Source organism: Xiphophorus hellerii, chromosome 19 (assembly GCF_003331165.1).
Source record: "Xiphophorus hellerii strain 12219 chromosome 19, Xiphophorus_hellerii-4.1, whole genome shotgun sequence".
Lineage (NCBI taxonomy): Eukaryota > Metazoa > Chordata > Actinopteri > Cyprinodontiformes > Poeciliidae > Xiphophorus > Xiphophorus hellerii.
This window is the reverse complement of record NC_045690.1, coordinates 1,669,910-1,811,520: the sequence shown is the minus strand read 5'-3', so window position 1 is coordinate 1,811,520 and position 141,611 is coordinate 1,669,910. Positions and strand designations below refer to the sequence as shown.

At 40.2% G+C, this 141,611-nt stretch overlaps 4 long non-coding RNA genes across 5 annotated transcripts; all 4 read left to right on the top strand.

Moving 5' to 3' along the window:
* Window positions 1–59,893: 59,893 nt before the first annotated feature.
* LOC116708582 (uncharacterized) lies at window positions 59,894–88,847 on the top strand. The gene is made up of 3 exons (XR_004336716.1): window positions 59,894–60,055; window positions 87,982–88,080; window positions 88,552–88,847. It is a non-coding gene; the product is annotated as an uncharacterized LOC116708582 (long non-coding RNA).
* A 1,071-nt stretch (window positions 88,848–89,918) lies between these two features.
* LOC116708730 (uncharacterized) lies at window positions 89,919–104,155 on the top strand. The gene is made up of 4 exons (XR_004336759.1): window positions 89,919–90,092; window positions 90,185–90,214; window positions 98,406–98,471; window positions 100,551–104,155. It is a non-coding gene; the product is annotated as an uncharacterized LOC116708730 (long non-coding RNA).
* A 140-nt stretch (window positions 104,156–104,295) lies between these two features.
* LOC116708579 (uncharacterized) lies at window positions 104,296–107,093 on the top strand. Of its 2 annotated transcripts, none has more exons than XR_004336714.1 (4): window positions 104,296–105,316; window positions 105,855–105,992; window positions 106,103–106,239; window positions 106,818–107,093. It is a non-coding gene; the product is annotated as an uncharacterized LOC116708579 (long non-coding RNA). The 2 variants fall into 2 exon arrangements; XR_004336713.1 differs by having other exon boundaries at window positions 104,298–105,316; window positions 106,122–106,239.
* A 2,500-nt stretch (window positions 107,094–109,593) lies between these two features.
* Window positions 109,594–118,470, top strand: LOC116708687 (uncharacterized). The gene is made up of 6 exons (XR_004336741.1): window positions 109,594–111,123; window positions 114,001–114,047; window positions 114,485–114,536; window positions 116,607–116,785; window positions 117,316–117,479; window positions 117,924–118,470. It is a non-coding gene; the product is annotated as an uncharacterized LOC116708687 (long non-coding RNA).
* Window positions 118,471–141,611: the final 23,141 nt, after the last annotated feature.

The following is a 141,611-nucleotide window of genomic DNA, read 5'->3' as shown; positions in this document are numbered from 1 at the left end:
GCATGGAGTCGTTGTGTCGGAGAGGTTGGCGCCGTGTCAGCCGTCGGTGAGCCGCCGCATGCAGAGAACATGAAGTCAGGATGAGGAGCAGAAACTGGGCCAGAATGAGGTCAGCTGTCAGGAGGCTCAGATCAGATGATGCAAGTTTCATCATGATGAAAAAAGATAAACACAATATCATCTGTGATGAAGGTTTGGCTTTTTTAGCTTCAGTTACACATAAAGTTTCAGTGTAGTAACATCTGACTCTGTTATCCAATGTAACGATTCCTGACACCAGAACATTTATCACTTTATGTATAATGAAGACTGAGGCTGGTTTGGTTATGGATAAACAATCACTGAAGGGCGTTGGGTTAGGACAACTGATATAGATGTTTAGGTGAGTTAGTGAAATAAGAGAACATCCAGAATTGAGCTTTACTTGACTTTAATTGGCTCTTGAGGTTCCTCTATACATATAAAGGTAAGTGTGTGTGTGTGTGTGTGTGTGTGTGTGTGTGTGTGGGGGTGGGTGTGGGGGTGTGTGTGTGTGTGTGCGTGTGTGCATGTGTGTGTGTGGGTGTGTGGGTGTGTGGGGGTGTGTGTGTGGTCTATAAAGATAAACAAATACAAATTATTAGAACTTGCCTGTAAATACTGTCACAAATAAACCAAATGCCCACAAAGTTAATAAAAGGGGCTAAAAATTACTATAGACCAGCAACTGGTTAATATTTGAGAATATAAATAATAATCAACCTGCTAATAACAGCGTCACACGATAAAACATACAAGAGAAATGAGGCATTTCAATTGGAAATGGTAACATGAATAACAGCTGCATCTAATTTACTTAATAGCTTAATGCTAAACGGCTAACTTTTAGCTCTTAGACATTTATGAAACCGAACTAAACCACCAGCAGTATTAGTTACATTCAATGGACGCACAGAGTAGAAAGAGGTAATAAACAAAATCTGCGTTGAGAGCAACTCTAGTCAATACTCAGATCTATAAGCAAGAGGAAGCGAATATGAACGAGAAGCCACCCAGTGGCTGAAATAAAGTACTGCATCTAAAAGAGGGCTGAAAACAAATGATTAACAAATGATTATAAATACATTATGTATTTATTTATTTTCTGCAGGCCAGTCAGGTCAACATCCAGTGGATCCAACACTGATGGCGTTAATCCTCACCGAGGAACAAGCTCTGATCCATTCAGAGCTAATCCAGAACCGGGCCACACAGATGCAGATCAATGGGTTGCAGAGCTCATGTTTTAGGTAATAATGCCTCATGGGGCGACAGCCTGTCTGTATTCAACAAGGAATGAAAAACACCAAAACTTTAAAATTCCTTCTCTGTGTTTTTCTGATTGCAGGTTCTGTTCTGACTGAAGTTACTGATCCAAAAGCTTTGTTTTACTGCAGCTTTCATATCCACCAAATGCAGCTATGACCAAATATGGTCATTGGTGAGAAACGATGTAGAGCTTAGATCTGAAGCCGGGTTGGTTCTGGTCGGGTTTCTGGGCTCATTTTTAAAAACCTTCAAAGCGTCCAGAGCAGAAAACACTGGAGGAGAATTCATCTGTTCTCTGCAGTGTGAAGACAGGAGGAGGTGGTTCACCTCGTTGAGGAAGTAAAGAGAATAAGGAAGTTCATCAGACAGCAGTGTGCAGCACAGCTGTGGCCACGCCCTTCTCCGCTCCCATCAGCCACTCATCCCACAGGATTTGACTCACCTGCAGCCACAACAAGCGACAAAATGGAGCTGGAAGATGTTGAAGGAAAATCTAAAGTTTCACTATAAGTCAGCAGAGAGCAAAGTCAGAGATCTGGAAGGATCAGATATGATGGGTTTGCTTTGGGCTCAGTTAGAGTTGATTAGTTGGGTTGACTCAACGTCAACGGATCGGGTCGGGTTGGGTTGGAACATCTCGGAGAACCCAGAGACAACACCATGCAAACTCCATGCAGAGAGGATTCAGACCCAGGACCACCAACCATGTGTGGATAACTTCATGGTTAATATATTTGTATAAATTTCTGACATTCCACAGCTGAGCCTGGATCAGGAGTTTCTCCTCAGATTGCCTGAGAGCCGAATCCTCAGCTGGCGGCGAAATGACAATGAGATCCAATCATGAAACAACCCTGATTGACTTAATGTGTGCTGCTGCATCTGCTGCATGAGTCTACTTTCACCTCACACACACACACACACACACACACACCTGATGCAGCCATTTGTCATTATAATGAACCCAGGAGTCAGAGGGTTTATCTGTCTGTTGTGGTGTTAACACTAAACACACACTGATAGCCAAAACACAGGCACATATCACACACACCACCGCTCACTTAGGCATTTGTCTGGCGGCGCGTTGGATAACTGTCTGCCTGCCGTTATGGATGATGTCATTAAGTGCAGGAAAAGATAGCGGAGTTATAATGAGAGCAGGAAAAATGAATGGAATATAAAAGATAAAGGAGAGTAAGCAAAGCAAAGCAACAAAGTCATCAGATTGTTGAGCTCCAGCTCAGCGGAGACGAAGTGTCATTTTAAACCTCTGAAGTGTTTACTGCCTGTTGATGATTCCATCCAGATGTTTCTGTCTGGACCACGTCTCCTGCTGTGAGTTCTGGCCTGGCAGGCGACTCCTGACCGTCCAGCATGGCTGCAGGACTCGGCCTGTTCCTGCTTCCTGTTTTTATTTTGCCCAAGAGTTGACTCAGCAAAATGCAAAGAATCTGATTGATTCAAACCACTGACTTCATAAACTTATTACTTTCTGCCGCCTGCCCCATCTGAACTCTATTCTTTTCTGTTCTGCTTTGGGGACTTTGGGTCCGGGCTGACTTTGATTTATGATCAGCCAAACAGTTTCCAGTACCAGTCATGCAAATGAACAGAGGAGAGGACGGAAACCAATCAGCTTTTCATAACAGACCTGAGGAGAAACAGAAGCAGAAGCATATCTACAAACTACGTTTTCATCTGTGTGTTGGAAACTATTTACATTTTTAGAAAACAAATAAGTGGGTTTAATTTTTACTAAAAGATGAAGCAGATGTAATCTCAAACATAACAAGATAAATAAATGGCATCAATCTGCAGAGATAATCATTTCCTCAGCCAGTCGGTTCATTCCTCTCTGGACTTTTGCTGGAAGTTTCAAAGCCGGTGGAATAGGTCAAGTCAGGGTCACTTCAGGGTCAGGAAGCGATGTGACCTGAAGGAGCCATGGTCTCTGCGCCTGCTGGAGGAGTCGGACTCGTGTTCATGGATCAACCTGACGTAGAACTACAACCACATTGTTCAGATTCTTTAAGCGACACAATAAAATCACTTCCTGTGGGTTTGAGATGCCAATGAACTTCTCTGGTCTTACTGACCGATCAGGGCTGGACTCATGTTGGCCCGATCCAGGAAACGGGTGAAAACTGACTGGGAGTCGAGTGTCCTTGCCTAATGGCACTCTGTTAGATCACTTTTCGTTTTTTCCTCTTTTGAATAATTAAAGCTACCACAGTTAAAGTTACTTGGTTATTTCAGATCAGTTCACTTTTGTTAAATTCATAATTTAAGGTCAATCATTTCCAAACGAGCCAGAATCAAAGTGTAAAGACATAAAGATCGAGCCTGTCAGCTGACCTGCTAATCACTTATCGTTCTCTCCTTCACTTTGGGGTTAGTGTAATTACTGACAGTAATTAGCCAATCCATTTCTCAGGAATGATGCATTGCATTAGCATCAGAAGAGGAGAGCGGCGCCTCGTTACTCATCAGGCTTTTCTCTTTTCATTTCCAGTGACGTTTAAATCAGTCGGATAAAGATTTGACCATTTTTATCTTTTCTTGCCTCTTTCTGGTTCAAGTCTTGATAAATTATGTTGGTTTTTGTTTCATTTCAGTAAGTGAAGCTCATCACTTCTCAGATTTTGTCAGGAATGTATCTCTCTTGTGGCATGGAGCTAAACCAGAGGCATTCTGGTGAATTTGAATTTTAACGAACAAAATATGGATTTACAAAACTGTCACAGTAAAAAGGATTTAGTTAATCCAAAGGTTTGTTGTATTGTGAAGGCAACGTAGCAGAAAATGGCTGAAAGTAAGCAGCCTATATGTCACCTCAGATTTCAGTTGGTTGAAGATCTGAAAAAGTATTAAAACGTCTTTGATTTAATTATCTTGACTTTTGGCCCTAAAAGCTTTAAATATGTTCAGATTTCCCAGTAAACACCATCTAGAGTGGAGTTATGGGGAAAGTATGGAAGTTTGAAGGGTTATGCAATACATTTTAGGAATAATTAAAAAGGGTAATTTTATTATATGAACATATAATACTATGAGTATATAATATCATATTTTACCATTTTATGACAGCATACAGCAAATACACTGAAAACACAGGAAGCAAAAATTCACAATGATCGAAAACCTGAGTTAGAATCTACTGTTATATATCACCACAGGTTTATTATTTTACACTAACCTCACTTTTTATGAATACAAATGTTTTCATTGCAAACAGTTTCTGATTAAAGCATCGTCCACAACAGACGGACGGACGGACGGCTGGACAGATGGATGGACGGACGGACGGACGGACAGACAGACGGATGGATGGATGTGTTCTTTGTTTTTCTGCAAACCAAGGACAAAACATCTGAGTGTTCATCTTCTCTCTGTCTTTAGGCAGAACATATTTTTTATGTGCTGTTTTATATCTATACAAATTCAAAAACTGTATTTCTTTATTAGCTGTCAAATCCTGTAAGATATTCAAAGAAGGATTTTGTGTCGTTTCCTCCAGTGGTCCTTGGTGCAGTGCCCCCACAGGCCAGGAGGGGAACAGGTTTGACTCAGCGCAGAGAGAAAGAGAAATGGGACAACAGAACCGGGTCAGGAGGGAAACAGCCTGAATCCGGTCCTGTTGGTTCTGGGATGTGAAAATATGAACAGTAGAGGAATCAATAATTGCTTCTCCAGTGATTTTGATAAAAAACCGTTATTGTTTGCAGTGTGATGTTTTTGTGTTACTGAATAGTTTTGGTATCGTCTGACTGTAACGTGTTTTAGCTCATCTCTACCAGGACGACACCATGAGCCCCAGATAACAATCAACTAACTGAACTCTGTTAAATCACATAACTGACATTTTTCGGCCCTCAGAAGCAAATGTCTGCCAGCATTGACTGACCCCAAACGGTACAATAATGAGTCAGAGGGAAACACTGAGGAAGGCAGAGTACACAAAGATAAACCAGGACAGAAACCAACAGCAGATTACCATGTCACAAAAAGAAGAAAAAAATCAAGCAAGCAATTTAGAGGTTAAGGTGTAAAAAATGATAAAGAACCAGAGAGAGATAAGAGAAATATTAGGCTGAGCGAAGTGGAGGCTTATCAGGAGGAGGAAACAGCCGAGTGACGTTAGAAAGCAGGACGGATCCACAGAGAAGAGGGAAGGATGGAGGATGAAAGGAATCAAATGGGATAAAGGAGGGGAAGGAAAAGAGAGAATATATGTAAAAGTAAAAATATATATAACGTCTAATTTGACAAAAGAAGGATGACAGAATGATGAAGAGGGAGAGAGGATGGAAAGATAGAAACACCTGGAGGAAGATAGTGTGGATTAGACAGCAAAAAGAAAGAGGAGGGAGACAAAGATGTGATGGATCTGCTCTGCAGCTACACCTCCACTCGTTTCCACACAGACGGTTCCTTCACTTCTCACAGAGAGGTGGAGGGAATTCAGTGGAGCCATTTCTACCCAGAGGGCTTCATTTTATCTTCCACAGAACATCAATTCACACACAAAAGGCCACAGGGAAGACATGTCTGGTGTGTGTGTGTGTTCCAGGTTTTTATATCCTTATGGGAACCTACTTCTGTCTACAATGTGGGGTTATGGGGACCATTTCTCCTTGTGGGGACATTTTCTTGGTCCCCATGAGGGAAATTGTTGTTTTGAAGTTAGTGGTTAAATATGTGATGGTAAGGGTTAGGATTATGGTAAGGGTTAGGATTATGGTAAGGGTTAGGATTATGTTAAGGGTTAGGCTGTAGAAATTAATGGAAGTCAATGTGAAGTCCCCACAAATGATGAAAACACAACTCTCTCTCTCTCTCTCTCTGTGTGTGGGCGTGTGTGTGTGTGTGTGCGTGTGGGTGTGTGTGTGTGTGTGGCCGCGCGGCAGCATCTGGGGATAAAGATGACAAGAAATCCACAAATAAAACTGAGCACACAGAATTATCTGGTTTCATCACACCTCATGCGTTCAGCTGAGGATTTCCACCGGAGCTTTTGTTTTGGAGGAATCCCTCTGATGAAAGGTGCTAAATTTAAATAAATGAGTGGAGCTGCTGCAGCTTTGGAAATCGGCCTGGAGAGACGGAGGATCCATCTTCATGAAGCCCCCGGACTCCCATCATGTCACAGACGCTCTGAAGCTCTGCAGCGTTTATCTGTGCATGATTCAGACTCTAATCCTCGGCCTGCGGCTCCGTCAGGCCGACTCAATACCGGCAGCAATGTGTCACACTGGTACCGAGACAAACCCGACCGTTTGGATCCACACAAACCCAACGTAACAACTTCAACATTTATTTCAATTACCGCCTCGGTTTCTAAACTCACTCCTTCCCTCTGGACAGGAAGTCAGGCTGACCTACTAACCCTGGATGTTCCCTCAACTGCTAAAACAGAACGGAGAACACAGAGCAGCTCATCATCTTCAGACTGAGGAAAAATGACACTAAATGAAGAGAAAGTCCTGAACCACAGCAGCCTGGTGGCCCATCTTCAGCTCAGAGAAACCAGAGGAAGAGGAAACAATCCGTCAGTCAGAAGATTTTTACAGTTTGCTGGTTGGTGGATTCCTTTACACAGAAATTTGACCTGCAGATATTTTCCTTTCCAATCAAGACTTTCAGACCTTTTATCAGAACATTGGACTGAGCAAAATGAATCCTTTGGACCACAGAACCTTTGGACCCTAACATGAAGTATTTATGACTCTGGAACTACAGAAATAATAATAATAATAATAATAATAATAATAATAATAATAATAATAATAATAATAATAATAAAAGTGTCAGTGTGCAAGTCTGTTTTCTGCACACCTGCAGCATGTTTGGTCATCAGCCAGAGGATTTAAGAAGCTGCCAGAATCTGCGCCAGGTGATTCCTCACCAATGATCGTCTCTAGCTCTGTAGAGGTTCTCCTGAGAAAACGCTAGTTGTGACGTCTTTAAGAAAGCTCAGCTTGTCGTTTCTGCTTGGCTTCCTGATCTCTGTTTCTCCTCCCAGGTACTCCACTGAACTCGCCTGCTTCCAGGACAAGAACCAAACCGAAAGCTCCCCTGCAGCTCCAAGCCTCACCTGCCTGCCCGCTCTCCGCTCATTCTCCCTCTACAGACCAGAGACTCGCCTCAGATGCCTCTGGAAGCCCGGATCCTGCTTGCCTCCTCCTCCCTCTGAGAAACCTTCAAGAGAACATAAGCCTGTCTCACTTCCTAGTCAAATATAGCCGTTGTCAACATCTCCCACAATCTCTAATCCATCTCTCCATCTTCAGACGAACCTCAGACCAGACCTAAGAAGGAAACTCCTGCTGTACCTCTATATTACAGATTGTAAATACATTTTTGAATTACCTTGCATCCTGCTTCCGATTCTGCATGTGGGTCAGAAACCTTCGTTCAAACATGATAAATAGACAAAGTGAGGCGGCACAGCGGAGCGAGCTGGATAAAGCAACATGAGCAGAGGGAACGGTGAGGAGGCGATCCCTGCAGAGCAGAGACTTTACCCAGGAAGGAGCTTATCTGAGTCCCAAACGCTGAACTGATCATTTTCCAGGAGTGAAAGAAAGACACTGAGGAACTCGAGTCACTCATGAATGAATAACCACGTAAATAATAACATGGAGATTCTATTAGCATCTATTAACTTTTCAAGCTAACAGAATATATAGTTATCTATGAATATGAAGTCAGTTTGAACATCTGAATCAAGGTGATTGTTCTTGCCGAAGTTAACCCAACGTTTCCATCTCAGGCTGCTGCAGAGAAGAAACATGGCGGCTAACTTCACTTTGTGCTTCCAGTGGTCAGCTCTGCAGCTCTGCAGCGGGTGAGCAATGAGCTGTCCAGTTCATCGGCCAAAACACTCTGTAATTCCCCCAGGTCCAGTTATGAAGCCCCATTCAACCCTGCAAACACAGAGCAACGTTGCCTCAGCTCAAATTGTGTCAAAAAGTTCAACACACAGCAAATATTCCCAAAACTTAGCTTAACAGTCTGGCTGCTTAAACTTTCTGAAAACATTTTATAGAGATTACCTACGCAAAGATTATTCTCACTGCAGGAAGACTCATCAATATTCATATTTACTTTGATTTTTCTTCAGGTTTGAACTTTAAAATAATGATTTTAAGCAGCAAAACACTGAAATTGGTGATCAGATCAACTTTAGTTCACTGCACAAAGTTACCCACAAAATAACACTGAATAAGCAGAAATCCTGCTTTATGTGCAGCTGGATTATAGGATAATTAATCTGGACATACTGGGAGATTTTTACAAAATGTAAAGATCCTAAAGAAACTCAGGAATGGCAGAAACATCTGAGACTTGATTTGTCACAATAAGACGATAAAAACCTGAAACTCATCACTAAAGATCAAACTGTCAGTGGAAACAAGAACAAAACCTGCTCAGCGTTTAAAAGGATTTCATCTCTGCAACGTCCAGAAAGAGTTTTCCACTGATTATTGAGAATAACAGGCAAGCATCTGTGTGTGTGTATATAAATAAAAGACACATTGTTTTATTATTTTTGCCTCATTTCCTATTAGAAACAAAGGAAAACAAATATTTTAACCTAAATCTGCTGGGGGAAAATTTTGGCTTATTGCAGCAGGAAAACAGTTTTTCTGCTCCAGTCTGAGCCTCGTTTCCCTTCATGGGAATAAAACTAATTATAACCGTGTGACTACGCAGAGAGTCCATGAAACCAGCAAAACGTCACAACAAAAGCAAAACTAGTTTTCTTTAAGACTTTAATGCTATAATGCAGCTGCACCACAAATGTCTTCCTTCATGACATCTAATCAATAACATCCAGATTACCAGGCGTAACAACGCAGAAGAGCCACCAGTCCATCTGAAACTGGAGAGATTCACCAAAACAAAACCCGCCTGAAACCCGCTGGACGTCCCGGTCCCGGTCCCGGTCCGGACAGGGACGCTGGTCAGGATGGAGATAAATCCAGAACAATCCGGACACAAAACCTGTCAGAGCTTTGGGTGGCCCAGTCAAAGTCCACATCCAACCCAAACTTAAAAATGAATCTGCCCTGACTGAGCTGGAGCTGATTTTTGAAAACTTCCAGCATCTCGATGTAAACAGCAGAACAGAAGCATCACATGTCAGCCTAGCATGTTTCCTTCATGATACTTTGAGTTTCATCAGTTTGGAGGCAAAAAGTAATTATGAGGTCAAAAGAAAAAACATAAGAAGGAAAATGAATGTTGGTGAAATAAATGTGAACCCAGAGTCTTTGTTCCTGATCTCCCTGTTTAAGAATCTTACTGCAGTTTTTATATTCATGTTCTGACCCTGGTTCTAACCTTAGAGCCACGCAGGAACTGCTGTCTGGACCGGGCCTTGTTTGGACCGGGCCTTGCTTGAACTGGGCCTTGTTTGAACCGGGCCTTGTTTGAACCGGGCCTTGTTTGGACCGGGCCTTGTTTGAACCGGGCCTTGTTTGAACCGGGGCTGTTTGGACCGGGCCTTGTTTGAACCGGGCCTTGTTTGAACCGGGCCTTGTTTGAACCGGGGCTGTTTGAACCGGGCCTTGTTTGAACCGGGCCTTGTTTGAACCGGGCCTTGTTTGAACCGGGGCTGTTTGAACCGGGCCTTGTTTGGACCGGGCCTTGTTTGAACCGGGCCTTGTTTGGACCGGGCCTTGTTTGAACCGGGCCTTGTTTGGACCGGGCCTTGTTTGAACCGGGCCTTGTTTGGACCGGGCCTTGTTTGGACCGGGCCTTGTTTGGACCGGGCCTTGTTTGGACCGGGCCTTGTTTGAACCGGGCCTTGTTTGAACCGGGCCTTGTTTGGACCGGGCCTTGTTTGGACCGGGCCTTGTTTGAACCGGGCCTTGTTTGGACCGGGCCTTGTTTGGACCAGAAGAACAGAAGAAAGATGCTGTCTGAGCTCTCTATCAGGCCTGAAACTAAAACACTTTGAATGTTAGAAACAAACCTGATTTTACAATCTTAAAGCTCAACTGCAGCAGCTGTTGGCGTTTATTTGAAAAGAATTACATCTGTTTACTCTGGAGACTCTGTAACTTGTGGACCAAACACAGACGAGTGTAAAGGAGGAAGTAATGGACGTCATTAATCTAACTCAGGGCAGATCCGGACCTAATGTCTGGACAAACTGTGCTTTATTATGCGGTTAATCATGAGCAGTGAGTGGAAAATAGGATCTCATAAAACTGACAAGTTTGTTTTGTCTGGCTGCGATTTTAACCTGAATCCTCAAAAGCTAACTGGGCATTTAGTTCAACTTCATCTGATCTAAATAAGACAAACATGTTGAGCCCAGAGTTTCTCTGTCTGATTACTTTGGATTTAAAAGTGGATGAGAAGACTAGAGAAGAAAACATTGAATGATTTTAAACTGAGAATCTTTTCTAACTTTGAACTTGGTCATTTAATTTCATTTCTGTTCAAATCAAAACGTTTTACTTGGAATTTACATGAAAAATCTCTGAATTGATGAGTTGCACTCAGTGACCCATTTAGAGATTCTTTAAATGCTGTTTTTATATCTGGAGCTGTTCTTACTGCACAACAAACTGAGTTAAAGTGATTAAATGTTAGTTTCCAGACGAGTCATTAAGCATAAAGTCTTCATTAAACTCTCAGGAGGTTTCACAACAGCAAAATGTTTAGGGCTTAATTAGAGCAAAACTAATATTTCTGTTTTCTCAGTGATGCATGTAATTGTAAAACAGAAAGTAAAAGTTAAGCACTTAAAATATATTTGCATTTATGAAAGTGGTCATGATGAGCCACTCTCAGGTTTACCAGCTGGCAGCAGTGAGCTGCGTTCACACAGCAGCTCAAAACTCAACTCGAACTTTTTACTAAAATATGATTTATTTTTTTATATTATACTTTATTTGAGAAGCATTTACTTCATATAGGAAGACAATACAGTAAACATACTGGAGGCTGTTTTGTTTGTAATAAAATATTGCCACACAAACAGCTACATGCTGCAATGCATCCTGGGTAGATGGCAGCTAGGTGCTAGCACTAGCTTCGTCCAGCTACAATAGTCATTCTTACGTAACATTCAGTCCTTTCAGTTTGAACTGGAGATCTTTGAAACAAAGGCAATGCAGAAATGACCAGAAGAGATGAAGATGAGGAGGGAGCAGATGAAGAGGAGCGATTTGGCCAAAATGGCTGCTGTTTGTAACATGATGCAAAGAAAGCCAGTTCTGTAACTGAAGCTGTTTAAGGTTAGCAAAACATTTTCTCAAATAGATTTAGAGATCGATTTGTTGTCTTCCAATATTTGATTTCACATTAGCTCCTGCTAATGTTGCTAGCTCCTGCTAATGGTGCTAGCTCCTGCTAATGTTGCTAGCTCCTGCTAATGGTGTTAGCTCCTGCTAATGGTGTTAGCTCCTGCCCACAAGCCGATGATGTTAGCTTGTTTCAACCAACCTCATGAACTCTGGCAGTTCTCCTAACCCAGTTTTTGAGTCGCCCTCATGGATCCTTTAAGACACAAACACTGATTTTTCCGTCTCACATCTCTTTTGTTTTTTGTTCTTAAAAAATAAAAGAAACAAATGGTTATTGTGTGAATTTTACATTTTCCTCTACAGAAGCGTAATCTCCTGACATGTCAGGATCCTGAACGCAGCTCTGCTTCGGGTTCATTCAGACGGAGAAAGAAGCTCTGCATGTTCAAAGACTTTCACCCGGTCCTTTATGAATATGTGTGAACGGATCGATGTGGCCCGTAAATGTAAAAGCACTGTGTGTTAATCAAGAACAGAAAAGTGCTCTGTAAACACACTCCATTTCCACTTTACAGCCTCACACACCTTTACCTGTTTACTCTGAGCTTCTCCTCTCCCGATAACTTGTAGCAGTAAATGAGCTTTCTCAGAATACATTACCACCCCTTATCCTCGCTGCACAGCCAAAATCCATTTGTGTTTCTGTGTTGATAAAAGCTGTGAACCTGCAGCTCCACATGTTAGAGCTGAAGAAGCTTCCAGTCCTAAACTTCATCCTTTCCTTTTTATTTCTTTATGTCTTTTATTGTTTTATAGTTGATGTAATCCAGTCATGACACAATCTAATTTCTTTTACACAAATTCCTGTTTTATCTTAATTATAAATCAGTGAAGTCGAGTTCAGTTTATCAAACCAAATAGAAAATTTTCTGTTTACTGCAGCATATGGTTAATATCTGATCTGACTTTTAATGAAAATGTTTTCCTCTACTGAAAAGCAAGAAAAACATTTTAAAATTTCTTATAACAGCAAAAACTGAACTTCTGGCATAAAAAAGATTCTTTTAATACAGATTTAAGCTCTGAAATGTTAGGCATCAAAGATTCATTAAACTCTGTCCTCATGGGAAACACACACTGACCACACACTGAACACACACTGAACACACACTGACCACACACTGACCACACACTGACCACACACTGAACACACACTGACCACACACTGAACACACACTGACGACACACTGAACACACACTGAACACACACTGACCACACACTGAACACACACTGAACACACACTGAACACACACTGAACACACACTGACCACACACTGAACACACACTGACCACACACTGAACACACACTGAACACACACTGACCACACACTGAACACACACTGAACACACACTGACCACACACTGACCACACACTGACACACACTCAACACACACTGACCACACACTGACGACACACTGAACACACACTGACCACACACTGACCACACACTGACGACACACTGACCACACACTGACCACACACTGACCACACACTGAACACACACTGACCACACACTGACCACACACTGAACACACACTGAACACACACTGACCACACACTGACGACACACTGACACACACTGAACACACACTGACCACACACTGACGACACACTGAACACACACTGACCACACACTGAACACACACTGAACACACACTGACCACACACTGACCACACACTGACGACACACTGAACACACACTGACCACACACTGACGACACACTGACGACACACTGACGACACACTGAACACACACTGAACACACACTGACCACACACTGAACACACACTGAACACACACTGAACACACACTGACCACACACTGACGACACACTGAACACACACTGAACACACACTGACGACACACTGAACACACACTGAACACACACTGAACACACACTGAACACACACTGACGACACACTGAACACACACTGAACACACACTGAACACACACTGACGACACACTGACCACACACTGAACACACACTGACCACAGCGTGTGTGCTGCAGGACGTTTCTCTCCAGCGGTCTGAGTTGCAGTAACTGTTAACAGTAACTGGGTTTTGTGGTGAAGCAGCAGGACTGATGGATGGAGACATGAATCATTATGAGATCAGAAAAGTCTTTGTTTGTGTTTCATTCAGTTTCCTGTTTGTCGTTTTTCCTGTCGGCTGATTTCGGATCAGCTGTTCAGACTGAGGAGACGATTTGGTTTCATCTGGAACAACAAACTGGTTTCAACCCGACACAAACCAAAGATCCATGTTGGATCTGAGCTCATAAACAAAGATTTTAAAAGAGCAGCCGGTTCTGAAACACTTCCTGACCCGAGAAATCAGTCCAACCGGACGGATGGTTGACCTTTAACCTCTCCTCTATGACTTAATTTGGACCCAGTTTTTACAAGCTAAACATGATCTAACTTTTAAACTATTACATTCTGTTGTTGCTTTTTATTTTATTTTGAAACCAACTTTGTGACTTCTCTTTATTTACGTTATAAAACCTGGAATTAGGAAAATTTACTGTCCATACTGCATAACTCAATCAAAAGTATGCATGGAAGAAGAGCATAAAAAACAGATGACAAGGTTTTCAGATCTGACCATGATCAATAAATCAATATAAAATATTTTCCACACAGCCAAGCGTAAGAGAATAATTTATAGAAGTTAAAAACGGAAACTTACGAGAAACATCTACTGAAAATAATCAAAACTAAGAGAAAGAAATGTTTAAAGAGTAGAAAATGAAAAAATAATCAGTTATTGGAAGCAGGAACCAAGGAAACGTGTTAATGTGAGGAAACACTCAGAATATGAATATTTACGAAGAGAAATAAATTAAATTCAGTTAAAGTAAAAAAAAAACACTAAAGTTATTATAACTTAAAATAGGAAGCAAATAAAAGCACAAGTCGTACAGAACAAAATGTTAAATAATGTTTTCATATTACTTTCATGGCCACGATTATTAATTTTACCCACATCAGAACTCATCGTCATAGCAACAGAGCTACGTTCAGGTGAATGTTGCTGGATCTCCACTTTCCACCTGAACTCTGAGTTTCTTAAACATTCAGCAAAGACACTCTGACCTCTGACCTCCACCGCGACCTTTACAAAGGTCAAATCCTTTCTAGAAATAGTTGCTCTGTGAGGTCCGATAGCATCACACACGCACACACACACACCCCCACACACACACTCCAGGGTCTGTAAAGCCCAATGAACCATCAGTAGTTTATACAAGCAGCAGAACATCGTCACTCACTGACAGGCCTGATGTTTATAAAACATGTGGAGCCTGTTGCAGTGTAAAATAAAGGGGCAAATGTGTGTGTGGGTGTGTGTGTGTGTGTATGTGAGGGGGGGGGGATGCACGTGTGTGTGTGTCACCTGACTTTTGCTGTGACCATCTGCAGATGCACCTGCTCTTAAAATTTGTTTCCATCTCATCACATCTTTCATCCTGTTGTCATCTCCTTTCAGCTCACACACCCACACACACCCTCACACACACTCTCACCCCCCCCCCCCCCACACACACACACACTCTCACCCCCCCCCCCCCCCCCCCACACACACACACCCCCACACACACCCCCACACACACCCTGAATCCATGTCCGATGGTTTGGCTGATCTAACTCAGATGTCACAACAGCTGATTTTATTCAACTTTATGATGCGTGTTTGTGTGTAACAAATAAAAACTGTAACCAATGGCAACGCAGGAAATTGTTTCACTTCCAACAGATATTCACAGATTATTAAAGGGTGTGTCATTATGAAACATAAAAACTAATTATTCACAGTAACTGAAGCTCTTCTGTCCTTTTCAGACTGAACTAAATCTGTGAAACTGTTATGATAAAACACTGAATGTAGAATATAATAGAAATATTCTTTATATGCTGAGCAACAGCAGCGAAGAGGCAGAGAGTGAAAGCAGGAGGATTCATATCCATATAGGAATATTTCAACAGAATAAAGAGCCACAAACAGAACAGTAACATAAACACTGTAGTTAGAAAACTACTGATTTCCAGGCCTAAAGAATGAAAAATGTACAACATGTGCATATGAATCTGAATATTAAACTGTTTACAGTAAGTGATAATAGAAACTGTTGAGATGAGAAAGTTTGGACAAAGCAGCTCTGATGGGAAACTCTTAACTTTGTTAAAGGAAACATTTTCCTCACAAAAAGCAACATGTTCATTTTTCTAAAAAAATAAATAAAATTATCTGCAGACTCGTCCGCTGCTGATCCGAGTCTCTGAGTATCTTGTCCAGAACCAAATTTAGTTCAGTGACCTTCTGAATCATGACCTCATAAATGTTGCACATGTTTTTCAGAATGAATGACTCAGTTTGAAGATTAAAGATGGCATCGCGGCGCCGCAACGGCCCCGAGCGAAAACACAGAAACATCAGAAAACAACAACAGCAGCAAAGAGACGTTCAGGTTCATCCGAGAGCTGATGTGTTTCAGGAACTGAACTGATGGAGTAAAACTCAGATATCAGAGAGAAACATTTTGGATGAATTATTGCATCAATGCAGCGCGGAGCATCAGACAGGACAAAACACCCAAACATTTGATTCTTCTGGTCTTCGCTCAGGAACGATGGACTCATCTGAAGACAGACTGGACGTTTTGGACAGAAAACGTTTTACGGTTCTTGCACATGAATACAAAGTACCTTTTAAACTCATAAATAATGACACTTTCCCAGTTTGAGAGGAACATTTAAACTGCTTTTATTTAACAAGAAGGATTTCTAGGATATAAATGACCTGATGAGAAACGAAGCTGAGCTCCGATAAATTATTCCTATAAAATAATCAGAACCTAATGGCCTCCGAAGCTCAGCGCTGCTGCTGGCTTTATGGAGGAATAATTAGAGGCTTCCAGCTTCTTTCACCTAATTCTGCTTTGAAAGTTTCTGAAACTCATTGGATATAAAATCAGACATAAGTTATTAAATATTCCCTGCAGATTTACTGGAAGTATTAAATATGTTAAATCTGACAAATAATAAAAAGATGTGACATAAAGATTAATCTGTGGTTGGGAGTTTCTACGCATGTTCAGGGTGGATTGATTTACAATAAACAGCTGCAGTTATTATAAAAATATGTTTGAATGTAATTCAGGTTGTCATTCATAAAGGATCAAATATTAACATATCCCTTAGTAACAAGCTCCACCAATCAAACATCAATAATGATCTGAAAATAGGATTTTTATTATTAATCCAAAGTAAACAGTAATAACTTAAACTGTGGAATGAAAGTAAAATCAAATGAATTATTTAAAAGTAAAGATGTGAGAGAAATGAAGAGTTTATAAAGGAAACAACATGCTGGCTAAGCTAACTACTGACAGATCAATCAATCAATCAATCAATATGTTAGAATGAATCTAAAATATTTGTGAAAATTTGACCTGAAATCTGCCACCAGGTTAATCTCAACTCATTATGGAAACTAAGTGAACTAATGTTGGTGCAAATCATCTTTAATGCTGTTTTTGTACATTATGCCTTTTAAATAAAGTAATAAACTAAACTAAGCTTCATTTTGTGACTGAAGTCATTTTAATCTGATGCAAAGTAAATAAAAAATAAAATCACATTTATGTAAATAACTGTAATCTTTAACTGCAAATGTTCAAGCATAAGACTAAGTAATTTTATTTATAAGTATGCATGATTAAATCCTATTTATCTGCTGACAATATGAACAATAAACAAGTTTTATTACCATATTTACCAAGCTGAGAAAGCAGAGGGATGAAATCAGATGAAAAGTTATGGATCGAAAAAATGATGAGTTGGAGAGGAAAGAGGAAGAGAAGAGAACAACGATTGAATTTTAGGAGAAGATAGGAGCCAAATAAACACCGATAGAGGACAGATGAAAATAGATGGAGGCAGGAAATGAAGCAGGGATGGAGGAGGAAAAGAGGAAAGGAGGGGAGGAGGAAAGGAGGAAAAGAGGGAAAGAATGGCTGATCAGATGATACAGAGAATAAAAAGAAAACAAAACACATCTGGGTTCAGGGAAAAGAATCAGAAAAGATGTGAGAGCAGAAAACAGGCTGGAAGTGAAAATCCTGATCAGACAAAAAATATATTCATCTGTTTACTAAACACAGTTCTGTCAATGGGAAAAGAAAATCAGTCGTTTTAAATATGTGATAAACTTTCTGATTGTTCAAATCATTTGGTCCAACACAAAATAACTAATAATAATAATAATAATAATAATAATAATAATAATAATAATAATAATAATAACAGACATCCAGTAATCCAGTTCATGTCCAGATTCAATAATCTGGACATGTCTTTTTACATAAAACTAGTAAAAAGTTATTAATCTTAAGAAAGCACCAGAGGCAGATGGACAGGCGGCCTGGTGACCCGGTACCAGCCAGCAGGACGTCCGTCTGAAGTTTGGTCCAAACTGACTCATTAACGGGACCAAGAACCCAAACAAGGCAGCAAATCTACAACAGGATGAAAGTAATCAATACACAGTGGCCTAGTCAAAGTCTAAAATTTCCACCTGATTGAAGTGCAGTGGCTGAAACTTGAATTCTAATTCTGATTGAAAATCCACACAGAAACAGACAGTTGGTGTTTGAGCTATTAAAATGTGCAATCATAAATGTTCTAAGAGTTTTTCCTCCATCAGGTTTAACCCTCCACTCCTCCATCCCTGACTTTATGATGTCTGCAGCTGCAGCACCGCGACGCCTGCAGCTGCAGCACCACGACGCCGGCAGCCTGCTGGGAGAGACGCAGGAGGCCAGACAGACGGGATGAAATGAGAGATGGAGGACGTCATGAAAGAAAGACAGAAGGAAGGAGAGAGAGAAGCTGAGGGATGAAGGGAGCTGTGAGAGATTTTCACAGAATAAAGTTTAGCTGAATCACCTGAAAGCAAAAAGAGTCCAGATTTATTTAAAAACACATAAATACACAATAAGCTGTTTGGGGTTTATCTCTCACTGCAGACATAAAACCTTATTAAAAACCTCAATAAATTTTTCAGGTTATAAATTGTTCCTGCTGACAGTTTGATGGATCACAGATCCACTAACAAGACGACCTGCTGCTGGAAACAAGCAGCTCAACGAAAGCAGGAAGTTCTGCTCAGCTTCTGACCCACAGCTGCAGAAAACTCCTGATCACAGAAGGTCTGAAGATTCAAAGTTTCTCCTTCAGGTTTGGTTTAAAATGTTTGAGGGAGGGAAGCAGGTCGGCAGGCCCAGTCCAGAAGGTCCTAGTTAAAACCCGAACCAGCCTCAACACGAAGTGATGATCAGATGATGTACGACTGAACAAACCTCACACACCTGCTGCTGCTTTCACCTGAGAGGAAGAGGAGGAGGAAGACCGGTCTCCATGGCAACTTCACAGGAAGACAGAAGTCAATGCTACCAAACGGTAAGGAGGAATGAAAGGTCTGGATATTTAATTTTGCATTTCTTATGAATCTAAAAATGAAACATTTCGTCAGGTTTGATGTCAGAAATACAAGTTGATGTTTTTATGCTCCGTCTGTAAAACTAGAGCAGAAATCTGCAACCTTTACAAAGCAAGAAAAGAAATGAGTCGTTTAGAGCCACGAAGCTTCCTGACCTTTACAAATCAGACCAAACGCTTCCTTTACTTTCATTCTGATGTGGAAAAAAGTTAAAACCTGCATTTATTTTAGATCCATATTAAACATGAGTTGGTTCTTTATCATTTTAGTTATTCATAAACATCATAGAAGCTCCAGAGACCCACTTCGGCGCCAGCGCCGCAGGTTGAAGACCTCTGGACCGGTCTGAACCAGAATCCAGCACACGATCATTCATCATGATGTATAATATAAAATATTAAGACACATTAAACAGGATAATAGCTGCTGTGACAATAAAACGGCTTTAATGGAGAAATATGATTGAGTTTTTATATTAATGGTGTTCCACATTTTTTCCTCATTTGGAGTCCCAGACATTAATTACATAACCTCACTGAATTTAATCTGCTCCCCCGTTACAGCCAGCATGCTCTTAGTAATTCATTCAAATATTAATAAAGTAATTGACTTGGATCTGTCCAGGAGCAGAGCGACTGAAACCCCGGCCAGAACACTTTTATTATTTTCTTATTTTAAATCTTTAAATAATTCATGTTAACTCAGGATGGGAAAATGTCGGCCATTAGAAGATTTAATATGTAAAGGAAAAGCATGCTGGATTATATTCAGGTTCTGTGCAAACATGTTCATATTAAGGATGCAAAATGTTTATATCTAAACCATAACCTGATCATAACTTACTGTCCCATTTTCTGTTATTAGATTATTAATGTGGCTGAAATCTGAGCTGAACTTTTCATGCCTCCAGAACAAAGTGAAGATTTATCACCATGAAACAAACGTTCAGACGGACGCTACATGATTTCTGCTTGTTCAGGACCATGGAGCTGAATGGAAATCCATAAAAAACATAAACATTAGCATGAATTTGGGTACCAATAATCTACAAATATGAAAAATTAATCAGCATATCTTCAGTTAGAATTATCAAGGTTCCTAATATACATTTCAAAAGTTGCTTCTTCTTCTGGACTCTTCAGATCTAAACTGGTTTTAACGATAAACATGTCAACATCATCAATAAAACATGCATGAAACCAAAACCTGCATTTCCTGAAATGTGTGGCCGTGTTTGAATCCTCTACTTCCTGTTCAGCTCTGAGAACATCTGATGAAATGTTGGTTGTTTTGCATCCAGTGGATGGAAACGTAGTGATCAGCATGAGACTTTGATTCAGACTTCACTGCCGTTTTACTGTCTGTCCTGTAAATCAGCCTCAAACTGTAACTTACAGAACTGATGTTTTCTGCAGAAACGGTTTTGATTATCAGACTAATTAGTGAGAAACAATCAGTGGTGGACAGAGATCATCCTGAAGACCAGCATCACCTCAACTTATTTTGTTCAAGTAAAAGTCAAAAGTAGCCAGCCAAAAAATTATTGAAATGAAAGTAAAAAGGATTTTATATCTGAATATCTGATTAAATATTTAGCAATTTATGTAATCAGACAGATAAAACTAAGTTCTATGTAAATCCTGGTCCTTCCTGTGCTGCAGGTTTTAGCCGTTTCCCTGCTGCACAGCAGAAGCCTGGATTAAATGGTTAACAAGCTTCTGGAGGTACAGAGGAAATGAATCAGTGCTGGGGAAACATCTAAAACAGAGTAAAGCAACTTAAAGTTAGAGCAACCAGAAGCTCAGAGGACTGCAGAGCTTTCACTGGAGCTGTTCAGGTAAACAAGATGTTTTTCATTTAAAACCAGCCTGGAGAGGAACATAACAGACATGTCCTCCATGTTCTGCAGCACCGACTCATCACAGAGAAACACCTGCAGCTGCTGAAGCCTGGTTGGTCTGAGGTGAAGCTGCAGCAAGGTGCTGCAGTCTGCTGTAACTCTGAACGCCACAGCAGTACATCACATTTTGGTTTATTAATTTCTACCAGGTCAGAATGACTTCAGATCAGTAAATCAGAGAGAATCTGTCAGCAAACGGAGACACTGGCCTCGGGTCACGTTCCTCCAGCTAGCAACTAGCAGCTAGCAGCTCCTGCTGCCATCACTGGGGGAAAAGCGAACACATCAGGTCAACCTCTGCTGGGAAACCTGGCAGCTCTGAGGTTTGTGTTTCAGATCCATGCAGGGAGAGATGGCGTACAGCCGAGACAGAAAACCGAGAAAACAGCCTCAACTGGCATGAAGGCTGCATGGAGTCCAACTGAAAGAAGTGATGACTGTCAACTTCCTGCTGCCATCACAGAGACACCACTTCCTGTTTCATCAGCTGAGCGCTGGCCGGGTCAGGCCAGGTTGAATGTTTCTGTTGCCTCAAACCAACAAAAAGCAACAATCAGTTCCACTAATCCTTAGATGCTCTAATAACAATAACTGCATATTTTAATAGTTCAAACACCAAATATAACATTAATAAACACAGTGGAAAATATATTAGCACAACCGCAGGAGCTAACATCTGCAGGCTTACTTCTGCTCCTGGAGGTTCAACCAATCAGTGACAAGGAAAATTCATGGCACCACTTGATTGACTGCGTTGCAAATACCAGCCAATAGCAGATTTTCTTTCAAATAATTTAGTGTTCAAGAAAAATTTATATATTTTCTGCAAATAATGTGGAATCACGTTCCACAGAAAAACATCTTCAAATACTGAACTGCAAAAAGACGCAGGTCCAACTGTAGCATAATCAGACAGTTTGCACTTTAACACCATTTATTATGTGTAATTAAACTCATCTGCGTCCTAACACACACACACACACCTGGTTTATATTATATTGAACTTAAATAGAATCTGCTGACAGTAAAAAACATTTTGTCTCCATAGAACTGTAAATAAATGCAGGTTCAATCGTTTAAGTTTACAGTTTCTGCTCAACGTGCCAGACTGAGCGTGTAACTGAAGAGACACTAATTAGCAAGATTCTTTTTCAAGCCTCAGTGAACAAAGAAAAGCATAAATGATGGTTGGTAACTCGTTTCGTCACTTCATGTCAAAACCGATGTTTGGAACAGGTGCCGTCTGCAAAATAAGTGAAATGAGTTTCCATTTTGAGTTTTCTGTCTCAGTTCCTCTTTTACACACACTTAGCAAACATTTTACACCTCCAGACAGCAATTACTGCGCAGCAGATGTTGGCAGGAGAGGAGAACAGCCGATGCACAGAACAGAGCTGAACACAAAGAAAGCATTCCAGGCTGTAAGCACATCAGATTCTGTTCAGCTTTACTCTCTGAGAGCAATAAATGTTAGAGGATATTTTTTCCTTCTGCGACCCTCTGAGCCTCTAACCTGCTCCTCCTGCTGTCGAGTGTTCTTGACCCATGCAGTAGAAAGGCTTTTAAATGAAGAGATGCTTTTTGCTGCAGAGGCATCAAACTTTCATGGTCTACAAATCCTGCGATGTGACCGAATCTCATCCGACGGCAACAAGTCAGCTGTCATCACCATCTTTAAAAATAAAAGCTGCTGATAGAATATAGAACAAGGAAGAATGAAACAGAACAGAACAGGAAAAGATCTAAACAAAGATGCAATATCTAAGGACATTATGGCACAAATAAATATTAAAGTTTTAATTGGGCTGATATAATTTGAACTGAAGTTAGTGCTTTAGCATTAGCTTCTGCTAAATACTGTGTTGTCAAAGTTTCATGTATAATGACATCAGGTCAGAACTCTGTTTTAAATTGACTTAGTTTGACTTTAACATTTTATTATCTGAACACATTTAAAAACGTTTGAGTTCAGTTCTTTAGCCACATGCAGAAACACCAACCAGCAGATGAAGGTTTTCCTGTTTTATGAAGGAAAATATTAATTTACAGGAACAGAAAGTTTGGCTGAAATCTGGTGAAATCAGATGTCAGGTTCTGAGGAAATGAGTGAAAATGATTACCTCATTTGATATGTGCACAAAGGAACATGAATACTAAAATGATGCGTGTCATTGAATAAAGTGTGTGTCTGTATTATAAGCCATGTTTGCATAAGCTAGGTTGTGACCAGAGATCAGAACGGTTCTGTGCAGAGGAACAGCGTGGGGCGAACCCAGACTCAAAGCACATTCAAATTTAAGTGAGGATGGTTTGCACTCAAAAACATTTTGGACTTGTTAGATTTTTTTGGCTTCTCACCCCTCAACAAACTCCCTCTCATCTCACATTAGTTTTTTTCACCCAACTCTGCTGTGGTTGGGAGCTGAATGGCTCATTTTCATTTACTTTGCAGGTTTTTGAAATTAGTTTCCTGGTTAAATAGAAGCTAATAAAACAGTTTAATAATGTATTTTATTAGACTAGAGGAAGGAAAATGGGGTTTGATTATTACAATTTTTATCATTGTTAAACACTTGGACAGCTTTTTGGATATGTCAAAACTTACTCAGCAAAATGTTTTTTCATCTCATTTAGCAAAGAAACTTTGTTCTGGAAAACCTCAGAACCGCCTAAGCAACCATAAAAACATAAAGTTATTTTGAATTTTGCTTCCAAATGCGCATTGAAAACGTTGATGGAAACACGTTTGTGGCATTTTGATGGAGCAGTTCAAGAGTTTCACCACAATGTGATGAGAAAGAAAGAAGATCCTGTTTTTCACTGGCAGCAGCTGCGTATTAAAGCTTGGCCGTCCCATCTCTAAAACCATACAAGCTATAAAAACAATTCAAACACTGGATAAACTCTCTTCACTGTTTAAAGCTTTACAGAAATCTAATTCATAGTCTTTAAAATGTCTCTATTCTTTTTAATTAGACAAAATAAAAGATTTTAATGTATTTACTGTATGTATTTTACCCCATACAGACTGCTGGTCACTCAGCTTTTTAGCACCTTGGCTATAAAATATTAATATGGCACATTTATGAGCCACATTCCTCCTGCCTCGGATGAATCAGTGTGTTTTATAGTGTTTCTGTTGGTGGAGGCCTCTCTCCCTCCCAGGTGAACGTGAATCCATTGCTAATGTAATCAACAAGCCTTTTGGTGCTTTGTTTGTTTTGCTTTATTGGAATAAGTTGTTGTTCACAGATGAGCTCACCGATAAAGATCGATAAATAATTACTGCTCTCTGCCTGATGAAGTTTCTCCAAACTTGTTCCTGAGCCCAGAGCGATAAATGCTGTAATGAGACGAAAAGAGGGAAACAAAGGTCTGCAGTTTTCCCACAGAACAAAGGATAATGGATGATCCTTTTGGAAATGACTCCCTTCATCAGCGTCAGTAAAAGCTGCTCCTTCCTTCGTCTGAACCATCATCTGTTATGAATGTCTTTCTTTGTACATGTGAAGCATTTTGCTCAGCTCATGTTCTGGTTCTGGATGCTCCTCTTCTGGTTTTAGGCTCAGTAACTAAAACTCTGTTAGTGTTTTTCAAACACAGACTGGACATTTTAATTTTATGCTCATTATAACTTTATGTTTTGAATGAGATGAAAAATGAAAGGTTTTATTATTTGACCATAAATCCAGGAGCAAGCAGCAGAAAGGCTCTGATGTCCTTCTGGATGGAAGCTGGAAGACGCAGCAGAGCTTCAGGGGAAAAACTGATGCAACAACTTCTTTCATTTCTGTCTCTTTTATTCTCTGCTGGATTCAGGAAACATGCGAGTCCATCTGAGAGCAACAGATGGCGTCACAAAAATGACCAAATGCATCAACATTCTCCGCAGAGTAAAGATTGTTTTTATTAAAACTTGATGAAGCTTTCACAAACTAAATTTGTACAAACTGAAATATAAAATAACTTTAATCTCAAGAGCTTACAGGGATCCAAATATCTGCCTGTGTGACGGACATGAGCATGTGGCCTGAACTACTGGATCTGCGGCAAAGTGGATCAGAACCAAAGCAGGTTCTGAATCCATAAACTCAACATGAACCACACTGCAGAAAACTAAAACTAAATCTTACCAAATGTTTTTGTCTAGTTTCCAGGGCAAATATCTACACTTGAAATAAAACAAAAACAACAAGTAAACTTTTCAGGAAAGTTCTGATTCCACTGGCAGAGCTTTTTTATTAAAATATTAAAGATTTTTCACTTATAACAAGTGGAACAAATCTGCCAGTGGAACTAACATATACAGAAAAAAAAAACTATTGTTTCCTATGAGAAAAAACATATTTCTGTAAATGAAATGGTCTGTAGGTGGTGGTGGTTTCCTGCAGAGCAGCGGAAACAGGCCGCTGCTCGCCAGGCGTCTCCTGCAGTGACACGTTGCTCCATTAGTGGCTCTGGAAATTGTTTTTGAGGCCAGTGGGAATACTGGGATAGGAACTACAGCAGGATACTTTATAAGCTTCCCCATTAATCACAAAAGAGCTTATAAAGTATTATGGGGTGGCACTAATGAATTGGTCCAGAGGGCGGATCACCAGAGCGACTGCAGCAAATCGTCTGAATGAATCCTGACTTACTAGTGATGAAGAGAACTTTATTTATGTTTATTTATATTTTATCTATTAAATTAATAATTAAATATTCACATATGAAATGTTTTAAAACTGCTTTTTTACGATACCAGCATGATCAGCTAACAGGAATATTAGATTAAATAAAAGTCAAACCTACATTTATCTGCAGACGTGTTTAACCGAAACGTTAAACTTCAACAACTGAAACTCCAACTGAATGTAATTAAACCCTAGAGAGTGAAAACATTTGGAAACCATTAATGCTTCATTTAACCCAAAGCGTCGGCTACAACGGCCCAACGCAGCGTGTGTTTGTGCTTTAATGAAGCTGAAAAATGGGCCCGTTACCACGGATACCAAATGTGAAACCACAAAAACAAAGAACTGCACATCAGATTAAATCAGTGGAACAAGTTAAGGATAGTTGGCAGATTTCATCGATCAGATCTGGTTTTAGTTTCAACAGACTCACTTCCTCCTAAACAGGAAGTGTTTCAGTTCCTTAGAGAATAAAGTTCAGCATCTTGTAACAACAGGCAGGATAGTAAAGCATCACAAATATCTGACAGTATGTACTTAAACTAGAGCCGGGAATGGAACATGTTGCTTTTGATTAATTAATTACATCGACTTCAAGGCCATTTTAGGGATTTCTTTTTACGTACAAAAGTCCTGAATTGGAAAATTTTTGAGGTTTAATTTCTGTTTCTAACCCGATCTGACTGGACTCTGGAAAACACTGATGTGTTTATGTTGAGCTAAAAGGAGTTAGCCTGTCAGCAAAGCTATTCAAGCCTAAACTGGCATCTTAATGCTAACAGATGCTAATGCTAAAGTAAGCGCCACTGTCCACATCTGTAAAGGAGGTCCAGGAATGGTCAGGAGCAGTGTTGTATAAAGTACTGAAATCTCAGAGTCAAGTAAAAGTATAAGTACCTCTCCAAAATACGACTTTGGTAAAAGTCCAAGTCACTGACTGAAATGTTACTTGAGTTAAAGTCTTAAAGTATCTGAAACTTCTTGTACTTAAGTATGGAAATTACTGTAAAAATGGATGTACTCAAGTAATGTAATGAAAAGTACAAGTAAAAAGTAAAACAAGGCAAATGCAGTTTGAATGACATTTTTTATATTTTGGTAAACTTGTCAAATACACTTGAAATACTGTACACAACCAAGTGCAGGCGAAATTAAACCTGCTAATAAATTGTTCCAGTTTTAAAGAGTAGCACATGTTAATGGTTTGTGGTTTTGAACTTGCATGCCTTTCCTATATTCGTTAAATTTAGTCTAAATTGCTATCGCTATGGCTTCTGTCCCCCCTTGAACAGAGGAGTCTAGGTAGCCTGCTACAGTCAACATTAGGCCTAAGCTAAATACACCACGTATGGAACTGAAACAATGCCAAACAAAGTTCATTTATACAGGTAACGTTATGCTCAAGATTTCACAGTAGTGCCTAGTGACCAAGCTATAGTTACTGAAACAGGAGGATTATAACCATTTCATAAGAAGTTACCTCGATGTGTTTCTTCAAGTTGGACGGGGAGTTTTTGTAAGATAGAATTTCCACATCTTCGGGCAGGAATAACATACACTGCATGCGGTACGACGAATCTTTAACACCCACGAAAGAGTGTATTGTGTTTAAATAAGGCCATGGGCTCTCATCACCAGCTGGTGGTTCCCCTGGAGCCGTGTCCGACGTAGTTGCAGTCGTTGTGGTCTCCGTCTCCTCCTCCATGTGGCTGCTGCTGATTGCGAGACTTGCTTTGTGTTTAATGGGAGAAGCGAAGCAGGTGTATCCTATTGGTGGTGATGAACAAGCCCAGGCAAGTAGGCTACCGACTTTGTTCGGTAGCCTACTTGCTACTTGCTAATCAGTAGGTGGGGTCAAAACACTTGCGTTTCTCTCTCTCGCTTTTTTGTAACGAGTAACTAAACCACACATTGAAAATGTATCGGAGTAAAAGTATGCAATTAAGTTCGGAAATATAGTGAAGTAAAAGTGAAAGTTATCAAAAATGTTCATACTCGAGGAAAGTATGAAGTACTCCAAAATATACTTAAGTAAAGTAGTGAAGTATTTTTACTTCGTTACTATACAACACTGGTCAGGAGTTCTGTTATGGGTAGCATCACATTTTGTTCCAATCTGCTGGTTGAAGAACAGATTAAAAATATAATCTATAAAATGTCACCATCTAGTAAATCAGTGGAAATGACGTGATTGCTCTGCTGAGATTTCTTATTGAAGTTTGTTCATGTTTCAGAAAGTCCAGTTCTGGTTCCTCTCCTGTGAGTCTGGATGTTTATGCATGAGCATCAGGACCAAGTTTGGGTTTGTGTTCTGTGCAGCCAGGCGTGATCATAAAAAGCATCCGACCATAACCAACATAATGAAACAACAAAATCATCAAAGAAAGGAGTTTCTGGGCAGACCGGTCCATTCTTCACACTCCGTCGTATGTTCTGGGCTTCTGGACGGGTTACAGAGACAGCATTTAAGGACCAGGTGAGTCACGGATAGCCAAACACAGCAGGGTGATATATCTGGGACAATGTGGAAATCAATAAAGTTTTCCTTTGCAGCAGGTTGTTTGGTTCTCCTGCACTCAAACACACAGGCTCACTTTCTGCTGGCTGGAGTCTCTGCACGCAACGCATGGCGTCTGAAAACTTGATGTGACAGTTGGATTTATTGCATCTTAATTATTTAACGGTGTGTGAGCTCCAAAAACAGAGAGGCAGGGAGCAAAAGAAGAAGTGAGGAGATAAAAGAGCAAGTTGGAGAGGAAGAGAAGCAGATAAGAAAAGATCATTTACTTCTCTGCCTCCCGTTGGTTCAGGAGAGCAACGAGACCCACAGATGCTGACCAAGAGCTCAATAACTGCCCTAAAGAGTCTGAAAGTTTAATCATACCGTAACTTTCCAAATACCAATCTGTAATGTTCATTAGAGCATCATTTAAAGTGTGAAGTGGTTCTGTACCAGTCCATCACAGTGAAAATACAGACACACACAATCATTCACACGTTCACCCAACAGAAGAAATAGGAATTTTTAATTAAAGAAAAATGTGTGGTGTGTAGGAGGGATCCACAGAACCAGCGGAGAACCCGGCCTGCGCCAGGAAAACATGTTCAAAGGCACCGCAGCCCGGATTTGAACCTTAGACCTTGACGCTGTGAGGCAGTCTTATTAATTCCTGTTTTGCATGCCTTCTATTCATGTATTTTTAATAATTTCCTGTTTATTCTCTGATAACAGCAGTGAAGAGAAACACAGAGACATAAAGTCAAAGTGATTCCACTTCTACCAAACTAACTGAACTTTCTCCATAAATTCACCCCAATAACAATGTAGACATTATGTTAATGAGACGTATTAATTACGTCTCATTAACATAATGTTAATGAGAACACCTCTCTCTGCATCAGGACTGGTTCATGAGGTTTTTGTTAGTTATGGTCAGTTTACAGGAGTAGCTGCTGGTACACACAGTGGGACATGTTGGTGTATTTGCTGGGTATTTATGAACCTGCATATGTATTACTGCATATTATGCATTTGGGTTATGTACAAATTTAACCATGTGGTCTGTGCATGTGTCTGCTAAGGCTTTTATTTATTATCTAAACCCCTTTTAGGGACCAGAGTCGTACTTTTATATTCAAATACTGGCAAAAACAATGAATGCTAAATCACAGGAGTGAACAGAAGGAGCGACTGTAGGAAAGAAAAGAACAAAGTCAGCTTTGAGTTTGTGAGAAGAAAGATCTGGGCACGCTGCGGTTTCAAGTGATGACTTTGATGATAACAGGAAGTGATTGAGAGGTCTGCTTTTGTGCTTCTGAAAAAAGGTTTGTGTGAGCAGCAGAGGGAAGGGAAGCACGGAACCAGCGACATTCGGCATCCCACGGGTTATTTAAAATTGATTATAATTTGGAGAAGCATCTTCCTACAAACACTCTCCAAACTGACTCTGGGATAAGAAGAAGAGGAAAAGAAGAAGTCTCTTCATTTCACTCGAGTATCTGACGGATATTTACATACAGATTTATGAGAAAGCTAATTTATTGCACAATTTCCAATAAAAACTAATCTAACTCCATTCGGTTCAGTTTTACTTCATAACAAATTTCATGTCAAGGAATTTTACAAAAACTGTCAAGTCAAACAGTGGCATCCATTCCAACTGATCTTTATTATGAAACACTGCTTTAAGTGTGTTAGTTAATGCAGTGTTCAGTTATTCAGACTGAAATGTTGATGTAATGAAGCCAGCAGGTTGAATCCAGTCATGGCAGCATCTCTCCTCCTGGATGATCTGATGCGTTTCTCCTGTGAGCCGTTTGGTGAAACAGTTCTAGATTCTAGACGCTATTTTTAATGTAATCTAAGCATCAGGATCTAACTGGGAAAATCTAATCTGCTCACATTAATGGACTGCTGTGGGATTCTTCTTCTGCTGCCGCTCAGTGTGGAGTAACATCTCTGCAGCGCCTCCTACTGTTGATGAGGGGCAGGGCACCAGGGGGCATCAATAGATCCAGCTCATGAAAAAAATTCATAAAATTAATCAGAGTAACAGCATTCGTAAATAAAACTGTATATTCTATGACAGAAATTCATTCTATGACATTTATATGACAGAAATTCAAAAGTACCAAATTTGCTCAAGATAAAGATAAATCTCCTCCAGGAGGAACGAAGAACAAACACTGACTGACAAAATAAAGCTGCTTGGATGAACTCTTTTCCATCTCCTATTCACATAGATAATTACAGCTCAGCTCATAAACAGTGAGAAGCTCCTCAGCTTCTCAGCAGAGAAGCTGAGGAGAGCTTCTCTGCTCTCCTCAGCAGAGAAGCTGCTTGAGGAGAAAGTTTTGATGTTTTGCAGATTTTCTGACATTTCACCCAAATACCAGCAAATAAATAAAGCTCCACCTGTTGAGAGATTTAGCAGCACCAAGGCTAACATGAGGTTTAAAGGATCATTTCCAGGCGTACTGTAAAGTTGTCGGTGTTGTGAATATGAGCACAAAATGCAGCAGTATGATTCAACACCTGGACAAAAACAAATGAAGGTTTCAGTGAAAACCCAAACGTCCTGGATTGGACCATTAGACTGATTTAACCTCAACATGGTTTATTAGCAACTGTTTCCACTGAATAAACATAAACAAGTTAATCAAGTTACATTTGTTTTCTTGCTTCTGTTATTCATTAATTTTTCTCATATTTCGGACTCGATCTTGTTACCCTGATTTAATGAATTTCAGTTTTTCTTGTTTTCGTTCCCTCCATCTGAAGGTTCCTCTCTGTTAACAGTTTATTTAAACAATGATATTATTATTTCACACTCTGCCTGCTGGCTGTTTAGGACACAAGTGCTCTGCATATTGGTTCTGAATCCACTGCCAAGCTTGTGCACTGACGAATCGCCTTGTTAAAACGGAGCAACACTTTCACTACTTAAACCCAATTTGCAGCCTATTATCTGCCAGGGTTAAGAAGGCATCTTTGTTATCAAAAGCCTCCATGCCTCTGCAAAGTGGAAAATAATTCCCAGCAGACAGGACAGAGAAACGGAGCTCCTATTTAAAACTCTTTTTCTCTTCATTTTTCTGTCAGTGAGCTGAGCGTGTTGCTCACACTGGGGATACATCAGCCATGATAGAAACATTTAAATTATAGGGAAAAAAGGTCAATAACTAATTTTAAATTCAATTCAGTTTCAAATGAATTAATTTGTTCACCTAAACATTCAGAGCAGTTCACTGTTCCCTCATGAACTGGTTGTTAAATGTAAATATTTGGTCATAAATAAAATCTAAAAATCTGTATTTAGGTCATGGCCTCAATCACCAGTTAGTATATTGATTATTGAATCTGTTAAAGTTCCCTGTTTACAGGACAAACACTCATGTTCACATTTTAATGGTTTTTCCTCCTGAAGTCAAAATGTTTGTCATTCAGCCCAGCGACGTTTCTGTTCCTCTTTAACGTTCTGATTCTGACTGAGCCATCAGCTGATAAAAGTGTCACCCACTTTATCTACAGAGAATATTTAGGTTGTTATTGTGGTTACTTATTGTATAACAGTCTGGGAGAAATCTTTCCAACAGCATATTGAGTTCAGCTGCAGACTGACAGCTCTGCAAAATCACCTTCATCAAAAACAACAAAATCAAGGTGACAAAAAAATCCAGTTGAATCTCATATTTCTCAATCTAGTCTGAATATAAAGGCATTTCAGGGAAGTTTAAAGTTAGATTCATAATCCCTCTACATCAGATTCCCATAAAGAAACCATGGGCATCACCAAGCTCACAGGAAACCTTCCTCTTTCATCCATTAAATACTTAAACTTCCCTAAAAACAGTCTGTCTGAGCTGTGCTTACTTCAAGTGCATCATGTAAAAAACAGCATCTTTCAGTTCAAAGTATTTAAGTAAAAGCCTTTCATGAACATGTTAGCACTGTGAGCTAAACTCTGCATTCAAAATACCTTCACATATCTGATAAGTACAAATTAATTTAAATACATGAGTTTTGTTTTTAATTCATTCTGATTCTGATTTTATTTGCAGATTTATCTGCATTTTGCCAGATAATAAACATTATAGTATTTATCCTGATTCAACTTAAAGCAGCACAAACTTCTTCTGTCTCTTGTAAAGCTGAATTCAGTTTGACTGCATGATCAGCATCATTTGTTACGTCTTCTAAACCAAGGAAAGGAAAATAAAAATAATCGCTTCTTAAAGCAGGAACACGACAGAATGAACCAATAAAAAGACAGAGCAGAAGTCCAAACGCACAGAAACCCAAACAGGATCATGACAGATGGTTGAAACGCTTCCAGAACCTCTTCCAGAACCTCTACTGGTCAACGGACTGAAAGCTGATTGGTTCTGTTACACCAACAGTCAGAGCAGGTTCATATTCTCAGTTCATGTCTGATTAATGCAAGTTTTAACATTTCTGTCCAGCATGTTTGTAAAATGTTAATTTGTACATGAATGATTCAACATGTAAAACATAATAAATGCTAAGAATGTGAAAGCTGTGCTAAAACCGAGTCCTTCACCAGCGGACACAGCAGGGCTAGCCTTCACACTCACATTTGCATAATGTTAGCAGGCAGCAGAGCACACTGCTGGTGATAAGCACAATTTTTGTCTGAAACTGCAGAACACATTAAAGCGTAAAGGAAAGATTCCTTGGCTGCCATATTAGAGAAACATTTGTGAAGCCTGAAGGAGGTTGCTTTTTTCACTTTGTATTTAGGCTCCCTGTGGCGCAGCAGCGTTGTGTCATAACAGCTGCAAGTTAAACCGACGGCCAATTAGCAAGTAGCAGCACAATTAACACAGTTTTGATAAACGGACGGCAGCTATAGGTGAGGAAAATTTGTTGCTGCTGTAAGCAGCAACGGATCCGACAGGCGTTCTGTTTTTATCCCAGAAGATTCTCACATGGCACACTTTACTGAAATGAGTCAGGGTATTTGGGCTGGCGTGTGTGTGTGTGTGTGTGTGTGGGGGTGGGTGAGTGGGGGTGTGTGTGTACGCCACATTGATATGGTGTAAATGTCAGTTCAAAGGTGTTCATGCAAACCCCAACAGAGGATAAGAATTTCATTTTTAAGGTTAGATAAACACTTCATTTAAAACTATTTAAGGTTTTACAAATTAAGGTGGTAAAGATTAATATAGAACCAGCGTACCGACTGCCATGCATGGCAGCTTCACCGTGATAAAATGGGCCAGTTTTACTGCAGGTGTCACAGGAGTATTAATGAAGATGGAGGACTCCCAGGAAATTCGTCCAACTTTACCAAGAATCAGCAGTTAGACGGTGGAAACTTAAACACAGTTACGCTTTTTCAACGGTATGATTTCCCCAAACATCCATCTAACCTCACTTTGAAGCAGGTTCTCCAACTCCTGTGTGGCTGCATGATAACCAGGTGTAAATAATGAATGGATGGAAAAGGCAGAATAACATTAAGCTTGAAGAATGGACGGACTTCTTCACAGCCAACCTGTTAGAAATGGGTTCATGTCTGAAAGTCAGATCTATACCAGGAAAACAAACAGTTTCAACTCTTCAGCGCTAACTAGAAAGTTAGTTGCACTAACTCTAATGTACTAATCATAAATATTAGTTTGGCTAAAACAAGAGCACTTAGAAATTAGTGGAAGCTAATGCTAACGTGCTAAATTCAGCCATGTTGATTTGCACCATGAGTCAATGACAACATGCGCTACAAAGAGAGAGAGAGGAAATGCAACTGCTGTGTAAACAGTCTTCACCCCCTTCAAAATAAGAGAATGACTGTAAACGTCCAACTACCTGAATTCTTAGCAGTCGATATTTAAAACTTCAACACAGATGTCAAACTTTATGCAACTGAACATTTACAAAACAGTCGAGTGAATTTTATCCAGAAAAATTCATTTAGAAGCTAAGTGTGCTGTAATTGTTATCAAAGTTAAACTTAAAGTTGAAAGCTTGGCTGTGCTACCAGCAGATTAGTGGCGTGTGCCGCCACCAGAACCAAGCTGGTCAAAAATCAGCCAGAATGATGGCAGAAGCATGAGGTCAAAGTATAACTTCGTAAGGGACATTGACCCGATTTTAGTCTACTTTTATAAATATACTTGAGCCTACATATATAATTTGAATGATGCATGGATTAGATGAAACATGGAATAGATTTTAAGGCACGCAGTACTTGTCTACAAAAATCCTTGCTATTTTGCAATTATTTCATCCTAAAGGAAAATATTTCTAATAGATAATTAGAAGTTGTTTATTCCCATGATTACAACATTTAAACTCTGCTGTAAATCCACATTAGAAACTGAATCAAAGGAATCTGCCTGGATGAGTTTAAATAATTCCAACATGATTCTGTGTTTTGTTCCATCTAAAAAATAAACTATTTAACAATTCGGATTTTTCAAATGAGCATAAATATGTACAATAGTAACAAAAATAAGACCAAACCCCAAAGGAAGTATTTAGTTCAATCTTATCATATTACATATGACGTTTAATGCCAGGATGTGAAATAACACAATCCACCCATGGCACAAACTGTGACTACGCCACATAAAGCCTGGAGAATGTACAGCTCTTCCATTTTCCAGCTTCAGTCCCGTCACTGTAACTTTACCCTGACGTACCGATGCTGACGGCTGACGAGGTCAAACGTTCCTCAGGAGGTCACAGGAGGGATTTGTCAGATAGTATTAAACCAAATCCCTCCTGTGCCTTTATGCAAGGGATCAAATCTAATGTTGCTCTGTAGTTTCCACTTGGAGGCTGCACAGTTGGTAGCACTGTTGCCTTGCAGCAAGAAGGTCCTGGGTTCGATTCCCGGCCTGGGGTCTTTCTGCATGGAGTGTGCATGTTCTCTCCGGCTTCCTTACACAGTCCAAAAACATGACTGTCTCTAAATTCTCCCTAGGTGTGAGTATGTGTCTGCATGGTTGTGTGTCCTGTCTGTCTCTGTGTTGCCCTGCGACCTGTCCAGGGTGATCCCCGCCTCTCGCCCGGAACGTTAGCTGGAGAGGCACCAGCACCTCCCGACCCCAGTAGGGACAAAGGTGGTAGAAAATGGATGGATGGATGATTCTAATTCAGAGACAAACCTGATTGGTTAGAAGTTACAGTCCACATGCAGTAAAAATAAAGACTAAACATTGTAATTTTCATCTGGGTTTCTGCCCCGTTATGTTTTCATCTCCCAACCTTAAAGGTCAGTTTTGGTTAGTAGCAAAACACACACACACACACACCATAATTTTAATTGAAAGTGAACAGGGTTATAAGAGCTGGACGTCAGCAGTTTTGGTTAGTACATGTGTGTGTCGGGGTGTGTGTGTGTATGCCTGTGTGTGTTCTCCGTTCCTACAGTCACTCTGAGGTAGAAGCAGAGAAAATGCAGCTTGTCATTCGCTGGCCTACTTCTCAGGTACGTTCTCAGAGTTCGCCAGCAGTGAAGGTAAATTTCTAGTGATGTCTGAATGGCTCACAGATTCCACACGTTTCTGCAGTGTGTTGCTATAATTACTGCACTGTGAAGGATTCTGCAGAGGTTTTCATGCTGTATAGGTGTGTGTCTTGTCAAACTGTCAGGGTGTGCATGTTTGTGTTTGCCATGCAGAACAGATGCATGCATGGTGGCCTGCGATTGGCAAAAATGGACTTTCTAAATGTGCATGCATCTATATCTGTCCAGTAAGGTTACATTGTTGTACGTTGCAGAGCTGTTGTGACAGTGAGAGGATGTCCGTGGGGGCACAGCACCATGCGCCTGCTGTCAGCATGTCAGGGGTCTTTCCACTCCAGCAGGGAGCATTAAAACTGTATTGGGGCAGGATGGCTGGCTGAAAGCATGCTGAAGTGAGGCGGTGAGGGAGAGCAGGTGGTGTTTTAAAGTAGGTGCTGGTGTCCTGTGTTGCATGAAAGGTGTGGAATCAGTCGGCACCGCTCTGCGCTCCCTGCACAATCACACAATGGCTCTTAAGATGGAAATGTTTTATGAATCGAGTCTTCTGTGGTTTATCGCGTCTTCTTGTGGAGATTTAAAAGATGACTTTCTTAAACTGCAGCTGGTGCAAAAAGAATAATCCGTTCATCAGGAGAACGTGAGAACGACCAGGGACCTTTAACAGCCTCTGAATTCTGCCAAACGCAAAAAATATCAACAGAAATTAAATATTGGCTGCTTGTCAGAGGGTGTTTTGACCTTCATTAATGTTTTATTTATGTTCAGATATGTTCATATTATAGTTAAGGTATATAAAAAAGTGACTAATGGTTTTTGTGGAAACTGACACCAAACATGACTCTGTGGAGTTTTCTTACAGAATCAGGACTGTTATGACAAGCTAACAGCTAAATAACTGGGCAGCAGAAACCATATTCTACAACAACATGTCCTGGACGACACCATCAGTTAAACTCTGCTAATCCACCTCATTTGATTTTGGTGCTCCTTTTGAAATCTGTGTGGCCGTTTGGAGTCGCGATCTGATCCTGGATCAGGATGATGGATGGAAGAGAAAGCCCCAACTTCCTCCTCTCTGACACCAGGAAGCCTCTTTTTCAAAGTTCAGCTGTTTTTGAGATGCTAATCAGCTGCTCAGAGTTGTAAAATCAACACCTTGTTGCCATAGTTACACATCCCAAAAACTGTCAGACGGTAAAACAGCAAGAGCAGAAACTCCTCACAGCATCCAGAACCAGAGAGAATAATCCAAACATGAGACGCCTCAACCTCAGAACCAAACGACAATCCACAAACATCAGAACCAACGTGACCGAGCCGCTCCAACACGCCGCTTACAAAACACACACTAGAATAACACAGGATTGTTTTCAGGTCACACTTTTAATAGATCATTTATAAAGGTCATCTTTCTTGGCCACAAATTAAAAAATAAAGATCACAGGATTGAAACTCTGGATTTTTGCAAACTGTTAACAAAAACAGGTGCCATAGAAAACATGTAACTAGAATTATGTTTATTAAAAAATGGTATTACTTTTTAAAAAGATTAATGTTATATACTTATTTTGAATAACACTGGCAATATTAAGATAAAATATTAATATTTTAACTAAGCTGTAGGTGAAACTCACAGAGTGCTACAGTGATTATTCAGGAAATTATTGTAATTTTACTGCTATAAAGCAGAAATAATGGATAAGAGACAATATGTGAGAGAAACTTTGCTCTGCTTCATAATAATGAATCACTCCAACTAGGCCTGTCACGATAGCAAATTTTGCTCAACGATTAATTGATTTACCGTTTATCGCGACAGCCCTAACTCCAACTGTAATTTTCTCCGGTTTCTGTTCTCCTGCTGAACTTCACTAAACTGATCAGACACATTCAGGACTTCCCTTCCCTCCTATTCGTTTTGCCACCGTCCATTCTCCCTCTCTGGAGCCGACTCGTCCTCCGTGTTCCTCTTTCCATCTCTCTGATTTCATCTCATGCGAGATATTTAAATCTTCCACCAGCTCTGCTCTTTCCCATGTTCAGCTAACAGACAGTGATAGGGCCGAGCGCGGCTGCGTGTGGCCGCCGCCGCGCCGCTCTGATGAATTCATCACGGCACACGCTGCAGCATCGCTGAGCTGCAGAGGCGGAGTTCTGCTCCTCCAGCCTGGTGTGAGGCTGCAGTGGGCGAACATATGTGTGAGCCGACTGTGTGGATCCCAGGTTGCGTCTCAACTTGTTCAGATCTGGCACCTTCCATAAAAGCCCATTGCGTGCAAGAAAGCAGCACTAAAACAGAGCAGCTAATGCATTCACCTTGTGTTTCTGTTAGATCTGGGTTTGTTCTGCACAACAGCAGAAAAATGTCTCTGCCATACTTTAACTAAAAATTGCACTGAGTTTTAATAAAAGTGTGTCTTTTCTTTATGTTCCATCATACGCTGTGCCCACCACTCTGTGGCCTTCAGAACCAGCCGCTGAAAACTTGATTGTGGCCATTAAGAACTAAAGGACTAAAGTTTCTGTGTTGTTTGGGTTGAAACTTCAGCAGCTTCAAGCTTCTGAAAATGTTCTGTAGGCTTCAGGAGCTTGTTGGTGAGGTCAGACACTGATGTTGGCTGAGCAGCAGAGTCAGTCTACACACTAATTCCCATGAATCATTTTTTATTGGTCTGACATATTATCCAAAAGCCCAAACCTCACAAAAAACTTTTTTTTTTCTTACTTTGTCATTGTGCCAAACACCTCAAAAGTTTAACTGACTGCCATTCATTCAACCAGCAGCATCTGGTATCCCTCAAAAACGACGTTTCACATCCTGAATGCATTTAATCTGTTTTTTCCGTATTCTTTATAAAAATGACTCAAACTCATTCAGACTGGATGAACATCGGCTAACAGCAGTTTAAGTGTTATAGACCAACTGCAGATAGATATAATTGATCTTATGAACCGTAATAATCCATTTACCGCATTATAATTTTACAAAAGAATTTGATTCCTCGTTTTCATTCTTCACAGTAATTATTTTCACTTATTTTCAAGTTTTGTACTCATTAAAAGATCTTTAATTTTTCTTCCGATGAAAAGTTTGTCTTTTTATATTTTAACTACTGGAGTTTAAAAAGTCACGTGTTTTGACCCGTTCTGCATGCTGTAAAACAAGTAGCTTAATATTCACCAGCTGAAGTCTCTTCTGTCATCACACACCGAGAGGCTTCTGACATCAACAGGAAAAATGGTTTGCTTTTTTTATTGGCTGTTTTTGACTTGAATGGATCAAAAGCTTCAAAAAGAAATACCCAGATATAAATACTAACTCACAGGCAGCCTGTAAATGTTCCACTGTAAAAATCTGAATTTAAAGTATGTGAAACATTTGTTTAGGTTAACCCAAAAAAAAACTTGCAGAAAGGAACAAATTTCTTTCTGCCTGAGATTAAAAAAGAAAATCATTTTTTCCCTCAAGGAGAGCGCTGAGTGACAGCTGAGAGTCTGTGGGCAGCAGAGAAAGTTCAGCTGCTTGTGCACAGGTCGGCCATTTTGTCATATTTGAGAGAACCACAACTGATAATACGATGACAAACAGCAAAGCTTCAAATCATCCTGAAAATAAATAGATTTTAGAGCAACAAATTTGGCATTTAAATAAGATATTGAAGCTTTTATAATCTAATCTGCCTAAACATAGTCAATATGGAGAAACATTGTAGCGTTTCAACCATCTTATTCAACTAAAATGATCAGAAAACCATCTGGATTCTCATGTAGTCATCAATATGTGTATACTTTCACTGATGTTTTGCTCACTCCTGCTCTGTTGGCTCTAAAATGTGATGGTAGCCAAGATGGAGGAAGTCTTTGTCCTTGGATTCTGCACCATTTGGATGATTTGCTCTTGCCTAATAAAACAGGATGCTACTGTAACAAAATGACTGGATTCTCTCATCTCCCAGCCCCTTCCAGCAGGACGCTGTGATGTGTGGGTGTGTGTGTGTGTGTGTGTGTGTTCAGGGTAGGACAGTAATATGTACTGCTTTGTCTCCGTGTCCTTGTCCTAGTTCAGCAGAGGAAAAAAGAGCATGCAGCGACAGAAGAGGAGAGAGAAACTGAAATCATCATCATAATAGCATGTCACTGAGGACGGAGAACAAGACGTCTCTCAGTATAACACACTTTCTGTTACATCTCTCTTTCCTGAGTGTAGAAATCTGAAGAAACCCTTAAAAATATGAAAACAACGTGTCACTTTCCTCATAAAATAAACTGTATTGAATCATAACCGGCCATCGTCTGTACCACTTTTAGCTGATGCCTGTCTCTATTAGGCAAGTCACCATCCATCACCAGAAACACAAAGCAAACAACCCTGGACACACACCAATACCAAACGGAGGCTTAGAGAGACAAATGAAGCCACAGCGTTTATTTGGTTGTGGAAAGAAGACGGAGAAACCAGAGAACCACCCAGGAAAAGATCCAGAAAGATCCAGATCAGGATTTGATCCTGGACGCTCCAGCTCCAAGGAAACAAGAGAGCTAGTAACGGCTCCACTGAGCAGCTTTAACAGGGAATGAAGGAAATGCATGGAAGTTATGACCAGAATACTGATCACCTATTTGAAGAAGAGAAATGTGAGTTAGAATTTTTCTCACATTCTGAAACATAGATGATCTGAAACATAAATGATCTGAAACATACTGTAAATGTTTCAGATCATCAAACTAATTTTGTATCACAGGAAGATAAGCTTAGGAAGTGCTTTTCAAATTCATTTCTTAAAGGAAAAGCATCTATCCAAACCAACCAACCTGCCCAATAAACCCAATAAACCCAATAACTGGTTGTCCCACCCTCTGGAGCAGAAACTTTCTGCTTTGCTGCATTGTTTTCATTCAGCCACATCAGAGGACTGGCTTACAGTCAGATCAGCTTCATATTCCAGACTTCATGTTTCCTCCTGCTGCTTGATCTGGGTCAGAACCGGCAAACAGGTCATAAGAAGCTACGCTAACGTTAGCCCTGGTATTTATGCCTGACATGCGTCACCTTGACTGGAACTTCAGATCTGATTTGCTGTTTAATCAGCTGCTGCTGACGTTCCTCTCCACTGTTTCGCTTCTCAGAATCATACAACTGTTTTTAGTAAATTAGACATTTTTGACAAAATTCCCAAATTTCTTGGGAATCAGTGATCAAATGAAGGAGAATAGTCACCCTGTGATTTCTGCAGCCACACAGAGCCAGTGTTTTACAGGGTTTGATCTTTTCCTGAAATTGTGTTATTTTTATGCCAAATCTAATTGGTCACACATCAAAATGTTTTCTGGTAAATTTTTCTGTCAGCAGTGGTTTCAGTGGTGGAACTGTCCATGCAGACTACTCTGGCCCAGTCTCTCTTTTTTTGACTGTTGGATCCTGAACTCTGACCTTTCCGGAGGCAGGTGAGGCCTTCACATGTTTGTCGGGATCTCTAACTTCCTGTATGACTTGCCAATATGATATTGGAGTCATTTCGGTAGATTGATCTCTCCTGGCTTTGTAACCTTTCTGAATTTGTAATTTCTCTACATAATGGACTGATGGGATGTTTTTTTAATTCTTTTTTCCTACTTCATGTTGCCAGACAGGTTCTATTTAAGAGATTTTTGGATTTCCAGTGAGGCAGTATATTTTGTTTCAGTGTTTCAAGTCTCAAATTAAACATTGATTTATGATCTATTCTTTATTTTAAACATTCTTTCCAGAGGCACCAGTAACAGCAGATGGCCCTGAGTTCATTCTATAGTTTAAAGTTTTAGGGTCCTTATTTCACAAAGTAAGTACTTTTGTTATTAATAAGACTGTAAAGCATGTTCAACATTTTTTGTTACAAATACTAAACCTAATTTAAATCAATTTATTAGCTCACATTTAAAATAAAAAGAGTAAATTCATTGTCAGTGTTTGGACCTTTTCTAAAGGACATAATTCTACCTGGATCCATCATAACATGCTGATCAATCAATCATTGCTTGATCAATAACATCTGTAATGTGTAAAACAAAATGATGAGAAACTAAAAACTGGTTTCCACCAAAACCAGTTTTTAGATGCCTGAAAACCTTTTCTGTCCCTTAATGTGGAGATCAAGTTGTTATTAATGTTCCAAGTGCATAATGGTGAGGATGCCCTTAATCAGCCCTTTCCTGAAGGGAAATGAGGCTCCAGCTGTCCCATAATGCATTTTCCCTCCAAGATGAAGAGATTTCTGTCAGCAAGCTGATGTTGACACATGAGCATCTTCTGATACATCCAACATCATAATTCATTTTACCTGCAGGAGTCAGAAACTACAACTCTGCAAATATACAAAATCTTATAAAATACCTGCTAACTGTGTTAACGATTACAAATTACCCCAAAGTTATTTTTTGCCAGGGATCATCAGCAGATCTCTGATCTGTCCTCAAACGTATTTAATCTGTCCGTCTGTTAAAGGCGCTATGTTCTGTTCAATAATCCTGAAATAACCTTCATGTGGATGTTACCGTACGGTGCAGGAAGGAGACGGGTTCTGATCCCGGAGGTGAACGGGTTCTGGTCTGAGTCAAACCCAGAACCTAAAGAGCTCCTGAAGCTGATTACAGAGTGAAAAAGATGCTAACCTGAACTGAGCTGAAGAGCCACGCAAAGAGGAAGAAGCCAAAACTCCAAAAGCAACAGAAATCCTGATACTTCAGTTTCCTTTGGTGGACAGTTTAATGCCGTCTTTAACAATCAACATTCTCATAATCACAACATTTAAGGTTCACAAAAGCAAAATTATAAGAATGATTTACGTAAAAGTTACTCCCCACATTATTGTTCAAATGCCTATCATATTGGAACTTGTTGATTTTGATAATAAATGCATTTTAAAATGATTCTTTTTCCAAATAATTCAGTAGCAATCTATCAGCAATCAGTAAATCAGTCTATAATTTGGTCAAGGTTAAAATATTGATACTTTACTTTATACTTTAGAGAGATTATACAAAATCTTAAGTTTCCTTCGATGAAAAACTTCTGATCTATTGAAAGAATAATCTGAATTTGACGGCAGTGTTTTAGAGCCAGAGTTGAAGTGAAATTGACTAACTCTGTGTTGTTTTTGTTGATCTGAAGAATAAGTCTAAAGGAACAAACAGCACAGGCCTGACTCAGATCAGTTGGCCTGGAGGAAAATCTACTTGTTTGCCCATTTTGTGCTCCAGAATTCACTGGACCTGCTGCGCTGTCACTGAGACGCTGCTAAAAACCTCCAGGTTTCTGTCAGGGGTGAAATATTAATGCAAGACTGCCAAGCACAATGTTCTGGTGGATAATGATGCGTAATTTACTGTAATTACCATTTTCGTTCTCCAGTGTGAAGAGATAAGTAATATCCTCATTGTGCTATTATCATTTATAACCCAAAACATTTGCAGAGGAGTCGGCCCAGATTAAGGTTGTTGATGTGTTTGTGTTGGTCTGCTAGCTGAGGAATTAAATAATCCAACAGGAGGAGCAGGGTGAGGGTTTAATGGATTAATTATCCATTTCAGCCTCACAACACGTCTGATAGGATTCCATTAGGTTCTTCTTCCTTCCTCTCTCCATGGCTCTAACTTATCGTTTATGTCCTAGTTCTCTCCTTCTATCCTAGGAGGCTCATTTCTATACCACACCAACAACATTATTACTGAAACAGACATGTACATAAGTATACAGACGCATCGGTAAGCACATCAGAATGAATACATTCACACGTAGAAGCTCTGCTTTACTGGGAAATGTATTCAATTTGAACTTGTCCACTTAAATCCAGTAAGTTGATTTTCAAGAAAACATGAAAAACTGAAGAAATATCTAGTAGAAAAATCATAGTACTGGTCAACAGATAAAGCAGGAAAATGAAAATAAAGTCAGTAATATGTTCCTTTGTGAAACAATGAAACTCAACACTATGAGCTGCATTAATGCATCTTACACATATCCATTAGCTGCTCCATGCGAATCATGTAATAGGTAATTGCTGCCCACATTGCAAACACTGGACAATGTCGTTCAATTTATCACAATATACAGAGTCCAACACGCACTGGACATGAACACGCTGCTGGGTGTGTGTCGGCCTGGGAGACCGAGAGCGCGGCGCAAATCAAGTTACAGGGCAGCTCATTGCTCACAGCAGAGAACGCGCTGACAGACGGGAAACCCTCAGCAGCAGACATTACACACAGGAAACTGTGGGGTTACACGTGTACGCCACTCACCCAGGGCGGGGCAGGGAGGGGAGGGGCGCCCAGGGAACTACTGCATGAGTCCAAACAAGACCAGACTACACCGTTAGGGGAAAGAGAAAGAAGAAAGTAGATGAAAACTGCAAAAGGATAACTCTCAGATAAACCTGCAAACTCATGTTAAACATTTATTAATATCTTAACCTCCACATTCTCTACCGTCTGGATTAATTGGTTATAAGAAAACCGATCAGTCATAAAAATACTTTATTGCCAACTCCTCAGCAAAAGCAGCTATTGGCTGTCCTAATGTCTCTATGACATCATTGCCTAATTTGTACATCTGGTCATGTGTGACCAGTGACCAGTAGAAGAATGGAATATTATCGCAAAACAAAAAGTAACTAAAAATAATCTAAATATGCTTAGGTTTCTGTCACATATTTAATCAAAAATAAGGAAAATAGGGGGCGCTGTAGTGACACAACCCACATATGGAGGCCTTAAACTCCCAGCCTGGAGACATCTGTCTTCCCTTCTCTCATTACCCACTTTCCTGTCAATTCACTATCAAATAAAGGCCAACAGAGCCGATAAACCTTAAAAACATAAATAAATAAAAATAAGGAAAATACTGAAAGTGGTACATAGTAGCTTAAAGTAATGTTGCCAATTGAAAATTCTTTCAATTGGCCTCTGAAATTCCAACTACATTCATAAAGCACATAATGAGAAAAAAAGGGATAACAGGAGCTTGAACACCTGCATCACTTGGTACACATACTGTATCTAGATTTGTATGTTTTCAATACAATGAGAGCAACTCATGTGAACACAGCTTTCCTCCTGTTAAGCACCAACTGGTGGACCAGTTCCAATATTGGACTTGTGTTTGCTCTTAAATCACTGCAGTCTGTCTATCGGCCTGTTAAATTAGTTGGGAAAACATTTGCTTGAGCAAAGAACACAACCTGATTAAAGTATTTGTGTGTGTTGTTAATAAAGCCAAACTGAACAGAGAAGTTGTAGTGTTTATACCACCAGCATATTTTACTTCAGTATGGTAACTGTTGGGGGATTAAGCCGCCTTCTGTGTCCTCATGGTATTTATAATGTGTAAACCGTTATTTATTAGTTTTATTTGGGCTAATGGAAAACGTAATGCTTAATGAACACAAATAACCGCAACGCAGAAGAACAGTTCTTTATGGAGCCTGATTAAAGTGAATAATGACCAATAAACAGTGCAGAAATTGAAAAGTGTATTGTGAATACATAAAAATAAATGTACACCAACGATAGATAGATAGATAGATAGATAGATAGATAGATAGATAGATAGATAGATAGATAGATAGATAGATACTATAATCCAATCTGAAAAAAAATCAAAAGGGAAGAAAAAAATAGAAAAAGATCCTACCAGCTCACCATTAAGTCAGTTCGGCTCTGTTCGGTAGCAACAACCCTGAACTGTAAAGGGGCAGAACAACAATCAATAACAATTCAAATTCAATCATTAATTTAAATCAGTTTACCATAAACATCAATGCAATACACTCTTTAAATAACTAAACAAGCAGTTCAGAAATCATATAGAGTTTTCAATACAGTATTCTTTAGGAAAACTAATAAATTTAACTGCGCAGTTATATTCAAACATGCTACTTCCGGTTAGCATGCCAATCACAAAATTAGTCAAAAATACAAAAATAAAATTCTAAGTCAATTAGGCATCGTAGCCGAATGAAACGACATATCTCTTCAAATTAATCGGTGTGCACGTTATCCGAGTGCAATTTAATCATAAAGGTTTAAATTAAACTTGAATTTTGAAAAACATTTTCTCAATAGAGTTCCGTTGTCGCAGTAAAAGCGCCGCAACAAAGGATTTTAAACAGTTAAACTAAATCAAACACTGCTATAAATGGAAAAATTACAAAGCTTACCGCTGAGTCTAAAGTATAGGTTGTGTAACAATGGATTATGTAGAGCAATAGACGGTCAATTCTTAGAAAGCCAAGTCTTCACACAGCAGGAGCCAAACGCAAAGCTCCGTGTAGCGGAGGACTCAAGCAGCAGCTTTAGCCACAGTTAGGAAACATATACACCGCCGCCTGTCAGTGATGTAACGTTTAGAGGTTCATTTACCGGTGAATCATTATTTTTTATAAGTTTAGAAAAAACAAGACAAAAGCCACAAATAACAGTTGGGCTTGACGATATTTCTGTTTTTCCAGCAACAAAATGCGCGTCTCCATGCACTGTTCATGTTTCTGTCACTGCTAACTGTCACAGAGTCTCTCCCAAAGACGCAAAGAAGGAATAAAAATAAATACACAAGAAAATATTAATGTGCAATGATTTGGATAAATAACTTTAATCTGATTACTGGATTTGAAATACGAACTCGTTAGATTATTCGTTACCGAAAAAGTGGTCCGATTAAAGGCATTACAAAGCAGCGGCGGCACCGGACATCTCTGCTTATAACAAACAAATCCCTATTTTATGGGATGAGTGGCAACTTCAGTCTATAATTTAATAATCTGATCAAGATTAGAGCCTAAAACGTTATAGTTCAAAAACAGTAAAAAGTTCTGGTTAAGGAACAGTTATGTCACGTAGTTAGCTAGCTAACAAAATTCACTAATGCTAAGCTAACGGTTACGCAAAACAAAAATACCTACCTTCATAGTCAAACAGGTATTGTTCGGTGAAGAATTTGTAGCCTTTGTCTAATTTAGATTTTTTTGTCAGAGAGAACTGGTTTGCAAATCGTGATATATCTTCAAATCTTATTTTAGGCAAATGTTTTAGAGACTGTGTAAACTCCATGCTCCGGTGATCTGTCTGATCAACATATGCTGTCAGATTTATACATCTCTCTCTCTCTCTCTCTATATATATATATATATATATATATATATATATATGACATATATATATATATGAAATAGACAACTTTATCATTACTTACTATGTACACCGGAACTAAGGATACACAGCTTCGAGCCAAAACGGAAGTTGTGTGACGTCATGTGAAAAGGGTCTATTGTTCTTCCGCCGAGCAGTGACTGTCAATCCCGGAAAAGTTCGTTGATCATGTGACATTTCGTAGCTTCTGTTTAATGTACTTTAGTAACATGGATTACATATTCATAGTGGTGGACAACGTAAACGCCTCATTAGCTCAGACTGCTAAGTTTTCTGCTGTTGTAACAACCCCCTTGTTGCCCAAAGCTGCTATTTTCCGCTCCCGTCCTGCCACATTTTCAGACACGCCCCTGATCGCGCCGGTTTTCCCCTGGGCTCACCTGATTGGTCCGCTGTTCAAACTGGTTCCCTTCCGGTGTGTAAAGATGGCAGTTTCCTTCGAGACCCAAACAGGTGATAGCAATAACTGCCGCCACCATCCCTCGCAGGAACTATTACAATAAAAATCCTTGTTTATTCATAATCACTGTTATGCTGAGTAGCTGCAATGCAATCACCGCGGAACGATAAAAACAAAACAAAAGTAAAAATACGTTTACTTCTGTGCGCCAGCCCCTCCGACCAAGCCAGAAGTCCTGGAAGTATGTGACGTCAGAGTTATCACGTGACCTTCTTTTTTTCCCCCTCTTTTTTGTGACATTTGTAAATGTGAGCAGCTTAGTGGTACATAGGACATTTTTGACGAGAAGGGATTGTATTTATTTGCTCATTTAAAAAAATAAAATGAAAGGAACTTATGGATTAATTTTTTTAGGGGAGGGGGGGTTGTCAAGAGGGGAGCTGGGGCGGGTAAAGGGAAAAAATATTTGTTGTCATTCAAAGAGTCACCACCTTTGATGACAGTCACAAAAATGCAAACTAAAAATAACTTTGCAAATCCTAGTTGTCAGGAGGGATACCTGGGCTGGCTCCCCTTTTAAAAAATAGATACACTGTGACAGTAATGTTATTGTCGGTTTAAGAAACAGCCAAAATTCACCAGATTATGATATTTCCAGGCTCCATGTCTGTTATTCACATCACACCAACCTCTGTCATTTTATGTCTGTTGTAAATGTTGGAGAAAATCAAAACATCTGGGGAAAAATGTATTTACTCACCAAATGGAAGGTAGCATAAAGGATTGTTTGTGTCATTTTAGCCTCAGGAAATTATCTGTTTTTGTGTATTGCTCATCATTCAATAAAGAGCTAATTGAATGCATAAGAAGAACCAGCTTTATGTTCTAATCATGGGGGTGAAATACCTTTCAGGCACTCAGTGCCAGCTTTTACTGCTGAATGTGACAGTAGAGGCGCAGTTAGAGGAAATGAAGCCAGAGCGCAAGTCTGATGGGCCTAATGGCCAAGCTGGCAATGCGTCTCCTGTAATTTATACAGCTCAGAAGCGCTGCCGGGTCCCAGACAGCCCAGGTCGTGTGAGCACTCTGTAGCGTCCAAAAGAGGCCAAATGACCCCCAACACAACAAGACACAGAGCTGAGACTGATGAGGTCACTGCTGGGCGGGAGTTACATAGAGTGAGGACAAAAATGCAGAGGCCATGATGATTATCTCAATCTGTTATCTGTTATTCTTTTGTAGTTTAGGACATAGATCTCAATATTATCAGGATCTTGGGATCCTGTTTGTGTTTTTCTGGGTTTGTAACTTTATTCATTTGTTTTTCTGGAGTTTTTCTTGTTTTGATTAGATCAGCCTTGTTTCTGCTTTACTTTAAATCTGTATGCTCTTAGTTATTTTAGATCATATTTCATTTGTTTTTTGCCCTGCTCATGTTGATGACTCTTCCTTTCTCGTCGGTGCCATCTCTCTCTCTCTCTAGCTTTCTCTTTTTTTCTCTCTCCCTCAGCCTGTCTGCATGTGGGTCCAAACATCACCAGACATTAAGACCGATGTACATATTTGGTTTGGAAATTAGCAGAATTAGTCATAATAGGTCAAGACTCCAACTACTAGATGTCAGAAAAGTTATTAAAATGTGATCCTTGGTATGTGTGGAATATGCATCAACAGGCATTAGTGGGATAAAAAACACTTCTGGCTAGTTAATACACGATGTTATCAAGTCCTAATCCAACTTAATAGTAAGGAATCTTTAAACAAGAAAAAAACTTAAAGCTGATATAAAATATTTCATAAGCAAATTTTTATTAGTTATATTTGGGATAACTGATATTGTTGCAGGTTTAAAACCTTTAGTAGCTCAAGAGAAGCAAATTATCCTCAGATGAGCTCATCCTGTCCAAGACAACAAAGATTCAAGCTGTGCACATCAGTGTCTTGAGCTGACTACTACTGAATAATGACACACACTTTCAGTCATTTTAATGCAGAGCAGGGACATCATTCATTAATACATGGCTCACTGGAAGCAGATGCAATGTTTCAGGATTAAACACTCTGAGTGGGTTCAATAACTCCAGCCTTCTTAGCAGAAGATGACGGGTTAGCCTCCGCTCCTGTGATTAGAACGGCTCAGTGGTTATATATCAGACGAGCAGCATCACAGCATCAGGTAGCGTTTCTTCACAGATGTATGCTGGATATTTGCAGCCTCTCCTTAATAAAACTGCTTCTAAAAATATAGTGGTGGACTTTTACAGCATTTTTGAGCAGATAACGCCCTGCATGCTAATAGGCCGGCCTTATCGTTAGCCATGACAGCATGCATACAGCATGAGAATGTGAAAGAGACAGGCCCTCTTGTGAATACAGTTCCAGTTCAGTGAAGGAGTCATAAAACACCCCACTCACACGTTTAAGCTGTCGTGCTGTGAGTCCACCAAAGTTAGTCACTGCAGCGCTTTTCTTCTTTTCACGCTTTGGCTCAATTCTCCTGCAACTCAGCGTAATATGGTGAAATATGTCCGCCAGACAGCTTAGCTCAGGGCAACACAAGGCGGAGACGTGTAATTGCTCCACAGGAAAGGAGAGAGGAGTGTCACCTGCTGAAGGCCTGGTGTGACTAAAATGTGTTCCCTTTCTTCCTTTGAATTTCAGTAAGAAGACATTTCTTTAATAATAATTATGAGGTACAAATACATTTGGACTGTAACATAAGAGCAGAAATGAAATGTCTGCAGTTCAGAAATCTGGATTTGAGTCTAACAATTTCTGAACTGCAGTGAATCTGGATTAGATTCACTGGAAACTAACTAACTAACATCTTGTCCCTCGTTGGTTAAAAAGTACTTACTGGCCAGTGAACAAGTATTGGCCCCCTTAGAGTTTTATACTGTTTTTGGATTTTTGTCATACTAAAATTTTTCAGAATGTCCTCTTTTCCCTGGACGTGTTCACTTCTGTTCTGTTCTGTCTTTGGTTGATCAATATTTAAATAAACTGGTGCGATGCAGCTTTTCACTGATGTCTCGATCTTCTGCCAGGTGGCTGGTTTTTATCCGTTCATACTGCGCTATGGAAAAGCTTTATATACAAACCAGAAAATACATTTCCTTCCTACCATCCTGCTTGCAGGGGCAGGGCAGCATGCTCATAGCTCACATGTTTCTGTGTTTCTGTTTGTGACAAAAGTGCCAAAGAACCTGTAGGTCATATAAACACAAAAACTTTAAAAAGGCTGCGCAAGATGAACAGAAACTAAAATCTGGACTATACACATTTTGTCTTCATGCTTATTATATTGAAAACGTTTCAGATTTCAGTGTAATTTTGTCCAGTTTTACCCAAAAAGTTGTTATTTTTACAGGTTAATTTTCTAAGTTACAGAAGATTATTTATTTATGATGCACCAACATCAAAATTGTGGCCAACATCGATATCCGATGCTGATCTTATAAACCGCACAGTATTACCAGTAGACCTACTCTTTGAGTCTCAGACCAAGTTGAAGAGGAAATAAACTCCTGAGTGTAAAACTGTGTCAGAAAACCAGCTGAATCCACAAAAACATTCATCTGAAACCAAATGCTGCAGACAGTGTTTCTAGACAAGATTATTACAGCAGAGCGTTGGCCCGGTTCTACACCGCTTTGGGCAGAACATGTTCTGTTTTGAAGCTACATAAAACCCCCGCTGTCTGTGACATGGCTGCGTGTTTTGTTGTTGGAAGATACGCTGCCCACATGAAGCAGGCCCACCGCCCAAACAGGCTTTCACACATTTGGGATGGAAACCTCCAAATCAGTTGGAAAAACAACTTCCCTTCTGTCAAACTCACAGTAGTGATGCCTTTTATTCCAAAATATGATTTGGCTGTAAAACAAACTACTGCCTGGAGAAGAAACCCAGTGAATTTTAAATGGCGGTAATCAGTACAGTTTTTGGACAACTGCAGATCTGTTTTCATTGTCCAAATGTTGAAAATTGTAAAAACTGTGAAATGGAAGGAAAATCGCACCTTTTTTTTGAAAAGTGAAACATTGTAGTGTTTGTTCTGCATTTTTATTCATCTCCTTTTACTCAGACTCCCCTAAACAAAGTTTCATGTTATTTTCACAAGATCTGAATGTCTACCGATGTTTTAAATAAATGGTGCTGTGGAAAGGTATTTACACCTTAAAGGATTCCTTCTTTTTCCTTCTGTACCCTAATATGAATATGTCAATAAAGCACATATTTATTATCAGTAGTCTAATCTTGGGATTAGAGCGTGACTAAGAGAGAAATAGGAGAGAAATTCAAATGATTGACTTTTTTGGCTGGTGTGTATGCAGAAAGAAAAGATGCAACCCTGAGCTGAATCGTTCCTTTCTGCAGGATGTTTGGTCCCTGCAGAGTAAAACAGGATGTAGCTCTGCATCCTCAGCAGAAAGCTGTGCTAGTTTATTGTGAGATCTTCTCCTGTTAGAGGATTTAGTAGATAGGATGAAAATCAAGGTTTCTAATTCCTGAACTTTTCTTTGTTTCTGTCTCCAGCCTCTTCAATCCTATTAACTTAATTCCAACTGGTGCCTGCATTTCTAACTTGTATTTATCTCAGCGTGAGAACAGTTTTCACATGAACAACTACTGACAATGATGGCGATAGAACACATTAATGTTCAAACGCAAACTCTCATTAATGTTTGATTAGAAGGTAATTTGACCTTTGGGAGCCACCATCTTTACAACAACAAACTTCCAGTAAAGTGTGTAAAAGAAGCTCAGGTAGCTCCGCCCTAAACCATCTTAACAAGCTGTTTAAAGTCATAAAAAAAGAAACATATACTGTTAATCATAAGAGAATCTTATGTATATTAATCACCGTTTGAAGTTAAATAATCAGAGATTGCTTCAGAAGCTTTCTTAGATTCCTACATTAATAAATCATGTGAAGTAAATAAGAAACTCAGCTGTATTTCTGACTGCTTGTTATGACTTCTTTAAGGTAATAAGAACTGATGCGTTACAGCATCAGGAAGCCATCAGCGTGGGGCAGGTGGTTGTTATCGGTAACCATCAGTCCCAGGGTAGGCAGAGAGTCAAAGGTCAGCTCTGAAGTGTTTGTGGATTTATCTCATGAAATGACTGAAAGTAAAAGCAACTCAAGCGCTCAAGAGCTCAAGAGAGAGAGAAAAATTAATTTATTGATCTAATTAATGTTTTTCTGCCCAAACCTTTTTGGAGTCAAATCCCTGTTAAGAACTAAAATATTTTGGTTTCAAACCTAGTCAAGTATTTGTTTTTGTAGTTTATACATTTAGCAGAAACATTTATTTATCTGCAATTCTACAGATCAATCTGCTGTTGCTTGGCTTCATCTCTGATGTGAAGTCTCAGCGCTCTAATGTTTGTTCAAAGCTCCTAAACTGTCTTGGCTAATAGATGAAGAGGGAGCGAGCGTGATGAAAACTCAGAGTTGTGTTCAACATCAAGAGGAGGCAGCTAGATACTGGCAGAGGAAGAGGAATCATTACTGAACAGAAAGTTAGAGATCTGAGCTGCAGAACAACAGGAGGCTGATGTTAAAAACCAAGGAGTTCATCTGAAGTGGAGGATAAACTCAACCCAGCACTTCTTTCACTAAAACAATCAGCCCTTCTTCATGTAATGCTAAACTGCAATGAATGTTGAAAAAATAATCATACCCACTCAAGTTGTTGACATTTTCTTATAGTTCAACCACAGACTTTAATGCATTTTGATGGATCAGCGCAACTGGGAAGAAAATGGAAAACACAAAGTTTAATTATTCTTAAATATCTGCAAAGGGTTCAGCGCATCATTAAAATGGTTGGAAAGTTTCACAAAGTTCTGTTCAGTTTATTATGTGACAAACAGCTTGTGGTAACTCTGGAGGAGATGCAGAACGCCACAGCTCAGGTGTCAATCTGAGCTTCAGCTTTTTGTAGATGGGTGAAATACAAGTTATAAGTAATGAAAACACTGAGAATAAAATCAGGCATCCCAACATATTTTTTTTACCTTAAGTTTCTCATTGTAATAAGTTCTTTAGTGTTATTTCAGCTATTCAGCGCGATTCCACATACAACCGCTGGGGGGCGTCTGCCGCATTGGTGGCATAGAGGAGGTTGTGTACACAGAAGAAGAATAAACCTTCCTGTTAGATGCTAATGGAAGCTCAACATGTGTGTCTCATCTTTTCTGTATCACAGGTCAGTAAAAATATATCTTGATGCATAAATATTGATTATCTTTAGGAGTTGAAGAGGTTATTGAATCGGGAGTCAACTAGTGAGTCACGTTATCCAGTTTATGATGAGTATTGTGTAGAAAACGGGACATAATTCCGGAGGCTAATTTATGCTAATGCTAGCGGCCTGTGTACCTGTGTGCTGAGCTAGCTGAGAAACAGCTGAAGGACTGCTGAATTCACTTTGAACTGGTTGGATTTTGTACATTTCGAAACAATTTTCAGGATAAAGGATTTTAATCTCTTTATCTGTAAAATTGAGATTTCTTTATGGGTTATTGCAAAAACCATCGGAACCATATTGTTACCGACATTCATAACTAATGGCTGTTTATGTGTAAAGCTTAGTAAAGAGACGCAGCATTAAAGGAGCATTACACCTTTTTCAGTTTTGTAGTTTTTTGTTTTACTATTATTCAGTAAAACAATACAGTTAAAAGCTAAGATGTTTAAATATTAAAATATATTTTATTTGAGTAGAAAAGTTGTAAAAGCTATTAATAGTTAAATTAAATTCATATAATTTTATTTTGATAGTTAAAAATGCAAAAGGTCTCACAAAAAGGGACAAAGTACAAATATAAAGAATATGAATTACTCATTAACTCCAACAACTGTCCTGATTCATGAAAGAACCTGAGAAAATAAGGCCACAGCATTAATCTCACCTGGAGGTTTATCTAAACGAGGCAATGCATCACAACAAGATGGTAGAAAATTAGTAGTAGAGTCGGACTTTTCAGAAATGATTTCTCAATCCGATGTAATTATTTATTTCTAGGCCTGTCGCAATAAACGGTAAATCAATTAATCGTACGATAAAATTAAAACTGTCGACGTCATTTTAATTATCGGCATTATCGTCTCTTCCGGCCTTTTTCTCTTTCTGTTGATGACAGCGAATGAAAAAAGGCTCAACTCCGGTGCTCTCCACTGACCCTCCTTCCTCATTTCCTTAGTGTAAAGCCCAGCGCACACTATCTTATCCTGCACGATCTTAGAGCTGTCGGCCCATTTTCAAAACCTGACAGACCCACACATTAGCCGACAGAAATCCTAGGTATAACGGTTCCATCGGGTTCGTTCCTGCCGTGTGGTGTCCAACAATGGGCACAAAATAGTGGCTACAAGTCCACTGAACTAATTTTAAAACCAGGCATTAATCAATGCTTTACTACAATCTACCTGCAATGCATGTGGCTAGTGTCAGCGTAAAGTCCTGACTGAATGAAAATCATTAGAACCTATTTATGTCACGTTAACGAAGAACAGCTGAAAAGTTACCGGGTTTATCAACTGCGGTAGCAATTTCGCTCCATCTCCTCCTCTTGTCATTTCTATATTCTTTGCATGTTGAATAAACATTAATGTTGTTTCCACATATCATCTCCAATGTCCGCTGGACTTCGGGTTGCGCCGTGTCAGCTGTTTGGGATTCCCCTCCGTAATTTCCCCTCAGAAAGCGCGGAGGAGAATCCGCGCTTTCTGATTGGCTGCCTGTCACATTCAACAGGCTGCGTTAAGATCCCAGTTTAGATCGGAGGACGATCTACCGTAACACACCACACAATCTTAGAAAGACCAACGATCTAAGATTGTTGTAAAGGGAAAAATAGGAGCAAAAAATCATGTAGTGTGAATTATTGCATCAGGTAGTCGATGTGCCCATCTTCTCTATTTAAATCTAATTATTACTGAAGGGCAACATGATATACAGACTTCATCATCTTTTGGTTGAATGCAGTATTTATTTACACTTTGGCTTTATGTTGTTTAGTTTTTTTTTTCCAAGTGAGTTTTTTGTTAATGGAGACTGAGAATCCCCAATGATGAAGGAAAACTTTGGACTTGGTGTTCCCTCGCCCGGACGCGGGTCACCGGGGCCCCACTCTGGAGCCAGGCCTGGAGGGGGGGCACGATGGCGAGCGTCTGGTGGCCGGGCTTTTACCCATGGAGCCCGGCCGGGCTCAGCCCGAAGAGGAAACATGGGCCCCCCCTCCCATGGGCCCACCACCCGTGGGAGGGGCCAAAGGGGTCGGGTGCAGTGTGGGATGGGTGGCAGCAGAGGGAGGGGACCCTGGCGGTCCGATCCTCGGTTGCAGAAACTGGCTCTTGGGACGTGGAATGTCACCTCTCTGGTGGGGAAGGAGCCGGAGCTAGTGCGTGAGGTCGAGAGGTTCCGGCTAGAAATAGTCGGTCTCACCTCGACGCACGGCTCTGGTTCTGGAACCAGTCTCCTTGAGAGGGGCTGGACATACTTCCACTCTGGAGTTGCCCAGGGTGAGAGGCGTCGGGCAGGAGTGGGCATACTTGTTGCTCCCCATCTCGGCGCCTGTACGTTGGGGTTTACCCCGGTGAACGAGAGGGTAGCATCCCTCCGCCTACGGGTGGGGGGACGGGTTCTGACTGTCGTTTGTGCTTACGGGCCGAACGACAGTTCAGATTACCCACCCTTTTTGGAGTCCTTAGAGGGGGTACTGGAGAGTGCTCCTCCTGGGGACTCCCTTGTTCTGCTGGGGGACTTCAACGCTCACGTGGGCAATGACAGTGAGACCTGGAGGGGCGTGGTTGGGAGGAACGGCCCGCCCGACCTGAACTCGAGCGGTGTTCTGTTGCTGGACTTCTGTGCTCGCCATGGATTGTCCATAACGAACACCATGTTCAAGCATAAGGGTGTCCATATGTGCACTTGGCACCAGGACACCCTAGGCCGCAGTTCGATGATCGACTTTGTCATCGTTTCATCGGATCTGCGGCCGTATGTCTTGGACACTCGGGTGAAGAGAGGTGCGGAGCTGTCCACTGACCACTACCTGGTGGTGAGTTGGCTCCGGTGGTGGGGGCGAAAGCCGGTCAGACCTGGCAGGCCCAAACGTGTTGTGAGGGTCTGCTGGGAACGTCTGGCGGAATCCCCTGTGAGACGGAGCTTTAACTCCCATCTCCGGCAAAACTTCGAACACGTCCCGGGGGAGGTGGGGGACATGGAGTCTGAGTGGACCGTGTTCCGTGCCTCCATTGTCGAGGCGGCCGATCGGAGCTGTGGCCGCAAGGTTGTCGGTGCCTGTCGCGGCGGCAACCCTCGAACCCGCTGGTGGACACCTTCGGTGAGGGATGCCGTCAGGCTGAAGAAGGAGTCCTATCGGGCCTTTTTGGCCTGTGGGACTCCGGAAGCAGCTGATGGGTACCGGCGGGCGAAGCGGCATGCGGCTCGGGCGGTTGCTGAGGCAAAAACCCGGGCGTGGGAGGAGTTTGGAGAGGCCATGGAGAAAGACTTCCGTACGGCTTCGAGGCGATTCTGGTCCACCATCCGGCGTCTCAGGGGGGGGAAGCGGTGCAGCACCAACACTGTTTATAGTGGGGATGGTGTGCTGCTGACCTCTACTCGGGACGTTGTGGGCCGGTGGGCAGAGTACTTCGAAGACCTCCTCAATCCCACCAACATGCCTTCCACTGAGGAAGCGGAGCCTGGGGACTCTGGGTTGGGCTCTCCAATCTCTGGGGACGAGGTCGCCGAGGTGGTTAAAAAGCTCCTCGGTGGCAGGGCCCCGGGGGTGGATGAGATCCGCCCGGAGTTCCTTAAGGCTCTGGATGTTGTAGGGTTGTGTTGGTTGACGCGACTCTGCAATGTCGCATGGACATCGGGGGCAGTTCCCCTGGATTGGCAGACTGGGGTGGTGGTCCCCCTGTTCAAAAAGGGGGACCGGAGGGTGTGCTCCAATTATAGAGGGGTCACACTCTTAAGCCTCCCTGGCAAGGTCTATTCAGGGGTCCTGGAGAGGAGGGTCCGTCGGATAGTCGAACCTCGGATTCAGGAAGAGCAGTGTGGTTTTCGTCCTGGTCGTGGAACGCTGGACCAGCTCTACACCCTCGGCAGGGTCCTGGAGGGTGCATGGGAGTTCGCCCAACCAGTCTACATGTGTTTTGTGGACCTGGAGAAGGCGTTCGACCGTGTCCCTCGGGGAGCCCTGTGGGGGGTTCTCCGGGAGTATGGGGTACCGGGCCCTTTGATACGGGCTGTCAGGTCCCTGTATGACCGGTGTCAGAGTCTGGTCCGCATTGCCGGCAGTAAGTCGGGCTCGTTTCCGGTGAGAGTTGGACTCCGCCAGGGCTGCCCTTTGTCACCGATTCTGTTCATCACTTTCATGGACAGAATTTCTAGGCGCAGCCAAGGTGTTGAGGGGATCCGATTTGGTGGCCTTAGGATCTCATCTCTGCTTTTTGCAGACGATGTGGTCCTTTTGGCTTCATCAGATCGTGATCTGCAGCTCTCGCTGGAGCGGTTCGCAGCCGAGTGTGACGCGGCCGGGATGAGGATCAGTGCCTCCAAATCCGAGGCCATGGTCTTGAGCCGGAAAAGGGTAGAGTGCCTTCTCCGGGTCAGGGGGGGTGTCCTGCCCCAAGTGGAGGAGTTTAAGTATCTCGGGATCTTGTTCACGAATGGGGGAAGAAGGGAGCGGGAGATCGACAGGCGGATTGGCGCAGCGTCTGCTGTCAAGCGGGCGCTGTACCGGTCCGTCGTGGTGAAGAGAGAGCTGAGCCAAAAAGCGAAGCTCTCGATTTACCGGTCGATCTACGTTCCCACCCTCATCTATGGTCATGAGCTTTGGGTCATGACCGAAAGAACGAGATCGCGGATACAAGCGGCCGAAATGGGTTTTCTCCGTAGGGTGGCTGGGCTCTCCCTTAGAGATAGGGTGAGAAGCTCAGTCATCCGGGAGGGACTCAGAGTAGAGCCGCTGCTCCTTCACATCGAGAGGAGCCAGTTGAGGTGGCTCGGGCATCTGGTCAGGATGCCTCCTAGACGCCTCCCTGGTGAGGTGTTCCGGGCACGTCCCACCGGGAGGAGGCCCCGGGGAAGACCCAGGACACGCTGGAGGGACTATGTCTCTCGGCTGGCCTGGGAACGCCTCGGGATTCCCCCGGAGGAGCTAGAAGAAGTGGCTGGGGAGAGGGAAGTCTGGGCCTCCCTTCTGAAGCTGCTACCCCCGCGACCCGACCTCGGATAAGCGGAAGAAGATGGATGGATGGATGGATGGATGAGACTGAGAATCCATTTTATTTTTGTTTTTGGTTGTTTTGTTTATTTTGTTTATCAGTTCCAGTGTTTAGTTTTCTTTTGAAAATAAAGTGTATCTATCTTTGGCAGGAAATCGCCTGCATTATTACATCATTTCCATTAAATCAGTGTAAAAAGGTCTTCAAACAATATTATCGTTTATCGCAATAATTTTTGAGACAATTAATCGTTGAGCAAAATTTGCTATCGTGACAGGCCTATTTATTTCCATATTTTACTCCTCACCTTTACTGCCTTTGTTCTGGTAGGTGTTTATCCCAGTATTACATTCATCAGCTTCGTTCTTTTTCACTTCTCCAAATTCTGGGATTTGGTTTTCCATCTCACAGATGTTTTCTTAAGGACATTTACTGCCAGGTTGTAGTTCTAGACGGCGCCAGAGAGAGGAGTCTCACCTCATTCATCAGCCACAGAGCTGAGGTCAAAGGTCAGGGTAAATATTGGCTGCACGTTTTGGCCAGAGATTAGCGTGGGTTGTTTGGTTGGCTGCTGTTTCCAGGGAAACGCGTTGGCGGCATGCTGAGGGTGTGTTCCTGTGAAAGGGAGCTAAAGGACGGATACATGAGGTTAATTCTGCTCAGCCGGATTGTAAGGTCGTTCAAGTGGAAATTAAATTAACGCTGTTAGTTTCAAGTAACTTACTTGCCCCCTCTCTGCCACCATGAGGCTCAACATGCAGATATGAAGTAACTGAAATATGTTTTCCCCTCTGCATAGAAGGACTCAACACAAACACATTTTATTCTCAAATGAGTCACAATTTATCATTTAAAACTACCCAAAAATAGACTTGACCTCTTTAAAAATATACAACAAAATGTATGTATGTAAAATTATTTACAAGTAGATAAATATATTACCAAGAAGTTGTTGTGCAGGACTGTGATGCTATGGGCTTGTTGCACCGTTTTGACCATAAACTCCTCTGTATATTTATGTATTCCTGAATCACATGAGGCAAACTGAAGCTTGACCAAAACTGGGTCGAGTTCTGAAGGAATTACTAAGGAAATGTATGTAAACTTCTGAATTTTAATTTTGGGAAGCAGAAATAAATTGGAGTTTAATAGTTTAGTCTGATTTATTGTCAGGCAGAGATAAAAATTAGGGTTATGTGTGTTTGTTGGGTCAATCCAGAGAAAATACTCTGGCCTGCAGGAATTAAAGACACGAGGCGCCTCATGTGTGACTTCTGCTCCAACTGGGCCTGTTTCCCTTTCCTCAGCTTCTTAAAGGGTCAGCTGCGTCTAACCCTCTGCCTCACCTCAACACGCCGCTGTGTGTGTCCACAGGGAACCCAGTTGGCGTGAGAGCGCCTGGCTCGGCTTGGCCCCAGCCGCCCTCCTCAGGTCAGAGCAGAACGGCAGGATGGAGACTCTTTCTGACATCTGGATCAACTTGGTTTGTGTCCTGTCTCAGCACACTGTGTGGACAAGCTGCTTCCCTACGTGATCCCGGTCAGTTTTACTCTACACAAAATAGATTTTTAAATTCACAAGTCTGCAGATCTTTGGCAATAAAACTTTGAATGCTTTAGGTGTTTTGTTTTTGATTAGCCGTCTGCTCAACACTGCAGTGCAACCTGCACAACAGCACTCATGGTAGCAAAGCCAACGAGATACAAACTGGTTAGAATATTATTTTGGAACATATTTGATGTTTTTATGATGAGTGTTTTATAGGAGATGCTAGTTTTACTTGGATTCCTACTGAAAACTAAACGTGTTTAAATATTGAAAGTAAGGGAGAATGAGAGCTCGGTTTTTAAAGTACTGAAAAAAGAAAAACAATTGTTGAAATTATTTAATTTTTTAATATGTGCTAATCTAAATCAAGACGACAAGCATAGTGCAGTGTTTTAGTTCATAGTGTCTACAGGTACTTTTACAATCCAAAGGAAACTTTCCTGAAACTTAGTGTTTTCTGCATCTTACAACATCTTTTCCAGATTTTCCAGGCTGTTTTCTTGGAACTACTTTCCCATATATTGTTAATATTTGGTACCTTTGTGAAACTTTGTGGTACTTTTCCAAAATTAACTGTGTACTTTATTGAAGCTTCCAGGAGACTGTTCAGCTCTCATTGGGTGCTTTCTTGTAACCTAACAGGCTGTTTTTTGGAACCAGTTGAAGTTTTTCTTACTGACTGCTTACAGGATATTTCCTCCAAACTCACAGGTTACTTTCCAGAAACATGGCAACCCTTCATAGGAGCTAACTGGGGATTTAAGGGCTAATTATTAAAAAAGTACTCTTACAGGATTATTTTTAAATAAATGCATGCAATACAAGATATCTACCACTCCTTCCTTCAAACAATAACTGTTATTGTATGAAGACAAACCAAGATAGATGAAATACAAAGAGTTTATTTTCTTATTTCACCAGCTTGCATCTAGTCATGTTGAAGTCAGAGATTTTTCTCCTCACTACTATTATAGTTTTTTTTGCACCCTGACACATTAGAAAATAAAGTTTTATGTTAATGTTAAGCAGCCTAATAAAACAGATTTTTATCTGAGCTGTAATTAAGCTACATTTTTATGAACTATGCTGCTGGGTTCTGAGCTGCTCTATTTTTCTATAATTTGATTCCCCTTATACCATAAAAAACTTGTTCCTGCTCAGAAATATGGTCCAAACTTTTGGAAAGTGTCACAGCTGTCAGAGGAGTAAAACAATTTAGTAAAATCATCCTGGCTGTTGTGACAGTGTCCACACAGGCGCTCTCCGTTCAGTCAGGAGCTGTCAGTCTTTCCTCGGGGGAGAAGTTGAATCTGTTCATAACAAGCTGCAGCTCCTGTTGGCCCGACGACATGAGAACCCGTCTGATCACTGCAGCTAAATCAACCAAACTTCCTGGTTCACACCTTTGGTCTAATGTTTTTCAAACAAGAAGCCCTGCATGAAAAATATTAGTTCCTCATAGAATGATATGAAATTTGAATCAGCATCAGTTTGCTGGCTGGTCTGAAGCGAGTTAGACGTCTGTCTGTCCAGGGATCAACATCTGCATTTCCTCCAGTAGCATCAGTTTTCAGAACGAGAAAACAATGGCTGAAATGCTTTGTATGACTCACTGCTGACCTACAAGTAAATGTAGTTTAACATTTACAACTGCATTTATTTTATTCTGTTTGTTTTAATAAACAGCCCTGTTGGTCATGTTCCATTTACAGAAAGTTTAATAAAACATGGAAGAGTCCTGGTGGCCGGCACCGGTTCTGATGCTAGCCGTCACATTTACTGCATACTGAGCCTCCCTGAGCTAAAAACTGTTTTAGTCAAGGAGTTACATTTAAGTTTTGTCTCGGGGGTTTCCTCATCATAATATGCAAAGTGTTAAAGTGTAAATAAGCTGGTGAGTTTGTCTTAAGAGGCTTGATTTGGGTAAAGGCTGATTTACTGTTCATCTAGAATGTGGCGTACCTCAGGGCTTTGTTTGAAGATCATAATATTCCCTGTTGAACAGATCAGTTATGAATATAACAAAAACTACCTCTTTATGCAGATGACATTCTGCTTCTTTCTGATTTTTCTGTAAACGTAGCTTCAGTCAGTCTTGATTTTCCATATTTTGTTGATATTTTCCTATTAAAGAATGAATGAATGAATGTGTGAATCTGGACAGATAAAATGTTGGGACGTGGATGGAGGTAGGAGTTTGTTCTGTAACTGGTGGGTTGCTGATTCAAATCTATAGTCTGTTGGTCTCAGTTGTTTTATCTTTGGGGATAAAACATCTCACCTGATATTCCTGCTGCTGGTGGTCAGAGGGCCAGCAGGGGCCTAAAGGGGTTTACAGGGACCTACAGGGGCCAGTTGGGCCCCAGGGCAGCTGTGGCTGCAGCTCCCCACCATCAGTGACTGATTGTTTAGTAAAGAGCTTTGTAGTCCTCTGGACTAGATGACGCTCCATACTGGCCAAATGTCATGCTGAATAAAGAAATGCATCAATTTTCATGAAAACTGTTTTCCTTTATGATGGCAGAACTTATTGTACGGTGATTTTCTTTCTTCATATTCATTTGTTTTACAGCTTTACCTACTTTCCCTCTCTCTGACAGCTAAAGATATTATTTTACCTCCATCCATCCATCCATCCATCCATCCATCCATCCATCCATCCATCCATCCATCCATCCATCCATCCATCCATCCATCCATCCATCCATCCATCCATCCATCCAGCCTGCCTGCCTGCCTGCCTGCCTGCCTGCCTGCCTGCCTGCCTGCCTGCCTGCCTGCCTGCCTGCCTGCCTGCCTGCCTGCCTGCCTGCCTGCCTGCCTGCCTGCCTGCCTGCCTGCCTGCCTGCCTGCCTGCCTGCCTGCCTGCCTGCCTGCCTGCCTGCCTGCCTGCCTGCCTGCCTGCCTGCCTGCCTGCCTGCCTGCCTGCCTGCCTGCCTGCCTGCCTGCCTGCCTGCCTGCCTGCCTCAGAATGGAGGCCCAGACTTCCCTCCCCAGCCTCTTGTTCCAGCTCCTCCTGGGGAATCCCAAGGCGTTTCCAGGCCAGCGAGAAACATTGTCCCTCCAGTGTGTCCTGGGTTTTGCCCTCCTCCTGGTGGGACCTGAACACCTCACCAGGGAGGCTTCCAGATGCCCGAGCCACCTCAACTGGCTCCTCTCAATGTTAAGGAGCCGCGGCTCTACTCTGAGTCCCTCCCGGATGACTGAGCTTCTCACCCTATCTCTAAGGGAGAGCCCAGCCACCCTACGGAGAAAACCCATTTCGGCCGCTTGTATCCGCGATCTCGTTCTTTCGGTCATGACCCAAAGCTCATGACCATAGATGAGGGTGGGAACGTAGATCGACCGGTAAATCGAGAGCTTCGTTTTTGGCTCAGCTCTCTCTTCACCACGACGGACCGGTACAGCGCCCGCTTGACGGCAGACGCTGCGCCAATCCGCATGTCGATCTCCCGCTTCCTTCTTCCCCCATTCGTGAACAAGATCCCGAGATACTTGAACTCCTCCACTTGGGGCAGGACACCCCCCCCTGACCTTGAGAAGGCACTCTACCCTTTTCCGGCTCAAGACCATGATGGCCTCGGATTTGGAGGCACTGATCCTCATCCCGGCCGCTTCACACTCGGCTGCGAACCGCTCCAGCGAGAGCTGAAGATCACGACCCGATGAAGCCAAAAGGACCACATCGTCTGCAAAAAGCAGAGATGAGATCCTAAGGCCACCAAATCGGATCCCCTCAACACCTTGGCTGCGCCTAGAAATTCTGTCCATGAAAGTGATGAAAAGAATCGGTGACAAAGGGCAGCCCTGGCGGAGTCCAACTCTCACCGGAAACGAGCCCGACTTACTGCCGGCAATGCGGACCAGACTCTGACTCCGGTCATACAGGGACCTGACAGCCCGTATCAAAGGGCCCGGTACCCCATACTCCCGGAGAACCCTCCACAGGGCTCCCCGAGGGACACGGTCGAATGCCTTCTCCAAGTCCACAAAACACATGTAGACCGGTTGGGCGAACTCCCATGCACCCTCCAGGACCCTGCCGAGGGTGTAGAGCTGGTCCAGTGTTCCACGACCAGGACGAAAACCACCCTGCTCTTCCTGAATCCAAGGTTCGACTATCCGACGGACCCTCCTCTCCAGGACCCCTGAATAGACCTTGCCAGGGAGACTTAAGAGTGTGACCCCTCTATAATTAGAGCACACCCTCCGGTCCCCCTCTTTGAACAGGGGGACCACCACCCCAGTCTGCCAATCCAGGGGAACTGCCCCCGATGTCCATGCGATATTGCAGAGTCGCGTCAGCCAGCACAACCCTACAACATCCAGAGCCTTAAGAAACTCCGGGCGGATCTCATCCACCCCCGGGGCCTTGCCACCGAGGAGCTTCTCAACCACCTCGGCGACCTCGTCCCCAGAGATTGGAGAGCCCAACCCAGAGTCCCCAGGCTCAGCTTCTTCAATGGAAGGCATGTTAGTGGGATTGAGGAGGTCTTCGAAGTACTCTGCCCACCGGCCCACAACGTCCCGAGTAGAGGTCAGCAGCACACCATCCCCACTATAAACAGTGTTGGTGCCGTACTGCTTCCCCCCCTGAGATGCCGGATGGTGGACCAGAATCGCCTCGAAGCCGTACGGAAGTCTTTCTCCATGGCCTCTCCAAACTCCTCCCACGCCCGAGTTTTTGCCTCAGCAACCACCCGAGCCGCATGCCGCTTCACCTGCCGGTACCCATCAGCTGCTTCCGGAGTCCCACAGGCCAAAAAGGCCCGATAGGACTCCTTCTTCAGCCTGACGGCATCCCTCACCGAAGGTGTCCACCAACGGGTTCGAGGGTTGCCGCCGCGACAGGCACCGACAACCTTGCGGCCACAGCTCCGATTGGCCGCCTCGACAATGGAGGCACGGAACATGGTCCACTCAGACTCCATGTCCCCCACCTCCCCCGGGACATGTTCGAAGTTTTGCCGGAGATGGGAGTTAAAGCTCCGTCTCACAGGGGATTCCACCAGACGTTCCCAGCAGACCCTCACAACACGTTTGGGCCTGCCAGGTCTGACCGGCTTCCTCCTCCACCACCGGAGCCAACTCACCACCAGGTAGTGGTCAGTGGACAGCTCCGCACCTCTCTTCACCCGAGTGTCCAAGACATACGGCCGCAGATCCGATGAAACGATGACAAAGTCAATCATCGAACTGCGGCCTAGGGTGTCCTGGTGCCAAGTGCACATATGGACACCCATGCTTGAACATGGTGTTCGTTATGGACAATCCATGACGAGCACAGAAGTCCAGCAACAGAACACCGCTTGAGTTCAGATCGGGGGGGCCGTTCCTCCCAACCACGCCCCTCCAGGTCTCACTGTCATTGCCCACGTGAGCATTGAAGTCCCCCAGCAGAACAAGGGAGTCCCCAGGAGGAGCACTCTCCAGTACCCCCTCTAAGGACTCCAAAAAGGGTGGGTAATCTGAACTGCCGTTAGGCCCGTAAGCACAAACGACAGTCAAGACCCGTCCCCCCACCCGTAGGCGGAGGGAGGCTACCCTCTCGTTCACCGGGGTAAACCCCAATGTACAGGCGCCGAGATGGGGAGCAACAAGTATGCCCACTCCTGCCCGACACCTCTCACCTTGGGCAACTCCAGAGTGGAAGTATGTCCAGCCCCTCTCAAGGAGACTGGTTCCAGAACCAGAGCCATGCGTCGAGGTGAGACCGACTATTTTTAGCCGGAACCTCTCGACCTCACACACTAGCTCCGGCTCCTTCCCCACCAGAGAGACTCTATAGGCACCCTTCTGTCAAATTTTAATCGGAGTTTGATGGATGAGTGATTAATGACCCGTGACTAATTGATTTTAATTTCCGGTCACATGATGCCCCTCCCCCCATCCGGTCACATGATGCCCCTCCCCCCATCCGGTCACATGATGCCCCTCCCCCCATCCGGTCATATGACCCCCCGGATGTCTCATGACCTCAGCGTGCTTAGCACGTGTTACAATATATTCCCGCTAATTTCAATTCATCCAATAGAAACAGAGACAGGCTCCGAGTTTTATGAGTAATACAATTAAAGTATAAAAAACAATAAGTGATAAATAATCAAGAATAATATACGATATAATATATTTAAATAGAATGTTGTAATTAACCCCGGTTTTGCTCACCAAGCCGTTCGTGTTTGTGCGTGTGTCCGGGCAGAATACTGGACACACATGTCCCTCAGGATGTCTCAATGCCATACAGTGTTTAAGGTGAACTCCTTCTGACCTCTATGAGTTTGAATTAGCCGATAGAAACAGAGACAAGGGGTTCGGTGTTAGAAAATCATTAGTAACATACGATATAATATATTTAAATAGAATGTTGTAATTAACTCCGGTTTTGCTCACCAAGCCGTTCGTGTTTGTGCGTGTGTCCGGGGAGAATACTGGGCACACATGTCCCTGAGGATGTCTCAACGCCATACAGTGTTTAAGGGGAACTCCGCGTGACACGTGTGGTTCTGTATATTTCCGATCATCTCAATAGGGTCTCTATCGGGGGTTGATTGATATGATGTAAACGCCAGCACAGGATTCATTCTTGTGACTTTAGCGAGGAGGCCCCACGACAATGTTGCTCACCAGGCCATTTGTCTGTGGGTGTGTGTGTGTGTGTGTGTGTGTATAAAGACATATAGAAACAAAAGTCCCCTCTTGGTAGGGCGGGTGTGCTTGTGCGTGTGTGTGTGTATAAAGACATATAGAAACAAAAGTCCCTAAAGAAAACCTACAGTTTAACTATTTTACTGCATTATTTATGGTAGCACAATTAGCTAGTGTTGACTATGAGTTTGTGATTTCCTTCATCACTTCAATTTTAAACTCTAATAGATTTTCTTTTTCTGTAACACTTGCTAGTGTGATACGTTTCAGTAAATGTTCCTCATTTGTACACGTACTTCTTAAGAATATGTGACAGACAGTAAACAGGCCTACTCAAATTTAACTTTTATCTTTCCGCAGTTAAAGAATTTGTCCAGACTTTTCCACAATTTGGCCCGGCATCACTGTGAATGATTTTGTTCAGGTTTTTTTCTTGCTGTTGAATCAACGCTGATCTTCCCACTGCTTCATGCTTTCTCCAAAATAGTAAATCTTGGTTTAAATACATTTAAACTCATAGATTTTTTTTTCTGTAACACTTGCTAGTGTGAAACATGTTAGTAAAAGTTCCTCATTTGTACTCGTACTTCTGAACAATATCTGACAGGGACTAAACAGGCCTCGGTGAGGTTCCCTTGGATTTCTATTGATTTATTGAATGTGTAAATATTTATCAAACTGAATGGCCATTCAGTTTTTATATAGCTTTTTTCTTTTGGTGTTTGTCGCACAAATTTAAATATATGCTGGCTATCAGCCAAAAATTCAATCAGTGAATTTGTGTTTTTTCTTAAATACTCCCTCTCACCGAGACTTACTTACATCTTCTGACAGCTAGCCCCACTTATAATAACATTGACTAAGTTTGCTATTGGTACACTTTACCTAAAATTAAAAATTAAACATACTCACTACACAACCATGCTCCAAGAGTTGCTCACAAAATGGTGAATTGTTTTGTTACCTTTAAAATGATCTGCAGCTTTTGTTCCTTGGTCCTAATGATGCTGTTCACTAATGTTCACTAACAGACCGTACACCTCTTGTAATTGATAAGCTTATAAATGATCAATGCGAAGCATCAGTATGCGCTAAAGAAGATCATATCAGTCAGATTAAGTAAAATATCATTATACTCAAAGCAATCAAAATTATATTTCTCTGAAAGGTCATTTTTCCTTTTCAGAGAGTTTAGACTGTATGAAAGGAATCAGTGAAATATACTATGAAATATTTAATTTGCAGAATCCCCATAATAAAACTTCAATTGTGAATTGAATGATTACATTGCATCTAGATACAAAAGAATCAACCGTTAATTAGTAATCATACTGACTAGCAAGATCTGATCAAACAAGAAACTTGACTACCTCAAGGGATTTCTCACATTGGAGAATAAACCGTCTGACTTTCTTTAGCCACTAAATTTAACCTTACCAAAGTTTTGCCTTGGAGCAAACAGGTACTGAGTTTGAAGCGGATCAGATGCCTTCAGCCATCTGCTAAAGCTAGACTCCGGCCTTCCTCACTGTAAAATAAAACATTAGACTTAAAAAAAAGTTCAAGCGAACATCACTTAATTATCATCGACTTGTTGTTTGTACTCATCTTAAACAAGTGGCAGGGACATTTGGATATATATATATATAAAAAAAAGCTTTATAAGTTAATCTATTTAAGTTGAGTCCATGCAACAAGTAAAATAAAATAAAAAGTGAACTATTTGAAAGTAATGAGGATTTTGGGTGGTAAAAGTTGAACATTTTAACATGTCCAGACACTACACCATTTCTGCTCAAGCAAACCAAAAGGTTTTAAACAGAACAACCATGTCAAATAACGAGACCGTGAATCTTTAATCTATGTAGCAAATATATTGCTGCTGCTGCTGTAGGCAGAAAATAAAATAAGTTTTACGGAGAATAATATTTTAGATGAGTTTAAGAATATTGTTTGCCAAAATCACACGGTGTAACTACACTTGTCTTTTATATGTTGCAGTAATTGAATCTTTTGAGGCAATTGGTTTGCATAAATTAAAGTAAATACGGTCTATTTTCCTGCTCCACATACTTAGCTAGCAATGTGCCAGTTAGCTTCCCAGTCTGAACTTCTGGGCAATGTCTTGATTCAGTCAAATTTTCTACCTTGTATCTCCTGAACTCTGATATTTTGCTTGCTGGTCTTCATCGTGCTCTGAATGCAGTATCAGGTTTCTCTTACTTTAACCCGCCCAACTTGCACCTGATTGGCATGTTAGCGTTTTGATTCCCTCCCAGCGAGGCGGTGCTTCACAAAGCAAACTGTTTGTCAAACTGCTGATCTGCCTCATGGCTGTTTTAGAAGATATGGAGCAAGATGAAGCAAGAACATCACAACACCAGATGTATTTTTTCATCCTTATATCCGTGATTTAAAACTATTTTTAATTTTTGCGTCATCTTAAAGATGGAAAGAGTCAATTATGTTTTCACCCATGGAAAAGTGTAATGTGTTATGAGTAGGATTAACCAAGCTGAAGGAAAACAAAGAAAAAGGATAAATAAATATTCATTGATACAGAACCGAATCAGCAAATATGAACTTATGAAACTATTGAAACCTTCAAGAATTTTATGTTGTGTAAGATATTTAAGAAACTGATACTGAATCTGCGTTCATGAATTTCTTTATTTGGTCATTATCTCTAAAATACGTTTACCTTGTGTTTTGTTGAACACCAGACATCTCATCTCTTTTCCACAGTTTTTCACTTAGTTCCACTACTGCAGTGGATTTTATAGTCAATGTTTAAAGCCAGCGCAGAGTCTGAAGCGATGGAGGAAATTTACGTCAATATGGAACCTGTTGGAAAAACTGCATCTAATCACACAGGTAAGAACAAAGTTTCAGAGAAATTTAGCATGTATTGAATTCAATTTTGCTAAGGTTGAGGTTTTTGTTAAGGTTGGAGCATCTCCAAAGAGAGGCTCTGCCTCCGTGCGGCTGTCTGTTTGGGAATCCTGAATGTTTTACTTTTGGCTGAACTCATTGCCCTCAGTGTACACAGTGAGTCTTCTTCTAGTAAAAAGAGTAGATTTTATGTTTCTGTTATATTAAAAAAAAGTCATTGTTCCCCTTCTAAAATCAAACTGATCAAATAGCAAAGGTTTAAAACAGAATAAAACTTGGTGACTCAAAGTTTTGCAGAGAGGTGAAATATTACACATGAGTTTGATTCATTTTCAGCAATGGTTACATTTGCAGCCATTTAGGTTAGCGTGTCTTTAATATCTTCTCTTTTTCAAACTATTTACCCAACGATTCATTGTTCAGTGTTACCTCAGTTTAAATTCTACAGGTATAACCAAAATCATGAAACTATTTTATAAGTCTTAAGTGAAAATACGATGCAACTTCTTTTTGCAAACATGTTTGTTAATTTTTTTCTGCAGCTCATCACATGACAGCAGATTTTTCTGACATCAGTAACATTCTGACCGAGCAGAACAGCAGCAGCAAGTTTCCCTCCATGATCGCTAACTTCACTGAAACGGCTCCACGAGCTGAAGACACTTTAAGGTTGGTCAAAACTTTAAAAAATTTGGATCTCGTTAAAAATTGAATTCTACTCTGAATTGTAGAGTATAACTAATAACTTTCCTTTTTGGTCTAAATGAATATAATCTAAATGAACAACTTTTATTTTAATTTACGAAGCGCTCTATCATTTGCGTGTGCTGAAAAACAACAATGTAAAACAAACTAAACTTTGATTTTTTCCTCCTTAAAGGGAAATTGTGTCCTACAGAACGAACAAACATCAGTTGTTCCTGTTCATCCAGGGGCTGCGGAAGAAGAGAAGAGCAGATCCACTAGTGATGGATGATTAGGATCTGTGTTCACTGTGATATTATTCACCAACAATAATGTAGCTTATTAGTACGTTGTTACATAAAATCCTAAAGATGAAATGTACACTTCCAACTGTTGTGACCTGCACCTAATAACACAACAATTTTACCGGTTGTACTCTGTGTTTTTCTTTCTTGTTAAAATTCTGACGTGATAAACAAACGTTAGAGGATGGTTTTGTGCGGAGGATCGGTTGATGCGCCCTGATTGTGTATTAATGTGACTTTTACTACGAAACTTTATGGAGTTCCATTTGTGTCCGGTAATAGCGGATTAAATTCTATCTTGGTAAAATTATATTTCCAATTATTTACTATCATTTGTAATAAAGTGATGCCAACACCACGGATTCAACAGTGAGGAGTTTGTTCTAGTCATCTTAAAGATGGAAAGAGTCAATGTTGTGCTGATTCTGAGTAACTGAATGATTAACTGAATGACTTTTCATTCATTTCAGAGTTCAATCAGCGAGATTATTCATTTTGTGATGGTCCTAGTCTAAGAAAGAAAGAAACAAAGAAAGAAAGCAGCAAATGTACATGTTGGTTCCACCGGCTTCCCCCTGAAAATATGGATAAATTCAGTCATTGTAGGGTAAAAGTAATTTGAAGAGGGAGAAGCGTATAAACAAGTCAATGACGAGTCAATGACATGATGCATTCTGCATTTTTAACTCGGTTAACTTAACTTTTTTTTTTACTGACTTTAATACATTTAAATTGCTACGTTGTTTGATAAGTAGAATGGAAATGACTTTTTTTTGTAAACGGTCTTGTAAATTAGCGTTTTATAAATCAACTGAATTGAATTAAGAAATTTGACCATCGGATTGGACTGAAGAGAAATGATGAGCAATGTTTTATGGGTTTGGTTTTTATAAAGCAAAGATTGGTATTTTTAATTTTTAATTTTTTTTTTTTTTTGTAACATCAAAAGTTCATTTTTGAGGCAAACAGAAAATCCAGCTTATTATAGTTTACTAGGACTAACAACCCCCGGACAAATTCGGAAAAAATTCAGCTAAAGTGGGTGGTGCTTTAAGGAACAATGAGACACAGCCTAGTGTGGGGCCACATGGTGAGGGGATAAGCAAGGCTGTAGTAAGCGCCGTTACCAACTTGGTACTTTGTGGTTATAGTTTTCTCCAAGTTGCGCTTAAGAAAGTATGAACATGGGCAAAACTGAGAAACACTATCAATCAACCAACTGGACATTAAAGTATGTCACCGGAGATTTGTTCTCCTGTCCACGCGATGAATCCTTGGCCCACTGCATCAGTGAAGACTGTCGCATGGGAGCAGGCATAGCGGTGATGTTCAAGAAGAAGTTTGGTCGAGTCTCAGAGTTAAAGGAGCAGAGTGAGTCAGACTAGTTACTAAAATCTTTGTTTTGGAAAAAATGTTTTATGTTTTTGCAGTTCATTCAAATGTATGATTTCAACAGCAAGTGCTAAATCATATCCTGTTTTGTATTTTTTTTTAATGTCCTAATAGAGAAGCTTCCGGGGCAGTGTGCTGTCCTGACACATGATCAACGTTTCATCTACTATCTGGCAAATATACCACAATTATACTGCATAGGACCAAAACCTGTTTCATTATTCAATCTGGTAACTGTATCTTTCCTATTATGTGTCTCAGATCACAAAGAAAAAAGCCAGCCAGAAACCCACGTATGTCAACCTAAGACAGAGTCTGGAAGACATGAAATCTCACTGCTTAGAAAATGGTGTCAATAGGATATCAATACCTCGGTTTGTAGGAACTACTGTGAATAAATGACTATAATAAATACCCTTAAACCTTCTTCTTTATTGGGAATAATTAATCAATTTGCTTGTCTCGTATCTCCTCCCTCAGAATGTTGCCTCAAAACTAAGAAATTTATAAAAATGTCAAATTGCATTCTCCTACATACCGCTGCCTGGTGTTTTAGCAGGTAAAGGTTGTCAAAAACCATGATCTTAAATTTTATTTACAAAGCAATTTTCAAAGATATAAGTCCTAATATTCTGTACAACATAATTCACAGGTTACAAATACTAAAAAAGTCAAGCATCAGAATCACTAAAAACTCATGACAAAAAAAATCTTGTGACAACAATCTTGCTCCTGAATTTGGGTCAGGAAAATAAAGCTAGAGAAGCAAACTCTTTCACTATTTAGATTTACAGATTCACAGGAAAAGCTACGTTTTCAACAACTATATAGATTTAGAAAAACAAAAAAAACAAATTTTAGGCATAACTATTGTATTTTACCTGCCTCAGGGGCTTTGTTGGATCATTTTGTGTAGCATGATTTAGTAGTAGCATCATGTAGTACGATATTCACAGAGTGCAACATCAGTGTTTGGAATAAGTTTCGTATCTTTAATGGCAGGAAACATCATTTTTTACATCAGTGGGATGTTAAAAGTCTTGTATCTAAACATCTTATGGGGAGGTTTTTATTGTTTCCTTATTTATTGTTTCCTTAAAACTGTTTAAGGAGTGTTGATTTCATCCAAAATTTTAAGAGATTATAAAGTTAAAAACAAAACGAAAATGTACTACATGGCATGCATTTGAAGCTTTGACCCAACACAGGGCAGGCTGTACACTGTGATGGAAATATTTGTCTCTTTAAAGATCTGTTCCAGGATCTTTGACACCTTTGACCATTGCAGCTGGTCCAGGCCACAGCCAATTCTGAGGGAGGAGATACGAGACAAGCAAATTGATTAATTATTCCCAATAAAGAAGAAGGTTTAAGGGTATTTATTATAGTCATTTATTCACAGTAGTTCCTACAAACCGAGGTATTGATATCCTATTGACACCATTTTCTAAGCAGTGAGATTTCATGTCTTCCAGACTCTGTCTTAGGTTGACATACGTGGGTTTCTGGCTGGCTTTTTTCTTTGTGATCTGAGACACATAATAGGAAAGATACAGTTACCAGATTGAATAATGAAACAGGTTTTGGTCCTATGCAGTATAATTGTGGTATATTTGCCAGATAGTAGATGAAACGTTGATCATGTGTCAGGACAGCACACTGCCCCGGAAGCTTCTCTATTAGGACATTAAAAAAAAATACAAAACAGGATATGATTTAGCACTTGCTGTTGAAATCATACATTTGAATGAACTGCAAAAACATAAAACATTTTTTCCAAAACAAAGATTTTAGTAACTAGTCTGACTCACTCTGCTCCTTTAACTCTGAGACTCGACCAAACTTCTTCTTGAACATCACCGCTATGCCTGCTCCCATGCGACAGTCTTCACTGATGCAGTGGGCCAAGGATTCATCGCGTGGACAGGAGAACAAATCTCCGGTGACATACTTTAATGTCCAGTTGGTTGATTGATAGTGTTTCTCAGTTTTGCCCATGTTCATACTTTCTTAAGCGCAACTTGGAGAAAACTATAACCACAAAGTACCAAGTTGGTAACGGCGCTTACTACAGCCTTGCTTATCCCCTCACCATGTGGCCCCACACTAGGCTGTGTCTCATTGTTCCTTAAAGCACCACCCACTTTAGCTGAATTTTTTCCGAATTTGTCCGGGGGTTGTTAGTCCTAGTAAACTATAATAAGCTGGATTTTCTGTTTGCCTCAAAAATGAACTTTTGATGTTACAAAAAAAAAAAAAAAATTAAAAATTAAAAATACCAATCTTTGCTTTATAAAAACCAAACCCATAAAACATTGCTCATCATTTCTCTTCAGTCCAATCCGATGGTCAAATTTCTTAATTCAATTCAGTTGATTTATAAAACGCTAATTTACAAGACCGTTTACAAAAAAAAGTCATTTCCATTCTACTTATCAAACAACGTAGCAATTTAAATGTATTAAAGTCAGTAAAAAAAAAAGTTAAGTTAACCGAGTTAAAAATGCAGAATGCATCATGTCATTGACTCGTCATTGACTTGTTTATACGCTTCTCCCTCTTCAAATTACTTTTACCCTACAATGACTGAATTTATCCATATTTTCAGGGGGAAGCCGGTGGAACCAACATGTACATTTGCTGCTTTCTTTCTTTGTTTCTTTCTTTCTTAGACTAGGACCATCACAAAATGAATAATCTCGCTGATTGAACTCTGAAATGAATGAAAAGTCATTCAGTTAATCATTCAGTTACTCAGAATCAGCACAACATTGACTCTTTCCATCTTTAAGATGACTAGAACAAACTCCTCACTGTTGAATCCGTGGTGTTGGCATCACTTTATTACAAATGATAGTAAATAATTGGAAATATAATTTTACCAAGATAGAATTTAATCCGCTATTACCGGACACAAATGGAACTCCATAAAGTTTCGTAGTAAAAGTCACATTAATACACAATCAGGGCGCATCAACCGATCCTCCGCACAAAACCATCCTCTAACGTTTGTTTATCACGTCAGAATTTTAACAAGAAAGAAAAACACAGAGTACAACCGGTAAAATTGTTGTGTTATTAGGTGCAGGTCACAACAGTTGGAAGTGTACATTTCATCTTTAGGATTTTATGTAACAACGTACTAATAAGCTACATTATTGTTGGTGAATAATATCACAGTGAACACAGATCCTAATCATCCATCACTAGTGGATCTGCTCTTCTCTTCTTCCGCAGCCCCTGGATGAACAGGAACAACTGATGTTTGTTCGTTCTGTAGGACACAATTTCCCTTTAAGGAGGAAAAAATCAAAGTTTAGTTTGTTTTACATTGTTGTTTTTCAGCACACGCAAATGATAGAGCGCTTCGTAAATTAAAATAAAAGTTGTTCATTTAGATTATATTCATTTAGACCAAAAAGGAAAGTTATTAGTTATACTCTACAATTCAGAGTAGAATTCAATTTTTAACGAGATCCAAATTTTTTAAAGTTTTGACCAACCTTAAAGTGTCTTCAGCTCGTGGAGCCGTTTCAGTGAAGTTAGCGATCATGGAGGGAAACTTGCTGCTGCTGTTCTGCTCGGTCAGAATGTTACTGATGTCAGAAAAATCTGCTGTCATGTGATGAGCTGCAGAAAAAAATTAACAAACATGTTTGCAAAAAGAAGTTGCATCGTATTTTCACTTAAGACTTATAAAATAGTTTCATGATTTTGGTTATACCTGTAGAATTTAAACTGAGGTAACACTGAACAATGAATCGTTGGGTAAATAGTTTGAAAAAGAGAAGATATTAAAAACACGCTAACCTAAATGGCTGCAAATGTAACCATTGCTGAAAATGAATCAAACTCATGTGTAATATTTCACCTCTCTGCAAAACTTTGAGTCACCAAGTTTTATTCTGTTTTAAACCTTTGCTATTTGATCAGTTTGATTTTAGAAGGGGAACAATGACTTTTTTTTAATATAACAGAAACATAAAATCTACTCTTTTTACTAGAAGAAGACTCACTGTGTACACTGAGGGCGATGAGTTCAGCCAAAAGTAAAACATTCAGGATTCCCAAACAGACAGCCGCACGGAGGCAGAGCCTCTCTTTGGAGATGCTCCAACCTTAACAAAAACCTCAACCTTAGCAAAATTGAATTCAATACATGCTAAATTTCTCTGAAACTTTGTTCTTACCTGTGTGATTAGATGCAGTTTTTCCAACAGGTTCCATATTGACGTAAATTTCCTCCATCGCTTCAGACTCTGCGCTGGCTTTAAACATTGACTATAAAATCCACTGCAGTAGTGGAACTAAGTGAAAAACTGTGGAAAAGAGATGAGATGTCTGGTGTTCAACAAAACACAAGGTAAACGTATTTTAGAGATAATGACCAAATAAAGAAATTCATGAACGCAGATTCAGTATCAGTTTCTTAAATATCTTACACAACATAAAATTCTTGAAGGTTTCAATAGTTTCATAAGTTCATATTTGCTGATTCGGTTCTGTATCAATGAATATTTATTTATCCTTTTTCTTTGTTTTCCTTCAGCTTGGTTAATCCTACTCATAATAAACACATTACACTTTTCCATGGGTGAAAACATAATTGACTCTTTCCATCTTTAAGATGACGCAAAAATTAAAAATAGTTTTAAATCACGGATATAAGGATGAAAAAATACATCTGGTGTTGTGATGTTCTTGCTTCATCTTGCTCCATATCTTCTAAAACAGCCATGAGGCAGATCAGCAGTTTGACAAACAGTTTGCTTTGTGAAGCACCGCCTCGCTGGGAGGGAATCAAAACGCTAACATGCCAATCAGGTGCAAGTTGGGCGGGTTAAAGTAAGAGAAACCTGATACTGCATTCAGAGCACGATGAAGACCAGCAAGCAAAATATCAGAGTTCAGGAGATACAAGGTAGAAAATTTGACTGAATCAAGACATTGCCCAGAAGTTCAGACTGGGAAGCTAACTGGCACATTGCTAGCTAAGTATGTGGAGCAGGAAAATAGACCGTATTTACTTTAATTTATGCAAACCAATTGCCTCAAAAGATTCAATTACTGCAACATATAAAAGACAAGTGTAGTTACACCGTGTGATTTTGGCAAACAATATTCTTAAACTCATCTAAAATATTATTCTCCGTAAAACTTATTTTATTTTCTGCCTACAGCAGCAGCAGCAATATATTTGCTACATAGATTAAAGATTCACGGTCTCGTTATTTGACATGGTTGTTCTGTTTAAAACCTTTTGGTTTGCTTGAGCAGAAATGGTGTAGTGTCTGGACATGTTAAAATGTTCAACTTTTACCACCCAAAATCCTCATTACTTTCAAATAGTTCACTTTTTATTTTATTTTACTTGTTGCATGGACTCAACTTAAATAGATTAACTTATAAAGCTTTTTTTTATATATATATATATCCAAATGTCCCTGCCACTTGTTTAAGATGAGTACAAACAACAAGTCGATGATAATTAAGTGATGTTCGCTTGAACTTTTTTTTAAGTCTAATGTTTTATTTTACAGTGAGGAAGGCCGGAGTCTAGCTTTAGCAGATGGCTGAAGGCATCTGATCCGCTTCAAACTCAGTACCTGTTTGCTCCAAGGCAAAACTTTGGTAAGGTTAAATTTAGTGGCTAAAGAAAGTCAGACGGTTTATTCTCCAATGTGAGAAATCCCTTGAGGTAGTCAAGTTTCTTGTTTGATCAGATCTTGCTAGTCAGTATGATTACTAATTAACGGTTGATTCTTTTGTATCTAGATGCAATGTAATCATTCAATTCACAATTGAAGTTTTATTATGGGGATTCTGCAAATTAAATATTTCATAGTATATTTCACTGATTCCTTTCATACAGTCTAAACTCTCTGAAAAGGAAAAATGACCTTTCAGAGAAATATAATTTTGATTGCTTTGAGTATAATGATATTTTACTTAATCTGACTGATATGATCTTCTTTAGCGCATACTGATGCTTCGCATTGATCATTTATAAGCTTATCAATTACAAGAGGTGTACGGTCTGTTAGTGAACATTAGTGAACAGCATCATTAGGACCAAGGAACAAAAGCTGCAGATCATTTTAAAGGTAACAAAACAATTCACCATTTTGTGAGCAACTCTTGGAGCATGGTTGTGTAGTGAGTATGTTTAATTTTTAATTTTAGGTAAAGTGTACCAATAGCAAACTTAGTCAATGTTATTATAAGTGGGGCTAGCTGTCAGAAGATGTAAGTAAGTCTCGGTGAGAGGGAGTATTTAAGAAAAAACACAAATTCACTGATTGAATTTTTGGCTGATAGCCAGCATATATTTAAATTTGTGCGACAAACACCAAAAGAAAAAAGCTATATAAAAACTGAATGGCCATTCAGTTTGATAAATATTTACACATTCAATAAATCAATAGAAATCCAAGGGAACCTCACCGAGGCCTGTTTAGTCCCTGTCAGATATTGTTCAGAAGTACGAGTACAAATGAGGAACTTTTACTAACATGTTTCACACTAGCAAGTGTTACAGAAAAAAAAATCTATGAGTTTAAATGTATTTAAACCAAGATTTACTATTTTGGAGAAAGCATGAAGCAGTGGGAAGATCAGCGTTGATTCAACAGCAAGAAAAAAACCTGAACAAAATCATTCACAGTGATGCCGGGCCAAATTGTGGAAAAGTCTGGACAAATTCTTTAACTGCGGAAAGATAAAAGTTAAATTTGAGTAGGCCTGTTTACTGTCTGTCACATATTCTTAAGAAGTACGTGTACAAATGAGGAACATTTACTGAAACGTATCACACTAGCAAGTGTTACAGAAAAAGAAAATCTATTAGAGTTTAAAATTGAAGTGATGAAGGAAATCACAAACTCATAGTCAACACTAGCTAATTGTGCTACCATAAATAATGCAGTAAAATAGTTAAACTGTAGGTTTTCTTTAGGGACTTTTGTTTCTATATGTCTTTATACACACACACACGCACAAGCACACCCGCCCTACCAAGAGGGGACTTTTGTTTCTATATGTCTTTATACACACACACACACACACACACACCCACAGACAAATGGCCTGGTGAGCAACATTGTCGTGGGGCCTCCTCGCTAAAGTCACAAGAATGAATCCTGTGCTGGCGTTTACATCATATCAATCAACCCCCGATAGAGACCCTATTGAGATGATCGGAAATATACAGAACCACACGTGTCACGCGGAGTTCCCCTTAAACACTGTATGGCGTTGAGACATCCTCAGGGACATGTGTGCCCAGTATTCTCCCCGGACACACGCACAAACACGAACGGCTTGGTGAGCAAAACCGGAGTTAATTACAACATTCTATTTAAATATATTATATCGTATGTTACTAATGATTTTCTAACACCGAACCCCTTGTCTCTGTTTCTATCGGCTAATTCAAACTCATAGAGGTCAGAAGGAGTTCACCTTAAACACTGTATGGCATTGAGACATCCTGAGGGACATGTGTGTCCAGTATTCTGCCCGGACACACGCACAAACACGAACGGCTTGGTGAGCAAAACCGGGGTTAATTACAACATTCTATTTAAATATATTATATCGTATATTATTCTTGATTATTTATCACTTATTGTTTTTTATACTTTAATTGTATTACTCATAAAACTCGGAGCCTGTCTCTGTTTCTATTGGATGAATTGAAATTAGCGGGAATATATTGTAACACGTGCTAAGCACGCTGAGGTCATGAGACATCCGGGGGGTCATATGACCGGATGGGGGGAGGGGCATCATGTGACCGGATGGGGGGAGGGGCATCATGTGACCGGATGGGGGGAGGGGCATCATGTGACCGGAAATTAAAATCAATTAGTCACGGGTCATTAATCACTCATCCATCAAACTCCGATTAAAATTTGACAGAAGGGTGCCTATAGAGTCTCTCTCCCACCAGAGAGGTGACATTCCACGTCCCAAGAGCCAGCTTCTGCAACCGAGGATCGGACCGCCAGGGTCCCCTCCCTGGCTGGAGTTTTGAACAAGAACTTTTTACTTATTTACTGTATCATACAATATATGCTTAAAGGCATACATATTATCCTGTAAAAAATACAGGATAATACAGGATACAGGATGTGCCACCCATCACACAACGCACCCGACCCCTTTGGCCCCTCTCACGGGTGGTGGGCCCATGGGAGTGGGGGCCCATGTTTCCTCTTAGGACTGAGCCCGGCCGGGCTCCATGGGTAAAAGCCCGGCCACCAGGTGCTCGCCATCGTGCCCCCCCTCCAGGCCTGGCTCCAGAGTGGGGCCCCGGTGACCCGCGTCCGGGCGAGGGAACGCCAAGTCCAATGTTCTTATCCATCATTGGGGTCTTCGGGCTGCGCTTTGTCTGGTCCCTCACCTAGGACCTGTCTGCCTTGGGTGACCCTACCAGGGGCATGAAGCCCCAGACAGCATAGCTCCTAGGATCATTGGGGCACTCAAACCCCTCCACCACGATAAGGTGGCAGCCTAAGGAGAGGTATTATTTTACCTTTTTGGCAATTATAAACTATAAAACTTGTATGCATTCATTTAAATAATCTTCAACCTTTTGCCACATACTACTTACTTTATTTAAATTTGCAGCAGGTTTAACTCCCGTTGTTATCGACAGAGCTTTAAAAATCATTTTCTTTTCTGCAACCAGATATTTATTTTATGCTCTCTCCTTAGATTAAAATACATTTTTATTCTGAGTGATGAGAACCTGGTTCTGTTCACCCTAATGGTTCAGCCATGCATGTTAAATCCAGAGAGCTTTGAAGGAAACCCATTGCTGCTGCTTTACACCATTTTAAATGATTTAACTGATAAAGCGTTTGAGACGAGGCGTTTCCTCTGCAGTGACCTCAGAGGAACGACGGCGACCAGGAGTTGAATGAAGACTCATCTGACCCGTTCTTCCTCTGCTGCATTTTCCACAGTGAGACGGATCATTCTGCCCAGTTAGCATTAATAAAACAGCGCTCTGTTTCCCATTCTGCTTCTGTTAATGTTGCCATAACAGCTAAACAGTGAAAACAGAGCAGGAATCCAGTGCAGTTCATTTAGCCGCTGATGAAGGTGGATTTAAACACAGCGCGGTTCACGGCTCAGCCAGCAGAGGAGATTTTAAAAACCCATTTTAAAGCAGGCAGATGAATCCAGAGCTGAGAGGACGAGCTACTTAACCTGCGGATGATTCCTGATGCGCAGAGCAGCCAGCTTCAACTGATAAGAATGAAGGGAAGAATAGCTACTGGCCTAATTAAAGCAGGAGGTGTTACTCTGTCCAGGATCTGCCTGAATGAGCTTTTCCACATCCTGGAGATCTGGCATCAATTACATCATTATATTATAGGTTATTATTGGACTTCGGCAGCTTGTAAATGCTTGAGTTCATCCAGTAGCTGCATGTGATTGGTTGGCTGGTTTACTTTAAATGTGGAACAGTTTATTAGAAGCACCAAATAAAGTTGCTCATTTCATCTTGAATCTGATTTGAATCTCAGAGAAACTTTTTAAAGTTATTGCTGAGAAAAATAAGCAGTTATGATTCTTTGTGCATATTGTAGTAAAATCATGTAATATTTCCAAAGTCTCCAAATCAGCCACTTCAAGTCTGAAAATTGTGCAGGAGATTCTGATCTAAGCACAAGTGACACAAAGCTTATTACAGCCACCAGCCCAAATCAGGCACATAATGAGTACTGGCATGTACACAGAGCAGAGCCAGATCCCCTGCAGCCACGCAGCTCCACCGTGTCTGAGCGAGACTTTTACCTCTCAGGAGGACCAAGAAGATCTGGAGGATCAGGAGGACCGTCACCTACCGACACATAACATCAAATCAATCCAGAATGTTAAAATTAGAAGAGTTTCTCTTAAGAACAGACTGATCATCGCTGATTCTGAAAAATAATCACAGCAGCTCATTTAATTTGTTTCCTTTCAGCCATTCTGTTGTAGTGCTGGCAAATGTTGGGGAACTTAAAACTAACCTACCATACATAATGTTGAGTTTTCATCGATATAAGAAAAACTTATATGATGTTACTACAATGAAGATTTGAAAAAATGCTAATATTATGATTTTCAAAATCAACATTTTGGTGTGTGTTGTCCAGCTGGGACACACAAAGCCATGTTTTCAATGACATGCTGCTGACACACTTTGGACCAGATAGATGGACTCATATCTGACCATAAAACATTCATTCATGTTTGACTCAAACATGAAATCAGATTTTTTTTTCTGCCTGCAAAACGGGATCAGATCTTCCAACTTCCAAATTTTGGCACCGATTCTTAAACCTTGTTGTCCTTTGAGTGAATTGGACCAAAATGTAGTTATTGTTCTTTCAGATGCAACAAGTTATGCTTCCATATTCTGTTTTTTTAGAGAAAGCAAAGACTTAATTTCTTCTCAATTATTAAAATTTTACATCAAAGCAGAAAAACATAAACCACAGAATCTATCATTTATTTTGTGGTTTTCTGGAAGTTTGTTCATAGAACCTGAATGCTGCTTCTCAGTGTTTGGTTCTGGTTCTGTATACAGAGCAGAACCAAGTTATTCAAAATGCTGCCGGGCTTCTTTTTACATCATGATAGATCTGGTTCTGGTTCTGATGGATCTGGTTCTGGTTCTGATGGGTCTGTTTCTAATGGATCTTATGGATCTGGTCTATTTCAGTGCTAAGTTTAAAATCGGTCCTCTGGCTCTGAGCTCCTCCCGATCAGGCTCTGGGTTATCAGAGAGGTTCTGTTACTGGCCGGTTCCTGGGGTTCTGATGGTGCCCCATGCTGAGCTGAAGGACAGAACCTTCTGCTCCTTCCACTCTGACAGAACCTTCCGCTCTGACAGAACCTGCTGCATCAACTAGAAAACGAAGCCAGAGTCATGTTGGAGATAAACCATAAAGACTGAACAGCATAAAGGAAAAAACACTGAATCTTTTTGGATGCAACAATAAATGAGATTTCAGCTGCAGTGGAGCTCTGAGAACTAAACTTCCACAGAGTAGAATGAACAGACACATTTCCACATTATTCCTGAGTCACACTGAGCCTCACTGTGTGACCAAAGGCAAGAGCTTTAGAGGCTGACAACATCACACACCCTGTGGGGCCGGCAGTCATTCTGCTGACTGCTAAGCACCACCCAGCTGTGTGTGCTGCGCTTGTCAAACATTTTGTCAGTCCCTGGTGGGCCAAGCCGAGATGAAAACACTTCAGATGAAGAAACTTTCTTTAAAAACTTAGTCCCAAGGTTTAAATGTGCTCATAGAGTCATCTGTCAGAATTTAAATGCAGAGATTAGCTTCAGAAATACATTCATAACAGCTCCGCTTGTTTTCCAAGTGGATTATTATTCAGCGCCGTTTGCCAACCTCTGGGAGGCGACCAGGTAGAAACTCTTGTTGCTAACAAATGGTGGATCCACAATAAAAGGCTAAAATCATTAGTTTTAAACAAAGGAGCTTTTGTTCATTTACAGCATTTGCTTTTGAATTGTAGTGTTTAAATATGTAATTAGTCATTTGGAAAAGGAAATGCTGGGAAATGATTTTCAGCAGAGTCCCAAAAATTTACTGTAGTTATTTTATAAAATAAAAATGGTTTTATCTTCGAATCATAAAGCTGAATTTTAAGTAATAAATGAAGAATTCAGTAATTGGAGTCTGAAGAAGCCCAGTGTTCTGGTTTCCTCTGCGCTCCATGATGTGAGCTCGTTAGCTGAAGCTCTGTGTGGGCAGCTCATTGATTGCTGTAACATTTGAAATGACAGCTGGTGTCATTTAAAAGCTTCAAGTGGAAAGGCTGCCCAGCTCAGAAACACATGACAGTGTGTCATTTGGCCGTATCAGCCTGAGACGTGTCTGTTTAGAAATGAATGAGATGCCATTTGATAGTTAGTGTAGTGAGAGATGTCCCAGAAACAAAGCTCTGATCGTCCTGTTAATATTTTAACTGAACGGTTTTATCAGCTTTTCACAGAATGCTTATTAGATTGTTTTCTTGTATTTAATAGTTTAGATTAAGTGAAAGATTCTGTTCTAAAGAAGACCTTTTGTGAAAACAGTTTTGTGGAACCTTGCATTGTATCTGAAGTTTTAGGACTGAAAATCCAGTTTGGTTGAAGATGTTTGTTCAGTAATCAGGGATTTTCAGACGTAACTGTGTCGGCTCTTCAGCTCAAACATCCAGACTCTTCATTCTCATGTTCTTCCTACTTCAGCTTCACATCGTCTTACGTTTCCTCCTCCTCAGAAGAGAAAACATGAATGTTTTTAATATTTTCTTTGCTGTAGACTAAACTGATTCTCATAAAAACTGATGCATGTCAACAACATAGAGAGCAAATGATCAGTTTTTGTTGGATGTTTAATTTCCTGATTGTATAATAATTTATGTTCTTAAACAACCAGATGCATATGGAACATTTTCCATAAATGCTTTTATCGATACTATTTTTACTCCCCCAGAGCTTTAAGCAGAGCTAAATATGAAACATCAGAGATGTTCATAAAGCCTCTGGTCTACTGGGAAACCAAAATGGTGAACTAGAAAACAGTCTTTGTGATCCATAAAATGACGTTTCTGTGTGAATACGGAACGGTTTGAAACTTTCCTGCTAATTTTTAATCATTCAGCAAGTTAAGTCATATTGGAAATGCAACTATTATTGACTGGTTATTGTCCATTAGTCATCTATAATCAGCTGCTATTAAATTAGCTCAATCAGCTTTATTATTTATGCTGACAAATATTAAAAGTTAGCTTTTTTTGTCTGGGGAGGAACACACACACACACACACACACCCACACACACACACACACGTGCAACAGCTAAATGTCTCCCCGCTGGACCTCTGGATGTTTATGTGCTTTTGTGTTGCATTAAACGAGCAATTCAGTTTATTAGTAATTCGGATCAATAATCTGCTGATTTTTCCTGGTGCAGCTCTTTCTCTGCTTTTGTCTTTGTCCATTTCCTCAACAGTCCTAATTTCTTTTCCTGTCTAATTCAGCTGCATTTAAATAACTGACCCAATCACCTCTCATTAGAGCCAAACCTGAAGCAGAATTAAAATGCTCTCCTGTCCTCAGAACGATGCTTCAATGTGACCGCAGTGTTCTGTTCTCATTTTGGTGTTTTCACTGAGAATCTCCAGGGTTCCTTCTTTTTGCTTATTAGTCCACAAATATGTGTATTTATGAAGAACCGACTAGTAGCACGCTGTAATAATAATTACATACAGAAACTTTGGAAACTTTCTGGAGTGCCATGAAAGTTTGCATATCTTAAATTTTTTTTTATTGTCACAATTTTAATGTTTCCAATGTTATAGAAAACCTCATTAAAAATAAAAATCAGACTGAGCGCCACCTTGCTCTGCAGCCGCTGAGCCCAGGATCTGACTCAGGTGTGTTGAATCAGGGCAGCAGGAAGCTGCCAGCCAGCTGCCCTGAAGGTCCAGCTGTAGACGCGTCTCAGCGTGTCCCACTTTAACTGCGGCTCAGAAACCCGCCGTGTTTCCTGCAGCTGCAGGACGAGTCACATGAGGAAAAGGACCAGCAGAAGGAACCGGGGAACGTTTCAGCTCTGCTTCTTACGTAACCCTTCATTATGCAGCGACATGTCTGGATCTGATCTGACGTTTCTAATCAAGAGAAAATGAATGTGAAGGACAACAATACAAACCAAACTGGTTAACAACATGTTTCCTTCTCTCAAATAACTTCATATTAATTGTTTTATCCAGATGGGATTATTTTCATCATAAAAAAACATACAAAATAAAGAAATATTAACTAATTAAAAAAAACACAATTTACAAAGTTTCAGTGAAAAGGTTAGAACCACTTACAGCTGATGAAAGAAATACATTTAAGACTAGAATATTTCAAAATAGAAATGCAAATTTTATAAAAACTATGTTTAATGCCAGCATTGAAGTTATTCTTTAAAAAGTTTTCTTTAATCAGACAGACAAGCTTCATCAGAACAAACATTATAATTCATTCAATATGACTGAATGTGAAGATTTTAACCTCTTTGAAGAAATGTAGAAAACTTGCAATAGATCCAGATAATAGAAATGATTTGTTCTGTGATGAGAAAATCTTCAGTTATTTAAAGTTTAAAAAGAACACAACATGTCAGCTTTGGTGGGGTATGTAAACTTCTGACCTGGGTGGTAATCATTTAAGAATCCTCTGAATAATTTGTAACGTTTTCATTTTTCCTGGATCTCTGTCGGATGTTCCTGCAGCGGCGCGGCGCTCTGCCTTCACTCGTCTTCTCACACGACCCAGAGTCTCTGATCTGCATAATAAATCAGGCTTCTGCTTCAACTGAAGTGCCCTTTTAAAAAATTCAAAGACAGGAGAATTAGAGCATGCTTAGAGTTTATTTGCAGAAATGCGATGATAATATGTAAATATGAGCTCTCCAGGAAAGTGCTGCTTTCATCATCCTCTAATTTATCTACAATTACTCTTCATTGTTGTGAAGTAAAAATACTATTTTCATCTTAGCCTTTAATCTCCACTTCATTTGTGACTAATTTTACTCTCATGCTTTTTATCCTTCATCGGCCCAGAATCTTAGGAAATACTTATAAAATACAAAAATTAAACCTGTTAGGAAACATAATTTTAACTCTGCAGCCAATCAGCTGCTGGACAAATCCAGACTCAAAATGTTTGAGCTTCTGGTTCAGAGCTGAACAGATGAAAAACTGCATTAATGAAAGAGTTTGTGATTTGGATGCTGAGCAGCTGGAAGAATAGTTGCAGTTAGAAAGTTATTGTGATGTGTTACCATGGCGACAAGGGAAAACTGAATGACAAAGCCTCAGGTAATACCTAATAATAATAATAATAATAATACCTGAGATGAGTCAAATAAAGATATCATGGATGAGAATCAGGAGCAAAGCAGGGAGAGAAGGAGGAACTTCAAACCAACTTCTGTTCATCAAAATGGGAAACAGAAACATGACAAACCCACCGTCATCTGCACGAAGCGTTTATTATGTCAGAAACGAAATAAATACTCGATTTATCGATGCTTCAGTCTGGTCAGCAGCACCACAGGGAGCTGATCTCTCACCGCTGCTTGTCACCGTCAACCGTTTAACTTCCAGTGGAAGTCGAGGTTCTGTCGTCTACAGAAGTAGTGGATAAAAAAAATGGACAAAAAGCCGAACGCAGAGAGCCGTTTCCATGACAACAGATCCTTCCTGCCCTTCGCCATCACCGGCTGTAATGACGCTTTGCAGAAACTTGGACAATACGAGTTACAGCACTGGATTTCCTTTTGGGATTTATAAAGTATTTTTCATTTCATTATATTTTAAAACACGTGTAATAAACTATACATAAAGGACATTTTATCCTGAGGAAATCTGGTGAGATAACTGATAATCAGTTAAAACAAAAATTCACAGTATTGAAGCTGGTTAGTGCATTCCTTCTGCTCGTTGTGAAGCCTGACTGGAGCCACAGACATGGAGAAAATTCAGCAGCTTCACTCAGGCAGGAACACCTGACAGGTTCAGCTCCTGGTTCCAACCTTCCTCACATGTCGGGGATTTCCATCCCAACCTGAAAATCTGTTGAACAAGAAGAACTGAGGCCAGAATCTGAAGGTTTAAAAGTCAAACATGTGTATTGTTAGATGATTAATACGTTTTCCAGCTTCACTTATTTTTACACCTGAATCTTCACATAATCCGACATACAGATTTACAGAGGAGACTTGAGAGGCAACAGGACAATATTTATAATATTCATATTTGATCATGATCATTTCTGGAGAACGACGTGAAAGCAGCTGCTTCCCTTCATATATTAGGATAAAGAACAAACTGGTGGGCTAATCAGAATCATTGTGTTGTGGCGGCTGCATTCCTCTGGAAGTGGATGACATGGGATGAAATGTCTCCTTCATTAAACCTGCAGTCGATACTCAGCTCTGAAGTCCCACAGCGGCTGATCAGACGGGCAGGAAAACAGCCACAGGTCACAGTGCTGCTGCGGGACACCGACCGGAGGCACCAGGTAGTTATTCTATGTTTCATTAATAAAATACATAACTATAAGCTTGTTTAAATGCTTCACATGAATATTTTATGGAATAAAAATGTTAAAGTGAAACTTGAATTTATCTTTAAACACTATTAAACAAGCTTTGCTGTGATGTGTGCATCTGGCCAACAGCAGTGAATCCCTGGAGCTGAGTTAGAGACACAATCCTAAATAAGACAAGAATAATATAATTCTCCATTTGTTCCCTTCTTATAATGATAATGCCAAACTAAGAAGTTTTGAGTTAATAATTTTACTTCTCATTCTTACAGATACTCCTGAGGTGAAAAGAGACGGAACAGCAGATGAAACTGCTGCAGACTGAACACGTTTGTGTTAAAATTAAAGTATATATTTTAAACATGAGGAAAAACACTTTAATGTAACGTTTTGATTGTCTGACAGTAAATCTCTTTTGGACTCGTTTTATTTGCTTTGTTTCAGGACTTGTTGAGTTGAGCCGTGGAGCTAATGAAGCTATTAGCCTCATCTGGACCTTCAGCTCGTTTTCTCCACCGAACCATTTAGTGGAAGGACGCTCGCCACCAGCGCCTAATGATGTCAGCATTAACCTTTACTCCCAAACAAGCTGTTTAATCAGTAACGGACCTCTACCTAATTCTTTTCTCTAAATTATGGAAGAAAATCTGCTATAAGTTTGTGAGCATTGACACAATACTAATCTGTTTGAAGTTGGATTTCACGGCTGATAAGTCATTAGTGATATTTTCATGGCCTCAGGTGACCTCTGCACCTGACCTGCTGGATCCCAGTAGATCTTCAGCAAACATCACTGATCTGTTTAGATCATTTAGTATTTATGTGAAATATTTTACTTTGTTTATGTTTAATAAAATGTTTACTACAGCACAGGGCACAGCGTTTGAATCCATTCTCTTTTCATAAACTGTATAAAAACATACATAACTGTATTTTTTTACTGGCTCTAAAATAATTTAGGTTGAATAAAACTGATGACACATTATTTGCAAAATATCAAAATGATGAATTGTCTTTTCTATGAAGTCATAAGTTTACATACAGTTTATTAATTGGGAGGATTTCCTTGTAAAGCAACATGGGGTTGAACCAATCAGTCTGCAGCTCAATCTGCTAATTTTCCTTAATACGTTTCATTATTACAACAAAGAAACCAAATCCACATTCTGAGAAATAAAAAGTAAAGAGGCTGAAGACAACAATCTGAGTTGCTCCAACAGATTTTAGAAGTAATCATTTTTCCTTCATGAGACTACAGTCAAAATAAACTGATTTTAAAATCAGTTTTTTTTCTTCCATTGTCCTTTTCATGTGAATGTTTCCAGAATGCCTGACAGAACGCAGTAAGAATCCTCTTACCTGGAAAATGACAGTGTTTCCCCCAGACCTCTGAACAGTTTGTTACCAGTATGAACCTGCATGGCCTCCATTATGAAATGAAAATGACTTCAGCAAAACTCACAGCTTCACCTGAGATTGGGATTTATGAGGTGATGTTGAAATGTCAACAGTAATTCAATGTTAGCTCTTTGTCTTTCTGGGTGTCTGTTTTAAACTCATGTTTTAATTTTCCTTATGATATGATCCTTAGATTAGTTTTTATATGGTTTAGAAATGATTTGAAAAGCCTTGTCTTTACCCAGACTGCAAGCAAGAAAATGTTTTTAATGTTTTAAGTTTGGACCAGTAAAGGTCAAATGAAAATAAAAATTAATATTATGGGTTTTCAGTGTCTAAATTCAGTTCCAAAGTTTTTTATTGATCCCACAGAGAAATTAATTGTAATACTGCTGATGTCTCTACAGGAGGAATCCCAGATAAACGTGTCTCCAGTCACACAGCAGCTCAGACAGATGACCTCTCATGACCCCAGTGTCAGCCTATGCATTAGCTGACTAACAGACCGTGGCCCCGCGTGTTGATATCCCAGAATTCCCTCTGTTTCCACCTCAGCAGCTTGAATCCTGGTTTCTGACCTGGAGTTGGTGAGCTCCTCGGTAATATTGGCTCTTTGGCCACAAACAGAGCAAAGAGTGAACTAACAGACTGCTGTTGCTCTGTGTTTTCTGACCAACAGATGGATCTGGGTTACCTCTCAAGCCTTCAGGTCAGCAGACTCTTTTCTGTGATACTCTGACTAAAACATGCAATGACTGGCATCTATATTTATCTAGAATGTGAAACACAACTTTCATACATGTGTGTGAAATGAGCAACAATCTGAGCTGCAGCCAACAGATGAACAGAGCAGCAGAGTCTCTGAGGCTCATCTGGACTTAATGCAGAACTGGATTTACATCCAGACGTCTTACTGGTTCAGCTCAGAAACCATTATTGTTTTCTGCTTCCAAACCTAAAGAGTAAAAGCTCTGCTGTTGTATGATTTGGTTCGAGGCTTAACTCTGTGTTTGCTGCATCACTGTCATGTTGCTGATTGATATAGATCTCAAGATGGATGAGATTAACAGAGACAAAACAAAGGAGACCTAACAAAGGAAAGCGTCGGGGAAGCAGGAGGAGGAAAGCAGCCGCAGAAACTCATCAGTTTCAGTCTGCCTGAAACTGATGAGTTTAAATACTGAGGGATGAGAGGAGAATGAGATGAGATGCAGGCGAGGGAAATCAGGTGATTGGAAACAGCTGAGGAAGGAGGCAAACTGGCAGGCTGAGGGACGGAGAATCAAAATCCAAACGCACAAAGAGCAGAATAAAAGAAGAGACTAAAAACAAAGGAATAAATTTATACTACAACAACCAGAGAGCAATAATGAAGTTAACAGAATATGACAAGACCTAAAAATGATAAGCAATCAAGGAGATGCTACAAAACAAAACACTCATATCAAATAGGTCAGAAAAATCTTGTTGAAATCACAATAATATTGAATATTTCCCTTTAGAGTTAATTAAAGTTGCTGGGGAAACTTTCCAAGGGAAGGTCTTCTTTCCGTCTAATCCACTTAGCTCAAAGCTCCATGCACTTTTACCAACAAACCTCTAGAGAGAAACGCTCTGCATGTCTAATCAGCCATTCATCACCGCCGTGTTCCAGCTCAGGATTATTGTTCTGATATCACCTTCTCAGGGATTTACCAAATAATCTCTCTGGGATGTGTTTTTTTGTTCTTTGCAACCTTGAACTGCATTCAGGAGTTAACTTGTTCTCAGCAAAGAAGTGGCTTATGTTGCATAAGAGGTCTGGGAATAGTTGGAAGATTGTTAGTTTTCTCCTGCTGAGCAACACACAGTCACCTTTAAAGTCTGAGTCTGTGGGGGGAAAAGCATCTGATCCAAAAAACAAACTGAGCCGCAGCGACGACTCCTGAGTGAGAATAAAACAACAAAGATTAAGACTTTGTTTACATTTTATCTCAGTTTTCTTTTTGTTCAGAATTCATAATGCATCCATACAGCAGCCGGGAAAAACCATGGCTGTCAAAACAGGTATGGGAAAACTAAGTACACCCCTGCAGCCTTCAGAGGATTTAAGATGAAAATGACATTTTGACTAATTGATCAGCGATAATACATAATTAAAGCTGGATATTTAACGCATGCTTGTGTTTCTGGAAAGTCGTCAGCAAAAAGAAAACGCTAAAACAAATAAGAGTTGTTGCCCTTAAATCTGTGAAGGACAAATCAGGTTTGATGGTCCGGTCGATCTGGTTCTCCTGGAACCAGAACTCCATCATCTGCTCCACCTCCAGCTGCTGTGGTTCTTCCTCTCTGCTCTGAGTCAAACCAACCTGTTCCCCTCCTGGCCTGTGGGGGCGCTGCACCAAGAACCACTGAAGGAAACGACACAAAAACCTCTGAAGACAGTGAGAGCAACTTCCTTCTTCACCAGATGGAAACAAGATGGAGGCGTCAGATTTTAGAGGATGGAGGATTTCTCTTTAGAGTTTGGCTAAAAACTATGAGCCATTTCTGCTGCTAGCGCTAGGCTAGCATGTTAGCTTTGGTTGTATTCACCCAGAATGCCCTGCGTTGCAGTCCACTTCCTGCTTTTGGAGCGGTCACTGGTCCACTTGGCTTTGACATATGAATTCAAACCGAACCAGAGTTCACTTCAACTGAGCCCAGACCTAAAATTCCTCCTGGGAATAATTGCTGTTGGATCAATGGATGTTCTTAGGTTTTCCAAACACTCAGCCTGCATCACAGTTCACCACGTTTGGGTTGGATGTTGTATATAAAAACAGAAACTGATTTTAAAATCCTCTCCAAAAGGCAATAAAGTAACCCTAGTTAAATGTGTTCTGTGCTAATCAGCATTTTCAAAGGCATCCAGAATGAACACGGGGTTCACTGAGTTTCCACTTTTCTTTACAGATTCAGTTTGTGCTCGAGCATTACTCAAAGTTATGGCTTATTATCCAGAAGGAACAGCATCATCGAATATTCCACGTCTGTTAGGGAGTTCTGGCCATAAGCTAATGTTAGCAAAAAGCTTTTCTCTTATGGAAGTGTGTTGGAAAGAGACAAAATGACTCAATTATTTTAAATGTCACAGTGTGCAGGAGTTAACTTATTCTACCTCTAATATAATGTGTTGATAAATAGCATGGCTGTGTTTGATTGAATAAGTGGTCACCCCATTTACACGAAGCCCCATGTTTTTCCTAAATGCCACTGACGGCTCTGAGGGTGCCTTGTTTTTACATAAATACTGTAATTCTAATTATGCATAAATCTGGAGCAGCTGTTCAGGAAAAGAAACATCAGCAGACAAGCAGAATAAAAAACTGAAGGAAGAAATCTAAAACTCCACAGACTTCTGTTGGCCTTTTAAAAGTATATTACAATATTTGTCTTACAACAAAAGAGCAAATAACATCAATGATTGTGATTGAGGTCAGTGTTTTTGACGTTGAAAGCAGATCTTTACATGAACCGTATAAAACGACACAGCACTTTTATTTTCTCACAGTTTGAGGTCTAGTCCTCATCATCTATCTATCCATTTTCTTCTGCTTTATCCGGGGTCGGGTCGCGGGGGTAGCAGCTTCAGAAGGGAGGCCCAGACTTCCCTCCCCAGCCTCTTGTTCCAGCTCCTCCCGGGGAATCCCAAGGCGTTTCCAGGCCAGCGAGAAACATTGTCCCTCCAGCGTGTCCTGGGTCTTCCCCTCCTCCAGGTGGGACCTGAACACCTCACCATGGAGGCGTCCAGGAGGCATCCTGACCAGATGCCCGAGCCACCTCAACTGGCTCCTCTCGATGTGAAGGAGCAGCGGCTCTACTCTGAGTCTCTCCCGGATGACTGAGCTTCTCACCCTATCTCTAAGGGAGAGCCCAGCCACCCTACGGAGAAAACCCATTTCGGCCGCTTGTATCCGCGATCTCGTTCTTTCGGTCATGACCCAAAGCTCATGACCATAGATGAGGGTGGGAACGTAGATCAAACGGTAAATCGAGAGCTTCGCTTTTTGGCTCAGCTCTCTCTTCACCACGACGGACCGGTACAGCGCCCGCTTGACGGCAGACGCTGCGCCAATCCGCCTGTCGATCTCCCGCTCCCTTCTTCCCCCATTCGTGAACAAGATCCCGAGATACTTGAACTCCTCCACTTGGGGCAGGACACCCCCCCGACCCGGAGAAGGCATTCTGCCCTTTTCCGGCTCAAGACCATGATGGCCTCGGATTTGGAGGCACTGATCCTCATCCTGGCCGCTTCACACTCGGCTGCGAACCGCTCCAGCTAGAGCTGCAGATCATGACCTGATGAAGCCAGAAGGACCACATCGTCTGCAAAAAGCAGAGATGAGATCCTAAGGCCACCAAAACACATAACTGTCCTCACAAAGCTGGAAAAACTTTAGATGCATTTTAGCGTTTCACAAAAATATCACCAAAGATTATAATTTATAGAAACTCAGACCAAACTGGATATAAGAGAAAACTCTATATTTGTGTTTGTTCATGGAAAAACGGAGAGTTAGGGTCCAGTCCACTACAGTATGGGACAAATAATATCCATAAATACTTGTAACATGATTCCCAGTCGACATCATTTTATGTCTAATTAATTTTATATTCTAAAACACTGCTTAAGTCCAACTGATATATCTGTCCACATGGCGCCATGTTTAATTCCTAACAGGAAGTCCTGGTTGTTTTAAATTGATCTGACTAGTTAGCATAGTGTTTAGCTTTGTGCTACACTGCCCCCTATGGGTTTGGCATGTTTAAAACAACACTTAGTTTCAGATTTGTTTCGGTTCATGGGAGAAAAACTTTCCTGAAACTGATCCTTTATTCAGTCATTAACTTTGCTGAGTTGCAAGTTTATTGAGTTGTTGTTATTATTATTATATCTCCAAGAATCTTTGTCATGATGATAAGAGAAAAAAAAAGATAATAAATAAAGTGTTGATATACATATATTAATGTCAGTGCAGCGACTTTAAGGATTTTAAAACCCTTGTTGGCTCCAGCAGCCGTCAGCAGCTTTACGGAGCTTTAATACACACAGTTATGGGACTGATATTGTTGAACATTCAATAAAAAAACTGCAATATAGAAAAGTCTCTCCCCCACAGAGTCCTCTAATCCTCTGATTAATAAAATCAATATAATCCTGATTTTTGACACAACTCTTTATTCAAGCTTTTAGCCAATCCTGAGATTGTTCAGCTCTGTTTTATTTTAATATTTTTAATAAAACCAGAGTTTTATTAAAAATGAAACTGTGGTTTCTCAGGAAAGATGAAACATGAATGACAGTCAATGAGTTACTGGGTGAGACATGTAGGCTGTGTCTGTGGGCCTCCTACATATTTCTGAAGCAGGAATATTAAGTCGTGCATTAAAATGATAATTCCTCCTTTATTCCACTGGAGACTTCTTAATGACCCGCCTCTGTGTCTCGGCGCCGCTCTCCTCTTTAATCCCCGATCGTTTCCTCCCTCAGTGCCCACGCTCTCCCTCTCATTTACTCCTGATTAAAAAAGTGTTTACTGATCCTCTTATTCTTACCTGACACTCTCCTCTCCTGCACAGATCCACCTGAGATCACTGCTGCGCTTTACATACATTTATCAGAGCATAAAGATGAACGTCAATTCTATATTTCAAGGAATGAAAGTGACTTTATTTAAGCTATTCAGTTCAAAAGAAAAAGCATATTTAAATACTTCAAGGATGGATAAAAATGGTTATTAATGCAGGAATTGTGAGTAAAGGTGCCAAAAGTATTTCCAGAAACAAAACTGAAGTTATTATCTTTGGACCTAAAGAGGAATGATCTAGAGTTATAGATCTAGAGTCAACGCACAGCTTCAGTTCTTCCAACTGGAAACTAGAGATCAGTCTGACCTCTGACCTCTGACCTGAACCTTCAGAGCCACATCAGCTGCAGAAGATTTCCAGATCAGAGGACTAATGTTTCAGATCAGAGAAACTCATCCATGTCGACTTCCAGAAAACTGAAAAACTGCTGAAACACTGAGTTCCTTTAGATCAAAGCTAAAAATCCTTTGATTCATAATAAGATTAATTTCAGTCTGTTCATTACTTTCCTGATCCACTGCAGCATCATGTTTGTTGTTTTATGTTTTTATCGTTTACAGCACTTTGAGTTTCCTTGTTGCTGAAATGTGTGAAACAGAAACGGACCTGGTTAATGAGAGGAAGCCGTTTGTATTTCATCTGGAAACGGAGGCAGCGTGGAATGGACCAAATGTCCGGCGGGACGTTTGGTTCTGGGATGCCTTATGAAACATAATTAAATTATGAAATAAAATCTGCTGCATTGCTGATCAGAACGTCATAATTTTTCAGCTTATAACAAACTCAACATATTTACAGATACTTTCTGTATTTATCAGACCTTATATTTTCCAACAGTTTCTGGTTTTGACCCACTTACTATGTAAATCCTCTAATAAAACATCCAGAAGCTGCTATAAGCTGCATGTCTTACAGAGCAGCATTACTTTCCTGTTTTCTTCTGTTTCTGCTGGGATTTCTAATCTTTTTAAATAAACACATGGCTTACTCCGTCTTGTCGTCATTCTGCCGTCTGCTAAGCTGCTGACATTCTTCTTGTTTTTGCTTACTGGCCATGCTATTTAAAAGTTGTTTTTTCCCTTTTTCCTTGTTTTGTTGTTGTTGTTTTGGACGTGCTCCAAAACAGCTTTGACCTTTTGTAAAGGGATAATCCACTAAATCGCTCAGCCGTCCATAAAGAGCTTTTTATTCACCGCTCACCGTCTCCTGGCATTTTGAACCCGGCTCTCCGTCTTCAGCTCACCCCTGATCCTCCCGCTCACTCAGCTGTCTTCTCTCCCCTTTTTTATCCGTCTGTTTCTCACTCCCTCTGTCTGTCCTTCACTTTCTCTGTAAATTGACTCTTATTGTCTGTTTTTGTTTAAAATGCTTCTGCCTCATGCCTGATTCCTGTTTGTTCATCTTTAAAGTGATCTTCCGTCTGAAACCTCCAGCCTTGTTGGAGAATGTGCGTATCGTTGTCATTTCTGAGAGATTTGATTTCGAAGCCTCCAGATGCCAAATTAGGCTCATATAGAACTGTGGCTGTTGCTGCACCACTGCTCAGACAAAGGTAGACACAATAACACAAACCCACACAGTCTGAGACACCAGAGCAGGATAATTACACGCCACAAGTAGTTAGATGAGAACGAACAGAGAACAGCCTCGTTCACACACAGCCGCCGGCTCAAAGAAAAGGCAACATCTATTTTAGTTTCGTTTTATCTTCCAGGTTTTGAGCCAATCTTTGAGAAACGTATAGATGAGAAAATTACAGTCAAGATGTAAAAGTACAAAACTGCTAAAACGTAAATGATTAATATGCAACAACGTTAAAATCCTGACTGATACACATTAAAACATCCTGAACTAGTTTATGGATATTAATGAACATAAAGATGTGATCTCAGGGCTGGAAAGATGCTTCAGGTTTAAGCTCTGCTTCATCTGCTGGACTGGATCCACATTTATGTTTCTGCTAAACGCCTAAAACACAATGAAGAAGTTTCATTTTTAGACCAAACAGGTTGTTTACCAGGTTTAGCATCTGTGAAACATTTAGAAATATTTTTATCACAGCTTCCATTTGGCTGTTTTTGTTGTTTTTTTTTCAACTAAGCTGAGAAAGCAAAATCTAATATTTATTCATAAAGGCATAAAGAGAAACAATCCTTTATAGATGATGTTGAGCTTTACAAACTTTATTAACATAAATGTCTTTTGCTCACGTTATGTCCAGATATTTGATTGTATCTCCTGAGTTGGTGAATTAAAGTTGCTATGATGTTTGTTTTATGGTCCATCTTGTTTTATTAGATACGATCCAGAAAACAATAACACATTTATTACATATTCCTACTTGTCAGGAACACCCAGCTAAGTGGACATTTGCACAATCCTGTGCACACATGTGCAAAGTCATCTCATATTTCAGAGTTAATGCACACATGTCCGACTTTAAGCTTCATGAAGGAATAAAAAGCATCTGTGGGCGCCGTGTTTATGCAGAGCAATACGAGCGATATTCTAAATATTATTGTGCAAAGAGGAGAGGCAATAAAGTGAAGAGGCTTTCAGACATAATTGGATGGGAGGTTTTGTTCTTCAGCAGGTTTATTTCTGCAGCACAGAGAAATCCAACCTGCTTTTCTCACAGCAGAGACTGAAGCATGAGAGAAAAAAGTTTTCAACTTTATGCAACTCAAAGAGTGAGACACGAAGAATGCAAATCAGATTTTTAGATATTACAGTGAATCAGTTTAATAAGAATCACACTGAGAGAACTTCATGTAATTATTATTAAACTTTCCACTTTCTATCAAAGCCACTTAACCACATTTGATTCTTTTTCTTTGTGCCAATCCATGTTTACTGTTATCCTCACCACAGAGTGTGACCTCTGACCCCAGCCTGTTTACTATGTGGAAATAACATACATGTATTTTCTATGAGTAATTTCATATCTCATGATGTTAGATATTACTGTATTTAACCTGCAGTTTATTATAATTGTAGCATTGGTGGAAAGAAAATGGAACTGAAAAAAACATTTATAAAAAATAAAAGACAAAAAACTTTAAATGATTGTTAAAGACATTAGCAGGAGTCAGACTTACAGTCAGCATACATGAAAATAAAGTCCAGTTATTAACACTGAAACGTGGTGAGAAATATCTGGGTTTTCTGTTTCAGGAGCATTTGGAGCGGAGCTGCAGTGTTCCTGTGATAATTAAACCTTTTAAAGTCTGACATGTATTAAGGTGAAGCAGGACATGCAGCTGATGGTCTGATGTTATCCTCGTTATCAGGTCGTCTGACTGAGGCGCTGCAGCCGTGGAGGAAACTGAAACAAAAACCTTCAACTGTCAGATCCAGTAAGTTTTATTCTCCAGCAGAGAAATGTGTCTTATCATGTGTGTTGGGGCCAAGTCTTTATTTAGGAGACAATTCTCATGACAGACCATTAGTCCTCCCACACACTCTCACACACACCCACACACACACAGGCTGAACCTCACAGCCAACCATAAAAGTTATTTAAAAGAGCTTTTATTCTATGTGGACCTGGCTCATATTCTCACAGCCTGCAGCAAACGGCTGCGATACTAAAACATCATTCAGCGATTTACTCAGAGGCATTAAAAGCTGCGCTGGGAAAACAGAAAGGGTGATGAGAAAGAAAACAAAGTATGAATATCATGATTTCTGAGTCAAATTTTAAAGGAGAAATATTTTCAGGACCGGCCCATTTCAGGTCGAAGTTCTGAGCTTCCTGTTCCTTCCTCAAAGATATCAACACTTTACAACCTTTACTAAACAAAAAAATCCTAAAATGTGTTCTCACAATGGAAAACCAGACATTAGACTTTTAAAAAACAAACTGTAGATTGGTAAGCTAACCTTTAGTCTTTGTTGAGCAGCTTAGCTTCAGTCAGGAATCCTCTAATTGTTCCAGTATTTACAGAAAACTGTAAAATCTCTGGACAATGGCTGGAATGAACAGCTGCAAACTCACAGCAAACCTCAACATGAGCTGCAAATGCAATAATTAATCAAACTCCAACACACAAACAGAAAAAGAAAAATGCTGCGATCACAAGAAATAGAAGCAAAAACCTTCAATCAACAAAACAAATGAAAAATGACAGAAACCAGAGACAAAATGTTGCAAATAGCAAAAACAATAGCAAGAATAAAACACTGCAAACTTCCTTCAGAAAATGGAAGTCCTCCAGACCACTAGGGGGAGTCTGGAGTAGGTAAATATGCTGCTGTTCCAAAATAATGTAAAAGGCTGTTTGAAATAAACATGAAGTATAGTGGACCCGTTCCTTCTTTCCTCCAGTAATCTGGATGTTAAATCACGACATCCTGTCGTTACTGAGACTCTGGTTCCATTTTATCTCCCCCTGGTGGCCTGGAGGACTCTATTTTGTGGAGCAAGTTTGCAGCATTTCTATTTGCTGTTGTTTTTGCTATTAGTGGCATTTCCCCCTTTCTTCTATTTCCTCTAGTTGCAACATTTTTTTTGTGCAATGTGTGTGTGTGTGTGGGCGTGTGTGTTTTGGAGTTTGCATAGCTCATGGGTTTGCAGCATGTTTCATCCTTTGCTGCACATTTGCAGCAAAGACATTTGACCTTTGACCCTGCAGCAGATATTTGAGGAGTTCTATCAGATATCGACTGCTGATAATCAATACTTCATCATATTTCTGCTTCTGGTTTTCCTTTCAAAACTATTTCGATCTTTTTTTTGAGCGACTGTTTTCTGAACGTTTGGTTTGTGCTCCTCCAGCTGTTTGTTCACCTGTCAGGTGAAAACATGCAGAAACAGTTTTAGAGAGTCGCTCCTCTCAGTCCTGGTGAAACGGTGAAAATGTTTTTGGTCTCTTCCTGCTGCTCTGCACTCGCCTTCACAGTGAAAACAGAATAAAACTGTTTACTGCGGTTATTACCAGAGCTTCAGTCGTTCTGTTCTGAGGTAAATAAGGCCAGTATCAATAACATGAGTCCTGTGATTATGGCTGATTCTTTCTAATACTTCATCCAAACATTGTAAGTAATGAAGTGGAAAATCAAAGCAGAGTTTCTGTTATTCAGTTTGACATTTTAAACGTTTCTGAAACAAATTGACTCCCAAAGATCAGCCTGACCTCGTGACCTCTGCGCTGTGCAGCACAGGGAGCCGATTTGTTCTGAGAACAGAAAATATATTCTTTTTATTGAATCACTGCCATTATGACCTGACTGTTAGGAAGAATGAGAACAATTCGGACCTGGTTTACAGCCACTTGTGTTTTACTCAGTTTAATTTTCCCTAAAATCTAAAATATAGTTTTTTGTTGAGACATTGTGGAGTGTTCAGCGTGGCAGAAGGATTGCTGTGAGTTTAGTCTGGGGACGGAGCTGCCTGAAGGACAAACCTCCAGATTTAACGTCGTTTCTCCTTCCAGTCACATCGCCTGCAGGCTGCACCGCCACAAATACCAACATGGAGCTGCACTTCGCTTTACACTTTTCACAGCTGCAAGCCAGAGGCTAGTGGATGTCCAGATAGGAGACGACATTACAGAGCAGCAGCAACTGGTGGACACAGAGCCAGAGATAAGTGAATGTCTAAAAGATTCAGAACAGCTGCGGTTTAAAATTTGCTATTGATTTTTTAAATTATTTTAATTGTAGTAGAGTAGTAATAATCTTTAAGTGACTTCTCATTGCTGCTTTTAGTAATAAAAGTGAAGATAGAGCTGAATGCATCTGGAGTCAGAGCTCTGGAATAATCAGAACAGCTGAACATGCAGGATGATCAGGGTTAGCACTGATGCTAAGCAGCAACATGACAGAAGAGACTTCAGGCATGTCTGAGAAACTTCACACTGATCTGGACAGAAATCAAGATCTGAGCTTTTTATTAATTATTATCATTTCTCTTTTAACAGTTTTGCTAAAATAATCTTTGGTACGATGCGTGGCACCACAGGAAACGCTCTCAGTCACATCTACTTGAGACGCATCAACACCTGTCTGACTGCATGGACTGACCTCACCATGTGAGAACAGTCAGCCAGTCAGTCAGTCAGTCAGTCAGTCAGTCAGTCAGTCAGTGATACAAAACCATGTTAAAAATCTGGACTGGAGGCTCTGAGACAGTTAAACACTGGACAATTATAGGAAACAGTTTTTATAAAAGTTTTTTTTTAACCTCTGCAGATAAAATATGTTATTTAGTTTTTAACAGCAGTTTTATATTTAATAATGTAGAAACTGCCCAGGTCAGCTGATCCCAGAGCAAACAAGTGACTCACTTCTAGAACCTCACAGTGAAACAGAAAACTGGGAGGGAGAAACTTTACAGAGAAAATGTTTTATTCTCTTTGCTAAAGCTGAGAGTTTCCATGAGAATCATTTTTATTGAAATCTGACCAGACCTGGTGAAAGTGAAGGTCTCTAATGCAGAACAAAGAAACTGGAAAAACGACTTTAACACGATGAAATAAAAACTCTACAGGCAGCATAGAGATTTAAAAACTGTGACACGGCGAAGGAGACCCTGAAAGTCTGAAAACGATAGAAGCAAACAGAGGAAAGAAAACGGTCTGAATATTTCCTAAAGCAGAAAACTGGAAGCAGGTGAGACAGTTCATGAGTCTCTGTGGTTCATAAGCTGTTAGAAAAACCTGAAACAAACTGAGAATGTTTCCATAGAATAACGAACACTAAACAGATTAACACACAATATAATAAAATATATTTTCCTTAATAAAGTCCTTAAAAAGCTCTGGTGCATTCAAAGAAAAACAGTTAAACAGCAAACCTCATGTGACCTCTGACCCCTGATGTTCATGGAGGTTAGGAACCACAAACCAGACAAGAATTTATAAAACTGCCTCTAAAAATCCTTATAACTGCTTATTTTAACAGGTTAAACACCAAACAGGCTTTATGACGCGCAGTGGAAACGTCTGCTGGGAGTTCAGCCAATCAGTGCCAAGCAAAATTAGCATAGTTAGCATTGAGCTGCATTAGCATTGAGCTGCATTAGCATTGAGCTTCATTAGCATAGTTAGCATTGAGAGGGAATCCAGTGTGAGTCAGTGACAGCAGATGGATTTTGCTGTCGACTGAATGTTTCTGTAAATCCTCAGTGGAACAACTGAGCTGTTTAAACGTGTGGCAGTAATGACCATGTTGGAGAGAAGGTCAGAGGTCAAAGATTCGATGCGCTGAAGTGGCAGCTGATGGAAACAGAGCTGAAGAGGTTGTGACATCAGACTCATTAAAACTTAAGATATTATTATGTTAAACACACACGGAGTGTGTGGCAGGCCTCGGTGCTGCCTGCCGGATGAATTATGCAGACTGCAGTGGATCCGTGTCTTAAAGAGCCACACACTCACAGAAACACTCCGGCTCTCGCTCTGACTCTCCAGACAGCCGCTGCGTGAAGCAGAGCTGCGCTGGAAGCATCTTAATTCCTTCTTCTCACTATCAAACATGAAGACCTGAGTTTATTTGACTAAGACAAAACAACATCCAGCAAATTAATCTCAGTGCCCAACACTTGTTTTCCTGCTCCTAAAATCCTTCAATACTTAATAAGTTGAACCTCCAGCTGTGAAGGAGGAACTATTAATCCCACAATGCATTGCATTTACCTCTTTCAGTTTAGCACCTCTGGTCAACGTTCAGCTCAGCAACCAATCAGAGAGTCTCACCTGGCAGGTGTGACTCTGAACACAGCTCCAGTTATTCTAACAATAACTGGTCATCTTCATCTTCTGACACATTTCAGACTTTCTTATCTTCATAAGAACGTTAAGAAGAGATTCTGCTGATATTAAAACTAATTAAGGCAGCATACAAAATGTGTTTACAATTCTTTAATAGGATTAATTATTCACATTTACGTTTGATGTATTTTAAGTCTTTTCAATTAACTGAATGTTTTATTTATAAGATTAATAATTTGCTTTATTAAAAAGTGTCAGTGAATGCCTCCATGTTTTTATTATCAGGAACAAAAAGGCAACAATATGTTTATGAATGTTATGAAGTTGTATTTGGGAGTTTATTGACCTTTAAAATGTGGATTATATTTTTACATTTCTGAATGATCATTTTGGCTCTTCATGTTTATTTGTGGTTGAATGTTTGATGAGAATCAGAGACGTTGGTTTCCTCTTCCTGTCCTACACATCCCACCAGAACCAGAACCAGAACCAGACCTCTGGTGTAAATCTCCCTCTGTCTCTCGCTGCCTTTCATGCGGCTCTGAGGGAGAGGCTTAGGCTTAGAGACTCAAATGGCTAAGTGAGGGATAATACTACCATTAAAGAGAGAGACGGAGACGCAGACAGAAGGAGGGAGAGAAGGAGGGATGGAGCAGAGAGGGAATCAAAAGCCGCCGTTCATAAAAGACTTAAAGAAGTTGAAAGAGCAGAAAAAATAATTCCTCTTACTGAGGTTTTAGCTAAAGTCTGCTGATATCTGCATCACTGGTGAGGGTTGGATTTGAACTCCAGTGAGTTTAATATTATTTATGCATCACAACAGAAAACAGAAAGAATAAAGAGGACAGGAATGAAGGGATGAAGGAGAGAAACGGAGGAGCAGATCTACAGATCCAGTCTTCATTCATCCAACCTGCAGATTCTTTGATTCAGAAAATGTTTCTAAGTTTGCAGACGACCTCTGCTTTTTGAAACATAAACGTTTCAGATCAGCAAAATTATTTAAATGTTTTTAATTCAATAGATTCAAATGTGGATTCTTTAACTTCACAGAGGAGGAATATATTCTGGAGCCAGTTTAAGGTCAGGTCAAACTTCCTCCACTTTATCTCCCAACCAAACTTTGACTAGGACACTCCTGAAACACTTAAAAGCTCCTTGCACCAATCTGATGGTTGAATAATCTGGATAACAGATTACAAACAATAAATATCTTTACTGTTGAGATCCTGCAGCCTGAACAGCTATGGAAGTAAATATGTGCCATCAGAATTTGAATGAAAAATGCATCTGAAATTTGAATGTTGTATATTAGTGCTTACTTTTTCAGTGTTAAAATAAATTCAGAATATATTTTTAACCTAAAAAAAATTCAGTGTCATTATTTGTACATGGTTGCAATTTTCATTTATTAAAAAGATTCACATTCCTATTTCAAAGTGATCAAATTTTCAATATACATATTTTTCACAGTTTAAATTTTCAGTGTTAAAAAATTCAGCATATAAAAAATTCAACTTTTCAAAATTCGAATGCAATATTTTCATTGTCCTCCAATTCAACTTGCTCAAATTCGCTGTCTCAAATTCAACGTCTAAAAATTCGCTGCAAAAATGGCGAGGTTACTTCAGGTCACAGACATTAGCAATGGATGTCAGATTCCAGGACCCAGCTGATCACGTGACACAACCGTCATATTGAAGAAATACCAGCATCGCCGAGGCTGGCGACCATGGAGGCGAATGAAAACCCAACGGTGAGTTTAATGCTTTCATATTTCTGTATTATATTTTATTTTGCGCATGAAGTTTGATACATTATCTTAAATCTTGATTTAAAACACGGGTTGGGCCGTTGTTAATCTTACACCATGTAGTGCTAGCATATTACGTCTTGCTACCTCCTAGCCCCCCCAGCCCCTCACCCAATTTACCCCGTTTTATTTCAAAAAGAAATACCACTTGCGCCAAGTCTAGAATCTTGAAAGAGAACTGATGGGTGGCGACTTTCTGGGTTGTTTGATGTTGTCTTAGGTGAGACTGAGACAGGCAGTCTTAGTAAAGTGTAATTTTTCAGGAGATGCTACCGCTAATGTACTAAGCTAATATGGCTGCCTTGTATGCTTCAAGGAGGGGCTGTGAACACTACCGACATTAATTATAACCACAACCCCATTCTGTTCAGCTACTGTATTGTTCAGGTGACTTCATTTATGAATTAATTAAGAAATTTATTGTCATTACAACATCATCCAAAATACTGCTTCTCTTATCTGACAAGTGTTGATATACAATATTAATTTACATTATTTTCTTTCTTGCTTTTTTTTCCCTCTGAGTCATTTGTGATGTCTTTTGCAGCTCGAAGGAGAATCCAGGCTCTCTGATACTTAAATGGAAAGAGTACAGAGCTTGGCATATTCATGGGACCTTCTTTGCCCCACAGAGAACAATAGGAAGTGGCTTTTTGAGAAGCTGTTACTTCATGCAGTGAGTCAGCATTCATTTCTACTGCATGTATTTTTTTCTTTAACTTATGTTTTAAATGACATTTTATTTAAAATCCAATTTTGATACACAGAAGGATAAAGAATTGTGCAGGTTTGCCATTGTTTTAACATTTTTGAAATAGTCTGGTACCAATTTATCTTAAGTGTTTTCTATAAACCTAATCAAAGGTAAGAGGTAGAATCTTTCAAACAAATTGTTTTATTTCAGTTTCTTTAGATTGCCTTAGACAAATGACAGCTTTTTAAGCTTAAGCTCCTATCTGAGGAACAGTCTCATACTTTCTCTGAGGTCTTGCAAAACTCAAGTGATTCACTTTTAAAGATTAATCTTTTTACATTAGTTGTTAATTGTAAAGATTGTCATATCTTCAGTGTCACATGAATTACATTTTTTATACACATTGTGTTTTACTGTATACTGCTTTGATCCCTGTTATTAGTTTCAATTACCAGAGCAGCACAATGACTGTAATGAAATGAGTTGTTTAGAAATAAACTATTACCATTTTCTAAATTAGGTTCTTGGACGTGTCGCAAGACAAATAAAGCAGCTTAGACGAGGCTTGAAAGAAATCCCAATATGGTCACTGGTAACTCGGCGGCCTGATGCTGTACCGCTGCTTTTTCCACTGGAGGAAGCCTCCCTGTGTCCAGAGGTATATTTAAATAACTGGAATTATGGTGCTGCATCTGTTATTGTTTTAATGAAATGCCTTTTATATAAAACATTTTCTTTGCAAACTTCTGTTAAACACAACGCAATTAGTTTTTTCTACTAAACTTAGGTGGTACTTCAGCATATCACTTGGCCAGAAACAGATGACGGAAGTGATGAAGATGACGACTGCTCAAAGGAAACCAGATGCCGCATTTCAGGATATCTGAAACAGTTAATTGCAAATGGTAATGTTACCAGTGTCTGATTGGAGATTTTCAGATAACTTTTCAATGAAACATCCCTGTAGGACAGGGGTCTCAAACTTCAGTCCTCGAGGGCCGCAGTCCTGCAACTTCTAGATGTGCCTCTGCTGCACCACCTGAATAGAATAATTAGGTCATTAAGGTTCTGGAGAACTGATCTACACAAGGAGGAGGTAATGAAGCCATTTCAATCCAGTGTTTTGTACCTGTGGCACATCTAAAAACTGCAGGACTGCAGCCCTCGAGGACTGGAGTTTGACACCCCTGCTGTAGGAGAATTCTTCTCTTAGTTGCTTGCAGTGGTACCTCACAATTCAGTTTTAATCTTAGCTCAAAATTCAAACAGTTGAATTGCATGCATGTTTGTGTGTTCTCTCTGTGTAGTCTAGCTCTATCTCAACATGTGGTTCCAGAACTGATGTGGATTTTAATAAAAAGTAAAACTGTCTTGAATATTTCCAGTTACTTTAGTCTTACAAACATACAACGTTATCCATAAGTTGCGGATGTATGGTAAATTAGAATTGAAAATGTGATTGTGGCTTTGTTCTCTTCCACAGCCACACCACCTGAACTGAAAGACATGATGAAATTCTGGACCGGATGGGAAAATCTGCCATCAAGTCTGTCTGTGGAGATAGTTCATGGAAACTACCCAACAGCTGCCACTTGCTATGAAACGCTAAGAATTCCTTGTCACTACAGGAGTTACAAATCTTTCAGTGATGAGTTTTTAGCTTGCATTTCCTCTACGCAAACTGGCTTTGGCTTGCTTTGAATGATCGACCTGTAAAAAAAAAAAAAATCTACATTTAAGCTGTAGCAGTTCTGTTTGTGAAGCAGCTTTGTTCAAATGAAAGTTTTGTTGAAATGTAGAATCAATTCAATTTTCTGATTTTGTCAGATGATTACATATAATCACATGTATTGAACGTGATTCAATACATATGAATGTATTGAATTCATATTGTATTGAATATGAATTTGATACATATGAATGTATTCATCCATATGAATACATACAATGTATTCATATGGATGAATGATTACTATGTAATACATATGATACATAGTAATCATATGTATTATTCATTAGAGTACCGTGTTACTCTAGTTCCTCTAGTTTTGTCACATTCAAAACTAGAGGAACTAGAATGACACAATGTTCAGAGTAGGTATTTCATTTCTCTGAGTCTGTACTGTTTATACAGGCAGTTTTAAATATGAAACTGAAATTGTTTTTTATGCAAAATTTTATTGAATGTACTTAGATGAGTTCATACATGCTTGAAGTATTAGAAAATAAATTACATAAGACAAACAAAACTTTTTTCTGATTCTTATAATGCAAGAAATTTAAAGTCCTAGAACAATGTACAAATGTACCTACTAGGTTTCTTTTGAGTAAAGAAAAAACAATCAAATTACAAATTTAGAACATTTTAGTTCTTAAACATGTCTACCATAAAGACACTAAAATTCACCTTTGTGGTAACATGATCAGCATTTTGCTTTACATTTCATAACTGGTGAATTTTGAAACTGGTATGGAAGCTTATTGCTATAATCCAGGGGGAAAAAATCGAGCGCTATCACGTTATAACGTCATACGTATCTTATTGAAATGTGATAGTTATCTTGTTAAAACATGATACGCATCTTGTATAAATGTGATAATTTTATGTCCAGGAAGTGGCAGTATTATGCTAGGCTAGTACAGTGGCTAACAGGACTTGGACAAGTTTCCCTTCATGTTTAGTCTAAAACACAGAGATACGGATGCTGCTTTGCACTGTGGTTGGAACCAATAATAACATGCACACTCTGAGCAGGATCCTAAACAGAACGGGACTGCACAGAAGGAAACGTCAGTCCGATCCTCTAGCTGTGGTGGCGATCCTAACTGATTCTGGATTTTAAAAAAACTAGTTCTTGAGTGCAGATAAAGTCCAGGAGATCCAGGGGCATACGTTCAAGAACATGCTCCAAACGATCATGGAGCCTATCAAAAATATGATCCAGCAAAAATTCCTTGAAAAGAGAAAAAAAAAAAAACATGTCAAAAAAATTGTCAGTAAAATAAAAAAGTATTTTGAAATCAGTAGGTCAGTATTGAGAAATCACAGTAATATAAATTAAATTATGATATTTAATCTAAAATAAGTTAACAAATGTACTTACAAGCATATATTTTTCTTGAAAATGAGTTAAAATCAATTGAAAAAACAAAGGGAGTTGTTTATAGTGTTGCTAGGTAACAGAACGAGGTTTTATACCGCAAAGTAAAAATAATGTAAATTAATATTGTATATCAACACTTGTCAGATAAGAGAAGCAGTATTTTGGATGATGTTGTAATGACAATAAATTTCTTAATTAATTCATAAATGAAGTCACCTGAACAATACAGTAGCTGAACAGAATGGGGTTGTGGTTATAATTAATGTCGGTAGTGTTCACAGCCCCTCCTTGAAGCATACAAGGCAGCCATATTAGCTTAGTACATTAGCGGTAGCATCTCCTGAAAAATTACACTTTACTAAGACTGCCTGTCTCAGTCTCACCTAAGACAACATCAAACAACCCAGAAAGTCGCCACCCATCAGTTCTCTTTCAAGATTCTAGACTTGGCGCAAGTGGTATTTCTTTTTGAAATAAAACGGGGTAAATTGGGTGAGGGGCTGGGGGGGCTAGGAGGTAGCAAGACGTAATATGCTAGCACTACATGGTGTAAGATTAACAACGGCCCAACCCGTGTTTTAAATCAAGATTTAAGATAATGTATCAAACTTCATGCGCAAAATAAAATATAATACAGAAATATGAAAGCATTAAACTCACCGTTGGGTTTTCATTCGCCTCCATGGTCGCCAGCCTCGGCTATGCTGGTATTTCTTCAATATGACGGTTGTGTCACGTGATCAGCTGGGTCCTGGAATCTGACATCCATTGCTAATGTCTGTGACCTGAAGTAACCTCGCCATTTTTGCAGCGAATTTTTAGACGTTGAATTTGAGACAGCGAATTTGAGCAAGTTGAATTGGAGGACAATGAAAATATTGCATTCGAATTTTGAAAAGTTGAATTTTTTATATGCTGAATTTTTTAACACTGAAAATTTAAACTGTGAAAAATATGTATATTGAAAATTTGATCACTTTGAAATAGGAATGTGAATCTTTTTAATAAATGAAAATTGCAACCATGTACAAATAATGACACTGAATTTTTTTTTCATGTACAAATAATGACACTGAATTTTTTTTAGATTAAAAATATATTCTGAATTTATTTTAACACTGAAAAAGTAAGCACTAATATACAACATTCAAATTTCAGATGCATTTTTTATTCAAATTCTGATGGCACATATTTACTTCCATAAACAGCCTCACTGAATTATTCATTCAAAGGTTTAGCAGCAAAAAGAGTTTTAGGATTGAAAATGTTTATTTTATTAATATATAGTTTCATTAAAATGCAATTAATTAATTACACACCCTGCAAAAACCTTGACTAAAGATTCACTAATATTAAAGAAAATAATCGACATGAATAAATTTATTGCTTTTGTTTGTTGTAGATTTCACCACTAAAATGCAAAAAAAACAATCCCATGACTCAAAATAAAATAAGTGTGAATAAATAAAGTAGATTCTTAAGGAATTAAAACGTTGCTGTTTGGTTCCTCAGGACTGATTCCCCGCTGACGGAGGGCAGAGGAGGAACCATCAGCAGTCTGGCTGAGCACTGACTGCTGCATCTGAGCATGCGTTCCTGGAAGTTGAAGGTCAGTGAAAGGAGAAGCAAACAGCATCACTTCTGTCAATCAGGAGAGGCGCGTTCCAGACAGGAAGGAGGGGGAGCTGGGAGGAAGTCACAAAATAAGGTGAAAAAGAGAGAGGAATGAGAACAGACGATAAATAATTGATCCGCCGCTGAGCAGAGCTTTTAAAGAGCGACACCGTCACACCGCAGCACTCGACACAACGTAACCCAGATAAATCTGTTTGAACAAATGTTTGCTTTGCTGCTTTTTCCTTCTGCCAGGTTCATCAGAAAGCGATCCAACATGGCCGAAAGCCTCTGGGAGCCGAGAGGAGGAGTTGTTCTTTTCCATTCCTTCTGGCTTTTTATGCACAGAGTGACCTGTTAACAAGCTAAACACACTGACATTAAAACATTTGGATGATGGCTGATGGAGGGAATCATTTGTTGATTCATAAGCCACATTGTTCACAGCATATTTACGTGGTTAAGTTCAGTGTGAATGAATAGTACCTCAGTGATTAAAGGTGTAAAGTGTTAATTATTATCACACCTTCATCCAGTGGATTCGTTTATCCTCAGGTTAAATGTAGAAACCAGGAGAAGCAGCAGATCGCTGGGCTTCAGTCAAACACTCTGCATTCTGCACAACAAACTACAATCAGACAAAATAACTACAAGCTAACAGTCACTATAAAACCTCCTGACGGTGGATTTCGTCACAGGAAGTCGAATCGTTTTCTTTCTGAAGGCAAAACAAAACCAGGAACGGATGGCTGAGTCAGACCAGAGACTTTAAACTCCGACTGCTGTCATCCTGCCGCTGAAATTAGCTGAATCAGATCATTTGACCTCAAAAACAAAATGTCACATTGCAGCGAGACTTTTATCTTCAGGACAAATTACAGTGGAGTGAAAGAAAGGTTTTTTTTCCAGAGAATGAAAACTGATTTGTGATCCAGCAGGAAGAGCTTCAGCCTGAAGCAGAAGCTGAGTTATGAAAGTCAGGAAGCTTCACGTTTCACGACCAACATCTCAGCCACCGGTGATCCAACATGGCTGCCTGACTGACTGTCAGGCTGAGAGACAAGCTGACAGGTGTGTGTCGGGGTGTACGCGCGCACACGTGTGTGTGTGTGTGTGTGTGTGTGTGTGTGTGTGTGTGTGTGAACCTTAGAAGACAACTAGAGGACAAAACAGCAAAAGTTTGAGTAACTGCAGGTGATGTTCAGTGAAACCCTGACAGGAATGTTAGATGTTCTAGTTCTTGTGTGTCAGTGGGGCGTTGGGTCTGGGTCGGCCCGCTGATGATCAAGTTACAGAACCATCAGAACCCATGAGACAAGAAAACATTCAGTTACAGCCCCATCCTGTCTGATATTACATCACTGTAACAAAAAGTTTCTCTGAAAGCCACAAATCTTTACTGGAGCAGCTGGTTGACTACAGAGGGTCCAAGCATGTCACTGGGACGTTAAGTGGAAGGAAAAAGTGTAGAAAAGATAACAGAAGGTGAGTAACTGGAACTTTGAATGGATTGTGGAATAAAATCCATTCAAGAGTTTGATGGAGATTCATGATGTCTGAACTTCAGCTGGAGAACTTTAGGAACCAGGACACTGAGACGGATCCAGAACATGGACTACATCCTGGTGTTAAACTCTTCCTGAGACAACAGAACCAGCAAGAGAGAAGAGCAAATCAACTCTGTTCTCACTGGTCCAAAGTTCTGCCTTCAGATGAAAGAAAATGTTAGAAATGTATTTAAAAATCACGTCTGGATGAAACGGAGCGGCTCCCATGGTAGAAACGTTTCTACGATCCCAGCAGATCCAACCGTACTCGGTACCGGCCCACACTGCCAGCGTTAGGATTAAGAAACGGTGATGAGGTGATGTTCTAAATTCCTCCACAGCAGAGACTGAAATCCACTGAGAGTCGTTGTTGCTATGATTCTTCTGAAACCTGCTGAGTCATGGATCGGACTGACAGGAATGAAAACTTTTCTTTTTTTTGCAGCAGAGAAACAAATGCAGACAAACGGGCAGCAGGAGGAGAGCGGACGGGTGCAGGCGGACGGAGATTAGCAATCAGAAACCGACCGGCTTCGTTAAACTGTCAAAGGAAAATAAGTACACCCCACTCTGCCTACTGCGCCGAAAAACAAGAGTTTGATTCTGAAATGATGTTTTTTGCTGATTCAGGTTATCTACAAACATTTTTCATCCCGTTCGTAACTGACCCACAAGTTTCCTCCAACCTGGAATCCTGTCTGCCTTCCTGATGTGAGAGATGCTTGGTGTCAGAATCTGGACGCTGCCATCATTCATTTCATTCACTTTTATTTTCCACCACATGCAGCGATGCAGAGCGCGTCAGAGCGGCGCGCTGAGCAGATTAAAGCGACACAAGTCAATGAATAAATGTTTCTACAATCTAGTTTATTTAGTTCTACAATCTGTTCTCCGTCAGCTGAAGCCGTTTCACCACCAACAGATCTGATCCTGGAGCATTTAGGATTCTGAACAGTTCCACCAGAGGATTTCTTCCCGTTGTCTATTTTTATTCCAGGCAGCAGATGAACACAAGCACTAAGGATCTGGGTGGGGACAGGATGTGATGAAAAAGCAAAGAGGTGTCAGTGACAGGCAGAGGTTAGCAGAGAAAATGTTTTAAAAAAGAAAAGCTGTGGGAGAAAACAGATGAGACAAAGAGCAGGCAGCCAGTCAGAGAAACAAAAGAGTAAACAGAAAGTCTGGAAGAGGAAAACAGGAGGATGAGAGGAATCAATCAGCCTGAGCCTGATTAGAGCATCCTGCAGCGGTGTGGGAGTTTTCATCGATTCGCTCCGATCCTCTGACTGCTGCAGCGTGAAGTGTCCATGACTTCCCCAATCACTGAGCAGAGCGACCTTCCTCTGTCAACAGCTTTCCTGAAACCCTCCAGCAGATCCGGGTCCGACGCCTGAGAGAAGACAGAGTAAGACGAGCGATAAGGAGCAGAACATGTGAAAGAGTGAGGAAGAGGAGAGCCTCTGAGTGTTTGGGAACAAAGTGACAATAAAACTGAAAAATGTGAAAAAGGAATCCAGACAAGCTGTGCAGTGAAAGTGAAAACCTCTGACTGTTCACTCTGGACAGCCGGTCTGCAGCAGAGAGCCGCTCTGAGGAACGCTGTGGCTGACCTCTTCATTCATGGCTGGACCCTGAGATGTTGCTGTCTGAGCATAACTGGACAAGACGACATTAGAAATGTCAGTTTTTACAAATCCACGTCTCAAATGACTGAGATAAACAATTTTTCATCAAATCCACAGCATCTGGTCACCTCCTCCTGCTTGCTTTAGGTTAGCATCTAAACGCTGAATTATTTATCAGTTATAAAAATAAATCAGCATTGATGCCCTTTAAAAAATAATAGAAAGAGATTAAAACCTGTAAATATTAAATTTCTGCTTCTTAGTTTTTGCTAAGTTAACAGGTTTATCCCGGTCTTCATGTTGTTCAGCTCATTATTTATTTCACTAAATCTGGTTTATTCTGCTTGTTTTTAATAATATTGGGACATAATTTTCCCAAAAACTTTTCATCAGTTGCTGATCAGAAGCTCTGCTGATCCACCTCTTTTGCTTCTGCAGCATCTAGAGTCAAAAACAAAAACCAGAAATAATTATTCAGCAAAATACCAAAACCTGATCACTCTTGGTCTAATCACAATAAATTGTTTCCCTTAAAATCTTCTTTCATAATGAAAACTTATTTTAGATGAACTTGGTGTAATCCTACAAAGCTGCTTAAGTCTGTTTTTATTTGAAAAAAATCCCAAAAAATTGAATTTCAATGACAAGTTGCAAAAAGCATTTTTCATTTCTTGGCTTAAATTCTCATTTCTCTGGATTTGATGTGATTACTATCATGGGACTCTGGCCCGGTTCTCAAGCAGCTTCATTAAAACTTTAACTGGATTTTTACTCAGTTTTCCTCCTGGAATCCTGATGGAGACGAGTCAGCAGGTTTCCTGAGGTGAGTCGGCAAATTTCTGACCGCCTTCTGCATCCGTCACCAGCAGACGTCTGTCACACACACACACACACACACCCCCCACACACACACACACACACCCACACATTTATCATCTCACTCCACCATGGAGTCACACACACACACACACACACACACACAGGCAGACACCATTCAGATGGAAATGTATCCTTCATCTTCAGCCTGGCACAATCACACACTCTGGGGAAGAACACACACACACACACACACCCCGACATGGGAGTCATTGAGTCAGACGGCTGAATCCATCACTCAGCTGGTCCAGTCGCAGCAGCAGTCACGTTAAACTGGTTTCTATTAGCAAAGCCTGTCAGCTCCCATCCTGAGCTTTTATTGTGCAGGTAAGACGAGTTTGTCTGGACAGTTTTCTTTATTAATCTTTCATTTTTCTCCTGCAGACTGGCAGCCGTTGTGGATCTGGATCGTGTTTCAGCTGAAGACAGACTGGCGGTAAACATCTCACATTTAGATTTTATATTCCTCTGTGATGGATGTAACATCTTAACCATTTATATCTACATTTTCAACTGGGTTAACTTTCAGGGAAATTATTTTAGCTAAATTTCCCATTTACAATACAACTTCTTAGTGTGACAATAAAATAAAATAAATCTTTGAAGAAATCAGGAAGCGAAGTGTACAAACAATGATCATTCAAGAGAAAAGAGATGCTGGTTGTCACGGTTACTCACCTTGTTTCCATAAATCAGAGCTGATCGCATCACTGCAGTGAATTTTATAACTTTCAGGACTCGACATCCATTTCTCTGCTTTTTATTTATCTGTTTGGTCACTGATGTACCGTGGCTTTAAGAAGTGTTGACAGCCATGTTTTAATGTAAAAAGTAAGAGCATAAGTAATAATTTCAAAACCTTCCAACTCAACTGATTAAGAGAAGCAAGGGCTGATACTTTTACTCCCATTCAGACGACACATGTTGGTTTAAATTAAACCCAAATCTGCCAGGGGTATGAATAATTCTGGGCTTCGTTGAGACTCTTTGGGTCATCCCCAGTCAGTCGTTCCTTCAGAACCGGCCGGGTTCTGAAGGAGAGAATCCTGCTGAGTTTTCTTTACCAGCATCATAAACCAAATCTGACTGCATCCTTTATAAAACGGGTTACTGGAATAAATGTTGAGGGTTTGAGTTTTCCTCTGTGATTAATGTTGGATTGATCTGGATCTACTTTGAGTTTAGTCATTTTTTATGATTTAGTTCTGCATAAATAATCTAAAGTGGACTTAACTTCTGGCTCTGCTTCCAGATCCAAAAGCTGGATGATAAATTTAATAAATCATTTTTATTGACTCGTCACCAAGTCTGAGAAATAAAAAATAAACCTTTATCAGTCCTTACTTATTCAGAGTGGCTTTGCCTTTCATACCACAGGAAGGTTTAGTTATGAAATACTAGCTAAAGTAGGAATTGTTTTATTATTATTATTATTTTCATAAGGTATATAACTTTCTATAACATCTTCTTTAGCTTTAGCTAAAGCTTTTAGCGTTAGCATGAACATTTTGATGTCCTCTTCCCTCAAATCCAGCATTGCAAATGTTTTTCAGTGCTGAAGTTTCACCCTCCAGTCTTCAGCTAAAACTAATAATTCAAACATGATAAACAATAACATGATTGTTATTGTTATGTTATTGTTATGTAGGATCAGCTGACCCGCTCCTGACCCGCTGGTTCTGCAGTAATTAGGCCTTCCTTCCCCATGAGCAGGCCAGATACCTGTGAAGCACAAACAGAGTAAAGCGTCAGTGTTTGTGGCTGAAGTCCTCGTGGTGACCGTCTCACTGCCTGTTTGCATTTGTCTGAGGCCACAGCTGATTGGTGCTTTGGGGCGGCTGGATGTCAGCAAAGATTCAGATGATTTATCTCTAAATCTCCTGAAAATCTGCTTCCAACGCACCTGAGGCTGGAGGAAGATTTTTATTCTCCCCGACAAGCGCGCCCACGCGCGGATACGCAGCCCAGCACAGCGGCGCGTCCAGCCCACACAGGCAGGACAACCACAAAACAGAAGCATCATTATGAAGCAAGTTCAAACTATTTCCAAATATTATAGGTTTCAATCTGAAGGAAGCATGTTAGTCTGATGTTTACGAGTTGATAACGAACCATAAATTCTCCCTCAGAATGAAAAGACGTTCGTTGATTTTACCGTTTTTGTAATGGATTAATTTCTGTCTTTTATGCCACAATCATAAGATGAGATAGTGATTAATAACTGGAGTTATGAATAAAGGACAGTAAACATTAAGCCACAAATATCAGCAAGAACAAAAATATAAATTAGGCCAATACCTGTTAATTAAATACAAATATTTTCTCTTTGATTGAGTTTAGCTCATTTTTTCTACTTTCATTCTGTCTGTTCTGGTTTTAATTTAATTTCTTTTTCTCTGTTTGGTTTTAATGCTTGTGTGTTTTTTTCTTTCTGCCACTCTTCATGCATATTGAAGAAAGCTCTTTTATTTGACCTCAGATAAATGGTTTTGTTTCTGGCCCTCAGGTTGGAGCCGTCCACACAGAGGGACGTCGATATGTAACCAGTGACTGGCAGCTGGATTTGATTCCGCCTCTTCAGGGGAACCCAAACCCGACCCACACTCACCGTGGTCCTGCTGAGCGTCTTTCACGCCGAGTCTTCATCTTTTAACCTTTGACCCGTCCATACGGAGACGCTTTCAGGTGAATCTGTCACAGCTTTATGACGTTCAGGTTGTGCATCCACACAGAGACCAGAATCATCCAACTTATTAAAGTTTTAGTGATTTTAACCAAATATGTTTTAAAGACAGAAAAAGTTCTGTTTTCTTTTTAAAATGTTAAATGAAGCATCTCTTTAACCTTTTGATTTCTCCTGCATCACTACAGGTTTACTGTGTAACATTAAATCACAGTTTTAATAAAACAGAACATTTGAGATGAAAAGATAAACAGACTAATACTCATAACTCACCGTTTCTGCAGAAACAGAACAAAAAGCTGCACATCTTCTGTCGTTTGAAATCTTTAGGTTCTGAGATTTTACTGAATTATTCCTATAAATGGGGAGATTATGAATCTGCTGGATCCACAGTGACGGTAATCTGATGTAAAATCCACAATAATAACGTTTTAAAATGTTCTTTGCAGCTGCTTAGAGCTTTCTGATTGATTTGGATTCTAAAGTGCTGAATTGCTCAGCAGACTTTCCTCCTTTTCTCTTTAACCTTCAGATAAACAACAGCAAAATAAACAGCCCGGTGCCCAACGCGGCTCCTGACAGGCAGAAGTGACAGCTGCTGGAAAAATCCGGTTCTGAAGTTCAGACTGAAAGAATATCAATCATCCTCACCAGAAAACACTCGGGTGGCAGACATGGAGAACCGGCGGTGCTCAGGTAAGAAGTGAGAGCCAGAGGGCATGGAGGCAGGAGGAGGATAAAACTGAAGCAGATTTATGCTAATGTGTCCTATTTCTCAGAGTAAACTATTCATATTCACAGTTCAGGTTCAGGTTCTAATTGGCCTGGTAACCAAGGGAGATGCACCATGGATGGTTTAGTGAAACAATCTGCATTAAAATGTGCTTTTCAAATCATAAGTGGTCACCATAAACTCTCAAGTTGTCTCTGAACTTCTGTTGTGTCTATTAAATATTGTTCAGTAGAGCAGCAGTCTGGTGCACATGGTTTTTTATTCATGTCAAAATTACATTAATTCAATGTTTCAAAAACACAGTAGAGGAAATAATGGAGCTCACTATTTTGTAAATGACCATTCTAACTCCTGTTTATCATTTTGATCAAACTTATTGCATTTTTCTGATTTTATTTCTAACGTAGACGCTGAAGGGAACGTAGATGAAGGAATGATAAATATTTTCATCTCCACTCAGTCGATTAAACATCAACTGGTCATCGCTTCATCAGCTGTTTGTTCACAGAGTGTTCTCCAAGCATATTAATGGGAAATTGAGTGGAAGAAAAAAGTGGCTTTATTCTTCATAAAGAATATGAAGGATGTACATTTTGAGTTAAAATGTTTTCACAAAGTTAGCAGGTTCTTACATGGTATTTAAAGACGAGGAAGGAAAAAGATGAATAAACCGATTTGTGTCTGTTGGAGCGAAGCAGAACGTTGAGGCTCATTCACTGAACCGCAGTGACTGGATGTGAAACAGGATGTTAGTTTGTGTTATTAATTGAAAAACATCAACATTTATGAAAATCAATGTGCAGCTCTGATCTTGGATATTTGATTGAAACTTGGTGCTGATGTAGTAATGATTTGTTCCCTGGCTCTGTTTCCTGCAGATTGTGCTGCAGATGCTTCACTGCAGCATCTCAGAGGCTGCAGCAACGAGCTTTACATGAAATGCTGCAGCTTTACATGAAATGCTGCAGCTTTACATGAAATGCTGCAGTTTTACATGAAATGCTGCAGCTTTACATGAAATGCTGCAGTTTTACATGAAATGCTGCAGCTTTACATGAAATGCTGCAGCTTTACATGAAATGCTGCAGCTTTACATGAAATGCTGCAGCTTTACATGAAATGCTGCAGCTTTACATGAAATGCTGCAGTTCCTGTTGCATTTCTAATGCAGGCAAGAGACTAAAATAGTCTGAAATAGTCTGAATACACGACTTCAATATTAAGAATCGCTTAGTGAGCCCAACCTTAATACCCAGAGGTAAAGGGCAAGGACACACACACACACACACCCACACACACACACACACACATGGATACACACACTTCAGTCAGAATGACTTTAAACTGCACAAAAATAAAATCCCATAGATGAACTCCTGAGACGATCAGAACTGGTCATGATTATTAGAGATCCTTTTTTTTTTTTTTTTCATTTCATTCATAATAAATAAACTGAACTCTCCCTGGTTCTGCTCATAAACAATAATTTATTTCATTTTATCTCTCCCCAACCAAACAAACCCGGCTCTGGACCCAGATATGTCCAGCTGAATGTCTGAATGGATGTTTGTTTGTGAGTGAAGCTTTTAAGTGTTTGTGAACGCCATGGGTCGTCAGTCTTTAAGGAGATTAATTCTGCTGTCCTGGATCTAACCTGCTGGTAGGTCCACAAAGACGCATAGACTGGACTCACACAGCAGAACATAACACGCAACACTAATGCCCACCCTGACCTTTCACCCCATCCATAAGTCATGTTGGCTCAGACTAAACATTCAAGCACAATCTGAAGGAGCGTCGAGTCCTGGAACCTGACGGGTCAACGTTCACAGTCCGTCCCGAAAACCTGCGAAACAAATGAAAACACTGTAAACGCTAACGCTCCAGTTTCAGGCTCGAGTAAATTTAAAGAGCTCTAGGCAAAGGAAGCAGTGCTGACTGGATCAAGTGGCGGTGTGTGTGGGGGGGTGTGTGGGGGGTGTGTGTGTGTGTGTATGTGTGTACATATGCATGCTGGGTGGTGCATTAAAGCATAACTGGTGCAGAAGTAAAGTTTGTTTCTATTTTACATCTGTATTAGTCGTGGTGTGTGGACATGTTGGCACATTAAGGTTTTATTTTCACCTAATTATTTGCATAGATTTGAACTCACTACAAACTTTAACACAATAAATTGCATTTTATTTTTATATATACATGCTCCAGCCAGAATATTTCTGGTACGCCTGTGAATCTGAAGCATGAGAAACAATGACGGACGACAAAGCTGGGATCCACTGGGTTCATTTCTGCTTCAAAACGATCTGATTGGACGCTGGAAGAGATTATTATTGTGTTCAAGTTGTGCTAAAAGGAGTTAGCCTACCAGTGAGGCTATTCAAGCCTAACATAGCATCTCAAAGCTAAACACCTAGCAGCTAACGCTAATGTTAGCATCCACATCAGAACTTCCTGAAACTCTGGAAAGATGAACTTTACTTCCAATCTGATGATTTAAACAATAATATATTTGTTGCTTGCGCTTATTATTATCATTATAATACACATTAAAAGGTTGCTGACATATAGTTTCTAATTAAAATGTAGTTAATTGCAACTAATTAATAACAGACACTAATATTAACTCTATTAAAGGTTTAACTGAGTTCCACCACTAAATATTACATCTACTCACATTATGCAAACTCTACATCATAAAGTAGTTTCTATCACCTGAGCTGTGAGTCACAGCAGAGTGGTAAAATGTGACTGCAGCAGACTACAGTTTACACTCTGAATCAGATCCTCTGCTCTGTTTTAAAGCTCCTGCTGGCCAGCAGGTTGACTGGCTGCTCACTCTGCAAACAGCAGATCAGACTTTAACTGGACAGAGCAGCTCTGTCACTGAATACTCAGGCTGTGGTCACAGTTACTCTGAGACAAAAAGCCGGATGGTGAATTCCTGCATAAAACTTCTTCTTAATAAACCTTCTGTCACGTCAGAAAGGCTTTTCTGCAAACGCAGCACAATTCTGCTGGGAACCAAAATGTTTATGAATGATTTTTTAAATAAAAACTGAAGATAAGGTTAAGAGCTGCTGATGGAGAGTTGCATAACCAGATATTTATGTCAAAGGTAAATATTAAATACATCACAGCTGATGCAGCGAAGTTAAAACTCACACAGCAGATTAAATCCCCACCAGATCAGTTCAGCCTCCTTTAATCCAACTCCGGTCCGTCTGCCTGGAAAGTCCGCTTCGTTTGGGGAATGTGAACGCTGCTCAAACTTTTCATGATTTAAAACTCAATGAGGATCAAAACGTGATCTGGGTTGAAGTGAGCGCCCCAAAAGCAGGAAGTGGACTAAAATCTGACACCACTCCATTTTTCTTTATGCTTTGTCAAGAATAAAGTTGCTTCCCTCAGTGGTTCTTGGTGCAGTGCCCCTACAGGTGAGGAGGGGAACACTATAAAGATAAAGTTGTCTTTTAAACACAAACATTAGCCATCAGCATCAAGGCATCCTGTGTGCGTTCCTCAGTGAACCCGAAACGTTTCCGTTACAGGATGAAATGGAGCCTCATGAGCTTCTGAGCATCTTTTTCACAAAACAAGACGTTTGGCAGCAAAATCTTCTGATTGTGATCACTTTGGGTCTGTAGTGAATCTGAAATATTCATTGTGCTTCAAACACATTTTCAGATTCGCTCGACGCCTTTAGCAAAAACAAACCTTTCCAGATCTGCATGGAGAATAATTCATTAAGCAAACCACAACGCAGAGACGCAGCAGCAGCAGCCTCCAAGGTTTCATTCCTCATATAACAACTTTTCTCGAAATTCAGAGAATAAAAAAATTCTTCCACTCTCTGCTAATAAAATTGTCCTTTTCCAAGCATCATCCCACCTCTGAGTGTTCAGAGACAGCAGAGAGCTTTTCCACATGACTTTGAAGACAAATGATCAGCGGTTATTTTTAGCTCCAGACACACAGCAGCACAAAGAAATGCACACAGATGGCACAATCTGTGGCAGCCCTAATAATGAGAAATGGCTGTGCTCGTGTGTGTGTGTGTAGGCGTGTGTGTGTGTGTGTGTGTGTGTGAGAGAGAGAGAGAGGGAAGGCAGTTGCTGATCTGAAAGACAAAAGAGGAGGAAAAACTCCAAACATTTCTCTTGTAATTTAAATTGCAGAGAATTTCACATGTTGCTTTTTAGCAGAAATCCCGTCTCCTCTGGGTTTGTGTTCAGGTTCTGTTTGGAGTTATTTTGGAAAGAAAACCAACTAAAGTCACCAAGAAATGTAAATGTGAAACGTGGAGGTTCTGCAGTTTACCTGCAACCAGGCAGCAGGTTCAGTTCCTCGTTTCCAGACCGAGGAAACGAACGAGAAGATCGTCAAACACGAATGGATTACAGGAGATTATCAATATGAGGGTGGAAATTATTTAGATTATTTTACTAAAAGGCTTCATCTGTTTTAATAATATAAACCTTAATACATTTTGTGAACTTTTCTCCAGCAGCAGGAAGGGAGGAAGATCTGCTTCAGTTTAAAACATCCCAAACTCTGAACTTCATCATCTGGACATGGAGACAAGATGGAGGACGATCAGATTTCCAGCTGGAAACAACCCTCAGCATAACCTGAGCTCCAGTGGGAGAAGTGGCCTAGTCCAATCCTGCAGAGCGACCAGCCTGCAGGTTTTAGCTCCAAACCTGAATTCCCTCCTCAGGATTCAGCCTGGCTGCCTGTCAATGGATTCAGGAGATGGAGGAACGCAGCTGTAGAGAAAAGCATGTTTCTGTATTAGAAATGGCCCAGTCAAAGTCCAGACGATCTCTATCCAATATGACAGGAACTGAGCAGAGATCCTAGATATTTGTAGCTGTTCCAGCAGCAGACTGAGGACAACATCTGAATCTTTAGTTTGTGCGAGAAATCAAAAAATTTTTTATCCGTTTCTGTTTGTTTTTCACGTCTAATTTCTGTTTCCAATGAGAGTTTCTACCAAACCAGGACAGAGCTGCTTGCAGGGGCGTGTGTGTGTGTGTGTGTGTCTGAGGGGTGTGTGTGTGTGTCTGAGGGGTGTATGTGTCCGCGTTGCTGTGTGTGTGTGAGACGTTGTGTGTGTCAGTCACATTTTAGAACAGTCAAAGGAAAGCTGATGTAATTTCAGCAGAAAATTCCATCACCAACTTTCATGATGTCTATTATTGTGAGCGTAGAGTGTGTGTGTGTGTGTGTGTGTCTGACGGTGTGTGTGTGTGACGGGTGCGCGTGGGGGTGTCTGGGTGTGTGTGTGTGTGTGTGTACTGTACAGGATTCAGGTACCAGGTAATTCTCTGCCTTCTCGTCTGTGAAAGCTGCAGTTTTGGATCTGAAAAGTTTTTTCACAAATTTTTTGCTGTTTTCCCCAAAAACAACTAAAATCATTTTCCTGAAGTAAATTAGATTCGGTTCTTCAACCGTTTGGCTCGCATGCAGAAGCTCAGCCTCTTTAAATGTAACACTGAATATTTAATCTGTGGCCAAACTTACTATTTCCTTAACAGTTTTATTAATGTTGAAGCAACAGAAATGAAACATTTTTTCTCTCGTCTGGATTTATTTTGATTTTTTTCTATAACTGCAGATATGGACTCAGATTTCAAACGAGCTGTTAGATAAAAGTTTTATTGACAACAAGTTCGAATTTGATGATTTTAGCAGGAAAACTGATCTGCAGAGGTTTTCTGTGGATTTATTAACCTGTTTTCTAAAGTGTATGTTTTTGAAAATGTATATAGAAATATCTATAAAACTTTAAAAGTCTGTTTCAAAACTCCTTCAACAGACAGAAAAACAACGTGAAAACTTCTCCATGTCAACAGAAACAAAAACACAATTCTGTTCTTATTTTAAGAGTTTCTACACAAACATCTGTTTTATGAAACAGATGTTCATAAAAGTTTCAAGGATAAAATCCTCTCACATTTTACTGATTGTTCAAACTTCCCTTCTGCAGATCAACTTTACCTGAATCAGAGGTTTAGTTACTTTTAACAAAATGTTTCACAAGGATTCATTTAGTAAAACATTCCAGCTCTGCTTTATGCCCACTTGTGTAATGAGTGAAAAAACCACAAACTATTTCTGCTTTTGTTTTTTGAAGTTTGTGAAAGTCTGTCTCATGTTTTTAGAAATAAAAGAACAAAAGAAATCATTTTAAATGCCACATTATAATGTTTACTTGTTTCCACTCTTACTATTTTCTCTGTTAAAGTAACTCTTCATATGATAACCAGAAGGAATCATGACCTTTAACCAGAGAGCCAGTCTACAGACAATATGTTTTAGTTTCTAAAGAGATGAACAAACTGTCTCCAGTTTTTCCCAGAATATCATCTGAAATCATTTTAAGCTAATTTTGTCTGTTTTAGTTGCTTTTTCACATCATCCTGACATAAACAGCTGCTTTGGTGCTGAGTGAGCTTCTGCTCCCACGGATCAGAAATCCACTCCACGTCTGAATTAGTGTTATTAATGAATGACATTTCCATAAATGGAGCTCATAATGAGCCAGCATTGTTTCCCAACATGTTCACACTTTCAGCTTCATGTTTAAAGCTGAGACACGTTGGCCACTCAGCAGGTTTCATCAGCCGTTCTTTACAATAATCAGATAAATTTAGAGTTTAATCAGAAATGCTTTGTGGTGACGATGAGCCCGTCTGGGTCTTTTCTTTTCCTCTCGGTTGTAAATTTAGTTTCAAATGTCTCTGTTTGCTGCATGTTGTCTGAAGCTCACCGATCTGTGAAAACCCATCCAGTCATCAATTTTAAAACTTCTGTATTTGTGGAGAGCCTGGAGCGTCTGCGCTCCTCATTTTCCTGGTTTCTAAGCTGCCAGAGAAAAGCCAGCCAGGCTGAAGCCAAGCAGAAGAAGTGAAGCAGGAAGCATGAACCCAGTTAATGTGGCAGAGCAGGAAGCAGCGTCGCCCTCTGCCAGGCTCCATCAACTCTGCTGACTTAAACAAGCTGTTGACTTTATTACCAACTGGAAATAGGTTTTTGTTCCCGACCACCCATCACTGTCCCTCCAATAAAACAAGATTTTAGTGATTTTTAAGTTGTTAATGTAAAAACAGAGATTTAGTGTGATGGTTCGGTCAACCCGGTTCTACAGGAACCAGAACATCTGCTCCACCTCCAGCTGCTGTGGTTCTGAGTCAAACCAACCTGTTCCCCTCCTGGCCTGTGGGGGCGCTGCACCAAGAACCACTGAAGGAAACGACACAAAAACCAACTTCCTTCTTCACCAGATGGAAACAAGATGGAGGCGTCAGATTTTAGAGGATGGAAGATTTTTCATTTGTTTTAGGTTAAAAACCACGAGCCGTTTTTCCTGCTAGCGCTAGACTAGCATGTTTGTTTTGGTTCTATTTACCCAGAATGCCCTGCGCTGTAGTCCACTTCCTGCTTTTGGGTTTTCCAGGTTTTTGGATTCACTTCAAACCCAATCGGGTTTTTCTGTTGCTCCATTTCACAACAGATGATGTTTCAAGACACTTTACAAAAAATAATTATTTTAATTCTGTCTCACTCATTCTTATAAAATACAAACAGAGTAATGACAAGCATGTTATTAATTATATTATTATTGTGTTATTGATTGATTATTGAATTGGTTTTGGAAACACTGGAAGACAAAAATCATTTTTGTAATGAATTTTTTATTGACTTAGTCTTAATCTCCTTCCTGAGTTTGTCTGATTATGAGTTAATAAGCAGAGCAGCCTTCCAAAGATGATTTCATTTCTTAAAGAAATAAATGTAAATCCAAACCAAAATGCCTCTTTGTGAAAAGTAAAAGCCTTTTTATTAAATAACAAATTAAATATTCCCATAACTGCTCTTAATGCTGTCAGATGTTGGGAATCTTTATCCACACAGGAAAACATGGATAAAACTGGATAAAAGTTGAAGCTTATTTCATAAATCAGTCTCTCCTTCACATAATGAGACTTTCTGGGATTTAATATCTTAGCTTTTTATTGATTTTTTGACATTTGATGTGCATAAATCAGAGCTTTATTTGACGTTTGTCTTCAGTCCATCCTGACCTTCTGTCTCATCAATGCAAACATTTTCATTTACTTCCATCTTGACTCATACAGAACAAATGCAGCAGGAATGGATGATTATTATACTTAGAAAAACAATATTTAGTAGTTTTTGCTGTATTTATAGTAGAAGAAAGAACTACTGCCACCTGCAGGTGGGAGTTAGCATCACATAAACTGAACATTTTTCACAATTTTTGAGGAAAATTAGCAGTAAACTCACAATTTTCTTTATCACAACAAAATGTGGGGTTTTGAAGATTTGGATGAATTTCCAGGATTGCAGAATCGTGAAAAACTGGAGGGACTGGTTTCCATTTAAAGGACATTTCAAACCAAAAGGAGAAAATGTGATTTGTTTCCATGTCAGGTGTTTGTTCTGGGTTCCCCTAAAACTCCTGGGTGGAAGTTGCAACATTACCACTCATTGGAGATAGGTGGCGCTCTCTCCCTCACCGCTTCTTAAAAACAAAATGGAGGATGCAGGGAGGGAGTGGAAAACTTTCTGTCTTCGTTTGTCATTCTGCTCTGCACAGCAGATCAGGAGGATCTTCAGTTCACTTACAGATGGAAGCAGAAATCATTATGAATAATCGTTTTGAATTGAACATCGATTCTGAATCAAATGGTGTGATAGCAAAACGTTCCCACCTCTGATATGAAGCTATAAACATCAGATTTTATCCCTCATATTTGATGACTTCATCATAGTTTATGTTGCCCTACAGCTGACTCCCCGCATTAGAAATCATCATGGCTAACGTCACATGACGGCCTCCAGCCAATCAGAGCTCACTTCCTCTAATAAATCAGACTCAGGTGTGTTTGTGTCTGTGGATCGATTTCCTCTGAGTGCTCTAAGCACATCAAGCTCATAATGGAAACTCTTCAAGTTTTATTGCACAGAAAATGTATCATGTACATCATAATGAATGTTTTAAACCTGGATTTTATTTACTGCCATCTTCAAGCTAGCAAGTGAAAGAAAAATAAGATCCAACTTTTGGTTTAAACATTTTTATGAAAGAAAATACACTGCAAAATGACAAATAATAATAAAAAAGTTATTGTCTTACATGTCATCTTGTGACAGAAAGCTGCACAGCTGCAGGGTCGGGATAATGAGGGATAATCTCTTGTTTTTATATGCAGATTAAACCCCCTGCTGGTAGATTACACACAATGATTCACTGCAAACAGGAACTATAAACATCAAACGTAAATTATTCCGTTTTTCCATTAGCAGCCTTACAGTCACCCTCTGCTTTACGTTTCTAGGATCATATGGATGAACACGTTGAGTTTTTGTTACAAACACAAACTTCAGGGAGTTTTGTTGGGATTTTATGGCCGAGACCAACAAAGAGTTTCACATAAATGTGAAGTGAAACCTTCATGTTAATGACAAACCTTCACACAGCAGCTCTACTTACGGAGTCCCAGATTTGTTGGATCTGGTTTGGATCATGTGAGATGAAGGAAGAAGTCATTCTGTCCTGAGATCCTGTCAGAAACCAGGCGTTGCTCCTGGCTGTTGGACTCCTGTGTTTTCACGTTGCCTCCATGTCGCCTCGCTGAAGCAGGACATTAAAAACACAAATACAGTTTCTGCGTCTCAGAGTCTCTGTGGCTGAACACAGACATGGCCGCCCGCCCAGGATGCCGGAGCTGCTCTGAGTTTCCAGCTCTCACATCGGTAACAAGGCCGTCGTTTCTTCAGCTTCTGCCCTGAACCGAGGAGCTCAGCATGAATAAGAAAACATTTTATTACACATGAATGAGGAGAGCCTGCAGAGACCATGAAACATTACTGCCTCATGAATACATCCATGGAATAAAAATCTACCTGAAATTAACTTTTCTTCTCTTTCCTTTGTTCCGTCTGAGTTCGCCTGACTTACACCATGAGTGTGTTTGTTAAAGTGAAGCTGAATTATTTATTCATCCTGCTGGATGTTTATTTCTGCGCGGCTGCTGGCTTCATGTTCAGGTTAACGTTTTAACTGAGTCACAGAGTTTATGGAGGATTTAACGGGCTGCTAAACGACATTTACTGCTGCAGCTGCTCACCGGATCGTTGCTCAAACTCTTTGTCTCTTAATGAAGGCAGAGGAGAAGCACCAACATCAGAAACACATTTCAATGTTCTTTAACGGTAAATGGACTGAACTGATGTGTCCAGTCATTTTAGAATAGAATAGAATAGAATAGAATAGAATTCAACTTTATTGTCATTGCAAGTACAAGCAACGAGATGTAGTTAGCATCTAACCAGAAGTGCTCTACAAGATATAAATATTTATTTACAGATGTACAAGACTATGTATGTATGGACTATAAGGGGTTATAGCAAGAGATATAGATATTGTGTATAAATATAAATATGGGAGCTATATGCACAGATTATACAGATTATACAGAATATATAAGAATGTTAGGGAATGGACTATAGATAAATAATGGCAGATAAAATGTACAGGTTGTATGTGTGTGTGAAGAAAACAGTCCGTGATGTGTGTGTGTGTGTGAGGATAGTCCATGTGTTATTGTTGTATGAGAGGATAGGGGAGTACAGTCCTTATAGTTTATGTTTTATGTCAGGAGGCGTTCAAAAGCGTGACAGCTGTGGGAAAGAAGCTGTTCCGGTGCCTGGTGGTTCTGGTCCGTAGGCTTCTGTAACGCCTCCCAGAGGGCAGGAGTGAAAAGAGTGTGTGTGCTGGGTGAGTGGAGTCCTTTGTGATTTTCCCGGCCCTTTTCAAACACCGCTTCCTGTAGATGTCCTTGATGGCAGGGAGCGGTGCCCCGGCGATATACTGGGCAGTTTTCACCACCCTCTGCAGCGCCTGCCGGTCGGAGACAGAGCAGTTCCCGTACCAAGCTGTAATACAGTTGGTGAGGATGCTCTCAATGGTGCAGTGGTAGAAGTTCCTGAGGATCTCTGAGGACAGGTGGTTCTTCCTCAGGGTCCTCATGAAGAAGAGGCACTGATTTGCCTTCTTAATGAGTTTGGAGCAGCTGGTCGTCCAAGTCAGGTCCTTGGAGATGTGGACTCCCAGGAACTTAAAGGTGTCCACACGCTCCACCACTGTCCCCTTAATGTGGATGGGTGGATGTGGGTCAGCGTTCCTCCTGAAGTCCACGATAAGCTCCTTGGTCTTCTCGGTGTTCAGCTGCAGGTCGTTTTTGTCGCACCACTCAGCCAGACGGTCTACCTCCTCCCTGTAAGCGGCCTCGTCATTATCTCTGATAAGGCCGATCACTGTGGTGTCGTCTGCGAACTTGATGATGGCGTTAGAGCCATGGACAGGTCTGCAGTCGTAGGTGAAGAGGGAGTAGAGGAAGGGACTCATCACACAGCCTTGTGGCACTCCGGTGTTTATGATGATGGTGGATGAGAAGTGGTTGTCCAGCCGGACATGTTGAGGTCGACTGGTCAGGAAGTCGAGCAACCAGTTACACATGAGTGGACTGATGCCGAGGTCTGTGAGTTTGGTAATGAGTTGTGATGGGATGACAGTGTTGAATGCTGAACTAAAATCTAAGAACAGCATCATCACTCAGTCACACACACATTTATACACCAATACATAGATCAGTGTATAAATGTCTATGTGTGTTAATGATGTTTGAGTTCATTATTTCCAGAATCTGGATACACATTTCTATAGAAATAACACAACTTTACAGATTTTTATTTTTGTATTTGAACAGCAACAAGCAGCTCTTTTACATTCAGAAATGACATTTAATTATAATTTCTGTTGAATGATAAATGAATCCAGCTGTTAATAAAGCTGTTATTTTTTCATTAAAAACTTTTAATAAGAAAAAGAAGAAATTTCTTCAGAAGGTGATTTTTTTGTTGTGCTGAATAAAACAGTTTCACATTAGAGACTCGATACCGCCTCCTGCTGTCATGGCGACATGGATGGATGGATGGATGGATGGATGGATGGATGGATGGATGGATGGATGGATGGATGGATGGATGGATGGATGGATGGATGGAGTTTGATCCTCTGCCGTTTCCTCGTCTATAAATTGTTTCTGGAATATGAACAAGTTGAGCTGTTTCAGTTTCAGTGAAGACTTTGTGTGGATCGTTATTCTGGTTCTGTCTGGGTTTTCCAGAAACCTTCCTGTTGGTTTTCTTCCTGCTGACTCTCAGGCCTCCATCATGTCGTCTCCAGTCTGGTAGAAAGTTCGAAAGTCGGTTCTGGTCGCAGCATGTCGTCTTCTGCAGCCTGGTGCTGCAGCAGCATCTGCGCCCGGATCCCCTGCAGCTGCAGTTCTGCTCTGCTATCAGTGAGACACAAACAGCATGACCTGGAGGACCACAACATGAAACACACAAACTCTTCTTCTCCTTCGTTTCTTCACTTTATGAAACAGCAGAAAGTCTCTGTGTTTCTCTTCTCTTCCTTTGATTCATCCTCATTTCCTCTTTTCTGTGCCGCAGCGTTTTCCTCCTCCCCTCGTCTTCCTCGCTCTCATCGCCATTCTGTGGTTTCCTCTGAAATTATTCATCACACATTTTTCCATATGTGCCAATTCTGGACCAGACAGAGCTGGTGTGATGATGCCCTACTTCAGTCCTCTGCAAACACAACATGATTTAAAACAAGGTTAGCATTGAAGTTTAGAAATAAAAACTTTCTGCTTTTATTCTCTGAATGTTGGAGAGTAAAATCGGTGAGTTCCTCTGTTTCCTCTATGAGGATTATAAATAAAAATAACATTTCTCTATTTTTAATATGTTCAAACACAAAATGTGTCTGAACATTTTTATGTTTTGGTTCTAAAATGATTTCCAGATCATTTTCTTTCTTAGAATAAAATTTTGCATATTTTAGTTTATCTGAGCAGATAAATATAATTACATTTTTGTATTTAATTTTGAAAAGCAGCAAAATGTTTTCAGCTTAATGGTTGTGACCTCATGACAAAATGTTTCCATCCCTCTGAGTTAGACGACTCGGAGCAGACTAGCATGAGTTACCATGGTTACGGACTCGGCTGAGAAGTGAATCACTGAAAATACCAGAAATCCTGAAGTGAAGCTGAAGTTTCCAACCTGCTGAAGGATCAGATAAATCCTGCAACATGTTTCTGTTTCAGACGTTTCCAGAGTTTCCTCTAATTGCCTCTTGTTTCCTTCTGCATCCCCCAGTTGGCTTCATTTCCTTCCTGTTACTTTCCACATGTCAAAGCAGCATCATACGACACACACACACACACACACACACACACACACACACACACACTCACGCAGGAGCCCAGCTGAAGATGCACAGACTCATACACAGTTCAGGGAGAGGCGGAACAGCACTAATCTGTCACGCTCTGTCTCTCCAATTCATTACCGACAGTCTAATCCAGCACACCTCCGATGTGATCAGCCTCCAATTAGAAATTCATCAAGCTCAAGGTGCGTTTAATTGCCTTGTCTGAACGTACTTCCCGAGCTGCCGCCCCTCTCCTCGCTCTGCCCCCCGCCGCCGCCGCCATCAGGATGTCATTTCACATCGGCGGCGTTAGCTGACACTAATGTTTCTCCATCAGATGTTGGTAGTGAAGGTTGAGAGCTGAACTCCTCACACATCATTACAGACATGCAGCTGCTCCGGTTCCCATGAAACATCGTCTGTGATTTGATCCGCTGCATTAATAGACATGTTTCAATCTACTGCATAATATTTAGAACATGATTAGTAGCTGCCCAGTTTTAGTGTTTACTGACTGAAGCAGCTTCATGTCTGTCGGTTGTGACGTGGATCAATGAACTCTGGAGTTCAGCTGGTTTCCTCTCAACTTTCTCCAGCTAAACAACGTCTAAGTGACTCCTTCCTGAAAGCAAACGCTGTGTGTGCAATCCACCGAGCCACATCTGCTAATGACCCGGAAGTTACTTCTGACACAGAGTTCTTGTTCCACTGTGGCGTCCAGCTTTCCTCTGTCGGGACAAGCAGAGCAGAAGGAATGTTTTCTGTCAGACGGGTTGATGTGAACTCAGCCTGAAGTCCTTCAGTGACGAGACACCAAACGATTCTCCTCCATAAGACTCACAGCTGAAGGACACATGTGGACAGGTTCACATGTGGACAGGTTCACATGTCAACGGGTTCACATGGGTTCACATGAGAACAGGTTCACATGTCAACGGGTTCACATGAGGACAGGTTCACATGAGGACAGGTTCACATGAGGACAGGTTCACATGTGGACAGGTTCACATGAGGACGGGTTCACATGAGGACAGGTTCACATGAGAACAGGTTCACATGTCAACGGGTTCACATGAGGACAGGTTCACATGAGGACAGGTTCACATGTGGACAGGTTCACATGTCAACGGGTTCACATGGGTTCACATGAGGACGGGTTCACATGAGGACAGGTTCACATGAGGACAGGTTCACATGTGGACAGGTTCACATGAGGACGGGTTCACATGAGGACAGGTTCACATGTGGACAGGTTCACATGTCAACGGGTTCACATGAGGACGGGTTCACATGTGGACAGGTTCACATGAGGTCGGGTTCACATGTGGACAGGTTCACATGAGGTCGGGTTCACATGAGGTCGGGTTCACATGAGGATGGGCTGAATGGTTTGTTTTACACATGTTATTTATGCCTGACGTTATTTGAGATGTTAATGAAACTTTGTGTTATTGTTTGCTAAAAGTTTTTAGACTTTTTGGTCAAACATCATTTTGTGGTTATTATTATCTATTAAATGGTTAGAAGAGTTAGAAAACTATTATTTTCTGAATATGTTTTCAAAACCATTTTTCTGCTTTTAAAACCAGATTATTCTGACTGTTGTGACTTCAGGAAACATTTGGTTCTTTACCAACTGATCACTTTTTTATTGCATAATAAATATTACTCTAAAATGAGTAAGGAGACAAAATTATTGCCAATAACAGAGACCAACTGATTCATAGATATTAATCAAAGGGATTTCAGAATATGGCATATAAAAATGCAGGACGACGCTGCAACGCGACGCTGCTGCAGCAGGACGAAGCTGCAGCAGCAGGACGAAGCTGCAGCAGCAGGACGACGCTGCAGCAGCAGGACGACGCTGCAGCAGCAGGACGACGCTGCAGCAGCAGGACGACGCTGCAGCTCTGACTCACCTCATGTTAAGGTTAAAGAAAAATAAGTTTTTATCGTTTTGATGTTATTAGAAATTTTTTTTACTAATTATCCTCTGAGGTCGACTCTACAAAAAAACCAACAATGTATAATAAAAAAGTCAAAGTGAATCATTTCTTTGGCTCTGAAAGTCTGGAGACAGTTCATGTGATATTAGATCATAACTGAGGAGAAAAACTCGGCTCTGGGAAGCAGGCAGTGGATTTGCTGCCTGTCCTCTCAGAGTGACATGTTGAGCCTGACGCTGCAGAACCAGTCTTCACATAAAAGAGGCTTACAGCAGGAATGTTTCCCTGTGATGGTCTGAACACTCTTCAGGTTTTACATCTGAGACAGTAAACGATGTTGGACATTATTCTGTAAAAACTTAAAGAATCCTTCTGACACGTTCAGGTTCTTCATCGGCAGAACTCTGCTTCTGAAAACGACGCCATGAAATCTGGGAGTATGAAAGACGAGGAAACACAACATCACTTCTTTCTTAATTCACCCAGTTTGTTCCAGTAAACAGACTCTGCACCAGTCTGGGGCCAGTCAGCATGACTGGTTGGTCACAAACATGGAGGGAAAATCCCTGATTCCACCTCAGGTCCAGTCAGACATGTTTTATCTTTTATCAACAAAGATTTGTTTCTAACAGCCAATAAAAAGAGGCAGAGAGCTCCAGGTTTGTTCTTTAAAATACTTTAACTATTAGTTTTATGAAACTGTTGGGAAGAAAAATGAATAATAAAAGCATTAATGGTGATTTACAAACTCATTAAAACAGATTCAGTTCAGTTCAAATCAATAAAACTATTTACAGACACAATACATCAGCGTAAAGACACGTTGTTTTATAGAATATGAAAAGTAACAATGTTCAAATTAAACTCAAAGATTTAAAACAGTTTAATATAAAGACTTAAAATAAAAGAAGTGAGAATTTTTCCGTGTCTGACCGCCTGACCTTCTGTCCTCTCAGTCAGACAAAACGTGGAGGGAAAGCCGACATGAAGCTCACACTATAACTTAACAGCACTTTTATAGAGCTCCACATGAGTCACATTAATTTCTAATCTGGATAAATTGAATTAGTTTAAGATTTCCTGAGCAACGATGATGAAATTAGTTCACAGCAGCCTCAGAAATGATTGAGAGAAACAAACCAGAAACCATTCAGCAAAGAATGAGCCGAATGATTTCATAAACTGAGGCGAAGCTCACTGCATAACCGCCTGGTCGTCTTTCCAATAACCGTTCAAATGTTTTATATTTAATGTTTTATAACACTTTCATTCAGAATCTGGAAAAGTAAAACTCTTATTTCATGAGAAGTTTAAATAACTAATGACTATTTAATCCTAAATGAAATCCATCAGGCCTGTGTTATTTTATAGTTACATCATCTGCATGAATTATGAGATAAATAAGTCTCGTCATTACAAAATGATCATTTTGCTTCGTATTGTGGACCCAGAGGAGAGCCTCTCATTGGATGATCACTCCGGGATTCACTCTTTCATCTTTCTATGATGCTTCAAGCAGCTTTTTACTCTATAAACACCCACATGAGATGCTTTATTAAATATGCATTTTATAGTAGTTTCAAAATATAGGTCTGACAAAAAAGAAAAATATGAACAAGTTGATTTTTCTCTCTGTCGCTGTCACATCACTAAGCTGCTGCGCTTGAGACTGACGGCTAAGCCAGCAGGAAGTCATCCATCTTTGACCAGTTGAGAGTCATTTCTGGTTCCGGTCCAGTTCATGCTGAAGGTCATGAAGGCACCAACAGAACCTTGACAGAAAGCTGAGCTGACAGTTTGAGGTTCTGACTGGCTACCAGCTTTGTTTCCATCCAGGCGTCACGCAAATGTCAGTAAACTTTTAAAATCTCACAATAAAAAGATGTGAATTAATTATCAGTGTTTCCATCAAATCAACCAGCAACACAATCTGATCAGCAGTCGACGCTACGCAAGGCTGTCATAAACAGGAAGTAGAGGCCAAAGTAGCAGGGTCACACATCTCAGAAAAACTGGAGAGAGTCGACTCCTCTGGGCCAGAAGTCTGGACTTTCATGCCTCTGGTAAGGCACAGAGCGGATGGGACTATTTATTTAGAAAAGTTCAAAACACTTCAAGTGAGAATGTAAACCTTTTGCATAACTGGATTTGTTTTGAATTCTGCCATTTCCATGATTGTCTCTAAAGTCATAAAACACTGAAGGAAACACGGCGCCTGAGAAAATGTTCAAGAAAACTTCTAACACGAGTGCAAAACGTTCATGTGGATTCCTTTCAGAACTGAACCGAAGCAACAACCTTTGGAGAGCGTAGAACACGACTCTGCAGCAGCTCAGTTCGTTCTGCATCATCAGTAAAGGTCATTAATCAGATCCTCCAGTTCGTCACGGCGCCAACATTTACGTGATGCTAACTCCCACCTGCAGGTGGCAGTATTTCTGACTTCTACTGCTACTTCATGTCAAGTTATAGATCATAATCAATATGGTAACAAAAAGTCGCATTTACTGTCACACATAAGCAAATTATCACAAAATGTTTTTCAAATATTTCTAAAGTTGCCCAAAATTATCTGTGATTTTGATAGTAAAAAATTACAAAAACAATAGAAAAATCCTGGACAATATTAATGTGAATAAATAAATCCAACATTGCAAAACTCCAGTAGAAATCTCTGGTGTGTAATGGTACCACTGACCAAACTCAGCAGAGAAACAGGAAATGTTTCTGCAGCCGACGGCCTCAGACTCACAGCCGCCATTTGCTTTATTGTTTGCACATATTTTCATTCTGCAGCTGCAATATTTCTGCTCTCTCCTTCACAGTCGGGTTAAGTGAAGCAGAACAGAACATAATTGACTTGTAGCTGTGTTGTAGCTCTGGCTGTGAAGCAGGCTGATGGAGACGAAGCACACACACACACACACCCACACACGCACACACACCCACACACAGACAATTATGCACATTTACCAGATGACGGGTTTTAATTGTGTGGGATAAGTGGGACTTTCCTTTTTGCCTCTGTGGCTCTTGGTGTCTCACACCCAGCTGATCTCATTTCACATCCAAACTCGAGTCGTTGAGTGAAAATGAAGAGGCGTCACTGAAACATGTGATGTTCAGAACAAACTTTCTGCTGACTCAAACAACAAGGTAATAAATCATCAAAATCACTGAGCCCCTCAGTCTCAACCACCACCGATAATTATTTAGATATTAACTATTCTTGATATGAACATCTTCTTCTCTCTATTTTATTTCAATAAAATGTAAGTTATAAATGTTAGTAAATATGGTTTCTGTGTTTGTTTGGATCATCCATAAAGCCGATCCGGTCCAGAACCCACACATCCTGGACACAAACTGTTCAGACCTTTACCTTCGGGTGGCGCTACAGACGCCTGAGAGGGAAACAGTTTCTGTGTGATAAACAGTAGAAACCATGAATACTGACAATAATTCTACCTTATTTCCCTCTTTTGGTAAAACATTGTATAAATGCAGACCAAAAAATCATTTTTATGGATTTATATTTTATACTTCTTTACTGAAAGACAAATGGAGTCAAAGTCAAATTATTGTTTGTGTTTTTGTGGCAAATAAATGAGATTTTCATGCTGAACATTACGTCCACTGTCTCAGCTCTCCATGTACCTCCACTGGCACCTCCACCACAGTTTGAGAACCACAACCTTGATATCTGCAGCTACTGAAAAGAACATAAAGCAACTGGACAATATTAGTTATGATACATTCTAATAAATATGCAGTAAAGGTAATTGTATGGAAACCTTTCCTGATTTGTTTGTTTTTTGCTTTTAATATTTAGTATTTTGATCACGTTTAAAACAAACTTACAGCCTCGTTTTATAGAATCAGGTCAAGGAGAGGTCAAGGCATCCAGTGAACGCCTGGTTCAGATTCCCGCTGCTCTGTCTGCAACATTTCCATCAGAGCCTGAAACATTTGTTTTCATAAAGTTTGTGAAAACAAATGATCCCGCAGCACAACATTTAGTCTCCATGGATGAATAAATGCGTTGATGTTTGAGGTGAGGCCGGCGCGGCTCCATGCAGCCGTATTTCACCCTCTGGTCACGGCTCTTCATGGATCCTCACACAGCTGACCTGCCTGCTCCAGATGCAGCTCTGCTCCAACTCACCGTTTCCGTTTGGCAGAGACCTGCTAACATTTGGCTCAGGTGTACTGCACCTTCTGCACCTGCAGAAAGAGAGAGAACAACAAGAAACCATAGCAACCAGTAACATAAATAATAATCACTGGAAAACAAACAATACAAGTTAAATCTACTTTCTTCCACATTTCAAAGCTCAGTTTAACTTTAGGAAATCATTTTCTCCAGATTCAGAGTTGATGCCGTTTGATTGGTTGGATTTATATTTGTTAAGAACAATGTACCTAATAAACTGGCCAGTTTATTAGGTATATATATATATATGTGTGTGTGTGTGTGTGTGTGTGTGTGTAGAGACAGAGAGAAAGAGAGAGAGAGAGAGAGAGAGAGAGAGAGAGAGATGTTTCTTTGTTTTTGGTGCAACATATAAAGATAACATAGACATTAAAGACATGATTATGGACTAAATAAATGAGTTTTGTGCCTCAAAGAGCCTCTGCCCTCCATCACGATGTATATTCTTATTTTTGCTATCCAGCCGTTGGAAAGCTGAAAAGCTGAAATGCTGAAATGCTTCACTTCCTGTGTGCTGGATGAGCTTTTCTTGGAAATGGTGTTTTAAGATACGAGGCTTTCAGAAAAACATCGGCTGACTAACATGAGAACCCCTCAGGGCTTCTGGGTGCCATTCCATATTTCTGTTCCACTTTCCTTTCCTTTTCTCTGCTCTTCACTTCGTCCTTTTGCCCTCAGGCTGCAGGTGAAGACGCTCAGGAAGGTTGCTCATTGTGAAGGCAGAAATATCGTAATGCAGCTGAAAACAACATGTTTAACAGCTTTATATGCACTTTTATTTCACAGCTGCACATTTTATGATGATCATTAAACAAATATTCATTTCAGGCAAAATAACCTGAGAATGAACAAAAGTTCATTTTCAAATGATTTCAGTTATTAGTGGAAGAAAGTGATTAAAGTTCAGTGTGCCGAAGGTTCTGGCCTGGAAGTGAAACAACTTGTTTTAGTCTGAAACTGAAACATTAGAACCCAATAACTAAACATTTTTAAACCTGCAGGAAGCAGAAGTTTTCCTTCTTTCCTCTCTAATACGTTTTGATCAGCATTTTTGTCCTGAAGGAGCATAAAGAACTCAGACTGACATGATTCTTGCGGTTCTTCAGCTGAAGTTCACATTCATGGTTCCTTTCTAATCTCTGCTAAGTTGCTGGAACTGAAGTTTTTCATGCAGCGTTCTGACAGAAACTGCAGCTTCATCTTTCTGTGTAACTTTAAATGAAATCCATAAAGAATCTTTTCTTCTTATTGTAGGAAGTCTAAGAAAGGGAGTCAAGAAAGCTGCATTTTCTGCTGCCTTTATTTCTTTTTGGATTTTTTTCAAGCTCTATCAAATAATCCTCTTTTCTTCCGACTCCAGACGGTAAAAAGAGATGCAACAAGTCGACACAAAGAAAAACGCAGGAAAGAAAAGTTCAGACAGGTTTAAATCAGTCAGTGATGAAACGGTTCTTCTGAGAACTTCAGAAAAATGACCAAATATACAAACTGATTTATTTCTTTAGACTTTTTCCATATCAGGAAACTGTTGAGCTGAAATATTGGAGGTCATTTACTGAGCGAGAATGAACGAATGAATGAACGAATGAATGAACAAATGAATGAACGAATGAATGAACGAATGAATGAACGAATGAATGAACGAATGAACGAATGAACAAATGAATGAACGAATGAATGAACGAATGAATGAACGAATGAATGAACGAATGAATGAACGAACGAATGAATGAACGAATGAATGAACGAATGAATGAACGAACGAACGAACGAACGAACGAACGAACGAACGAACGAATGTGGAACTGCCTGATTAATCCGACTCCATCCATCCATCCATCCATCCATCCATCCATCTGTTGGATGATTATTCCATCAAGGTTGTTTTGATCCAAAGGTTAAAATGTTGGCTTGAATCTATAATTGTCTTGTATATGAATCCATTCAAGCATATTTTCATATCATCATATTTCAGTTAGATTATAGAATCTGACGGCTCACAGAGGTCAAACCCAGCCTTAAGGTCAACCTTGACCTCACAGAGGTCAAACCCAGCCTTACGGTCAACCTTGACCTCACAGAGGTCAAACCCAGCCTTAAGGTCAACCTTGACCTTACAGAGGTCAAACCCAGCCTTAAGGTCAACCTTGACCTCACAGAGGTCAAACCCAGCCTTAAGGTCAACCTTCCTCATGATGTGACTGAATCTGTTGGCTAAGCAGCTAAAACTGAACCGTCTGTTAATAAACAACATGGAACTTAGTTTTTGGTTGGATTTGAACAGAATCAGGTGTTGATGTTCCTGGTTGCAGTTTCTGATCATTTCCAGCTGATATGATCATAACCAAGCTGCAGTCTGACCTGTGACCCGGTGCAGTTCAGGTGCAGGACGTTTAATGGGTTTGCTGGCTCCATCATCCTGCAGCCTGGTGCAGCTTGTTGCTCTGAGTCTGTTAGGAGTCATTTATCAGGTTGATGTTAATTGTTGCTCTGAATCCAGTTGCTGTCAGAGAAAGAGACAGATGGGCCGAGATGAAGGTGGATCCAAAACGCTTCATATGTTCAGCATCTCATCAAAACCCAAATGTATTTCTCTCTGAACGGCCTCGTGAAGTGTTGCTGTAATCCTTTCCAACAGAACCTGCCCTTCAGAAACCTTTGCATCTTTGACCTTTGGAACAAAAGTCAATAACCAAGAAGATTGGGGTCAAAGGGCGCGAAACAAAATGGCAACTCTCCAAATCTGTCGCCTCACAGGTAGAAAAGATACGAAAGAGAAAAAACAAGTAAAAATCTGTTAGAAGACAAACGAAGAACAATGAGAGCCAAACAGATGCAGTTTGATTTTTGTGATAAATGGAATCAGTTGAAGAAAATAAAACAGCAGAAAAATATGATTTAATCTCCCATTGAGGGGAAATTCAGTTGTTGGATCAGAAAAGATTCAAACAATAAAAACATGATCTGTTGGTTTTAATTTAAAACAATTTCTACTGGAACAACAATAAAACCAGATATTGTCCAAAATGTTTTAGTTTTGGTTGTTTTTTAATGTACTGGATGAAACTGGAGGATAAATCATATTCATCTGTTTACTTGCAGGAACAGAAAGATCTTTGGTCTCCTCGTGGTTTAAACAGTTTAACAAGCTGCTGGAAATCTTTTCATTTTTCCAAACAGTCAAATTTATCTGTCTTATACATGATGTAGCATCCATTCAGCCAGCTGACCAGCAGTGCAAAGCAAGAACTCCTCAATGCTCTAAACACATTTTTTTAAATGATGAAGTGAAGGAACAGAACCAAACTGATTAAGACTTTTGTGTTCCAGAACCAATAAACGATCAATACCTGACTGGAAAATGGACAGATGAAGTTCTCTGGTGACCCAACCAGGTCCTGAGTTCCTGAAATATCCAACAGAAGCTGAAATATTTTGGAGCAACGCTGCGTGACACCAGCCAATCCAGGAGTGCCGATTATGTTCCTCAGCTCTGATTGGCTGAACTGCTAAGGAAGAATGTAGCTAGCTTCTGCTGCAGAGCTAAAATGGCTTCCTCTGTGTGTTTCAAGGGATATTAAAGTTTATTAAAGTATATTTTTTTGCATTATATGTGCAGCATTCCGTTGGTTCTAATCAGAATACGGTTTGCACTATATGGACAGGTACATTTTTAACCTATAAAGTATCAAATCTATGAGTGGATGTGAATTTATCCAGCTGTGGAACTGAATGACGTTCAGTTTGTTGGTTTTGTGAGGCGGGTTGGAGGCAGAGAACCGTTTAGAGCTGCTTTCCCAGAGGGCAGGGATCTGGAAGCCAGAGTGCAGATGCATCAAATCATCCAAATGCTTAGAGCAAGGGATTCTATAATGTTCTGGCAATGAGGATAAATGGTTCTTATTACCTCTCTGGGTTGCATCTCTCAGTTAAGGAGTCATCCCTAAAGTCACGTCTGATTCCAGGCCTGCGCTGCACAAAAAGCCTCTCAGGAACTTTTAAATACAAACGTGCATAAGTTAAGTCCTCTTGCAGGGATTTCAGGTGAAGACGAGCGGTAGCAATAATAAGATGTGTAGAGCTGAGCGATGATTATTTCAGGTTTACCTGTGGAGGAAGTCTCAGTCGTCTGCAGTTCCACAGCCGGAGGAAGGATAATTATTCTGGAAGTCCCAGGTGTCGGTCTTTGCCTGAACGCCTTCATACACGGAGCGACTTTCCAATAAGTTCACCCGCTCCAAAATGCAAAGTCAGGTGGTGCCATTAATCTCAGTAAAGTCCTTCTCATTGATTTACTTCAGACTGTGGAGCAGAGGTAAGCAAATAATTCAGAGTCCAAACAACAACTGGAATAAACTGGAGTCGAGCTTTAATTATGGAATAAATACAGTCGGTGTTTTCATTTGCAGGTAAAGAAATATTAGAGAGCTCAAATAAAATCTACTGAAGAAGGATGGAGTCAGAGCATCAGGACCAGCCTCTTACCTGGGCTGAGGAGAACCAGAACCGGTCCAAAGTTCAGAACACTGGTCAGATGAAAGTAACATTTTCATTTCATAAGGAAATAAAAATCAAGAGAGGAGAAACTCTCCTTTCTTGAAGTTTCTTCTGACTGCAGCAA